Below are 133,302 nucleotides of genomic sequence, written 5' to 3'. Positions count from 1 at the left end.
GAGTGGCTTACACCCCTATATGGGACCCACATTGTAGTGCCTTTAACCGCATCCCTAATGTCTTTGGGTTCGGCTCTGATAACATGTGTTATGGTCCGGTCCAACCACCCCAAAATATCACCTATTTGGTAAGTAAGTGTAATCTCTGCATGATCAGAGGAAACTTTACCAGAAAAGAACACTAGGTACCAGAAAAGAATACTAGGTAGGGTATTGAAATATTTGAATTCAAGTTTCAATTATGGCTAAATTTTCCTTCAATCATAGAGAAAGAAGAATTCCTTCAATACTGGTGATGTGATATCATGATTGAAGTTTTGGGTCATCAAGACCCTTATCAACAAAGTCAAAATTACTATTCTTGATGTGACCTTATAATTGGATTCTTGTGTTATTAAGATCTTTCTTCATAAAATCAAAGTTACCACTTCTAGATGTAGTCCTTAATGACTATAAAGTTATAATTTATCGGTTTGTTTTGTTACTTAGTGCCTTTAATACTTGAGGAGCTATTTCTACTTAATGCCGTAAGGTTTTGGATTGAATCTCTTAACATGATGTTATTAGAATCAAAGTTTTTTTTATTATCATCCCTAAGTTGTTTATCCGTATGTAAAATTAGGTATGTGAAAATTACACATGCGAGAGAGTGTTGAGATGTTGAGAGTTATAGAATTATAGTCTGATATCGGTTTGTTCTAATCCTTGATGCCTTCATATAAAGAAAGAGTTTTCTCCACTTCATGCTTAAAGGTTCTGGGTTGAATGAACCCTTCAACATGGCAAGTCATATATAGTGCTGAAATTTGGTGAATCGGAAAACCTCAATGTTTCTTGCAAGTTAAGTTTCAACCCAAAAGGGGAATTTGCCACGTGGTAAAACGAAGCACTAAAGAAATCTGACTATTGAAATGGTGTATAGACATATATGAGAGAGTACTTTATCAGGTAAAAATTTGACATATGATCAATCCAAACCATTTCATACAGATCGAAAATGAGAAAATTGTCGCATCATAAATCTTTTCATTTTGTATGTGTATGACGTTTCCACGAGGTCCTCTTTTAACTTTAGGTTGTCTTTGGTGAGGACTATGGAGGCATCACACGATCTCCATATAAAAAAGACTGAGAATGGTGACCTAGTGGGTAAGTTCTTGTGTTAGACTCATTCATATTGTAAATATGTGAGAGAGGCCTTGGACGATCCATAAAATATGACTTAAGAATGTTGACCTATGGGAAGTCCTAGTGTTAGAATCTTTTGTAGAATTTCACATTGTAAACTCTCTTTGTAGAATTCACATTGTAAACTTTCTCCAGGAGATGGCTTCTATCGTCTTGTATTCTGTCGCTTGCATTTGTGGGTTGATTTCAAAGGACTGTTAAGAGGCTGGTGGGTCAATGGCGAGGGTTGGGGAGTGGTAATCCTAGAGGACATCTTTTCTAAGGCTACATTGGTATTTCGGTAATATGTGCTTATGTAGGGTTTCACTATATATTTATAGTAAGATGCTTTTCTCTTTAATTGGACAGGTGTGAAAACGAGCGTCTGTAAGCTATTCTCCATTGATAATGAAGTAGGTCTTATCTCACTATGGACGTAAGCAATCTTATTGTTTGCGATTTCCATTTTTTTGCATCATTTTAGGTTCTCGTTTTTTTAAAAATATTCTAGGGACATGAGAGGGACAGAAATCAATATTCTGGAGGATATATGTTGGAATTTTTCAAAATATTGATGTGGACTTTTAGTCCCACATCGGCTATGAAAGGAAAGCTCATTGGGTTTATATGTGTTAGTAGTAAGTAGTTATTATTATCACATGTAATGCTAGAAGAGATTGTACGGTGCACTTGCGAGCGAGGACGGTACCCGTCCGAGCGCGTATGCGTGCGCGTGCGTGAGGCGCAATGTGGCGCTTTGATGGCGCACTTTGCACTTCGCACGTGCGCATCGTCGCAGTATCCCAGCCCAATAGTCATGACCTGTCAGGTCAAGTCATATGAGCCAATGGGTGTGACCCATCCGAACAGGCCTTGTGGGCCTATAAATGGGCCACGAATTCTCTCAGTCCAGATGATCAAAATATCTCTGATAGCTTCACAATGTTCTTGTCCCTGCAACCAGATGTGATCCCTTGATTTATCTTGGGAGGCGGGTTTGCTTGCAACCCTTTGCAGGATTAGGAGGGTGCAAATACTGTCTTAAGGACAGGATGATTTCGTTCGACTCAGGCCTTCTTTCTGTCCTCTCCTTTTTGTTCAGATTTCTAACAATCTTAAGACAGTATTTGTTCAATGGAGGAGACTGCAATCATGAAGATACCTGGGAACGAGATAAGCAAACTTGAGAAGTTTGATGGGTCATTTTTCAAACGTTGGAAAGGGAAGATGTATTTCTTCCTCACTGCTTTGAAACTTGCTCATGTCCTGAACGAAGAGAAGCCAGTAGCACCGACACCGACGACACCACTGCAGAAGCTTCAAATGGAGAGACACCGGTGCGAGTCTGACGCAGCCGGAGGTGGAGCAAGACGACTTCATGTGCAAGGGCTACATCCTCAATGGGTTATCAAACACACTTTATGATGTGTATGAGCCCAAATTTGCGAGACAACGTCGAGAGAACTATGGGAGGATCTCGACAAAAAGTACAAAATTGAGGATGCGGCAACAAGAAGTTTCTTATAAGTAAGTTGTTTGATTACAGGATGATAGGAGATAAGTCTATTATTTCACAAACCTATGAGTTGCAAGGTCTCATGAATCAAATCATCTCTGAGGGCCATTCTCTTGACGAATCATTCCAAGTGTCATCTATTATTTCAAAGTTACCTTTTGCTTGGAAAGATTGTCGGAAAGAGTTGAAACAGAAGAAGGATGCAATGACTATGCAAGAGTTGATTAAGTATATCCAAGTTGAAGAGAATTCTCGCAAACTGGATAAACTTGAATTGGAGGAAAAATCTCCAAAAGCTCATGTCATAGAAAATGCATCTTCTAAGGGCAAGAAGAGAAAGTATGATGGGAAAGGCACTGTTTCTGAGAAGAAAAAGGGTACATTTATTAACCCCAAAGCGGCTTCTTGGAAATGCGGAAAAGCCGGTCATTTCAAGAAACAAGTCAGAGTTTATATCAAGGAGAAGCAACAAAGGACCAAGCCAACATGGTTGACAATGATGACCGGGCTGCTATGATATCGAGGTATATGCAAGGGGTGATGATGAGGAATGGTGGATCGATTCCGGTGCAACCAAACATGTTGCCAAGAACAAAAATTTGTTCAAAGTTTATGAACCTATAGCAGATGGACAAGATCTCTTTATGGGAAATTCTTCAACTGCTAAGGTCATAGGTAAAGGCACAGTGGTTCTGAATCTCACATCCGGGAAAAAGCTTACTTTGAATGATGTACTTCATGTTCCTGATATTAGGAAGAACTTAATGTCTGTAAGCTTGCTTGACAAACATGGATTTAAAATCCTGTTTGAGTCAGGGAACATCATAGTGTCCAAAGGGGGAGTTTATGTTGGGAAAGGAGATGCATCGAACGGGATGTATAAATTTAATATGATTAATGAAAACTCATCTTCTGCTTACATTGTTTCTACTTTTGATACATGGCATTCTAGACTTGGGCATGTTAATTATAAGTGCATGAGAAATATGGTTAAATTAGATTTATTACCAAAATGCACATCTTCTAGTCATGACAAATGTTCTGTATGCATCAAGTCTAAAATTGCTAGGAACTCTTTTAAGAAAGTAGAAAGGAATACACAACTCTTAGAATTAGTACATTCTGATTTGTGTGAGTTAGAAGGTATTCTAACTAGAGGTGGTAAAAGATATTTCATCACATTTATAGATAACTGTTCAAAATACACATATGTATATCTGTTAAGGACTAAAGATGAGGCTTTGGAGAAATTCAAAATCTACAAAGCCGAAGTGGAAAACCAATTGGATCGTAAGATTAAAATCTTACGAACTGATAGGGGAAGGGAATACTTCTCCACTGATGATTTTTGTGAAGTTTATGGAATTATCCATCAAACAACGGCACCCTATAGTCCTCAACAGAATGGAGTAGCAGAAAGGAAAAATAGGACTCTAACAGAAATGGTGAATACACTTTTACTTACTTCTGACTTACCAAAGAATTTATGGGGGGGAAGCATTAATGACTGCTTGTCATATAGTTAACCGTATACCCCATAAAAAGACTAATATCACTCCCTATGAATATTGGATGAAGAGAAAACCTTCTCTTGGATATTTCAAAGTATGGGGATGTAGAGCATTGGTAAGATTAACTGATCCTAAAAGACCTAAATTAGGTGAAAAGGCAATTGAATGTATTTTCATTGGCTATGCCCAACATAGCAAGGCCTATAGATTTCTAACGATGGAATCTACAGAGACCGTTAGCCAAAATATAATTTTGGAATCTAGAGATGCTGAGTTCTTTGAGGATTCATTCTCTAGGAAACGGAAGAATGAAAACACAAACAAGGAGGATCAAGATATTGTTCAATCAAATTCTGAGAATAATGAGAGTGTTGAACTTAGAAGAAGTAAAAGAGTTAGAGTGGAAAAATCCTTTGGTCCAGATTTCTATCAATTCTTGGTAGAAGGAAACAGAAATGAAGTTACATATTCTTGTGTGTATAATGTTGAACATGATCCATTGACTTTTCGAGAAGCCATGAATTCTCAAGATTCTGCTTTTTGGCAAGAAGCTATAAATGATGAAATGGATTCTCTCATGGGTAATAAAACATGGGTTTTAACAGATTTACCTCCTGGATTTAAATCTATTGGTTGTAAGTGGATTTTTAAGCGAAAGCTTAAAGCTGATGGAACCATTGATAAGTTTAAAGCTAAGCTTGTAGCAAAGGGCTTTAAGCAAAAAGAAGGCATTGATTATTTCGATACATATGCTCCTGTTGCTAGAATTAGTACAGTTAGATTGTTAATTGCTTTAGCATCGATTAATAAACTTGTTATACACCAAATGGATGTTAAAACTGCTTTTCTAAATGGAGATTTAGAAGAAGAAGTTTACATGGAACAACCTGAAGGGTTTGTTTTGAAAGGCCAGGAAAGTAAGGTTTGTAAACTAGTCAAATCTTTATATGGTCTAAAACAAGCTCCTAAGCAATGGCATGATAAATTTGACCAAAAGGTTGTAGCAAATGGATTTAGAATAAATGAATCTGATAAATGTGTTTATTCTAAATTCAAGAATGGACATGGTGTTATAATATGTTTATATGTTGATGATATGTTAATCTTTGGTACTAATACAAGCACTGTTTTGGAGACAAAGGCTTTCCTATCTTCGTGTTTTGATATGAAAGATATGGGTGAAGCAAATATAATTTTGGGAATCAAAATTGTTAGATCCTCTGATTGTATTTCTTTAACACAGTCTCATTACATAAAGAAAATATTAAAGAAATTCAATCATGAGGACTGTAAACCAGTTGCTACCCCATATGATCATTCTATTAGATTAATTTCTAATGAAGGAAATTGTATATCTCAATTGGAATACGCTAGTATCATTGGCAGCTTAATGTATGCCATGCGATGCACTCGTCCGATATAGCTTTTGCGTTGGTGTTTTGAGTAGGTTTACTCATAACCCTGGACAATTCATTGGAATGCGCTTTCTAGAGTACTTAAGTACTTAAATGGCACAATGAATTATGCATTAAGTTATAAAGATTTTCCCGATACTAGAAGGATACACAGATGCTAATTGGATCACGGGATCCGATGAATCAAAGTCCACAAGTGGTTGGATATTTACCTTGGGTGGAGGATCAATTTCTTGGGGATCCAAGAAGCAGATCGTAGTTTCACACTCCACTATGGAGTCTGAATTTATCGCTTTAGCAATGACAAGAAGGAAGCGAATGGCTTAGGGACCTCTTAACAGAGATTCCTCTCGTGGCCTAAGCCAATACCTGCTATATCAATATCTTGTGATAATGAAGCAACATTATCAAGGGCTTATAATAAAGTCTACAATGGAAAGTCAAGGCATATCAGTTTAAGACATAGCTATGTAAGAGAACAACTCATCAAAGGAGTTGTGACTATTAGTTATGTAAAGTCAAAGGAAAATTTGGCTGATCCCTTTACAAAAGGCCTGGGTAGGGATGTGGTATGGAAGACTTCCGGGAGATGGGTTTAAAGCTTTTAAATGAGAGGTAACTGCAAGTGGAAACCAACTAGACACTAGACCAACATCTAGTCAACTAGTTCAATGGAAAAACACTTGTAGTAATAACCGGTTATGCACTCAACTAGTAGAGATAAGATCTCTTGACATCTCAAGGTAGTGCATGTTTGTATGGAGAAACCGTCGAGGGTAGGATCGGTCCTTCAATGAGTCTATGCCTTATAGGAAATGCAAGTCATACAATTGCATTTTATTAGATTCACCTATATAAGTGCAGGAAGTGGGGCCGCTTCTGCGAGATTCAAAGCCTGTCTCTAAGGCACTTATGAAAACCTAAGATGAAAGCACAAGGCCATAAATGTGCGGGTGTTATTGAAACTATGTTCAAGTAAGTCATACGTCTAGTATATTAGATTTGTCGCTATAAAATTCTAAGTTCAAGGCTACGGCTACTTCGTTTTTGACAAGTACTAATGTATTTTGACAACATAAAGGTTCAAGTCGAAAGACACCTTTATGTAAGTATGATTTAGAAGTACAGAGAGTTTACTGACTGAGGCTCAATTATTTTAAAAAATTGGGGGAAATTGTTGGAATTTTTCAAAATATTGATGTGGACTTTTAGTCCCACATCGGCTATGAAAGGAAAGCTCATTGGGTTTATATGTGTTAGTAGTAAGTAGTTATTATTATCACATGTAATGCTAGAAGAGATTGTACGGTGCACTTGCGAGCGAGGACGGTACCCGTCCGAGCGCGTATGCGTGCGCGTGCGCGTGCGTGAGGCGCAATGTGGCGCTTTGATGGCGCACTTTGCACTTCGCACGTGCGCATCGTCGCAGTATGTCGCCTTAATCTTTTCGGGATCGACGGTGTCTGATCAAAGGGTGCTTAAGATCGATCCGACCGTTGGATCGGTGGCAAATCAAAGAGGAAGTGCAACCCTTAGTTTAACATTGACCCCAAGAGTTGCAGCCCACACGAACAGCCAAGGGAGCCCAGCCCAATAGTCATGACCTGTCAGGTCAAGTCATATGAGCCAATGGGTGTGACCCATCCGAACAGGCCTTGTGGGCCTATAAATGGGCCACGAATTCTCTCAGTCCAGATGATCAAAATATCTCTGATAGCTTCACAGTGTTACTGTCCCTGCAACCAAATCCCACGATTTATCTTGGGAGGCGGTTTGTCGCAACCCTTTGCGGGATTAGGAGGGTGCAAATATCGTCTTAAGGACGAACGATTTCGTTCGACTCAGGCCTTCTTTCTGTCCTCTCCTTTTTGTTCAGATTTCTAACAATATATATTTTGCAAATTTCGTCTTATAGATGTAGAATTTATTCCATTGTCATTGTCTATTACTCTAGACCACGATGTCCCATCTCTCCTCCATCGGCGAGAATACTGTTCTCATTCATCCCTTCCTTCTACAACCCTCTCCCCCCCCCCCCCCCCAACCCAACCAAAAAAAAAAATCTTCTTAATCTCACTGGTAGCTTTTGTTATTTTCTGTAGTAATTTTCAGTGATTATTCAAATTAAATTAAGGAGTGGAATAGCTTGACTTTGTCCATAAAGAAGTGGAATGCCTCAAATCCAAGCTATTACTCTTCTCTATATAAGGAGAAGAAGATTGAAGAAGAGTTCATCAGGTCAAGCCGAACGTACCACTATCTCATACTTTGGAATCTAGACAAATGGAGACTTTTAACAAATCTAGATTTTTTTTGTACAATTAGTTGACAATAGATATCACTTTATCTAAAAGTTTCTCATTAAGTATGGACCCTCATTTGTTTCTTTAATTTCTAGAAACCAGAACCCACAAGACTTATAGTGTAAAAATGCAAAACAACACCTCAAACTTCCAAGTTTTTAGGCTTTAAAATGGTTTAAAGAAGTGATTTCCAGCCTTATAATCACAATAATAAGGAAGAGAAGAAGAAAGGGAATGAAGGAAACCTGTGTCTTCCCTTATTAGTTGTCCCCATTAGTGTTCCCTCCTAATGCTAGCAGCGGTCAGTGTGGGGAAAGACTGATAGAGAGAGATGCCGTGTGGACTGTGAAATCCTTAATAGATGACTAACTCTTAGAAGGCCAATGCTTTCTTCTTGTGTTTGAGTCAATTTTAGTCTTATGAACTTAAGCTTATTAATTAAGTTCACAACCTACTTCTTCCCCTCCATTTATTAATCTCTGTGATAAAAAGTACATTTTAGGTAAGAATGTTTCCCTATTTGTTAGACTATCTGTTTCATCTTCTCCTCGTGTGGTGTACGTACACGTGGCGCACATACGATAAAGTCGGGACCTCATAATGTGGGCCCAAAAGAATTTTTTATGATTGACCAAATTTATTGATTCTAAAGTTGTTTGTACACTCAATTAATGTGCTCAGCTCATGAGAGTAGGAAAAAATCAAAACCCAAATGGAATTCATTTGAAATTGAATCTTATGTTGGGGGTATGATGTCTTGTATTCCGTTGTTGATTTCGAAGGGTTGTTAAGAGGTCGCATGTATAGGATTTTACTATATATTTGTAGTGAGGGTTTTTTTTTTCTTTGTAAACGATATGAGAGAGGTGTGAGGACGAACGACTGTAACCCTATTCTCTATTGGTAGTGAAGTAGATCTCATCTCACCGTAGACATAGGCAATCTAATTAAACCACGTAAATCCTTGTATGCATTGTGTGATTATTTGTTTGCGATTTCCATTTTTTTCTGCATCGTTTTTTATTCACGTTTTTCTACATCCTATGCATTGATTATGTAGATGGATATGCTTTGCTTTAGCTAAACCAGTCTAAACCAATCTAAAATTGGAGGGAAATGATCAGGATTTGATTAGCTACAAGATTAATTACATGTTTGGTCTACCTAACAAAACCTTGGTCTTTTGTGATCATATATTTTTATTAGCACAGGCCCTTGATGGGACTCATTGAAAGGTAAACATGAATCCAAAGCAAGTTTGTGTTAAATGCCAAAAAGGAGACAAAAAAAATTTACTACTTCATTGACCAATTAAAGTAGTGAGGAATTAGGTTCTTCTAAATGTACATCATTAATTAGTTCTTGGTCAGGTGTGAATAACAATGCATGGATTAGCATTTGTACCCCACTACATGTAAGGCACAATAATTTAAGTTTACTGCCAAACGTTCTTCACCTTATTGACTAATTAGTTATTTTAGGGGCATTATTCTCTGTGTCGCAGTGTGCCCAGGCACATGAGGGTGGGCGCAATGACCATCCTATCTCCCTGAGTGGCAGGCCCATGTGCCTGAGCACAGCCTGCGCTACAGCATGAAAAACATTCTCCCATAAAATAAAGTGATATTCACAACATTATTAACTTCTTTTGTCACCTTTTTTTATTATCTTTGTTTAAACTAGTGATTGTTGAATAGAGTAAACCCTAACAGTGTAGATGGGTTTCATTTTTAAACTCTTGGTCCACATGGTGAAGACTCTATCTCTCTCTCTCTCTCTCTCTCTCATAAGGAGAGAGAGAGAGAGAGAGAGAGAGAGAGAGACTCATTGAAAAGTGAAGACTTAGGTGGGGTGGATATGGGGGAGAGAATGAAATGGTCCAAGGGTCTCCAACCACTTCCACAAACCCATGTTAAAGTCCTTCCATTTTTCTATTAGGAGAGGAAAATTGGGACACTTGGGCTTAGAAAATATAGTAAGTTGCTTAAGGTCACACTCGTTAATGAAAATATATGAGGTTTTAAGACTTTGGTAGAGAGAGTGAGACAGGAGGGTTTTCAGACTTATAGAGAGAGAGAGGGTTTTGAGACTTAGAGAGAGAGAGAGAGACTTAGGTAGAGAGAGTGAGATAGGGTTTTGAGACTTATAGAGGAGAGAGAGGGAGAGAGAGACGGTTTTGAGACTTAGAGAGAGTGAGACAGGGTTTTGAGACTTATAGAGAGGAGAGAGAGAGAGAGAGAGAGAGAGAGAGAGACAGGGTTTTGAGACTTTAGAGAGAATGAGAGAGGTCTGGCTTCCACGTGCCCAGCAAGATGACCGTCTTCCCACCCAACTCTTGACCCACAACATTCGGCCCATGGGCCGGTCTATCTCTCTTTATGAACTTTTGTGTCAGTGTCGATTAATTTCAATTTTCAACAAAAGAAAAAGGACAAAAAGAGTCGTTGTCAAATGTCAACTAATCGCCACGTCATTAATTAAAGGGTGGTAAGAGGTTTGTAGTGTGTCTTATAGTGGGAGCAGCTCTTACGAACATTAACTCCTCGTCAAGGGAATCGGCTACGCATCCTCGATTTATTGGCATGCCCAACAAAATGGGAGAGAGTCCATCATCAACCATGTTATGGTAATAATCTTTTTCTTATTTTTTGTATGGTAGAGGGTTCTCTTAGTAAGCGGTATAAAGAAGTGCACTAATGAAGAGTTACATAATGATTTCATATATAGAGGTCATCAATAAGGTTATTTTATGTGAGGAAAAGAGAGAGATTGAGAGAATACGAGCGTAACGTTGAAACATCCCTTGTCGGCTTAGAGAACATTTTCCCTATTTTTATAGTCTATACATTTGTTGTTGCATATTGTACATTCACCTTAATTATTCATGATATTTTATTAATAATAAAAGATTTATGTAAGGAAGACCCACATGGTTAAGAAGGAGAGAAAATGTCAATGTGAGACCATATGGTCAGGAAATGAGAGCAAATAAAAAAGTTTCCCCACACATTATCGAGATTGGAGTTTTTTTCCCCACAAGTTTAATTTGTTGCATTCTAAAATCTTAATATTTTTTAGTATTTGAATCAAAATAATCAATATCAATGCCTAAATTGGACTATCAAAAGTAAAGAGAAAAATCTTCTCTACTCCTCAAAGCCGTTGCATAAGGATAAGAAGAAGAAGAAGAAGAAGAAGAAGCACTTTTTCGTCAAGCAACAAGGTGAGTGTAACTTTCTATCTCCATGGTCATCTCCTGGCCTTGTGACTATTGATTTTTCTTCCATTCATAAGTGTTTGTAGCTTCTCTGCCTCCTTTCTCCATCTTTAGCTACGTTTTTCTGATTACTATTACTGAGACTCATTCCCTCTGCTTTCCTCTTGTTTGTTAAATAAAAGATCTATTTCACGTGATCTAAAGATGTGCACAGGACTCAGAGGCCAGAGGGATTTTGCAAGGGTTACAAGTCGTTTAAGAACAAAGATGAGAAGATATAGAAGTTTGGACAGACTCTAAAGAAGTGGCAGATCGAGTGTGGATGATGGAAGGAGAGCAATCTTCTTGGCCTTGAAATTTGTTTGTGTTATTGTATGATGTTTATAATCTTATCTTAGATTTTTAGTCAATTCTCCTTATAAAGAAATCTAGGGAGGTAGTATCAATAGTTGACAAATTAGCCATGAAAGCTAGAAATCTAAAATAGATAAGCTGAAATGTAAAACTATGGATGGGGTTCACTTTTCTTTTTTTTTTTCATCTTTAATTAGGGGTTTTTTATTTCATTAAAAAAATGAAATTCCCTCCTATAAAATTCCGGGGGTGAAAAATTGTTTCTTATAAACATGAAAGTTGTCCAAAAGGGATTACCTGTATATATTACAATCCAATTTTTAATAGATTCGATTAAATGTGGTCTTATAATCTTAGGGTTTTTTGATACGACTAAGTTTATCACCACCACCCATAGAGGACGATTCAACCATCATTCTAAGGTTCACAAACCCCTCCTAGGATTTTTTAGTATGTTCCAAAATACCTTCCTGATACCCTTTCCCTCCCTCTCCCGCTCTGCGATGAATGAGATCTCATTCACCGTCAGTGGAGGGAAACTCGATCTCTTTTGGTATGTTGAAAAAAAATATAATTAATATCATTATCCCTTTCACCTTTAAGGTTTTAATCACATAAAGAACTACCTAGGATATATAGGATATAGGACAAAATTTTAACTTTCAAATATAGGGGATTATGAATTGATTGAGAGGAGGAATTTTTCATCTCACCACGAGGATCACCAGTTTGAATGAAGGCTTGGACTTTAAAACAAGGATTGAAAGTGGCTTTAAAGAAGAGAAATCCAAATTTAAAGTTAATGCAACACAACTTGTACAATGGATGCTCAACTTTGTAGACTCTTTACCACTACTATACTACCAAGACCCTCTCTACTAATGGTGTTTATCTGTTTAGTTTCCACTAATTGGTTTAGTTTCACTTTGGTTCACATTGAAATAGATGTAAACCAAACCAAATCAAATAATATTCAGGTTCAAATTTATCAAATCGAAACTAAATAACATTCGGTCTCTGTTTTTTTTTTTTTTTTTTTTTAAATCATTTCTTACGAGGACCCATAGGCCAATAGGATGCGTTGCGGCTTAGATCTTCCCTAGTCTGGTTCAATTCCGTTCTACACATAATAGAACTAGAAGACAGAGCAGGTGAGTGTCCCAGTATAGGTTTCGGAGGGAACTCTCTAATGTCTAAATCAAATCTCAGAGTAAAACAACAGTTAACGGGACCGAGAAACTTGGTTCTAGAGTGTTTAGGTCTCCACCAATCGAATAATTATCAGAAGTCCCTCTTCTCTTTATACTACCTTGTCTCCTCCTTCCTTGTGGTTGCATATTCTTTATGTTAGGCGGGACGTTCCTGCAGGAACCATTAACTGATTTTGTCAGGATTGTTAGTGATTGTACTCTTAGCAGACCACGTGTAATGCTCCTTAGGCACAGTTTTGACGTGAGGCTACAGCTGAGGGTCCGATCGGGTTGAGGGTTGTTACCTCTTAAATTACTTTCTGGTTTGACCTTGTTACACATGTCCTTGTGTTACTAGAGATAATATTCCATATGTATCACGTTGGCATCCCACATGGGTGGCAAAGGGTGAGGGTGGAACCCAGAGAGGGGGGGGGTGGAGGACTCGAACTCTAGATCAAGGCTCAAACCTACTACGAGACAGGTGCTTAACCAACTCAGCAAGTCTATTTCTATTCCATTTCAATTTATGATTAACAGTCAAAATTTATAGTTAAAAGTAAAAGTGAATCAAACCAATTAGGTTTATTTCGATTCTATTTTAAATTTTCTATTTTAAACTAAATATTACTAATGATAAGAAAACGCGTTTTAGTAGCGACTAGCAATTCCTCGTGCGTGTAAAGGGAAGCACCGATTAGTGGGGCCCACTTTGGATTAAGTTCAAACGGGAGTTTGAAAAATATAACGCCAACGCCACCAATCCGTATTCCGCAAAAACAGAAAAATCGTTAGAAAGAATAGAGTTTTTGGGGGTGGGGTTGGCGCGGGACCGTTGAAATGTGAACTTTGAACTCCCAACTCCCACGTTTAAAGCTCTTCTAAAACTAGACCATCCATAGACGTCGAACCGGTTTGGACCAAAATCAGTGCAAACCATCCTACGAAGGGCGGAGGGATAGGAGAAGGCTTTACATACTATTCCACGGGCCGTTTCGAGATTTACGTAGATTTCATCCTAAAAACCTAATCATTAAAGAGAGGTTGTTCAAGTATCTATTAACTCACCTATATTCTCATTCATATCCGATAAGAGTGTCAATTGGGACGGTTCTCGATATTTGAGACGAATCCACATTGGTACCGGTACTAAAGACTTACGTAGATTTCATCCTCAAAAACTAATCATTAAAGAGAGGGTGCCCAAATACCTATTAACCCATCTACATTCTTATTCATATTCGATAAAAGGTGTCAATTGAGACGGTTCCCAGTATTTGGGACGAGTCCACACCGGTACCGATACCAAAGGTGTCAATCCCAGTACCAACCCATTTAGTAAACGGGACCAAACCTAAGTCCCACTTCTAATTATTAACGAGATGTGATGGTATTAGTTCCTAAACAGTTCTAGGCCTAGTAAAAAAAGGAGAATAACTTTAATGGTTCCATTATTAAAAAACAACTTAGAGTACGAACCCAAGATGAATTTCATGGTTTTCCTTCTTCAAACTTCTTAGATCACATGTAAATTTCTCAAAACGACGTCTAAGAATTAATAAGGATGAAATAAACATGCTCATATATGGTTTTAATACCATCACAAAACAAGTTTAGAGAAATGGAACTAAAAGTCCATTGGCTAAAATCTCCTAAGAGAAAATACACTAAAATACATCAAACTACTGTCATATACCTTCAATACAAAAACATGAAATATACCCTTTGAAAGGGTACTAATAGTTTCGGTACCTAACCGTTATTTCGATACTTGTACTATTGGGAATCCCTTACCAGAACCATCCCGTCCTATTTATTATTTGGTACAAAAATCAAATCCCAATATCGTCCTGTTTATTAATGGAACGGTCTGATACTGGGTTTTAACAGATGGTTCTGCTCTCATATTGACACCTTTAATATTCGATGTAGAATTATTTTTCCGCCTATTACGTGGAACCCCAAGGGTATCAATATCAATTGAAAACCGATACAGATTCCAATACCTAAGATCTTGGTCAGACCGGATTAATCCGAACCGGATTCCTTCCTTAAAACGTTGAACATTAAACTGTTAAGCGGGTAAAGGACGTAATGCAAATGCTGACGTCATTGTTTTCTAGATGTGACATCATTTCCTCGTGGATCCCCATTCCTTGGCCTTTATATAATCCCTTCTCCTGGCCCCAATTGAAGCCATCTCCCCCCACCCCTCCACCTTTCTCTCTCTCGCCAATTAAAGGAAGAAGAAGAAGAAGAAGACGAAGAAGAAGACGAAGAAGAAGAAGAAGTAAGAGATGGTTTCCACGGACACAGCTGCCACCACCACTACCTTTAACTATTCCTCTTCTCCTCAATCTCAATCTTCCCTTACTTTCTCTCCATCTCCATCTCCATCTTCTCCTCCTCCTCCAACCCTTGTCGTCAGCCCCTGCGCCGCCTGTAAGATCCTTCGCCGACGATGTGTTGAGAAATGCGTTCTCGCACCTTACTTCCCTCCCACTGAACCTCTCAAATTCACCACTGCTCATCGTGTCTTCGGCGCTAGTAACATCATCAAATTCTTACAGGTAAGTAAACACCATTTATTTTCCCCTGTTTCAAATCCTCTGTTTTCCCAATTTATTTATTTATTTTTTTTATTTGGGTTTTTTTGATTATTAATTCAGGAACTCCCAGAATCACAAAGAGCTGATGCAGTAAGTAGCATGGTTTATGAAGCAAACGCAAGAATTAGAGACCCAATTTATGGTTCTGCAGGTGCTATTTGCCAGCTCCAGAAACAAGTTAGTGATCTTCAAGCACAATTGGCCAAAACCCAAGCAGAGCTAGTTAACATGCAATGCCAACACACCAATCTTCTGGCTTTAATTTATATGGAGATGTCACAGTCTCAACCACAACAAGAACAACTCTCTCAATCACCACCACTTCTGGACAGTTTCATCAGTAGCCCACCTCACATGAGCTACCAAATTAGTAATGGGAGCTTCTCTGATGACAGCAACAACAACAATCTAAACTCATTTGTCTGGGAACCCCTCTGGACATGAATTTTCCGCCGCCACGGCCACCACCACCGCCGCCACTGCTACTGGCTTTGAATTAGGAATCAAATTCTATCTCCAATCTCAAAGCTGATGGAAGAGAAGACTATTTGTATTTGCATACTTAGAAGATATTGAAAAAAGAGAAAACTAATTTGTTTTAGTAGGGAGGAGAAGGAAGGGATAGAGAGAGGGAGTTTAATTTCATGAATAAATCACAAGAAAACAAGTGAGACCCGGAAAGTAGTAGGATCTTATATGTTGGGGGAGACAAAAGAAGCCATCAAATGAAGATGTTTTGATGGGTTTTTAGTTTTTTTGGCTTTCCTTTCATGCATGTATTCTGCAAATTAACTAAAGAAACTGAAGTAACTCTGTATCTTCTCTATTTTCATGATCACTAGCTCCTTCTGTAGAGTTTATCATTATCTTGAACCAGAAAAAAAAAACTTTTTGGTCACCTAATGTTATCTTGTTTCTTGAGTTCCTTGTCAAACTAGCTCTTGACCACTTTCTTTTTTTTCTTCCTCTTTGTTTCTGTTTCTTTGTGAGGAATTGACATAAAAGGTTTTTTAATATTTCAGTGGTGATAGTTGGATTCATTTTTTCATTCAAATTGAAATCCAATTTTATTTATTTATTTCTTTGAAAAGATAAGAAACTAATTAAGGGTTATTTAAGATAGATGATATGCATGGTTAAAGTAATTATACGTGAACAGTGAACAGTTAACCCAAACTGTCCCTATCTTGATTAGTTTTAGGTTTAAACATTTGAGAAAAAAGATTCTACAAAATGCCTCACCACTAGGAAGTAGATTAGCATGTCCTGTGTTTTGTCACGTGAAATGGTGATTGAGAATTTGAGATAAGATCATCTACCCACATGCGTATGTTTCACATGTGGTTAGGTGATGACATGTACGTATCCCATCAGACGCCATTAAGAGGGATGAAATTTTGCTGCAACCCAATTCACAGCCAAAGAAATGGAATAAAAAAGATTATTTTGGAAAATATTATAACCTAGGAAGGTATTTGTGAACCTTAAGGGAAAGTGAATTTTTCCATTTCTTTGACTGTAAGTTCATGTAGCAAGAACATTCCTGCAACCTGAGTAGCAACAAAATTTTTTCCCATTAAGAATGCGGTGGAGGATCATTTATGAAAGTTAAAAAAATTGACACATGTCATGAGCTAACCATATGTGAAGCATATATATATATATATATATATATATATATATATATGAAAGTTAAAAAAATTGACACATGTCATGAGCTAACCATATGTGAAGCATATATATATATATATATATATATATATATACATGTACGAATAGGTTCTAGATTCATGATGATTTAGAAATTTTGACTGTTGGATGTTTAAGAAATGATGTAGATTTGTCATGTCAAATTTCCATTTAATTGAAATATGATAGGTGACGTGTTACTTATTTACTTTACGTCTGAGAGAGATGAGTGTTATTCTATATTTTTTTTTGGTTCTACACTTGTTAAGGAGGATCAAGTTTCCTTTCACCCAGGATGAAGAAGAAATTATTCCTTTCACCATGGCCAATGATAATTTCGATTTCGTAAATAAGGGTGGAAGTGTAATATGTAGGGATATAAACGGATTGGATTTGGCTCAGATAGTGTTATATCTGTATCTGCATCCGATTAGCTTTCGGACGGATTCGGATAGCGCTAAACGGTTACGGATCGAATATTTTATCCGTTTACATGTAAATATAGTTTTTTCGGATAGTTATAGCCTATCCATATCCGTATCTGTTTAGCTTTCGGACGGATTCGAATAGTACTAAACAGATACGGACACGGATATGAAAATAACGACCATTCATTTAGACCTTCTCTACGGGTAAAAAGGAAAACTTAGTCCAGTTACACACGTGGACCAAAGGGAGGAAACCACTGGATCATGTAACTAATAATGATGGATGTTCTTGTTCTTATTCCCATGAAACGCGTCTTTGCTTTATAACTGGTTCCACGTGCATCTCGCACAGCTTGATCTTCTCTGGACATTGTAGACCAGAGAGCAAACTGTCGGTGACCACAAGTAGTACAAATGGATGGTGTCTCTTTTAAGCATTGCAGACATCTCTTACTTTTCCATTCTCCAAAGAGGAACATAGTTTTGACTGTGGGCAACCCTCCTCTTTAGGCTTTAATTAGGGTTCCTCTATATAATTCCAACTTCCTTCTTTAATGAATAAATGAGATTCCAAAGTCAATTAATGCAATTGTTGCTATTGTCTCTGTTCATGGCATTTTATGTTATTTAAAGGAAAGAACTCTTCCAAGTTTAGAGGTCCCTCAAGGATTGTAACCCTAGATTTGTCCCCCTCAACTTAAGAAGTCTCATAACTAGTTGATTTTGACCATCTAATAGATCTCCTTGTATTCATTTACTTTGATAAATAGTCTACTTTACCATATGTGTGCAACGTTATTGATTTAAGTGCTCATTCATTGGGTAAAGAAATTTCATTTTAGATTTAAGATTTGGGAGTAGCTCTGATACATGATAAGTTGCGAGAAAATCGTTTGAGATGGCATTACCATGTTCATGGAGACCTTTGGATGCTCCAGTATATACAAAGGAGTGATGTGACTCGGAATGAAGGAACTAAAAGAGCCAGAGACAGACCTAAAAGGATCCTAAGAGAAGTGGTGAGGAAAAACATACATAGCTTACGTTTTGTATCAAGTATGATCTCGAATAAGACTGATTGGAGGGGAAGGATCTATATAGCCGACCTCATTTAGTTGGGATAAGACTTAGTTGTTGAAAGTGTCACAAACCCTATAAAGATAAATCAATTAGATTGATAACTCTAATCATTTGGGTAGGTTTGGTTTGGTGTAAGATATCTTTCAAAGGTGACCCCCTGAAGGGTTATATCCTTTGTGTCTTTAAATTTTGCAATTTTTATATATTGCTTTGATATTCATAGACTGATGTTGATGGAACAAAAAAGAGTCTATTTCTTTTTTTAAGAAGTCTCTATATATTTGTCCCTCAAATAAGGATTCTTGCACTCTTTGATTTTTAAGTGAACATGAAATCATTAAGAGCAAATAAACATATAATTAGATATGATGAACTCTTACTTGTCCATCATAATTTATAAATGCAAGTTCACCCACTGGTGTGGTGGGGTTAATAATTTCTTTACTTTATCACATCTACAAATCAGTTTTTATAAGCTTGTTTACATGAACAAAATAAGCAATTTATTGTGTTTCTACTAGTAATTAAGAATGGAATTAACCAACACTTTTTTTTAATAAAGAATTATCCAACACAAATGAGGCCATAAGTTTCTTGGTACTTATGAATAATTGACACTATTATTTATATATTTACTTTTTTGCTAGAAGTTAGCAAAGTATATTGACAAGAAAAATTGAATTACAAATACAAGTTATCGTCCAGGCATACCCAAACGCATAAACATTACGCATGCTTTCATCTCCTCCACCTATTACATAGCATTCAGCAGGGAATGAAAAACGCAAGTTTGGAAGAGATCCACCTTCGACATTGCCATCAACAGACTCTTATCCCAATAAAACTTAAAGTAACCAGTTATTTAAACCTAAACGAGGCCTTCTCTAGGTATCCCAACTAACCTCCGAAGACGCAAAGCTTGGATAGTCATACCAAACCAAAGGCAAATGTGATCTTGCTCAATTCTTTTCCAAAATATTGTTAGGGTTAGGGTTTAAGCACAAGGTTGCTTAAAGCATTACACCCTGAGTATCTAGTTTGGAATACCCAGACTGCTGCCTCTAGCTAGTATATATAGGAAAACTAGGGTTTAGGTCAGATGGGCTAATTACTAGATTGCCCCTCACAGCCTGGGCATTAATACAAGTAGGATTATATTAGAACATATAAAGGGATATTACATAAATACCTTTACAAATATCTGCCACCATATTCACTTTTCTGAAGCATTGCGAAATCCTCCATGTAATCAAACTCAAAAAGGAATAGTAATGGCCCCACTTCTGCTGAAGAACCAAGGAATAGAGTGACTAAGGACAAGGAATCATTGACACTATTAAATTCTTCACATTTTTATTATTTTTTTAATCAAGGAGAATCCTGTAATAAGTCTTATTCCTTTTTATTTTTTTGTGATAAGAAATCAAATTGAAGTGCATAGTACAAGGGGGGGAAATAGCCCGCCTTACCCCAACCCAAAAATCCTCGTTCTATCACACATCACAGGAGGAAACCGTCCGGCAATAATTACATTCTGAATACTGGTAAACCAGCTTTGTCCTCCCTATTAAATTCTTCACATATCCAAATTAATATTGGCTTAATTTCTCTTTGTCAATACTCTAGTATGAATCCATTGATTTAATGGAGCCAAAATCTTCCAACTCCCAGCAGAAAGCAGATGTACTAGAGAACAAACACACCATTAATGAATGAAATTCTTCTATATACTTGTAAGTATGAAAAGGCATTAGGAAGCAAATGGTCAAGAGCATTTAAAGAGGTTTCTTATAAAGGATATATAAGAATGTCAACCATTAATGAATTAACACATTTTAGAACACACATTTATACTAAGTGATTTGAACTATTGGGTACTCAAGTCTCTCTCTAAATTAAGGAACAAATTAAAGTGAAAAGCCAAACTTGGAGCCATAGATTGAGTGAAAGTTTAATTAGGGCAAAGAATCATTAACAAACAGTTTGTAATGGGAACGAAAAGCTTGAAGTTTGAAAAGAGTTTTCATGAGAAGTCTATATTTTCTAATGAAGGGACAGGGGCCGTAAAAACTTTTGATTTTAAATCCTTAAAATAAAGTTTTTTCATGGAAGTTGGAATCATGCATGGTTTTGTTGGTTGGTTTGGTTGGTCCCTCTTTTCAAGGTTGAGACTTTGAGAGGTCACCTTTTTGGAGCTTTTTATCTCATTGATAATATGTAAATCGATTTGGTCCAATGGCTGCGCGTGCAGTTGTCTCTTGTAACACTTTTCTCACTTCAAGATACTCTTCAAAGAGAAGGCTGGTTCAGCACTAGATATAAATCAAACACTTTTTATTTGAGTGAAAAAAATAGAGAAAAATCAGGTTTTAAAAAGAGTCAAAATCTATTCTAAAAATATATACCAAACACAACTTTAATAAGAAGCAAGTTATTCACTAAGATGTGTATAGTATCATGTCGACTTTATGATTTAAGGGTGTCAAAATGGAACTAGAATTGAATATCGGAACCAACCATTTACGATTGAACAGAACTGGACCATAGAGTAATGACTCGATTATGATTTCATAGGTTTTCTTTCCGGTTCAGTTATGATTTGAACTAGAAAACTGATGATCTAAACTGAATAAGAATCGAAAAAATCGGACCACATAAACTCAATTTTCTGTATTGCCTTATGTTCAAACAAAGGCCGGTTTTATGTTTGTAAGTGATTATATTTCTAAGGTGATCTTTTATGATGTTAGAATCTATAATAAGAGAAGTAATATATATTGAGATGGTGAGCTTTAGTTATTCTAAATTTATTTGGTCATGCTCTCAAATTAAGTGTACAAAGAATCAAATTAAAAGATACAAAGGTAAAACTGAATATGAACAAGCACTACAAACTGCATGTAAATCGAATATGAATTGGAATCACAAATTGTTTTCTAAAATCGACACTACAAACTACATTTAAACATCTAACGAAAACCAAATAGAAATACCTATCTGGTTTATTTTGATTTTCTTCTTGTCACAATGTAAACCGGATCGAATAACCAGAACCGAACCAATTGACACCCTTACCGAATGTGTCAATTGTCATATGTCTTGGATCACGTTTATTCTTCATTTTCCATACTCACCCATTAATTGTTTGGAATGGCCAAATGGGACATAATGACATGAATTGCCAAAAGTTGTTGGAGGGTATACCTGCATTTTTTTCCGATTTGTCCAATTTGCTTTTAGGTCCACGAACCAATTAAACTCTGCCCCACGAATAAGCTAGGGCTTGGCAAAATTAACACAACACTATAAACAATTTTAGTGGTTTGTAGTTGTAGACTATTTTTATTTATTTATTTATAAATGGTCGTACTCTTGTCAATCAACTAGAATTCTTTACATTATAGTAGCTTTGGGTCAATGAGTCATATTGGGTCATGTTGAATTTATGTTATTTGAATTGTTTTAATTATATTATCTTTAGCAAATGATTAAAAAAAAAAAAAAAATAACCTACTTAAATTCCAAGAGAAATAAATAAATCAAAACAATCACTTGTACATCCATGAAAATTTTTTTTTCCCTTTTTTTGGGTATAGATATGTTCATCAATGTTAAAATATTGGGAGAATGTTCTCTGTGCTGTAGCGCAAGCTGCGCCCAGGGACATGGGCAACCTGTGTAGGGGATATGGTGGTCATTGCGTGGAAGCATCAATAGGAGAAGGATTTCTGCTTTTCATGGGGCGGGGTAATCATTTCACCCCATCCTGTATCTAAGCGCAGGGGCCACACTCCTGGACAAACTCCTTTTTCCTTTTTAAAAATTAGACATATCATTGAATGTAGAACGGCTGGACATTCGGCTTTTTACAGTGATTATTGAACCTTAAATTTCATTCACATGTGATTTTGGTTGAAGATCATTAGGTTTACATATTACACGTATATGGATATGCATTTTTTTTTTTTGAATGAATTCTCATAAGCTGCAAATGACCCTATATAGACTTGGTGTTGAAATTCCCCTCATTATATTAATATTATCAAATATATACATTCTTTCTTTGACTATGTATATGGGTTAAGGCCAAATCTTAGAGGAATGATGGGAATTTAATAATTGTCACAAAAAGCTTTCCCTCTCTTTTCTTCAATGCTGCTGCCTACTACTTCCACTTCTTGGAAAAAAATGTAAAATTTTCCACAATAGTCTTCAAGGCTAATCCAAACCACTATATCAGCCTTTTGTTTTCTTACAAGATTTTTCCACTTATTATGAATAAAATAATAATGTGGAAAAGCTGCAAGGTTTGCCGTCCACACACCCACAGACATAGGGAAAGAAAAAGAAAGTCATATCCAGTGCAAAAGGCTCCCGCGTTTAGCAGGGTCTGAAGAAAATCAAGTGTATACAGTCTTACTTCTGTTTTCAAACAGGCTATTTTCAACACTTAAACCCATGACCAAACGTTCAACAAGTGAGAGAGATCTTCAAATGTTTCTTATAAAGGAAATTAAGACCATGATAGATATTGATTTGGAAGTAAATCTAAATTGGAAAAGAAGTAATTAATTCTTGTCAAAATAAGGGGACTGATTCTAGATGATGACATTTCTTGGAAGCTCAAACTCTATCACACACAACTCATTCTTAGTCACAAACAGAGCAAGAAGGAAGAAAGAATAAGAAGACAAAGAAACCCAAGAAAGTAAGAAAGAAAAGGTCATTGGATGTACTTTAATTTTAGCAGCCTAATGACACACACACACACACACACACACACCATGCATTAGGGGTGTCAATAAAGCCCGGCTGGCCCGAACCCGCCCGAACCCGCCCTGAGCCCGGCCCGGGCCCGACCCTGATTTTTTGACCCTGAGGGCGGGTTTGGGTTTAGTTATAGTCTGACCCTGGCAGGGTCGGGTCGGGTCAGGGTTTAGATCCTCGGCCTAGCCCGGCCCGGCCCGACCCGACCCTGTATTAATTATAGGTATATAATATTACATATATATATATATATATTATATACTTAATATAAGTATTTTCTTGACAAAAAAAAAACACAGAAGAGAATTGTACAGAGATAACTACTAGCTTTGTCATCATCATGAAGTGGGAACCCATAAAAAGAGTAGATCATCTACTATTTTGATCAGGACCATAAAAAGAGTCACTGACATGATTGTTATTTAGTTGTAACCCCTATAAGCTTCCAGGCCTATTGAGGGGGCACAGTTACAACTGTAGAGAGAGAGTTTATACACACGCCATTTTTTTCAACATATTTATTAGTTGTCCCATAGGTTGAGATCCTATGTTACAAAAACATGGTCTAATGAGACACGTGGACGGTGCCATAAATCAAGACCAACCCGACCCGGCCCGACCCTGGCAGGGTCGGGTCAGGGTTGAGAGTTTCTTGACCCTGACAGGGTCGGGTCAGGGTCAGGGTCAGGGTTAAGGCCTCTAGGGTCGGGTCAGGGTTTAGGCAGGCCCGGCCCAACCCGACCCATTGACACCCCTACCATGCATGCATATCTTCATGTATCAATCAAAGACTATTCCATTTTCTCATCCCTTTGACTTGGTTAACTTGGATCTTGAATTTTGTATCTCTTTTAAGTTTCTTGGTCAAATGTAGTTGTATGCATGATTCTCATCTTAGTAGGATAATTTCCAATCTTAGTAGGATATAGACGTTTGGATATTCACTAGAATAATAAATAACAAACCCAAAGAAAAAAAAAATTTACATCTTAAAATTTGTATTTGGTAAATGATGATCAAGATTTACTTGATAAAAATCAAGCATTAATAGGGACCCTACCTTGGCAAGAATGTGAGAAACTAGCTAAATTTTAAGCCGTGTTTGATATGTATTCTTGGAATATGTTTTAGGTCAATTTCGCGTTGTTGGATGATAAAAACAATTATTTTTATCATTTGAGAATAAGAAATCGATCGAGAATACATATCAAATGCAACGTAAGAGTGTATGTAGTACATCTGTGTACTTGCACTGTAAACAAACACGATTACTTAAAAGTTTTTTACTAACTTCAAAGAAACATCGTTGAAGAATAAAATGTAAGCTGGTATGGCCTATGTTCCGCTTTAGCATTAATAAGAGATGGGATATGACAGGGTACCTACTGTATAACCATATGTGTGGAAAAGAGTTCTTAGAAAATGTTGGCTTTCCTTTTGGCCTTTGCATTCGTTTGAAGGGGAATAGAGATGGATCAAGGAATTCAAGGGCAATTCAGTTTGTGACCTTGCCGTTAAGTTGGCTTTCGGTGCCATTGTATACCACATATGGTAGGAGAGAAACATGCGAAGGTGGACCTCCCCTTCTCATACTTTCAGTCAAATTTGGAGTGTAAATTGACTTTGATCTTAAAGTTAAGATAAATCATCTTCAGGCTTTCGCTCCAGATTGTGCTAAGAATTGTCATATTGTAGCCTCTTGGGGTTTTCCAATTCGGCTTTTTAAAGTTGTCTTTATTGTATTTTTTGCTTTTTCCTCTTCCCCCTTGGGTGTTTTTCTTTTTTTAATTATTTCTCATTTCTTTTAATTTAGGATAAATTACACGTCACCCTCTGATTTTTAAATGAAACTCAAATCACCTTTTGGTTTTTGAAAATACTCATCCGTCTCCCTTTACAGTAACGGTGTTAGTCTACTGTTAATTATTGGTGTGAAATGACTATTTTACCCTTGTACTAAAACATTAGAATTAGATTTACAATACTATCCTTCAAAATCTATGCTTGGATGTCAAGGGTAGTTTAGAAATTGAAATTTATTTAACTGGTTGACATCATCACTTAACAACATAAAACTAATGATAGGGACCAATTTGTCATATTGGGGTCTAATAAAAGGGGGGTGATTTGAGTTTCGTTTAAAAATCAAGGGATGACGTGTAATTTATCCTTTAATTTAATCCATTCAACAAAAATACACAATAGAGAAAGGGAGACAGATTTTTCAAATGTTTTCTTATAAAGGAAATTGAGGTCATGCCACGGATTGATTTGAAAGTAATTCAAAAATTGGATAAAAACTAATTCTTGTGTAAAATAAGGGGAATGATTCGAGATGATAACATTTCGTACAAGATGAAGGTGCTACACATGCTTGTTCAAAGTTTTCTCTACCCCACACAACTCATTCTTTTAGTCATAAGCAGAACATGAGGTCCATGAATACTAAGGAGGAAGAAAAAGAAAGAAACCACCCAAAAAAGAAAAAGCTAAAGGTCATTGGATATACTTTTACTCACATGCAACTATGCACACACACCATCCACGCACACCAATTTCTTAATTAGGTCATCCTCATGTATCACACAAAGACTATTAATTTATTTTATTAATAAAGACTTAAATTAAAGGTTCTTACCAACATCAAAAAAACATTGTTAAAGAATGAGAGGGTCATTGTGCCATTCAGGACCTACTGTTGGGATGAGAGAGCAAACAAGAGAAAAAAAAAAAGAATTGCAGACAATCACATATAAACACGAAGAATTTACCATGGTTCAACATGAATGTCAATATCTACTTGAGAGAATCAGAAATTAATTTTTCTATTAAAAAGAAAGGGCGACTGTTTTTGTGGGAGGCTGGCTCAGGTTCTCATATGAGAACCATCCATTCTCTTACAGGTCTGAGCTGCACTGATGGAATCCAAGGGAGGTGGACGAGAACCATTCTCGTATGGGTCTGGCCCACCTCCCTTGGATTCGATCTATGCAGCTCAGACCCGTAAGAGAATGGTTCTCGTATGAGAACTTGAGCTGCATTCTTTTCTGTAGAGGGGTGCACCATCTGGCAGCACCCCCTCTCTTTGTCTCTCTCCTTTGCCCATATGGGTCATTCCACACAGGGAAAAAAGAGATCGAGAGGGGACGCTGGCAGAGGGTACACCCTCCCCCCCCCCCCCCCAAAAAAAAAATAAAATAAATAAATAAACATTTTTTTAAAAACCAAATACAACTTTCATCACCACACTCCATTAAGGGTTTCCCCATGAACACAATAAATAGATACCTAAGAATCTTAATTCTCACACAATTATATTTCTACTCTTTTACATATATAATGAATCCGAAACGTATTTACAAGAAAAAAAAAAAAAATCTGTAATGTAGAATATATACAAGTCCAATAATAACCACATAGTCCCCTCAGCATATAAGAAACAAAAAACAAATAAATAGGAAAAAAAAAAAAAAAAAAAAAAAGAAAAAAAAAAAAAGGGATAAAAGTTTATCTGATATTTCAATGAAGGGTTTAAGAACGCTAATCAATCATGCTCTAAGCGTGACTCCAACACTTAGACATAATAACTGTCTCAAAAATGACCATCTTGTCCCCCATGAAATGATGAAAATCCCATGCCATGGGGAAGGCAATAATTTCCAAGGCGGTTAGGCGGTGACCCCACGCCTAGATTGCGACGGGTTAGATTTTCTTTTTCCTTCGATGAAAACAAACATTTTGTTCCGATATAGGATTGGATTGTACTGTTACAGAATCTAGCATTTTCATTTCTTAGATTTTGTTGTGTTGTTGAATTTTCAAAACCTGTTGGCCGGGTTGCATTAGATTGCTTCGTTTGTCAATACTCAATACAGGTTTTTTCTACACCACCGTACGGTACAAAAGCCTACAATGAAGGTTTGAGAAGTAAACGCAAAGCTGAGTGTTTAGATTTTCATCTGGGCAGTCATGTGAGGAGTCATGTCCGAATAAATACGATGAACAGCTTTGTCAGCATTATTAGATTTTGAAAGAATTATATTGTACTTTAGTTTCCAAGAGCCGTGCAAGACCCGTACCTAAAAGCCAATGCCACTCATTTTCTATTATCTCCACCACCAAGCCTGCTTGTAATACATGGTATCTTGCTTAGAAGTTTCTTTCTTTGTTTTACCCATTCAGATCTTTAAACGGATTTGGATGGATTCAGGTGAAGATTGAACTTGGATTTTTGATCATTCCATTACATCTCTATCTTGTGTAATCTGGACCTTCTTCCCCTACTAGATACAATTCACTCAATCTATATCGTTTAGATCATGATTCTTTTTTCCTTATATTCTAGAATCTATTGAATTTTCAAAAACCCTCATCATTATTTATTTATTTATTTTTATTATTATTAAGTATTTGGATTTTTTTTCGAAGGAATTTTGTTGGAATGTTTAGATTTTTTTTTTGGATATCTTTAAACGAATATGTATGTCCCTAAACAGATATGGATGCGAATCGAATTCGGATTTTTAGTTATCCATTTACAGCTTTAACCTTTGACACACAATGATAAGGTTACTTCATTGCGATTTAGTGGTCGTGGGTTCAAGTAAAAAAACAGCCTCTCTATGTGAAATGGGGGTAAGACTGCGTACATTAATGACCCTCTCTAGACCCTCTCTAGACCCTGTAGTAGCGGGAACCTCTGTTGGGAGTATGATGCCTTGTATTATGTCACTTGCATTTTAGGGTTGCATGGGTATTCTGGTAATATGTGTTTTTAGAGGGTTTCACTCTATATTTGTAATGAGATGATTTTCTCTATAATCTGAGAGAGGTGTGACAATGAGCGGTTATAATCAATTCCTTATTGATGGTGAAACAGATCTTGTTTCACCGTAGGCGTAGACAATCTTGTCAAACCACGTAAATCCTTATATGCATTGTATGATTGTTGTTGACGATTTCCATTATTTTTCGTATCGTTTTAGGTTCTCGTTTTTCTATAGCCTTATGCACTGGATACACCATTTTTATAAAAGAATATATAATTCTTAAGAATCAAACTGGGCATCAACCACAATATTAAGGGTTTAGTTTCATTTCTTTCTAATCGTAACCAATAGTTAATTTGGGAGAATCTTATTAAACAAAAAAAAAATGGAAATCTCTACCCATTAGAAAAACAATGCAAAAGAATGGCATTTTGCAGAAGAAATGCAAAGGGAAAGAGAAATCACACACACACACAAGACAAGATTTACGAGGTTCACCCCCAACAAGGAAGGCTAGCTACATCCATAGCCAAACGATTGAACGAATCCACTATTTTCGTGAAGAAAATACAAACCCTCACTCACATATCTCTCAAAGAGATAACTACAATATATAAGAAAACCCTAATCCAGAAAGTACAAAATTGACCCTAGAGACCTACAGCGTTGATGTATGCATTTTTTAACCATTCTAGTGCGTTTCGAAGCCAAAATGACCCGCCGAAAAATTACCACAACACTTTCTGGACTGAGATCATGCTTCTCCAATAACACCCTTCAACATTAATCCTTGGGGTTTAATTTATGGATGGGTTGTTGAAGGGTTGGGTCAAGTTTTTTCCAACTCCTTAATTACAACTGCAAACATCCACCAAAATATAGGGGTGCAAGTTTGGCCTTGTTGGCCCGAACCCGCCCTGAGCCCGAACAGGGCCTGGGTTGAGATATCTGGCCCTAAGGGCGGGTCAGGGCTGAAAATTTCTGACCCTGAGTCAAAGCCAGGTCGGGTCGGGTTAGGGTTGAATCCTCAAGCTAAGCTTGGCCCGGCCCGGCTCGACCTTGATTTAAGTTATACTATAAAATATATATTGATATAATTTATACATTATAAACTTTAAATGTCACCTACATTTTTTTTATATAATATATTATATATGAAGACAATAACTGATATAATACTTTTTATTATAGTGTTATTTTATGTAAAATTGATAATGTTCTCCCCAACCCATTCCAACCCATGCATTTCTTTCCCCTACCCCATGATCAGGGCCAATCAGGGTCAGCCCGGCCCAACCTTGAGGGCTGGTCAGGGTTGGATTTTTCTGGCCCTGAGTTAGGGTAGGGTCGGGTCTGGGCCCAGCTAAGGGGACTTAGGGTTGGGCTAAGGTTCTGTAAAGCCCGGCCCAACCCGACCCTGTTGTAGCCCTACCAAAATATGTATTTATACTTAACTTTTACAATAATTGAGATCATAATAAAATTATTGATATTCTTTGATGATAACCTCTCTAACTACTCAACATTTGACCCATTAATTAGATAGTCCACATCAACATAGAAACAGATTAGCATTTGGTGTAGGTAACCAAATTAGGCATTAATTCAAAAAGTATATGAAATTGGAACTATACTACTTCAATTCTCAAAGTGGCTCATCAACTTATCAGTCAAGACTGCTCAGTCAATGGGTATAACCATGGCAAACCCAGGAAATGGAGAATGGTAGTTAGGGTTTGTGGATCTTCCCTAATCGATCTTATCAAGTTAGTTATTGTCTCATTAAGATCTTTTTTTTTTATAAACCTTCCGCCTAAGCATATCAAGAAATATTCTTGCAGAACAGTCAAGCAGCAGCCTCCACGTGTTTAAATTCTTTTATTTTGTTAGGTTATTTGAATTTAGGAGTTTTTAAGAGATAAGTTTAGAAACGAGTAAGGTCACAAACTGGTTGATGGTCATGTCATATGATAAGAAAGACTATAATATACGTAAGGTCTCTCTCTTTCTCAATCATAATTGGAAAATCGGGTTTTGACTGGGCCAAGTCATCCCAGTCGAGTTAAAATTTTAGAAAAATCTAGTTAAAAATCATGTAGAGTAAGTCAGGATAAAAAATGACAAGACTCGGTCATAAATCGTCCGAGTCGAATAAGACTTAATATTTTTATCCGAGTCATGACAAACTTAACGAGTTTAGTTTTATTTTTTTAAAAACCATAAAAGCGATTTACTTAGAAACTGAGTTGAGTAAAAAAGTAAATCCATATTCTAAATCAGTAAGAAACCTCTCAACTCCTCGTCTCTCTTTTTTTGTTCAATGGTATAAACTCAAATGCATTGACTTGTGATTCCTTGAATCTCTTTTCTCCATAGTTTTTTCTGTTTTTTTTTTTATTTTATTTTTTCACTAATTTATACATATTTATTGCATTAAAAAATAAGAAAGAAAAAAAAAACTTACCTTGAAATGAAATTGAAATGAAACATATCAAAAGGGCACCGCTTACTTCCCCCTCAAGGCCAAATATTAAAAAACAAAAGAGGACTTAGGTTACACAATTTGGAAAAAGAACACACATTCACACCTTAACGAGATAAACAGAAAAAAAAACAAAACACACACACAAATGAAGAGAAACAATAATGCTCCAAATATCTTTGATGATAATCACTCTGGTTTGTGATCTATTCCCATTATGAAATAGACAGAAGTTTCGTTCCATCTATCTATAGAAAATAGTACAACAAAAAAATAGACCAGCTTTGCAATAGCACCAATGGAGTCATCCTTAATAGTCTCTTTTACCCATTGTTCTTTCCACAAAAAAAAAAAATTTCTTGCATGTAAAGTCCATATAGAGATATTGACATATATTGAATTTACTCAACATACGTTAATAAAAAAAAACACAACTTCAAGATTTCGTTTTACACCTAAATGGTGAAAGATCAAGCAATCATCAAAGAATAGGTGATCTCTACTCTCCAAAACCCGTCCAGTAGAAGCAGTATAAAAGGTCAACCTGAATGGATCTCCTGCTCTGGTGGTCCTTAGAGGAAAACGTGCATGCATGCATGAATTTTTGAAGGGTCAGTGAAGACTGACCCTATAATTAAGTTTCCACATTAAGGCCTCATAGTCATTGGTGGAGATTGGTAGCGTACAAGACCAACATGACTTACGTACGAGAAATGGTGAATTGTTGAGTTATTCATGCAAAGTTGACGAGAGCTAGGTAGAGTCTTTTTTTTTGTCTTCTTAATTAATACATACTCTTTTCGATCCAACTTGATTTCCATTTGAAGTTCTAATTTCCAAATAGCGCCAATCACTCCAGGAATTTACAACAATATTGGTCTCCTAATTACTAATACTTCTATGAATGTGGATTTGTGTTAAAGAGGTAACGCCAATTGAACGCGTCCAGATCCTCCATGGCGTGCTACCCGTAGGGGTTTGAGCAGCGCAGACTGAGCTGCGCATGCAAAGACCGCCTTACCCCTGCCCAAACGCCTTGCCAGAGCGAGGGTAAGGTAGTCATTGTGTGCGCAACCCAGTCTACGCCGCACAGGCTGCTATTGGCACCTGCGCTGTAGAGGATCTGAATTGCAATTGAAACTAAGAGAAATCCTTGCTTATAAGAGAGAGAGACTCCAATTGAAAACTGTTAGTAGGGCCTAGGCTGGGCTTTTTCAGCCCGTGGGCTTGGCTAGGGCTGAGGCGTAGGAACTGGATCAGGATTTCACCCCTATATGTAAGAAGGAATCTACACACTACAACCAATGAGGGATTGGAGAATGGTATCATCTATATGGGGCCTACATAGAAATGTTAGTATGGACCCACTGTTTATTATGTGAGGAGGGTATAAGGAATCTATATAAGGGTAGTGTAGCAATCTTTTTCTCAATATATATTCTCTCCCTTCTGATACAAAGACATTGTGTAACTTGGGTTAGCTACTCAAACCCTGAATAAACTAGCACAATAGGGTAGGGAATACAGAGTAAGCTATATGGACCAAACTTGAACTTAAGCTAAACACAATTCAGAATTTCAAAATTAACATGTATAGGCAAGGGTTCCCCATGTCGCCAAGGTGCAATTTTCCACCAACAGGCACCATGGATAACTAATCGTTCAACAGGGGCTTTTAGTATGGAGAAAAGATGGGATTGGGGTCTCCTGCTGTGTGCGGCTGCCCCAACCGCCCTGCTGCGCAAACACAGCAAGGCGCACAATTACCGCCTTGCTGTGTCTGCACAGCAGGGCAGTTGGGGCAGCCGCGCAGTAGACGATCCATATCTAAAAAGATGTGAGGTCCATGGGTAGAATATGAGAAGACGTGTAAAAGAATCTGCATATTGGCGTCATGGGCTTTTTTTTCCCAAACTTTAAATAGCTTCAATGAGGCCTTATAAGGTAATTTCAATTAACTCGGCCCAACCCAAGTTTTGCATTGAAAACTAAATGTTGGGCCTGCCCTCCTTTAACCCTTTTCAATTTTGGCCTGCTCACTTCTCTAACATAATTGAGATTTCAAAGCCCATTGTACCCCAACCCAATTGGCTTTACCCAATAGAACTCATGGCACAAGAGTACATCCATATTGGCAACTATAGCCAACTAGCTTACCACCATTAGTTTAAAAATGAAAATCAAATAAGGGAAAATCCCAAAGATCACAACTAATTCAAGTTTTTTTTTTTGTTTTTTGGGGGAGGAGGGGTGCTAACAGGCTTGGGCTGCATGGGTTTCTCATGGATTAAGGCCTCAAGCTTGGGGGAAGTCTTTATAAACAAAATGGGCTGGGTTTGAGTTTGGCCCATTCTAGTCCAAACTCAGTTCGAAGAACAAGTCCGGCCGATTAAGGCCAAGTAAATGTGAATCCGGCCAATTCTGACCAAGTCTAACTGATTCTTACCCAATTCTGGGGCCCGACACGCATGCAGCCCAGCCGTTGGATGGCTCATTGGGCACTCCTTAGGCATTGGGCTTGCAGAAAAGGAGCTGGATCCACTTTTTTAAGTCCTTCAGCAGTCATAGAAGACAGTTTAATGTATTATTCTTTGGGCTCATGTTCTCTGTGCCGCAGCGCAGGCTGCGGCCAGACACATGGGCCTGCCACTCAGGAGGGCAGGGTGGTCATTGTGCCCACCCCCATATATCTGGGTGCAGCCTACGCCCTCGGCACAGAGAATATTCTCCCTTATTCTTTTTACTATATCAAGGAACAAAGCTACTCATTGAAGGCTTGTCTTGAACTCCAATGTCATATCTTAGTCTACATAGTTTTTGAGAGAGAGAGAGAGAGGAGTGGGAGCAGGGTTTTAAAACCAGGAATCGTTGATGGAATCATTACAAGAAACGGTCTCTGGTTCTCTGCCGATTTCAATTCATATCGGATTGGACTTTGCCGAAATTGATCCTAAGAAACCTAGTATCGGCCATTTGATCTGAAAACTCATCGATTTAAGGAAATATTTGCGTGAATATTCTAATTCGGAACGGCACAAATCGGGATGGGTGGGCGGTGGGTGTGGCCCCAGCCCCCAATAAAAGGTTAAAGGAAGGATGAAATTATCATCTTCCCATTGGTCATATTGGTTCCAAAATTGCAGAACTTGACAGCAGACACAGCACACGCGGCACACGCAAATCTTCCTCTCGAAGCAAAACTGCGTATATCTCCCATTCTCCGACGAAAACCTCAACCTCTTTTAAGTCTTGGGCTCTCACTATTGCTTTGCTTCCTCTCCGGCGAGGCAAAGGCCGCCACACACGCTTCTGCAAATTCTTCTTCTGAATTTGTAATCGAAGCTTTCTTCGCTCTGCGTGCGGTTTTTTATTTTACCTTCTTTTTTTCTCTTCTCATGCAATTACGATGGTGTCTCCCCCAATTCACGCAGCAGCAAACGCGCAATACACGCAACAGTTCTTAAGTAACGTTCTTTCCCAGCGCGGCCCCTTGGCGTTGCCCTATGCAGAGGATGCGAAATGGCTGATCCGCCAACAACTGCTCGGCCTAGTTGAAAACTACCCAAGCCTGCAACCTAAGACCGCCACCTTCACCCACAACGATGGAAGAACCGTCAACCTACTCCAAGCAGAGGGCACTGTCCCCATGGTCTACCAAGGTGTCGTGTACAATATCCCCGTAGTCATCTGGCTCATGGATTCCTACCCTCGTCACCCTCCCTGCGTCTACGTGACCCCGACTCGCGATATGATCATCAAACGCCCCCACTCTCACGTCAATCCGTCTGGTTTGGTCTCTCACCCCTATCTACACAACTGGATCTACCCAAGCTCGAATCTCGTCGATTTGGTCCGTAATCTCAGTGATCTATTTGGCCGCGATCCCCCTCTCTATGCCCGCCCCCAAAGACCCAGCCCTCCAAACCCTAACCCCGATCATAGACCTAGTTCCAGTGAGAATTCAAATTCTCCTCTTTCATTATTGTCGTCCTTTGTTCGCCCTGGAATCCCTCCACCGAGGTTAAATTACTCTTTGTCACCTTATGGGCATCGGCCGACGACAGCGGCCACTGAAGATCCAAACGAGGTTTTTCGGAGGAATTCAATCAATAAACTTATGGAGAAGTTACATGTTGATGGCGAGGTGTTGAGGAAGACCAGAGAGGCCGAAATGGAAGGGCTTTTCAATTTGCAGGCGGTTTTGCGACAGAGAGATGAAAACCTGTCCAAGGAGTTGATGAAATTTCAAGAGGAGAAAGAGGGACTAGAGCAGCAATTGCAGATGATTCTAATGGATACGGATGTGTTGGAGTCGTGGTTGAGGGAGAACGAGGGAAGGGTGAATAAAGCTAAAAATGTGGAGGTTGAAGGGATTTTTGAGCCTTGTGATGCGCTTTCTAAGCAGATGCTTGAGTGTACTGCGTCCGATTTGGCTATCGAGGATGTGATTTATTCGTTGGATAAAGTGGTTCAGGAAGGATCGATACCCATCGATCAGTATCTGAGGAGCATTAGATCGCTCTCTCGCGAGCAGTTCTTCCACCGTGCCACGGCTGCGAAGGTCAGGGCTGCACAGATGCAGGCTCAGGTTACTAGCATGGCAGCTCGGGCATCAAAGTATATGTGAGAGTTTGTGATCTAAATGTGTTAATGGTTATACACTTATACTCCAAGGGCTGCTTCAGAGTGGACCTTTGGAGAAACTATCATATTTGAATGGATGGATTGCTTGCTACGCACTACGTTCAGACGACTTTAATTAGCTCCATGGTTTGAGGGAGTGAGGGTCTTCAAACGTTTAGTCAGGCATTTGTAAGTCCATTTGGTACAGATACTATGAATATTTATTGATGGCCATGAATATCTTGAAGATCTCTCTTGAATATTTTTTGCCTTTGTTTTTCCTTGTAGAAGTCATGCCATTTAGAAGAGGTGCAATTAAAGGGAAAATACGGTTCATCACATGGATAGTGACAAAAATCATAGATTTGCAAGCTATAATGGATTTGCTTCTGCCTCCTGAAATTTTATATGTATTGGTCCTGTTCAGTTCACAGTGATTGTAGCAATGTCTGTCTCAAGTAAAACGAAGAAAACGATTTCTTTGCATATCCCTTCATGCATATAGGCTATTTTTTGAAATGTTGAACCCCTTTTCTTTTAATGTGAAGTAATTTCATCAAGATTAATTCCATGTACTCACATCTTACTCAGGCCATAGCAATTTTGTTACCCTTCTCAGTTTCCCCTCTTTAACTTGACATGTTTTCTCATGAGGAAAAAGGGTTCAAAAATCCAATTCATCAGAAGGAATATTGATCAAAGTCAAGGACTTGCAAGATTCTCATGAGGAGAAAGGGTTGAAAAATCCAATTTTATCAGACGGAGTATTGATCAAAATCAGAGACTAGCCATAATGGGCTTCCTTCTGCTTCCCAAAGTTGTAGGTCTAATCTGTTCTTAATCAGTAGGCAATTCCTGTACTGTGTATAATGAATTATCAATTTCCATGTATATTTTAAAGATCACAAAAGGTATAGTCCTTTTATGCATTTAGCAAATGTGGTCAGGTCTTGTAGCATTTGAGCATTACATGGTGGATCAGCTAGCAGAGATAATTTGCTAAGCCATTTGATAGCATGTACTTCCACACATGTTTGAACAGTTGGTGCAATTCATGAAGTTGTGTGTTTTTCGTCTTGTTCGTTTTTACACTAGTTTTTTTTCTTTTCTTGTTGCCCAATAGAGTTCCCTTGATGCTTTTATTGCTGTAGACTTACAATTGTGTATATTCCCTCTCTCTCTTGTATTCTCTTCTAAGGTGCATTGTTATTGATGCAGTTTCTAGATTCAACTAGCTGATTTTCAGATGATTTGTGTATGGTCAAGAATCATTGTTTTGTTTTTTTCTTTTGGATCCCTTGCCCAATTGTTAATGTATGCTGCTTTCTGATGATATGCTTTTGCTTGACAAGACCAGAGAAAGGGTGCCAAATTACAACCAAAATATTTATAGTGCACGTTTAGGACAAATAGGATCATGTATGGAGTGATTATGAGATTTAATGATCGTGGGACAGCTGAAAGTTACCATTTTCTTTATCTTTGTTTATTAATAGATAGATGAGGATGTAGATGATCCTAGTGAAATCAGAGCAAGGTGGGTGAAGTAAAGAGAACCTTCTACAGTATTGTATGATTGACTCTGTGATTAAAATGAAAGGGTTTATGAGATGGCTACAAGAATGGAAATGCTGTGTAAAGTTGATTATTGGGCATTAAAGGAACAACATATACATAAAATGTGTTGCTAAATTGAGGATGCTGAGATGGATGAATGTTAAGATTAAAATTTTATAGAACCACAAATGAATATGTTGATAGATAGATCGATCAATCTTTCGAAGTCTTGTTTTTGCTGGAATGCCCAGGAATACATCAACCATATCTTCTTTAGTTGTCCTTTCTCTGAATCCCTGTTGGAAGGGGGGGGGGGGGCATTCTCCCCAAGTGTTGCCTTCTTTAAGGCCAATTCGATCCTTCTCTAGGGAATGGGCTTGGATGCTTTCCCATTTCAAGGGGTCTTCTGTCTGTGACTCTATCGGTAAAATTGTTTTGTGTGCCGTGATTTATAACGTTTGGTGGGAGAGGAATTTGAGAAGATGGTTGATTTCTTCTCATGCCTCTAATCAGATTTGGAATGCTATCAACTTTGAAGTCTGCCAAAAGGCTCTCGCTATCCTTTTCCCTTGGGCAGTTTGAAAGGAATAGACTCATTGCTTCTTCTTGGAATGTGCCCATTCATTTACCGCTGCCACCTATCCCCCCTCCCTCCCCTCACCTAGTTTCCCCTGCGTCTGTCCTCTTTTTGGTTTTGTTTTTGCTTGGATGGGCCTGTGTAGCTCCTGTTCTTGGGCTTCGTTAGCCGTGTATTTTTTCTTGGTTTGTTCATTGATCTCGTTGTAGTTCCTTTTTTCCCCTTTGGGTTATATTCAATTATTTATTCATGCTTGATAGAGCGAATTTGGAGTGGATGTACCAATGCATAATATTCTCTATATTTACTTGTATTCACATCACATAGAAGTAATTATATACTACTTTACCAGTCTTTATTAATATTCGTATATTGTATAAATATTAAGGGTCTCTTTGGTAATTGGTATTGTTTTTATTTTTGTTTATGACCTATTTAATAAAATCATTAATAAAAATAATTTTTATAAAAAATGAAAACTGTTTGGCAATTTTTAGACATATAGAGTATATAAATAGAAATTCTTTGATAAATACTTATGCATTCATAATTTTTATAACCTTTTTGAAGGCATTGACTCAAAGCCCATATATAGTTTAAGTGGTGTATGAAGAGATTTCCTCTTCACCCATCTTCCAAACCATTTCTTCTCCATGAATCAAAGCTGTAATTTATTACAGCAGGTGCAGCAGGGGTAGGTTATGCACTCAAGGTCTTTATCAAAATTTAAATCAAAACGGGGTTCTGTGCTGATTTAGAGTAGTTGTAATAGTAACAACCTGGGGGATTATATTGTTTGAAATTCACTAATCACTATAATTTCGTAGGGTTATTCATTGTGGTTCTTTAAATGACGCTTGTTCTGTGCTGGTTTTGAGTAGTTGTAATAGTAACAACCTGGGGGATTATATTGTTTGAAATTCACTAATCACTATAATTTCGTAGGATTATTCATGGTGGTTCTTTAAATGATGCTGGGTCATTGTATGCAGCTGTGCGGCTGTGCCCAGGAGAAAAAATTTGGGCGTCTTGGATTGAAAGCAACTAGAAGCCAATATTGATATACTAGAGCTATATGCATATAAATCAACAGTGCAGGTTCTGTATTCCACATCAGTCCTTTCAAATGCGGAACATCTACTTCAGCGTTCTTGCCTTCTGAGGCTAGAATTCAATTATTGTTGAGGCTTACCTTTACTTTTGAAAATACTCATCCTGCTTTACTTGTTAATTATGCCAGGGTACAAAATAGAAGCAGGAAATCTATATGAGATTAGAGTAGAGTTCTCTCAATTGAACTATGAAATACTTTGGCAGTTCTCTGCTTCCCAGCCAGTGTACATATGTAAACATTATCTCAGTGATCAAATTTTGTTGTTGCGACTTTCCAGAAATTTTCTTGAAAGAAGGTTCCACCTAATGAGGCTCTAAGTCATAGGTTTTATGGTGAGCTTTCGTCCTTCAGTTCTTCCAAATATGCTTTTTAGGATGAAGCTTTCTCTGACAAAAGTCTTTGTTTCATTCATTTCTTGTGTTTTCACATAATTAAATTCATGTGCTGCCCGACTGTTTCTTGATAATCATACATTGCAGTCTTTGTCTTCTAGATGTCTCAAAACAAGAAACTTATAGATTCACTAGATTTTTACATAACAGAACTCGGCATGCTCTGATCCTCCTTGCTCCTACTGGGGTAGCTTTTATTCTTATATCCAGTTTACAGTTGAACCAACATATGTGTGTGTGTGCGCGCTTCACATCTTTTGGACTTTATGCTATAGGCTGAATTTTTCTGTACTTTCTTGGGACTTTTAGTACTTTTTTCTTGAGCCCTGGCTTCAGTTGACAAAATTCTTCATGCCCTGTAAAGCAGTGTGTAATGGAGGTTAAGGGAACTTTAAATATAAATATTGGTGGATATAGTTCAAAATCCCCATAATAAGTTGGTAAGACACACAAGCAAGGTGTGAGGCTGGGGGTTTCATTTCTCTTCAAGCTTTTATGGGTGTCTTATGAGTTTTGATACGGAAGTCTTTAGGTGCAGGAAACAGGTCGACAGGTCATATGGTCCTGGGAGTAGTTTATGTTATCGGTTTTATACTTAAGCTGAGGATTAGAAGAAGGTTTTAGTTATCAGAAGGATGAGGAGTAGAAGAAAGTGATCACAATATTTCACATTAGAAGGGTTTCTGGTTGCAGAGTAATAAAAACAGATAGCCAATAACAAAAGTAATTTAAACAATAATAGCAAGAATAATCACTCCTAGGGTTGGAGGTTTCACATGTTCCTGGTGTTAGCAGCAGTAAACACTTAGGGAAAGGGGGTTAGTTAACTAAAGGAGGAGGAGGAGGAGGAGGAGGGTGGAGGGGGGGGGGGGGGGGGGAACCGTCAATTGCAGAGTGCATAAATAGGCCATTGTGGTAGTATTTTCCTACTTTTGATTACACTCGTACTGCATAGCAAAATCAAGATTGATCCTAACCATATGACTACAATTAGACCCCCACCCTCCGTAATAATGAACCTAGTTAATTAAACCAACTAAGACCTGCTGCCCTAATAAAAAATTCAGAAATAACAACCTGAACTCAGTAGAGAAAGGCACTGACCTTTAAATAGATGGTGCTGTGTAATAATATGACATACTTTATGTCCTCACTACAAGGTCCAGTGGACCCCATTCGGGTAAAAAAACAAATCAGCAGCCTTTGAATGGATACTGCTGATCCTTTAGGTACTTCTTCCCTTCTTTTCTTAAAAATTTGCTGAATCGCCCTCACATGTTGGATTGTAATACGTTTGTATCTTTAGATGCACTCTTCTGCTATTTCCAGGTTGTAATCTCTTTAACAACCATGATCCATGACATTCTCTTATCTGCGGGTTAGGTAAAAGAGATGACTAATGGAGGTTGTATCCCTCTGAACCCTAAAAAGAGAATGGAAGTGAACCAGAAAGCTACTGGAGATTTTGGATCAGTGAAATTCCTGGTTCATAGTTATCATGTATTGGTTCTATTGATTCTGAAGTTCAACAAGAGAACATCCCTGCTGCTGTGCAAACTTTGTGTACAAGAAGTCCCAGTTCTGCTCCACCGCCAAAACCTACTTGCCAAGTCCATCGTAATCCTCTAGTACATCGACGAGTCTTGGACCTAGAGTTACCTGTTGATGCCCCTCAATTCTTACGAGAGGGTCCTTGTGCATTTCTGGTCTCATTTTGGTGACACCAAGGTTAATCCCTTTCATTTCTTTTAGTTTCCTTAAAAAGAAGAATTAATCACAGTATAATTCTTTCTTATATAATCTATGTTCGCGAGTTACTGTATATTTATGTATAGGCAAAAGTTTTCATGCACGGTCGTGCATGTGCACAACCTGCATCAAATGCAATCAGATTGGCATAAATGCCAATCCGAAATGACATAAAAAACCCTAACCCCCCCCCCCTATTTGATGGAGTTGATGGGAGAATCTCCCATGTACGAATACCTTCCCTTTATGTATATATGCGCAGCTTGGTCCACCAATGGGTCGGTGGTCCAATCAATGACATCGACAGCAATCGGTGTCGGTGAAGGTATGGTTGCGGCAGTGGTGGAGGAGGTGCGGAGGAGCCTGAGAGTGGTGGAGGAGAACATCCTATCGGAGTCCAACCCTGAGTAAAACTATCATATGTGAGAGATTGATCAGAACCTGCGCAGCAGGTGGTGGAGGAGGGGTGTTACAGGGAGTGGGGATACACAACAAAGGGGAGGGTGGAGGTGGGGCGGGGCAGGGGGCACAACAGGTGGGGGGGGGAGGGGTGCTGTGGGGAGTGGGGATACACAGAGAGATCAAGGAACTCATTGACCGGCTGGCCAATTTCGAGAACCTGCGGAAATACTTTGATGGTTTCAATAGTTCTGGATGCCCAGTGACAGGACACCAAGGGGTCTAGGTCAGGGGCTCACAAAAAAGGGGAGGGTGGAGGTGGGGCAGAGCAGAGGTGCAACTGGTGGTGTGGGAAGTGGGGATACACAGAGAAGGTGGGAAGGTGTGTCAGAGAGACAAAGAGGATGGAGGGGGAGCATGAGCTGGGGCAATTCTAGATTGGCTTCTGTTACAGCTCAGTTCCAATAGAGATACTAGTCATGTATTCCTGCAGTAGGAGGCTATGCTAATGGGGTTGGGTAAGGTGCGGCCGGGAGACCTATACGCAGAGGAGGGGAGGGAGAGGGAGGAGAAGCCCATGTAGGGATTTGGTACAACCTTCTTTGTTTGTGAAATTCCTATAACTACCCTCGAAGTATTGAATAACATGAATAAAAGATATGGGCAAAAAAGTGATGGTAAACAATCCACTTCACTTGCCATAGTGCTACAGAAGATTACCCATTTCAAATTTTCTATTCCATTTTATTTCTATTTCATCTATTTCACTGAAATAAGGTGTAAAAATCAAAGCAAACAATTTCTGAAATAGAAATCACCCAATGAAATTGAAATAGAACTCATACCAAATCAGGCCCAAGGAAACTTGGACACAAGTGTACTGGCATGATATGATTAGTTATCTTGTTTCAAATCAAACAATTTCTGAAATAGAAATCTTACCAAATCAGGCCAGTCAAACTTGGTATGATATGATTAGTTATCTTGTTTCATATTGTTCTTTCTCTATTAAGCTAAAAGGTAGTAGTTTTGGATTTCTTGAACCTACTAGGGGACTTCATTAGGGATGCCCTCTCAGTCCCTATTTGTTTAGTATTACTATGGAGGTCCTCTCACGTCTTTTAAATGATTATAGGGAATTGGACATGTTTATGGGTGTTAAGATTGTCAAATATTGTCCAGAGATTGCTCATTTATTGTTTGCTGGTGATACCTTTATCTTTGTAGAGCCAATAAGAATGGCATTTCGACTTTGCATGATGTTCTTAATCTTTTCCAAGACCTCTCAGGGAAGCAGATTAACCATGCTGTTTAGTAAACGTGTTGGTTTGGAAATTAGGAATATGGTGTAGTATAGTTTGGGGATCAATCTTATCTCCGAGGAGGCTATCTATTTGGGTACCCCAATCTTTTTCCATAGGAATAAATCTCAGATTTGGAAACAACTTCTTAATAGGGTTAATGGGAAGTTAGGGAAGTGGAAGATCCTCATACTTTCTCAAACTGGTTTCATAGTCAGTTCTCAATTCTATTCCAACATATTGGATGTATTGTGTTCGCCTTTCTTCTAAACTTTGAACTATGTTGGACTCAATTAGCTCTGGATTTTGGAAAGAGACTGATTGCTCTCAGCGAAAATGGATTCTTGCGTCTTGTAGTACCATGTGTCAACCCAAATCCCTTGGAGGTTTAGGGTTCCACCTTATGGTTATACATGATAAAGTTTTGTTGTTAGAATTAGCCTGGTGGCTTCTTAGCAATCCTAAGCAGTTCTGGGCAAGAGTTTTGAGCGGTAGGTATTTCTATAATAGCAATTTATTGCATTCTTGTACTTTGCTTAAAAAGGGGTCCTTGATATGGAATAGTATAGTTAAAATGCTACCTATTCTCAAACAATTGGTATGCTGGAGAGGCTCCAACATTTTTATATGGAACGACCTTGGATACCTTATCTTGATAATTTTAGTGTTTCTAACCTAAGCTATGTAAATCCATTTTATTATAAGGTAGGTGAATTTATTCAGGGAGGGAATTGGAATGTCAATCTTATATGTACTCTGTTTCCACCTGGTGTGGAATGCTATCCTTCAGATATTTTTCAGTGTTCAACCTTTTCATGCCTATTGGATTTGTCCCTTTTGTATGACTAGTGCTTTTTTGACTAAGTTAGCTGCTAAATGGTTACTTCAGTCTCAAAGAAGTGTAGTTGCTAATTAAAATACTGGTAAGGTGTGGAATTTTGTATTGAGATTTGAAGATTCACCCTAAATTTATACTGTTTTTATGGAAAGTATTAATGGCTGGTCTAAAAATTAGGGGTAACCTTTCTCTTTTTCTTTCGTTGGGTCCATTTTGTGCCTTTTGTAATAAGGAAATTGAGACTAAATGGCATCTTTTGATGTCCTGTGAGTTCATTAAAAGAAGTTGGGCAGTTGGGCCCTTAGGTTTAAGGACAGAGTACATCCAAGCCTCATCCTTTTTCTCTATGATTGAATCCTTGTTATGTGATCCTTCTCTGTTGAAGTCTTAGAAGCATATTATTGTGTCAGTAGCAGCTATCACCATTTACTTTGTATGGTTTGCCTGTGATACATTTATTTTTAAGCAGCAAACTAAGCCCAATCCTACATCTAATGTCTATTCAATCTATAAATGAGCTTATGGCCTTAACCTCTTTCCATATACTGTGTCTGCTGCTCCCTTACAATTGTGGGTCGTCCTATCCTTTGACTGCTGAGACCGGATGGGGCGCTACTTTATTATTAAGCTCAGTGTTTGTGGTGGCATATATGGATCATGGTTTTATAAGGTATCTTTAGGATCCAGAAATTCAGGGACTGCAACAGGCTTTGTAGGGAGCGAAGGAACAGGGATCGTCAAGCCTAGAAGTTTGGACAGATTGACATGGCTTACTCAGGGATCTCGAGCAGGTTGGCCTTGGGAGCTCTTGAGCATAAACTGGTTAATATTGCCAAGATGAACAAGCTTACAAATACTCTAGTGTATGAATACAATGTTTCGTTTAATTTTTTTTGTTTGATATTAGGAAAAACAAAAAAGAAAGTTATAGCACTTTTGTAAGCTTATCAAGGCAAGCTGTTCAGGAGACTAAAACTAGTTTTTAGGGAATAATATTACATGGTTTGATCAATCTAATTATGCCACATGGTCAGATGAGTTTGCAATTCCAACCGTCAGATAGATTGGTAAAGGTTCAAATTAGTCATGTATCAAATCTCATATTCAAATTTTATCGAATATCCCAATGTATTGGCATGCATTTCCATGTATGTATATAGTATTGCAACTATTACTAAGAAATCTTCCACGGTCCTTGATTTTTCCATGTTCTATTTCGTTATTTGGCAAACTCTATTTGGATTGAAACCTGACTTGTGGGAAAAGGATCTTGAAACCTACTTAACCACAAAATTTGGGCTATATCCAGCATGTCATGTGGTATGTAAAAAGCAATTCAAATTTTGTGGACAGGTAGATCAGTAGATGGCTATATCACTTGCTCACATGTCAAGTTTTAGTCCGAACAAAGTTTATCAAGTGTTGAAATGAACTTTGAAATCTATGATTAAATGAGTGTGCATTAGTGGCCGTAAAACCATAGGCATGCATAGACATACAGAGGAATGCATACCAATGCATTAGAGTATATGGCTGGATTTGATCTTGAATTTGACAACTGGTCCATTTATCCAATGGTAAAAAATCGCTACATCATTGTACCACCTAACAAATTTGTGTATTGTCATCCTACCACCTGACAATTGCCAATTATTTTATTTAAGGATGTAAACGAATATTTGAAAGTATGAATTTGATTAGCATTCGTATTCGTTTAGGGGTATACAGATTTGAATTCGAATAATCTGGAAAATTTTATCCAGTCTGCGTAGATATCCAACTAACTAATAATCTTGAGGGTTTTTGAAGATTCAAATAGGTTCTAAAATGAGGAAATGAGAATCATGAGACTTGGACAATTGAAAGATATAGATGGAAAGTGAATCGTATCCACAGGGCGAAGAAAGTCTACGTTTCACAAGTTAGGGATGCAAACGGATAGTCAAAAATCCAAATTTGATTTACATCTATATCTGTTTAGGGGTATCCATATCCGGATCCGATCACATCCAATTCGTCTACATCTCTACAAAAATAAATTTGTCTACTCCAGCCCGACCATTTGCAAGGGACGTCAAACTGAAATGCTCTCAGCTGATGAATAAAAAGGGAGGGCAAGCAAGCAATTGTCTAGCTCGCCCATTTGCTATCTTGAATCCGTGCATGTATTAAATCACTGTAATTTGGCTGTGAGAAATTTTTGCAAAATGGTCATGACCAAATCAATTTTTTATTGGTCTGTTCAGCAATGCTTATCGAAACTGCTTCAGCTCCTATTGATCCTCGCTGAAACTGCTTCAACTCTCGCTCAGTCGGCCGAATTTGTTTCAATCACCTGATTCAAATGACAAGAGGAAACATAAGGGAAAGCTGCACAATCATCTTCTCCCCATCTCTCTTCGAGCTTCATCTTCATCAATCAGTCCTAAATTGGCAACTTTTGCCCCTGAATAGATTCTCATTGAAGAAAATCTGAGGCACAGTAGAGCTTCCGGTCCTCTCCAACTTCCTTTTCTTTGGTCAGGTAAGCATCAAAGTTGATCTCAATGAATTTCAATCTTCTTTCTCTGAAGAAGGATCGAACTGTTGTGCAGTTCAATCTGGAGAAGAAGTTGGTTCTACTTTTGAAGTTGGTTTCTTTGTTCTCGTTGTTCATCAATCATCTTGAATCCTCAAAGATGGGTTCAGTCATAGAAGAATCATCTGGACACCCACGTCATCAAAGGCAATGGTATCCTGGGAAACAGAGGTGGAAGAAGCTCCGGAGAAATATAGAAGTTTTACAGTGGATCGGCCAATCCATTTCACAGGATTCGAATCAGATTGGATCTGTAATTCCGATCGAATCAATCAATTCCACCAATTCAATCTAGATTCCTTGAACCATGCAAAGGCCAAAACAAAATCAACATGGGATATCACTAATTACTGCTTAGAAAATGGTTTGCAGGATTAAAAGCAATGTTTCTGAACTCATAGGAGATTACATGTTCAATGTTTTTCCTCATACGCTTAAACTTTGTTACTTATGAAAGGGCAATGATTCTTCACATTACATGTTCGATGTTATCTTCTAAAGACATAAAATTTGAATTTTAATCAATCACTGAAGATGACTGCTCTTGTTCAAGTCTTTTCTCACAACTCCTTTATCAGACGTCAAATTTGTGCATGAAAACTTTTCAGTGACGTTTTACTCCATATTTTACCTCTTCAAAACAAACAATGGAAAATTTTTTAATGGGAAGTCATTTTGTGTCTGGGAGTACGGCCTACACCAGCACTCCCATGTGTCTATCTCTCTCCTCCTCAAAATAAGGGGATAGAGATGTCTTTTCACATGGGGATGAGAAAGATAGACTCATGGGAGTGGAGTGCTGGCGTAGGCCACACTCCCGGACAATTCTTTTTCCCTTTTTTAATACAAAAATTTTACATGTTTTCACATGTCATAATTTACACGGGAACAAACAAAGCCTCAGGAAATCAAAATACAGATCTAAAATAGGGCAAAGAAAACTTATTATGTAGCACCAATTTGATAATCCACAAAAAGTCCTTGTCCTCGAGTAAAAAAGATTGCTTGCTACCTTCATGAGTAATCATACAGTGATATGCTCTTGTCATCTGAAACACTCACGAGCCGACCTGCCCGCACACCAGTCCCTCCTGGAGGGCGAAATGCCACCCCCCAAACCTGGTCTGTGTGGTTGCTCATTGTTTGCACAGCGGCCCTCATGTTCAGGTCCCAAAGCCGTACAGTTCGGTCACTTGAACCTGTTGCAAGTCCAGAACCATCAGGGCTCACATCCAGACTCAAAACCCAGCTTGCATGACCTGACATGGCCCCAAACAGGTTCTTTCCCTCGGCATCGTACATGTGCACATGAGAATCATCTGAGGCCGAAAACAGTACTCGTGTGTCAACAGGGGAATATACGAGCGATCTCACAGGCATGCAATGGCCTTCCAGGTTGTGTAGAAATTTGGCACGGGCAACATCGAAGACACAGATTGTGCCATCCATTGACCCACAAGCCAAACGTCTCCCATCTAAACTCCATGCAACAGAAAGGACAAACTTGCCACTCCCACTCCTATCAGAAGGATTGGATCCCTCAGGACGGGGAACAGTAAGAGTGGCAGCTAGCTGCCACGTAGCAGTGTCCCATAGCTTGACTGATGCACTGCCCCCGCCAGCAACTGCCAGAATTGTACCCTGAAAGAGGTGTAGTAGTTTGATGGGTTAAAGATAATCACAGCTTTCTATCAGATTAACGTTATATCGTTCACTATTCCACCCATATTAAATAAAAGAGTTAAGCAGGTAACAGCCTCAATAATCTCAGATAACTTGGGAACTAAAAACATCTTATGGAAGATTTAAATAACAATGGTAACTGGAAAGAAAAAGATCAAAAAGGAAAATCTGTAATATGATCAAGGACCAGTAAATTAGCAATTAGCATGCAACCATAAAGAGGTGATTCAAGCTCAATTTCATGAAATCACAGAAAACCCAAGCCAACCAATCTATAAAATTGTTAACACACATTGAACAAGTCTCTAAAGTAGAGGATCAGTTATCTTCGGCCAAAGGAATGAAGTTGCATGACTCACCATCCACTATGAATGAGAACTAATAAAATGGACAACAAAAGCGAGATATCCAAACAGGATGCGTCACACAAGCCTGACAGTACAATGTAGATCACAAAACGATCTGATACCGTATCGGGATGAATCAACAGGGATACATCAAACTTTTGAGTCATTCTGTTCAGTGGACCATCCCAATGATAGACCCTGCCTGCAGTTCGTGACCCTAATGCATTATTTTTGGGTTTCAGACAAGCTTAGCAAAAATAAATTTTTAGCAGTAGGCCAAGCTTGATGCTGATCAGTGCTACTGACACACTGGTAAAGGCCAAGTGGGACATTCTAAAAACTGCAATGAAAAGGTGAAACGGTTAATCAGAAGAAAAGCAGCCCCCCCCCCCCCTCCCCTCTCTCCCCTCTCCCCTCTCCCCTCCCTTGCTTTGTTTATTGTTCAAAGAAAACCCTATTACAAATAACCTATGAGACAAAATTGCCTCTATATTCTTAATGCACTGAATCCAACCATTCTAACCAAAAAAATTATCAAAAGCCTACAATAGTGCATCCCAACCAGGGGTCAAGTGTGCCTAATCCTCTAAATTGTGGACATTGAATTTTGCATTTCTATGATATATCAGTTATCCTTTCAAGATAGAGTCAGCTTGCTTCCCTAAATAATCAGGGAATAGAGGTAATTTTTAATAATATAAGCATAAACAAACATGTCAAATCTTCCACAATGATTTCTCAGAAATCAGTCTCACTTGCTACTTCTTCAACCATGCTCTAGAGATAAATTTTATAGGTCAGGCTGTTAGTTCAGAGTATCTACCTTCTAAAAGCTTCCAAACCTTGAGTTTCCACACAAAGGACTTTCAACCGTGGACCACATATTGGATAGGGGAAGAAAGGTCATGAACGTATTCTCCCTTCTCAGGTGGGATGGATGCTCAGTTTGTCATCTTCACATTCTTGTGTGTGTATCTGTGTGTGCAAGCGCGCATGTGCAAGGAGAGTGATGTCTCTGTTTTTATTGCAAGATTTCTTTGAGGTTGGCTGACAGCCTGGCATAGTTCAAGTTTATTGAAGGTCTTGGCCATCAAATTCAGTGGCCTTAGCTAATGTTCTTCCCTAACAAGATTGCAGGCTCACTACCTAAAGATGGTGACAAGTGATCTTTATAAAAGGGACACTGATTCCAACAACGAAGAGGAAATGGCATAGTGATGATGAGGGGTCTACAAGTGAAGTAGAATTATATTGCCAAAAGAGGTTTCTGAGGTGTTCTTTCAATGATTTTATATGTAGGCTAAGAATACAGTCAGATATTTGACAAAATTGTAGACTGAGTAGCAAAGCAAATTCAAAAATTGAAAAGGAGAACTCTGCTAAGCATTGGCATTTGTTGAATCCAAGGTCTCTGTGATGTGATCCCAAGTTCAATAAAAACCTGGTTTAGGTCACTATGGACCCACCAAAATAGAAGTAAACTCAAATTAAAGGTATAATCGCAAATCTGTAAATTCTGGAACAGTCAGGACCCTTGAGAATAGAGTAAACAGGATCAAGGACTTAACAGTAATTAAGACTACGAGGAAACAAGGGGTTTTGCACAATTTCAGAGGTCTCTGCCGTGGTTGCAAAGCTCTATCATGGGCTCAATGAGTTGAGTAGGCGGGCGAAGTACTAGTCCCAGGTAGTTAGCAGCGAGGCCCAACATCTCTGGATTCCCACTTGGCTTCTGCAACTGTGGCTCTGGGAAAGATTCCCCAAGCTTGGGCCAGAGCCTTAAAATGAAAATAAGAATACTACATGTCTTCTCCTTACGACTAAGGATAAAGGTGCTAGAACTGATGTTAACAGATCAACTCAGCAACCACAAATCAAGTCCAAATAACATGGAACTTAAGGATAAGATTCACAATTCCCTTACCTCTTAATCCCGACTGACGTCTGACCAGAATAACCGTTAATTTATTCAAGAAAATTTCTGAAATCAGAACCTGGCGGTAGTTGCAGGTTCAGATATAGTCCAAGGTCTGGTTCTCGCAGGAGAGGAAACTTTACAAGATGAGACGCTAGTGATTAGTTGCCCTAAGTAGGCAAACTAAAGGGTGTGATGGAGAATCCAATAAAGGATCTGCAACTCAGGATCAATTCTGGAGGACAACCACAATACCACATTGAGATCAGGTTGTGTAGGACCTTTGGGGACTTGTATGGAGGTAAGCTTAAGCCTGGAATAGTGGTTTAGACAACGGATTGAGGGAATCAGTTCTGGACTCGAGAAGGGCTGCAAGCTAGGGAAGATGAAAAGTCACCTAGCCATGGTTCAGAGGTTTTGGGTTTAAGGCTGCAGGTTCTTAGATTGTGGGTCAGTTAGGCTGTTTGATGAGAGGTTGAAGACAATGAAGATAGTTTGAAGTTGATGTTAGAGAGAGGATAAACAAAATAATAAAAGATAACTTTGGCTGCTAGAGATCCACTAGAACCCACCTTAGGAATCCACCAAAAGAAATCCACCTTTGACTACTTGAGTTTGCAAACAAGAATTCTCAACGAGTTTTTTTTTTTTTTTTTTTTTAATTCATGGTGGCAAGAGAGGCTCCCACGGTTCTCTTATATAGCCCAAGGCATGGAGGCTAAATGCCTCTTGAAACTACAAAATACAATAAAAGGACTTTTCGGATTCCAAGACAAAGGTAATTCCCAAGAAGTCGAATTGAAAAGACTAAGCAAAAATTAAAACTTAACACTAAACTTTATACTACTTAGGAAACTGAAAAAGACTACCTAATAGTCCTAGGAATAAGAAAAGGCTCATAACCATGCCTTGGAATACAGAAAAGACGAGTACTGAAAACTAGGAGATACTCTAGTGGCTTCCTAGATGCACATCAGCATATGGGCTGGACTTGGGAGTCTTGGGCTTGGGCCTGCGCAAGTATTTTTTGGAGAGTAGGCGTGCTGGCCTATTGGTTGGTGGATGCTCTGCATCAGGGTGTACCCAGTGCATGAGACTCCTGCCACTGCGGGGTCTGGGGTTAATATTGAAGATATTCCAGAAATTTCAGTCATCATGGAAGAGTCAGCCCTTGATGTTCCGAATGCCGAGGCTTACATTGAAGAATTTGAAGCAAGCAAAGTTGAGGCAGCGGATGATGTGGAACTTGGCACTACAGTTGACAAGGTGGTTGAAGAAACCATTGAGGAGACTGTGAATGACAAGGAAGAACTTAAAGAGCTCAAGTTTGAAGCAAAGAAGGTCAAAGACATATTCTTGAACGACCCTATGGACATGGCTGATGATGTGGAAGTTGAACATGTGGAATCTGTTATTCCACCAAAATACTTTGAAGAATGAACTCTTCACATTTTGGATTACATTCATATCTTCAAGGAGCTGCAAGAATATTTGTTTGGACATAAATTTGAAATCCACCACATGAAGATCAATCCCATCCACTTCAAAATTCAAGGTCGAATTTTTTGAATTAATCTAAAAGGGGGAGAGTTGATGTAGGACAAAACATGAAGAAGAAGAGGCCAAAACACTGTTCACGTGAACAGTATCACAGCCATATTTTCCTTGCGTGGGGATAATTTTTAGAAGATTTTGTGAGCCCATCAAGTGGAGAAAGATTCTATCCTAATGCTGTCATAGTTTAGTTTCCATTTTCAGCTTTAGAAAGTATATAAGGTAGTTTCTAATTTCAGTTTGTTATTATTTTTGTTTTGTTCTCTAAAATAGGAGTTTCTATTTTGAAATAAGGCAGCTAGATATTTTAGGAGGTTTCTATTTTGGTTGTAAGCTAGCAAGTTAATTTCTCTTTTTATTTTCTATTTACTTGAGGGGCAAGGTATTGCTGCCAATATATGTAATGGCTCTTAGTAGCCTCCATATGAATTAGTGAAGATTGAGATTATTGCTTTGGCAAAGAAACTCTGTCTTATTGTGAGGATGAAGGGCTGAGAGAGCCGAATCTCCTTATCCCCTCTTCTCTTCCTCCCTCCCCTACTCAACCAACACTGTTGTGCTGCTTCTGTGACTGCAATTAATCATTGTGAGAGTATACTTTGAAGACCTGAGTCAAGCCTGTTCTTTTCATTGTATCAATCCTGCTACAATCGATCTATCACTGGTTTCCCTGGTTCGAGGTCGACAATGCATTACTTATGTTCTTACCAACTATCATTTTCTAACTGATAAAGATTAGTTAGAGATATTTGGGTTATATTTCTTTTAGGCACTGATGAAAATTTTATAATTAAAATATGAATGAACAATTCAAAAGAGAATTGAAAGCTCGGACCAAAAGTGGAGCCCTTTGGTCTTCTGTATTTTTTATATGGTCAAGTTAATAATAGTAGGGATGGATGTGGCAAAAGGGATGATCACTTATTAGATGTCTGTACAATCAGAGCTTGATGGCTGAAGAAGAAGCAGCCTCATTCAAGCAGAGTTTGGAGTAGCCCTACTTCCTAAGAGTAATTTTCAACTTACCAGTTACCACACCATTCGGGGTATGATAAGGGACAATATAAAACATTCTCTGCTTCCCCATCCCAAATATCTTTAATCATCCATTAACAAGGAGGAGCAAAAAAAAAATCAACCAAAACAATTGTCTCCTAAATAGTGAACACCTCCCCCACCCCCCCAAAAAAAATGTTTTTTTGAGATTTCAATATATTTATATAGGAAAAGAAAAAAGAGCAGATTCACAGAAGTAACAACAACAGACAGAATAAGCTTTAACCTTGGGATCAAACTGCATTTGCCAGACTTCCGAAGGGGGGGCTTCAAGAGTGGCGATCGTGGCGTTTGTATCAACATCGAAAACTCGCACAAAACTATCAAGAGAAGCGGAAGCTGCTATCACTCCAGAAGGATGAGCTGCAACCGATACAACGCCAAGGCAGTGTCCAGTGTTTGTTCCCTCCAAGACGAGCTCGTCTGGTCGCCACAACTTAACTGTCTCATCAAGTGAACCAGTTAGCAAAAGCGTTGGTCGAGTGTCAGTTGCAGGAACCCAAGTAGCTGCCCAAATTGATTCTTCATGAGCGTTTTCAACAGATTTCAAGCCCGCAAGCTTCATTGCTAATGTAAAACCCTAGGAAGGCGAGAAGAGGAAGAAGTGCTCCTTTCTTTTCTCCCAGTGGGTGATTTGATTTGTTCCCCTGCTCGAGATATATGGAATTCTACCTCACAATCTTGTCTCTCTGGAGGCAGGTCAGGACTCAGGACTACTCTATTGTTCTTTAACTTTCATGTTCCCCTCTGTTACTGGACTGCAACTGTTCTCGACTTTGTGTCCTTTCTAGGTCAAAATAGATAGATTCCTTTCAATTTTTTGGGAAAAAACCAAAATCTGACTTGCAGTTTAGGGCTGAAAGCGAGCCGGTCCAATATTAGCCAACTTCGAGCCATAACCGAAAGACATTACAAGACTGCTTGAATGTGTCCCTAGTATGAATTTAGCTCCTCTCCAGGAGGCATGCGCCTAGGGTGTTGTCAGGGGCATTCAGAGGCGCTGTCAGGGGCATTCAGCAGTTGAGCTGTGTCGCACACATCTCAGTGCACACCTAGGGCTGTATGCGACACAGCCCAATGATTGGCAGCGCCCTGGGCATTCCCTGCTCCCTGCTCCCTGAAGATGATCCTAATACATTTTTCATTTTGAATTTTTTTGAATATATAGATGATCTTAGGATGTAAAGATCCCAAATGCTCAAGCTTGTCTAATTACCTGAATGCCTAAATTGGAATACCCAAGATAGATGATTATTAGTATAAACTAAGTAAAAATAGAACTAATGGTTGATATCCATCATAATTCTTGACTTAGCCCTTTGGTTTACTTAGCATAATGTATGAATCAACTAGAAGATATGTCCAAATGATATGAGTTGATGTTGGTAAAAGGCTCATAACAACATTGGCAGTTGATTGAGCGGCCAATTGGTACATGCACAATGCACCACTAGTTATTGAGAACACATTATATGTAGATAGTCAATGCACTGGCCCACTAAACAATCAACCAATAAAGTCTGAGATGTGTTCAAATCTAGTCCACATGGTAGCGGTCGACTGGCATTTAAAAATAGAATCGTTGGAAAGTTAAACAACTCAAAATTTGACTAATAAAAAGTTCCTCAATAAATAAAGGAATGTTGATTTTTATTTTTTTTAACCAAAAAAAAAAAAAAACATTATGGTCAAATTATGGGGAAAACCTTGGTGGTTTAAAACTTGAATATTTCACGGTCCATTGAGCTAAAACTTAATGATCATATGAGTGTTTGAAAAAATAACATTTGAGCATTGAAGATTGATTGATTGAGCTATATCTTGTATTTCTACCTTCAAAGAGATAACTTGTATTTTGGTTGTTTAGCCATTTTAGTTATTACTTTATTATGATTGTATAAAGGGGTTTCCTCAACTTATGTATGTGTGGATAGATCACGTGGTGATTGTTGTAAGGGTCGATAGATCTTGAAAAATCTATTATGTGAAGTTGATAGATCTCAAAAACCTATCATTGTGGTGGTGTTCCTCTACCCTGCAATGAGAGTGTGGAAGTAGATTTTAAGCCAGGAGCTTGAAGAATGGATGTAGGACAATATTAAGCTCATGTCAAACCACTGTAAAGTCGGTGTGTCATGTCAAACCAATGTAAAGTCGGTGTGTGCAGTCTCTCTTTTTATCTATCTCCTACGTCTATTAAGTTTGATTAAATTTACTAACATTGGTTGGAGTTGTGAGATAAATTGAAAAAAATATGTGAAATTGGCTAATATTATGCATTACATAATTCGACCCCTGTTGGGTTGCCTATACGATTCTATAATATGAAATCAATTTATTTATTTTATCTAGCTAAATATATGTCCCAATCGTCACACAATTTTTTCAACAAACTCATTACCTAGTGATTTTGGGGAGGTTTCTACATTATGTATTTTGTTTAGTCTATATTCTTCATCGAAAAGCCACAGGAACAGTAGGCACCATGTTTTGAGACAATTGTATTTTTTTTCAATTCCAAATTACTAAGCAAATGAACAACCCTACAAATAATTGATCTATTCGTGTCATGGGTCACACTTGTTGATAAGGAACCATGGTTCTAAGTATCGGTATCGTATCACCTATATCGGGCAAAACGTATCGATTTTGCTAGTCATCGATATCGATAACCTATATATGTTTTCTTATTTTTTTATTAATATTTTTGAGTGGAAGGGTTCTTTAACCATTGAATGGGTCCAGTAAAAGGCTTTCTTGCCACCTTCTCCTTCACTTTAGAAACCAACCATTAAAGCCTTGTTTGTTTAGACGGGGACTTAGGTGGGGTGGGAAAATACTGATGTGGAACTTTAAAATCCCAACCCAACTTTGTTTAGTTATCATAGGGTGATGAACTTACAAAAACTCAGACAACATCGTTAAAAGCTTTGTCTTGAAAAATCTCACTCTTATCTTATCCAAAGACCCACCAAATTGGTGAGACTTTCTTACAAAAAAAAAAATTGGTGAGACTTTGGTTAATACTAAGGGTAAAGTACATGTACCCCCTGTAATGCACCCAATATTCCTCGTACCCCCCTAAGCTTCTGATAAGTCCACGTACCACCCCTCAATATTCCATGTACCACCCCTACTTTACCCCCTAATGCCACTTAAGTCCACACCAAGTGTTAAATGCTAAAAAATGACCAAATTACCCTTTCTTCTATCTTTTCTAATATTTGAAAAGACCTAATTGCCCTGATCTATTTGCTAAAATTTAAAAATACCAAAATGCCCTCTTCTTCCCCAAATCATTATGTTCTTTTACATACCCACCACCACCACCCACCATTAACACCATCACCACCGTGAAGCCCCACCTCCAGCACCACCGCCACCCACCACCATTAATACCACCAATCATCTTCTTCCCTAGATCGTTTCTCCGAAACATGAAACCCTAAACCCATTTTAGGGTTTCAAAACCCCACTGCCGCCTTTAGCAGCGGCCAAACCAGAGGACCAGAAAAATTTCTTATCTAAACATGACAAGAATACGATTACCCAAAAAAAAACAAAAGTACTTGGAACATTTTTCACCAATCTAAGCATTAATCGGCATATAATACCTCAAATCCAATTTGGTGGGCGTGATTAATGGTATCCATTTATTCCAATCTTCCAAGAAACCAAATTTCCAATCCCATTTCACATCTTCACTTGCAAAAGACTTAGAAGTCTCTCCTCTCTGATTGCTTTCTATTTCTTAGTTATTATCCATCTTCAAAGCTCGCAGAGTTGCAGGCTTCATGGTTGAAGAAAAAATAGTTTCTGTATGTTGTTGATTTTATGATCTCTCACTTCTCATCAGTCTTCTTCAATCAAAATTGATGGGATATCTTAGCTGCAGAGCTGAATCTGCTGTCTTAACCTCCAATTCCAACACCAGTACAAGCTCCATCTCCACCTACTCTGCCCACAATCCCAAGAAGAAGAATCACAGAGAAGAAACCCTCAAGATCCAACAATTCGAGTGCAGTGACCTTGAACAAGCCACCAATGGTTTCTCAGCGTAGAAACTATTGGGTAGAGGCAGCCATGGTTGCGTTTATAAGGGCGTGCGGCCGTCTTGTCGCTGTCAAGAAATCCTCCAGAGGCGGCGGAGGCGGCGGCAGCGGCATCATTTCTCGTGCTGCATCCTCTGCCGACAGCAACAGCAACGAAGTGGACAACGAGATTGATATCCTCTCCAAAGTCCACGGTCCTCAACTCATGAACTTAATGGGCTTCACGAACGATTCAAGAGATCGTCTTCTTGTTGTCGAATTCATGAGTAATGGAACTCTTTATGAAGTTCTTCACAATAGTTCTCGACCCCCCCAATTGGGGTCGAAGAATCAGACTAGCCCTTCAGTCTGCTGAGGCTATTGATACTCTTCACTCCTCCATTCCTCCTGTAATTCACAGAGACATCAAGTCTACAAATGTGTTGATTGATCTGAATTTCAATGCGGGATTGGGCGATTTCAGGCTTGCGTTGCGCTGCCACGTTGACAATTTCCGACTCTGGTCAACGCCGCCAGCAGAAGATGATGATTTGGTTGTAGTGGTGGATATGTAAAAGAAGATGACGATTTGGAGAAGATTAGGGCATTTTACTCTTTTTAAATTTTAACAAATAGGTCAAGGCAATTAGGTCTTTTCAAATTTTAGAAAAGAAAGAAGAAATGGTAGTTTGGTCATCTTTTAACATTTAATACCTGGTGTGAACTTATATGGCATTAGGGGATAAAGCAGGGGTGGTATGTGGACTTATCAGAAGCTTAGAAAGAATACAAGGAATATAGGATGCATTATAGGGGGTACATGTACTTTATCCTAATATTAATGGGAAAAGTAAATTTCTCTCAACATTTCCATCCCAAACAAAACTCTACCAATATGTGGGTCCCATTTTCCCATCTTTCCATCTTCCCAACAATCCCACCCCACCTTCTTCTCTAAACAAATGGGGCTAAAGGAATATACACACAAGGGCATAATGACCACCATACATTCTGAAAATACGGAAATGACCAAGGGTGCGATGGTCATTTCATATGCCTGTATCTGGGTGTAGTGGCGTTCGTTGCCGGGTGGCGTTATCTTTCCCTTTCCCAAACTAAAACTTCCCAGCTCTGACATATGATTTGGCGGGAAGAAGAATATCTTTACTTCTCTTGGTTGGAAGTATTTGAAATCGAATAAACCAACGGTCCTGATCGAATCAATCAGGGTTCTTTGGGCGCCAAGGTCCGCCCGCAATATCGTATACCCAGGCCAGTTCCGTAATTTAAGCAAACAGTTTCATATTTAAGATATCCTTCTCCAGCACGTCACAACTCACAACAGTTCCATCGTCTTCCGTTTGTAATACAAATTTGGAAGAAGTGAGTGAGAGGAAAAAAAAAAAAGGGGTTTAATGAACGACAGCGATTTGGAGGTTCTAGCCTTTGAGCAGCGCAGAGAGCTAATGGCCGCTAATGACCTCGAATCCGATCTCGATTTAGCCTATCGCTTGCAGTTGCAGGAAGCCTTGTCTGCTTCCATCGCACTTCAACCTTCGTCCTCTTCTTCTCCTCCACATCCCCCTCCTCCAGTGCCGAGGCATGCAGATGAAGGTGTCGCTGACGGTGATATCTCTCATCTCAGGCGAATCCAAGCTCAAGAACTCGAGAGGTTCCATCAAGAACGCAAGGATCGTGAGCGTTGCGAAACTGAGATGCGTAGGATTTCTTATGAACTCAAGCTCCGCGTTCACGACCATCAGTTCGCTCGTGAGATCGACCGCATCCCTGAGGACGAGTGGCAGGAATATGGGGACAACGTCGAGAGGCCTATGGGGGAGGGTTGCTCTAGTCAGGCTCCTGATCAGCCTTTCAGGTTGTACTTCAAGGGTTTAATCAGTGATGAGTGGGTTAACGGTTCCAAGGTTAGGTTGTCGGCCATTGGAGTTGCCATCTGCGACCCTTGCGATGATGTGATTCTCCAGATACAGAAGCCGTTCGCCGGTGATGGGATGAATAATAGGACCATAGATGCCAAAGCTTTGATCGAAGGTCTCAACGCCGCTCTGTCGTTGGGGATTAAGAAAATCGCCTTTTATTGCGATTCCTATACACTCTTCCAATTCGTGAGTTCTCCTAATTTTTCTTTCCAATAATTTAATGTATTTCTTTCTTCTCCATCTTATGAACCGCCACTGAAAACTTATAGAACTCTGCATTCTAGTGTTCTTGCAATTTTTGAATTCTCCTTGATTGTTCTTTCGAAGTTTTTTAGGGGTTTTTTTTTGGGGGGGGGGGGAATCCCTAATTTTTCTTTCCAATAATTCAATGTATTTTCTTCTCCGTCTTATGAACCGCCATTGAAAAATTATAGAACTCTGCATTCTAGTTTTCTTGCTTTTCACAGCTTAGTTATGATTACTATGTTTCCCTTTTACCGTCATGGTTGTGATGCAGATAAAACACAGAATTGGGTTTACGATTTTAACGGGCTTAAAATATATGTGATTTACTTTATCACTTAGTCTAGTTAGAGTCTTATTTATTTATTTTTTATTTTTATTTGTTGAATTTTAGTTAGACTGGACTAGGTCTCTAAGATTGCAGCCTTATTTCAGTTTCTTTGTTTTAGAATTTCAGTTTTCTAGTTATTTTAAGTTGCCTTATCAGTTCAAGATTGGTTGAGGTCTTTCCGTTTTTGAATCTTTAATATAAGTTTAAAGGGCTAGAACCTTGCAGACAAATTTGAGTAATGAAAGATTGGCTTTTGCCTTTGGTTCTGTGGTGATTTCAATAACCCTTGTTGGTGATTCCAAGGTTGGGATACTGGTGATAATTCCAGCCCTGTAGATAGTGATTCCAGCTCTATCAGGTGGTGATTCCTGTTCATATCCTTTCTATCTTCTCTTTCAGTTTAAAAAACCCACAAACAATCCCATCTTTACCATTGATTTTTTGTTTTCTTCTTGAAGTCAAACAATCTAAAAAATTCAGCTTTTAATTTTGGGTTTTAGTTCTGGTTTTATATTTTGATCTCTAATATCTCATTTTCAGAATCCTATTTGCTGCCATAATTTCTGGATTTTGAAATTCTGGTTTATCCTGGGTTTTCCAGTTTACTTATTTGAGTAGGATTCTTCTACATCTTGAGATCTAGCCGTAGATGTTGATCATGCTTTGCTGTCTTGTTCTAACTATTGAACTGATCAAGCAATTCAAGTTTCAGGCCAATCGGAATTGTTTTTTTCCGACTTATTTAATTTTCTCCTAATCTGGTTTGTCCTACTTTCTTGTGATCCCGTCTAATGTAGTTCTTGATTGAATATAATCCAACCAGAAACCAAAACCAGAATATGTTCTTCAAAGGGTAATTCGGTTAGGGTTAAAGTAATGGAAAAGGTCAAATTTAGGGTTAGAGTTTAGTAGGGTTTAGGGTTTGAGGTTAGGGTTAAGGTAAGTTGATGTAGGGGAGTTTTCCAGTGAAGGTCTCGTTTACAAATAACCAGTCTAAGGCTTCTGAACAGAATCGGCAGCAAGGTTGATTGAATTAGGGTTAGATTTTGGAAGATGGGAAATCACAGGTTTAGGGTTAATGGCTGGGCAGAATTGGTGCAAGTTTGGATTGAGTTATCTAAGGAGGTAGAGAAGCACTTGAACCAAGTTTGATGTGGTTTGGATGATTGGATAATGTTATGTGGATAATGTTATGCTGGTCGTGGGTGGTCTGGAGGAGTAGAGGAGAATGGTTGGGGTTTTGATTCAATTCACACTTGATTTTAAAGAACAAACTTGGACAGAATTTCTTTGTTGATGTAGAATACTTCTTGAAGTCAGAACTTGAATGTAACAGCAATGGAGAAGACGAGTAACCAGTTCAAACCACATGGGCTTCCCACCGCAAGTTGTCAATCAAAGCAAACACCGATTCAGTCAGCCTTGATCAAACATAAGACAAATTCTTCTTGAAGAAGACAAGTTGCAGCAGCAGCTTTGTGAGAAAATTTTCAAATTGTGAGGTGAATTGAACCCCCCACAGTTTACTTTATTTGTATGGGCCATAAGGCCTTTTTCCTATTCAGCTTAGGAGACAAAGAGCCTCCTAGCCGACTCTGTACATTGAAAAGAATTTTTAAAAGGGTCATGTGACCACTTCACATGACTACTAAAACAACCTACCCGGCTATTACATCAAGGTGATAATTAAGTTGTCACATGACCTACTAAAAAACAAGTAAACTAATTCAAATTAAAAGAATCATGTGACCACTTAAGTAATCACATGACTATTGCATCAAAATAAAAAAACTAAGTATAAAAACTAACTACTCTACTTGGACAGCTTTGACTTCTTCTTCTTTCCGACATAAGTCTCCACATCTGCATCAGCTCTCCCCTGCTTGAAAACATTCATCTCTGACGAATGGGTGAAGGACATGTATCGCTCATATAACTTAGAGTCGAGCCTCTTGAAGTTGTCGACGTAAATCCAAAGCGACCTTTCCACTTGATAAGGAGAGCATGGTAACCACTGCCATATCATGTGGCCTTGTGCATGTCATCCAAGACCTCTCTTCAATGACGTCTTCAGTGGGTGATTTGAATTGGGGCAGCCTCAACATGTGTTCAAAATGACCATCATCTGAGTTATGACCCATATAGAGATGTAAAACAGCCAAGTTGAAGACATTGCTTATGTTCATATCAACAAGCAATTCGAGCACATAAGCATTAGCTCCAATGCGTTTTAACACCTTTTACGGACCCATTTTCTTAGGATGGAGCTTGGTATTGACACCTGGTTGGTGTTTCTCAGGGTTAACACGAACCATAACCATGTCTCCAGGTTTGAACTCCACATATCGTTGATGACGATCGGTAGTAGCTTTGTAAACATCATTGCTAAGAGCAATGCGTCGTCGAACATCAGCATGTACTTCAGTAATATGGTGCAAAACTCATTTGCTTCCAAGCTTACCCTAGTTTGAGAGGGGGGGGATTAAGGTAACAAGGTCGATAGGACGCCTTAGCTGAACTCCAAGTAAAATATCAAATGGTGTATGTCCCGTTGTCCTGTTCATCGAACTGTTGTAGGTGAACTCAACAATCTCAAGAATAGAAGGCTACGTCTTCTCATAATCATTGACCAAACACCTCAACAGATTTCCTAAACTCCTGTTCACTACTTCAATCTGCCCATTAGTTTGTGGATGAAAGGCGGTAGAAAACAGCAACTTCGTGTTAGTCTTCAACCATATTGTCTTCCAAAAGCAACTCATGAACTTGATGTCATGATCGGAAACAATAGTGCTTGGCAACCCATGTAAGTGCACAACCTCTTTAAATAACAGCTTTGCAATATGAGAGGCATCAAATGTCTTGCGACAAGGGAGAAAATGTGCCATCTTTGAGAAACGGTCCACCACAACCATGATAGAGTCATACCGTTCTCTAGTAGGAGGTAACCCAAGAACAAAATCCATGCTGATATCAATCCATGGTGTATGAGGAACCGACAGTGGTGACTGGAGACCTGTATTCTGCTTGGTACTCTTAGCCAACTGACAAACCTGATACCTCTTGATTATATGATCTACATCCTTGGCAATGTGTGGTCAATGGTAACGGTCAATAACCTGTAGAATGGTCTTATCCTTCCCAACATGTCCTCCCAAGCCTCCTCCATGTAACTCCTGATAATGTGATGGCGTAGGGAAGAATCTGGTATACACAGTCGTGTCCCCAAAAGCAAATATCCATCATGAATGGAATACTTACAGTGTTGTCCACCTTATTGCGACTCTGAATAATGGACATTGAAATTCTTATCTGAAGCATACTCATCACGGATCTGCTCAATGCTAAGTGCATGTGTTGAAAATGTGTTCAGAGTGAGTACCTTCCTGCTCAGTGCATCTGCCATTGTGTTCTCCATTCATGCCTTGTACTTCAGAGCGAACACAAATTCCTGTAAATAAGCGACCCACTTAGCTTGCCTATTGCTGATTGTCTTCTGTGAATGTAATGCTTGAGTGCTTCATGAGTCATGACCAGTGTAAAGAATAAATTCTTTACCAATGAGATAGTGCCTCTAGTGACGTAACACTTGGACAACTGCATAAAGCTCCAGACCATATGTTGAGTAGCGTCGCTTAGCTTCATCAAGTTTCTCGCTATAGAAAGTGATAGGGTGCCCATCTTGCATCAATACACCTCCCAGACCAATATGTGAATTGTGAAGCATCAGTTGCCACTTCAAATATACGGTCAAAGTCTGGTAAGCATAACATAGGAGCCTTTGTCATTTTCTTCTTGATAAGATCAAAGGCCTTTGCTGTTGCGGCTGTCCATTCAAACTTTTCCTTATTTTGTTTGGTACATTCAGTGATGGGTGCCATGATTGCACTAAAATTCCAAATGAAACACCTGTAAAATGAAGCTAAACCATGGAAGCTACGGGCTTCAGTAAATGTCTTCGGTGTAGGTCAATCAATAATACTCTTGATCTTGTCTGGATCGGCTTCAACACCCCGTGAAGAGACAATAAAACCAATGAATATAACCTTTGGCTGCATGAATGAGTACTTCTTGAGATTGACATACAACTTCTCTTGGTTCTCTTGACAACGCATTCCCAAGACTTGCTGCAAGTGGTCAATATGGTCTTCTGGATGCTTGCTATAGATCAAGATATCATCAAAATAAACAACCAAAAATCGGCCAATGAATGGACGAAGTACTTGTGTTATAACACGCATGAAAGTACTGGGTGCATTCGTTAGACCGAAAGGCATGACTTTCCACTCGAACAGTCCATCCTTGGTCTTAACTTCCATTCATCTCTAGGCCGGATACAAATCTGATGGTAGCCACTTCGAAGCTCCAATTTAGAAAAGATCTTAGATCCCGACAGCATGTCTAACATATCATCAAGCCATGGTATGGTGAACCTATACTTCACTGTGATCTTGTTGATTGTTCTGCTGTCCACGCACATATGCCAGGAACCATCTGTTCTGTAGTAGCTCATCAACCTATCGCTTGAGCTCTGCATGCTCTGTAGGACTGAGACGATAAAAGGGCAAATTTGGTAGTACAGAAAAAGGTACCAAATCAATAGCATGCTGAATATCCCTAATGGGAGGGAACTCATCAGGCACTAAGTCAGAAAAATCGGACAGCAGCTCTTTGATGGGGTGTGTGAGCTGTACTTCCGGCTGTGTAGTGACTTCTCTAGTAACCAAGGCCAAATCAGACCTGTATCTTGGCTGATTTGTTCAAATTCCTTATGTGGAATGGCTAGTAACTTCTTCTCATGACCTGTACCCTTCTGAATTGTTCGTAATAATTGTCGTTTGTGCAATTCAGCATCTAGGTTATTAGGCTGAACACTGTATGCTGTCCCTTGTGTTGGAATACACACTGATTCTTCTTGCCACCATCCATAACATCATTGTCATATAGCCATGGCCTCCCAAGCAAAACATCATTGAGTCTCATAGGGATAACATCACACCAAACATTCTCTATATAACGATGAAGCTGTAAAGGAACTGAGAAACTCTGATTTACCTCTAAAGTCTGACCATTCAGCAGAGATACTTTGTAAGGCTGTGGATGTTTCTCAGTCTTTAGACCTGCCCTCTTCACAAAAGCTTAAGAAGTAACATCAACACAGCTGCCACTATCGACAATCACCTGTATGGTTCGAGTCGGGAACAGCTTCTCTGCTAAGCGGGGTTAAGGCTGCATACATTATGACCCTCCCCAGACCCCTCAGTGCCGCAGTGGTGGGAGCTTCGTGCACTGGGTTACGCCCTTTTATCCTATTTTATTTCCCATATGACAACATCGCTTTTTCTTCCTTTTCACTCCTATGTTCTATCTCATCTACACCAATTGACTATCTATTTCCTTATTTCTCCATTTATTTTATCCTTTCTACCCCCACAGTAATACTTGTCCCTTGTATTCTCTCCCTGCAATTTCGTCACTGGTTTCAATTATGATACCTAATTAGATCTGGCCAGATTAACCATCAGATTTGAATCTTCTTCCACCTCTCCTTAATTGAGCCCATCACTTGTAGATCCACCATTCACTCCACATTACCTAGACTGAGATGAACCAGGCCCAAACTTGAATTTTGGTCCAGAAGTACTTAGGAAATTTTTATTTGTTGGGTGTTATTTTTGTAATTGGAATTTTCATTTTTTTTATATAGAAGTTAGCTATTGACAAGAGTGATATATTCAGTTTTAGGAACTGAATGGAATTCCTTGTTTGAATGATATTATATCTTTTGGAGTCTATATATCAGCATGTGGCCATGTACCCCATCGATTCACCAGATTGATTGAATATAAGTATTGTTTTTTAGTTATGTTTTCTGGTTGCTCTCTTCATGGTTCAAGATCTCGGCGAGATCTCGCTTTTGACTTGATCTCGTAGGATCTCGAGACGAAACGCCATACGATACACAATATGTCATTATCTCGCTTGAGATCTCGAGCTATTTCTCGTTCCGGTTCGACTCGGTAGAACCAGAAAGCTCATAATACACCATAACTCGACGGGATCTCGACTCGCTCTCCCCTATCTTGCCTCTGTGAAAGGGAAACTCCATCTTTGGGTCTTTTTATTTTTCATTTCTTTTGGCAAATCACACCTCCAACACCTCATCAAAGCTTGATTCATTGAAGATTGAAGCTGCTAATCTCCTCCAAGCTGCATCTCAAGAACCTAAGGTAACTATTCATCTCAAAAACTATATTTTTCATAGAAACATGATCTAAACTTGTAGACTACCCACTTAGGGTCCGTAGTCAAAGTAACATTTTGGGTTTGAATTTGTAAAAACTAAGGGCTGCACTGTGTTTAGAAGGCCTAAAATAGGGGGAATGCCAAGTTTCAGCCCCTATCTTGGCCATATGGCCACCGAAACCTACCATCGAGTTCAGGAAGAAAAATACATGATCTCGCCGAGATCTCGGTTTCGTGGCCTGGCGAAACCGAGACCTAAAACCTTGGCTCTCTTATAATGTGTGTTTAAGTTTCAGTTCTTAGTGCCAAATATTGAAATCTCAATACTGTCCTCTGTTTCTGATAATTCTCTTCAACAGGACTATCGTACCATCTGAAAGCCCATTAAAATATTATTTTCTTCAGCAAGACTGGGCGAATCCAATCTCAGAGTTACAGCTCTGTTTGATTTACCTTTGGGAAGTTACAGTCCTCCCTAGAATCCCTGCTTTACCGTCTCTTCTTCCCCCTTACTATTTACTCATAAATACAATCTTTGGGTAGCATATGGGAAAATCAGAATAAAACATTTTTTTTGAAAACTGCACTAAACTTATGGAATCTATTTAATTTCTCATTTTTCTTCAAATTCTTTAATCAGATCCTGGTCCTACGTGTTGTCCCAGCCTCTGTCATCTTCTGGATTCCATTCTAGATTGTAGGCCCCACCATGTGCAAACAGTCAAAGAAGATTACAACAATTCCTAAGCATCAAATCTTAAAAATGGCAACTGAAGTCATCCCATTATGATGCTACAACCTGCCATAGAGAATGCCTGACTGAAATTGTAAAATCATGTGTGATAGGTGCCTAATGAAAAAGGCTGCTAATTATTCTCCTAACAACCTCACGAGATTTGGAGATAGATTGGTCAAGCATGCATCCTCTCGTTCCAAATAGTTCAGCAGATGGCTCCAGTACATATACTCCATAGAAGCTAACTTTTGAAATTGAGACATTCCAGATCCAGTTTCATCAGTACTTTATAGTAAATTCACTTGTTCTATTTTGTATTAAATAGTGAGTTTCCTTGTTTGTTTTAGCCATCGTTAGATTAGGTTGTTCGTCATAAGTTGAGATTTAACCCCCCAGATGTAGAATAATTTTGGTCATTAAAATCTGAGTTTTTGTCAGTGATCTTAACCATCATTCACCTATTAAATTGCTAATGATCTTAACCATTCTTAGTTTCTTTATGTTCATCAGTACTCCATAGCTTGCAATGATCTTAATCATCATTCACCTATTAAATTCTTAGTTTCTTTATGTTCTTTATTTTCATCATTTTGAATCTGTCTTTATCCACTGACTGCATCTAGTCCTTTCTATCACAACCAAGTGGGTTCTTTAAACAAGAACCTTTTTTCTTTTCAAGAAATTCACACTATTCTCTGAATTATAGTCTCTTTTGGCCCCTTTACTAAATGTCATTCCTGTTTAAAAACTATGCATGGACTTGAATACCACTTGGCTTCTTTTTGAAATCTCTCTCTATCATTTTATTTCACTCATTATCTCCTTTCTTTTTTTGGTGTGGGTGTTCCCATTAATTTATTTTTTTGTTGGCTCTGTACACCTTTTTTTTTTTTTTTATAGGATGGGGTTCTTCACTACCTCTTAAGCATTGATGCATCATATAAAAAAAGGGCTTACCCAGTGCACAAGGCTCCCGCCACTGTGGGGTCTGGGGAGGGTCATAATGTACACAGTCTTACCCCTGCTTTCGCAGAGAGGCTGTTTCCAGACTCAAACCCGTGACCACTTAGTCACAATGGAGCAACCTTTACCGTTGCAGCCTTTATCAATGCATCATATACTTGGAATGAATGACCTAGAGGATTTGTAGAGGTGGGTATCAAAATTCATGTTGGGAATAGAAGTATGTTGAAATTCTGGTCTGATGAGGGATTTCCTTCAGCTATGGTTTCTGGACTTGCCTAATTGCAGCAGATAAGGAGGCCACTTGCAGTTAATCTATGAAGGGAAATCAGGTGGTGTGGAGCTCTGTGATGTGAAGAAATGTTAATGATCCATCTAAGCCTGATTGTACGAGTTGGGCAGCTTCAATGGATGGATGGTACTTGGTCATATTCGTAGTTGTCAAAGCGACTAGGCAACCCAAGGCGTTGGAGGGGTGCTTAAGCGACAAGGTACGCCTATGCGCCCTAGGCATGCATTAATGGTTATATATAATATAGCAATGATAATTTTATATAATTATGTTTATATGCAACATAGAAGTCGTATCAATGCAATATGATATAATTATGCTAGTAATGACCTAATATGAGAAAACCAACATATAATAAACAAAACATAGGATTTAATATAAAAATACTCATCAAAAAACAAAGTAACAAACATAAATCAATGTAAACTCGTGAAGTGTCAACAATGCGTGTTGTCGCCTTGGATCCAAGAAAGAGCCTGGACGCCTAGGCGATGCCTTGGCTACTCCTTGACAACTATGGTCATATTTAAATTATGCCTCCTAGTTCAATGAGTGGATGGGCTGGAAAAGCTCTTTTGTTGAAGAAGATGTGGAAGATGAAGGTGCCTAGGAAAGTGAGATTTTGGATGGTTGTCAATAATAAAATCCTTACTGCAGGCTCTCTCAGTCCAAGGGGGTGGCAAATTCCTAACAGCTGCAGTTTTTCTTAGATTGAAGTGGAATTGGTTCCTCACTTGTTTCTAGCATGTCCTATTTCTTGGTACATATGGGGTGAGATGTTATTTGTGTTCAATTAGTTTTGGCAAGCCCAGCAGGCATTCCCAATCTGATTATATCTTTGAGGAGCTATGCTTTAAGTGGAAAAGTAAAGACATATTTGAATTTTGAACTGCTGTCTGGCAGTGGTCTGTGGAGCTCTATGGAAGGAAAGAATCGTACATTGCCAGAATACAATACTAACTGGAGGTCCTTAATTTTTGTCTAGTTGGTTGACATTTTCCCTTGTAATAGCAAACAAAACACTGTTCAACCACCTCACTTGGCAGCCTTCAATCATACTGCTTTTCTTTCTCCACAAACAGACCAACATATATTGAAAAGAAAGAGGTTCAATGGATATTCTTTGCTGATGAATTCAACGAGACCACGACTGCTCAAGAGTCCCTGTTATAATGTTAGGAGGCACCACCCATAGCAACAATCAAACAAATAAAACTGTGCCGAACTCCAATTAGGGAAACTTATTTATATTTTTTACTTGCTGTAGTGCAAGTGCAGTAGCCTTTGCAAATTAAATTGGTCCACTTTTGAAGATTTTCTTTGAAAGGAAACCGTTTGGAATGTGTGCATCTATCTTAGAAACATCCTGTATCAAATTACTTGCTAGAACTTCAGTTACTGTTGTTCACAAATTCTTTTTAGAAATCTTTGACTCAGGAGTAAGTTTTTGTTGATTCAATACCTTGAATAGGGCTGACATTGTAATTCTTGGTACAGATTTCTGGGAAATGGGCTGTAAAGCAGCGCAAGTTGGCTATGTTGGTTGATCAGGTGGCTCTTCTTGGAAGGAAATTCGTGAGTTGCAACCAAATCCTTGTGGCAAGGAATGATGTTAAGTTTGCATTTAAACTTGCAAGGGATGCAATAGATTCTCAGCTCACAAGGTCCAAGGAGTCTAGACAGGGCATGATCCTGACTGAGACCTGTACCATCTGTTTGGAAGATACTGATCATGTGCAAATGTTTGCTGTTGATGGTTGCTTGCACCGCTATTGCTTTTCTTGCATGAAACAGCATGTGGAAGTCAAGTTGCTTCATGGAATGGTGCCTGGATGTCCTCATGAACGCTGTAAATCAAATCTGAACGTAGATAGTTGTAGAAGATTCTTGACCCCCAAGTTAGTTGAGACCATGAGCCAACGCATAAAGGAGTCTTCAATTCCTGTAACAGAGAAAATTTATTGTCCATACCCAAAATGTTCTGCTTTGATGTCAAAAAGTGAGGTTCTAGAGTATGCCACTAATGTAACTGGTGCTAATCAAACTGGAGCCAGGAAATGTATAAAATGTCATGGCCTCTTCTGTATTGATTGCAAGGTCCCGTGGCATAGCAACATGACCTGTTTCAATTATAAAAGGTTAAATCCTTACCCTCGTGCCGAGGATGCTAAGTTAAAGTTTCTTGCAACACAAAAGCTCTGGCGCCAGTGTGTGAAGTGCAATCACTTGATTGAACTAGCTGAAGGTTGCTTCCATATGACATGCAGGTACTTATCTTTGTGCTCTGCCGAATTATATTTCTCACAAATAAGTCCTCTCCTGCTTGCACTGTTGCCAGTAGAATGTAGTCTGAATTGATAGGCATCAAGGAAAAACTTGTTCCTTTAGAGCATGTCACATCCTTGGCACTTTTGGTGAGTAGCGAATTGACCTGTGTTGTTCAGTTGGTAGATCAGTTGCCAGTAGAATGTAGTCTGAATTGATAGGCATCAAGGAAAAACTTGTTCCTTAAGAGCATGTCACATCCTTGGCACTTTTGGTGAGTAGCGAATTGACCTGTGTTGTTCAGTTGGTAGATCATTGTCTAACAATTGGACTTCATTTTTTCTACATCTCGATGTGGGTGGTTCAGTAAATTATTTGTGTTCTGATAGATGATTCTTGCTCCATCTCTGTGAAAGAGCTACTTTAATCACATTTCCATTCTTCTGCAGGTGTGGTTATGAGTTTTGCTATACCTGTGGAGCAGAATGGAAAAACAAGAAACCCACTTGTTCCTGTCCACTATGGCACGAGCGCAATATTATGTATGATGGTGATTTTGATGAGGAAGATGAGTACGACTCTGATGACTTTTGAGATAGTTGTTCCTGGCTTTTGGGTGAGACGATAACTTTGATGATGAAGATATCTATGATTCCAATGAGTCGTATGAGATACAGGACGAGTCTAACAGACTCTCTCTCTCTCTCTCTCTCTCTCTAGGGGAACAAATTAGTGGAGAAAACATTAGTCACCTCCATGTTTGCTGTAGAAAGTATTACTCTTAACCTTATTACGAATGAAAATAAGTGCTTTTATGGAAAGTGGATTATGAATTTCTGCATTAGATGAAACGAAAATTTATGATACTTTTGATGCTTATCATCCTGTCGTAGGTTGATTTTCCCTTCATTCTTTGCATCAATTTAATGCTTTGTGAATTAGACTTGGTGTTTGGAATTGTTTGCAGTGTGGGAATAGTTTAAAAAAACAATTAGGAAAACCCCAAGAGTGGTTCATAACATTTGTGTTTCAATAGATAGTTTTTGTTTTGCAAACAAAAAAGGAAATTTTATTGGAAAAGAAAGTATTTGCTATCGGTTGGTGCTTCCTTCTCGGATCCCGATCTTCTACGGCATGCTGTGCTGCTGCCCGTGGTGGCCTAAGTGGTGCAGATACATGGATGTGTGTATTGACCACCTTATCCCTGCTTGAGTGCCTTACCCAAGTGGGGATAAGACAGTCATTGCACATGTCCATGTGTCTGCGCCGCTCAGGTTGCTACGGGCAGCGTGCCGTACAGGGTCTATATTGTTCCTTCTCACAGTTTCTCTCTCTCATCATTTAGTACACGTGCCCCTTTCTTTTATTAAATATACAGTTTCACTCCCTGCTGTTGGCTTGGTTTGCTAGGTGTCCAATATATTCTCTGATTTGACATCTCCCACCTGATTTCATCCTTTCGATCTATAAAAATTATGAAACAATCTAGGTCTTTCATTATTCGTAGATATACTTTCTAGGTATGCTAGACTTAACAATTTCTCTTCTGAGGACAACTTCTCTTCTGAGGACATTACTGTTAATGTAGGTATTATGTTTAATGAATGAATTTTCGTTTTCTTCAGCAAAAAATAAAAAAAATTCTCTGATTTGCATGCATTTACTCCTACATGGGTACAGATGCAGCTGAAATTTTGTAGCTTAGGCCTCAAAGTCCTTTGCTTTATGTTTCAGCCCAAGTAGAACTCCCAGCCAAGTGGCAACATAAAGTGTGTCCTTTTTATTTTTTGGTCAGAACATAAAGTGCGTATTTAAGGAACGAGGTTTCCGCCACTGCAGGGTCTGGGAAAGGTCATAATGTACGTAATCGTATTCATGTTTTTACAGAAAAGTTAGGGGATTTTAATCCGTGACTACTTGGTCACAATGGAGCAATCTTACTGTTGCTAAGTGACAACAGATTCTAAATGTCCAGGAGTAGGAAGATGTTTGTCAGGGATACTAGAAAAATACTTTGGAAATGTATATGGTTGAATTTTTTTGATAATGTGTAATATGATTGAATTTTTGTATGATATTTGTCACTTTATTGTCCAGTCTATCTGTTAGAGCGAGAATGGAAAAGACTAGTCTATGTGTAAAAGACAAATGTTTGTGACTTTCCTTCTGATTAGTTTAATTTGTTTTTCTTATAAAAATATGTTTTATCTTGTCAGCCCACCATAATTTTACCACATGGCAAGATGATGTGGTGGTCATGACTATTAAACAGAAAGGGGACATTTAGATAGGTCACATGTCAAATTTCATTAGATACCCTCCTATGTTTGTCCATGCATCCTTGTGGTTTCAACCATATATAGAGTTGGGTTTTTATAGAGTGAGTTTTTTGATTGGCCTAACCAAACAGGAAGCTTTGGTTGACACATCTATTTTTGCCACATGGCAAGTGAACAAAGTAGACTCTATAGGCCCTATTTACTTCGATGACAAATTTCAACATAGACCGAGTTTGTAATGTGGCAAGTAAAAGTAAAGGTGTCAAAACCTAGTCCGAACGAATAAGACCAACTGGAAAACCCAGACCTAATAACTGAACTGAACCAATCCTTATTGGATTGGTTTTGGACTGGGGTATGATGGGACCGTCTGAAAATTGGATCGCACTGAACCGATCGATATTCAAACAAAAAACTAAACTGAATGAAGTCAATAAAAAATAATTGAGTACAAGGTTATGCATAGGTGAGCTGATTATCCATACATTAGTGAGAAATAATTCTACGGAGAATTGTTACACAATGAGTATGAGGCTATGAAATGAGGAAATTGAATTATAACAATATTTCCATTGATCTCTTTGTTCACTGTATTAGTTAGATAATAAATGAATGATTTGATCGGAGGGTTCATTCTGAATAAAATTTGGTTTACCAAAAAATAAAAAAAAGAGTTATCTTTCTCTTACACTTTATTCCTCTTTGTTCGGTATTACAACATAATCAATTTTTCTATTCATGGTTGTTTTGACTTGAGGAAGATGAATCAAAGTGTTTTTATTGAATCTTTACTCACTATAAGTTATGAATGTAGATTTCATTGTGGTTCAAACCTGAAAACAAGCTGATCTAAATCGATATTAACCTGATATTAAAAAATCAAAATTAACCGTAATCATTCAGAAACCGAAACCAATCAAAAATGAAGTTTCTTAACAATTTGATTTTAGACTTGCTCATTTCAAGACCGAAACTGATTCAACCCGACTGAAACCGGGCCGAACCAATCGTTTGACACCCCTAAGTACAAGCATTGACAGATTAGCTAGGGCCTGCCCTGTCACTATTTATATATTAGACTTTTTATTCAGTTAAGGTATGTTTTTCTTTTTTTAAATCTATTTCATTAAAAAAAAAAAACCATTCACAAATTACATGCCACAATGGATTAAGCTATTAGGATTGGATTGCCGTGGTCGATATCAATACCAGCTAGATACCAGATCGATGGTACAAAAACCAGAGAAGACAAAATAGTACAATTGTATCATAATCTTGTCGGACTCGGGTGGGGGTGGGCGGATCTTTATCTGCTCCATTCCCTGGGCAGGTCCATTTCCCCAAATTCTTCTAATAGAGGGGTCCAAAATGACCACCCTACCCCTGCCCGGGTGGGGTCTACCCCCCCTATTAAAGGAACTTGGGGAAATGGAGCGAGCAGAAAATGGAACAGATAAAAATACGGGGTGGGGGTGGGGTGGAGTAGGGAAAGCATCCAATCAGTTCAATACGGCTTATCTATATCTATATCTATATCGACGGTGATCGTTACTGGTACTGATGCACTAAATCCTTGCATGCCTGCGGCTGCTAGGACTGCAAGGATTATCAAGGAAACACATGTTTGGTGCGTCCTTCCCGGTCCTCTCGTACTAGGGAAATGTCGTCTTAGAGCTCTAACGCCCACATCGGATATGGGACTGAACTGCATCACGATGTTTAAACTCCATCATTCCATATTGGTTTATAAAAATTCACTTTATTTTGCATCTAAATCCTTTAAATTTAAAAAGTAATAAATATTACAACTGAAAAAAAATCATTATTAGATAAGGTAAGAAATTTTAGTAGTTCATACAGTCATGTTGAATAACGAATCCCAAAATTTCATTTCCTTCCCTTTAATTTTTAGGTGGTACGTTTTTTATATTTTTTATACAAAGTGGCCATCCTCAGACTTGAACTCGGGTAATTACCTGGTAAGCTAGACCTTTTACTGGTGCTTTAAGCAATGGTACCTAGCCTTGGCCTAACCTTTTGAGTGCCCTTTCCAGCTTTGTAGTGTACGCTAACGCCTCCCTGTATCCTTCCACAATAAGATGCATAAATTTCATTCATAAAAGATAGGAAAGAAATAAACACCAGGAGGCACTAGCATACACTACGCAGCCTGTCAACATTCTTTCTCTCAAAGAACTTTTGCAAAATCGATGGAGTGCAATTTTTTTCTTATATAATTTTTTTATTATTTTCTCTCACCTATTCTAAATATATGCACTTCATGTGAATGTTATTTTTTCTAGGGCAACCATTGATTTGCTATGTAGATTCCTCGATTTTTTTTTCCCCGTCAATTGTGGTGAAGGAATAATCCCTTCACTGTTAATGATGTGACCATGTGGTCGAACTCTTGAAGGGTTTTGACCGTTTTATGGAGGATTGTCAAAATATGAACCGAATCGGTGAAAGCGGACCAAAATGAACCAAGGCTTATTCAAGCGGCTTCGGATTGAGCTACTGTGAAACCGGTTGAAACCATACCGTATCGAAATCGAACCAAACATGAAACTGGACCGAAACCAAAAAAAAAAAAAAAACAAATTGATAAGAAAACCAATACAAAATCGAGAATCTTCCCTTATTGATTTGGTTTCGAATTCATCCTTTCTAACACTAGACCTGATGAAAACAGATTGAACCAAACCGAACCGACTAACTAGCACTGCAAGTAGGGATGTAAACGGATCGGATTCGGCTCGGATAGTGCTATATCTGCATCCGCATCCGATTAGCTTTCGGATGGATTCGGATAGTACTAAACGAATACGGACACGGATACGGATCGAATATTTATTCCGTTTACATGTAAATATTGTTTTTCGGGATAGCTATAGCCTATCTGTATCCACATCCTTTTAGCTTTCGGACGAATTCGGATAGAGCTAAACGGACATGGACACCCCTAACCGCAAGTTTTATGGGACTTCCATAGACCCAAAACGGTTTCCGGCAGTCGGAATGTCAGAGATAGCCTGGTTCGTTACCGATCCGGTTCCTTGACCAGAGGAACACCCTCAAGGTTTCCTCTGATGATAGTAGTTATTCACCTATTCCTCTTTGGATTACTCCCTTTTGTATATGTGAATCAATCCACAGAGACGCCATTCGTTGTCGAGGGAGACCGAAGAAGAAGAAAAAGGGAGATCAATCAATAAGAAGGAACGATGAGTGGTGCAGGGAAGAAGATAGCAGATGTGGCTTCGAAAGCATCTAAAGGCATTGATTGGGATGCCATGGCAAAGCTCCTTGTCTCCGACGAGGCACGCAAGGAGTTCTCTAATCTCCGACGTACCTTCGAGGAAGTCAACTCCACTCTCCAGACCAAGTTCAGTCAGGTAAGCCAAACCCCACCCTCCTCCATCCATTTCTTTCTCTATATTTGTTGACTGACCTTTAATTTGATCGTCTTCTGGCCTTCATTTTCTTCTTTTTCATGTATTGAAGCTAGTTTTTCGCTTGATACATTAGGAACAGCATCGTTTGATCCTGCGATCGGAGGTTGCTTTAAAAATCAGGGTTTCGTTTTCATCGGATATATTAAATTCGATTGATCTAACGGATTAGATATTCTTTCGCTTAAATAGGAGGAAATGAAAATGATCAGAGCTTCTTCATTTCCTCCATTATAATTCGTGGTATTGTATTTTTTGGAAGAGGTCATTTGATGCAGTTTATGAGCTCCCTTTTCCCCTATCCTCTCTCTAGTACGGACATTGTTACCATGATAGGTAGTCATTGCTATTAACTCTCTTATTCAGCTTGGTTCTTTTTCTTCTTTCTTTTGTTTTCTTATGCAAGTTACACATCCTGTTGTTGAAATCGATTGGCACCCTTTTACGTTTAATCTGTACAAATACAATTCTTGATTAAAATTATGAAGCACCCCACTATTAGAGGAAAGTGACAGAATAACTAAGAATTAACAGATGAAGTTACCCTCGGTTGATTCACAGCTTGAATGATATCTGTTGAATCACTCAATTAAGATTGTTGATGAAGCGTCTAATGTGGGTCCTTGATTAATGTGGTGGCAGTTTGTCAGGTCCTGTTGGATTGTAAACCACTCAATTTGAGAAGAAACCAAATTGTAAATCAGGTAGAATATGCCAGTAAGTCATGGGCAAAATTGTATGAGCTGGAGTGGGGTTTAGTAGGTTCTTTTGTACATTGCCATATCATTAGGTCCAATGGGTTATCTGTGTTATCAAGGGGTGCAATTTCTATGGAAATCCAACCTTATAATGAGGGGGTGTAGTTTTGTCAACCTAAGCATGAAAAAAATATACAAATTGGTGGTTGAGGTGAATAAGTGCGCCTTCTCATTAAATTGACCCTAAGCTTGAATCTTGAACTTCTAGGCCCTTGACTTGAGCAGTATTAATTTCTTGAAATTATTGAACTGGTAGCGGTTAGCAATTTAGTGGGTAACCAACATATTTAAGCTAGATCAGACGTCAGATTGTTTTGGCCTGGCTTTGGTGGTCAATCCATCTGTTCCGAGGGTACCAAATGTTTCAGACTAAAATAGAATAGGATTAGGGCATAATATGCTGCATACAACATAAATTGACAATGAAGAATGGCCTGGTGGTAATATTTGTTGAAGTATGACATGAATGTCTATGGTTCAAATCAATTGAATCTGCCTTTTTTTGTTTCAAGATTAAATCAAGTCCTTTGCAACAGGGTAAATCAAGGTGCAACAGTTAGTTTTATGTTTAAGCAGTTTGCGAAAGAGGTAAGCCAAGGTGCAACAGTTGGTTTTGTGTTTAAGCGGTGTGCCGGTTAGGTTAAGAGCTTCTTTACCCTCAAGTTTTATCACAAAGGACCAGTTTTTCAACAAGTAGTCCAATTTTTTATTGCTGATATGAATGGTCCAGATGATCTGATCACCTAATGGGACAGTCTGATGACTACTCAACAATTCTTGTGTTGACATCCGGTCCTGAATCTCCTTACCCTGTTAAGGATTGCTTGTGGATTGGTGGTTGACGATTTAGATGATGCTCCAACTATTAATCTCCTATGTGGAATATTTTCTGGTCAGTACCGAAATGCAACTAGCGTTGCATAAGTTGGCATTATTTCCTCAAGTCATTATTAACATCGTTACTACATATATTTTGTTGTAGACAGTAGACTTCTTAATTCTTTTCCCATTTTATTTTTATGTGAACACATGGAGATTCCAGGATTTGTGAATATTACAGTCTATTATTTCATTCTATGAGCGAGATTCCATCAAGGATTCCACCATTTGGAACTAAGACAAAAAAATACTTGAAATTGTTGCCCCTAACCCTATAAGTTCAAAATGTTCATCGCGTGGTTTTGGCCCAGTTTGGGTTTTGGACTGCATATTGCAGGCCTCAAAAGTGATGGTTACTGCTGTTAGCTAGCTCTATAGCATTGTTATTGAAGCTTCTTCAAGATGACATGAAGGCGGTGACGTAAGGATTTTGGGACATGGACCAACGCATGCATAAGTCACAACTGGTTAATGACTTGAGTTTTGTTGGTGTGTGTGTGACTAATTGATGACTTTTAGTGGCTTACAGTATGAGATTTTTTTTAGGGCGAAAGGGGGGGTGGAGCTTCAAGACTTCATGTCAGGCATTCAATTATGGTGATGTGGTTGTTATTGTTCACTTTTCAATTGAACATTCAGTACTTCGGTATGCTGAATAGCATGTTCCTCTTATGCGGTGAAATTTAAGATCTAATTTCATTTTTATATCCTATTTGTGATATTCATTGTAGTCACTGTGTGATCCCATTCCTTAATTTAAAAGATCACATATTTCTTTTGTTGTCAACTAGCTGGCAAGGCATCAAATAATTTAACATTGCCTTGAGAGTGCCGGATGTCTTGGCATATGATTTGATGCTTCAACAGCCTTGCTCTAGATTTTGTTTTAGAGTGGGGATTCTTGTAACAATCACTTATAGGGCAGACCTCGGGGCAACGGTAAGGTTGCTCCATTGCAACCTAGTGGTCGCGAGTTCGAGTCAGGAAACAACCTCTCTGCGAGCAGGGGTAATGTTGCGTACATTATGACCCTCCCAAGAAGCTGCAATGGCGGGAACCTCGTGCACTAGGTACCAAGGTTTTAGGTCTCGGTTTCGACACTGGTTTTGCCAGTCCACGAAACCTAGATCTCGGCGAGATCATGTATTTTTTTCCTGAACTCGATGGTAGGTTTTGGTGGCCGTATGGCCAAGATAGGGGCTGAAACTTGACATTCCCCCTATTTTAGGCCTTCTAAACACAGTGGAACCCTTAGTTTTAACAAATTCAAACCCAAAATGTTACTTTGACTACGGACCCTAAGTTGGTAGTCTACAAGGTTAGATCATGTTTCTATGAAAAATATAGTTTTTGAGATGAATAGTTACCTTAGGTTCTTGAGATGCAGCTTGGAGGAGATTAGCAGCTTCAATCTTTAATGAATCAAGCTTTGATGAGGTGTTGGAGGTGTGATTTGCCAAAAGAAATGAAAAAAATTACCCAAGGATGGAGTTTCCCCTTCATAAAGGCGAGACAGGCGAGAGCGAGTCGAGATCTCGTCGAGTTATGGTGTATTATGAGCTTTCTGGTTCTACCGAGTTGAACCGAAACGAGAAATAGCTCGAGATCTCGAGTGAGATAATGACATATTTGTGTATCGCATGGCATTTCGTCTCGAGATCCTACGAGATCGAGTTAAAAGCGAGATCTCGCCGAGATCTTGAACTATGCTGGGTATGCCCTTTTTGTTCTTGTAACAATCATTTGTGGGATTGGTAATCTCACAAACTGATCTAGCCATTCATTATACATTTGAAATCATTTAAATGCCATCTCCTTCTTCTCTGACAAATCACTGGAGCGTTTTGCTGCAAAATAACCATGAAATCTTATCATCTTAAACCTAAAACCTTGAACTATGAGTGAATGCCAAATCGAAACCTGAAACTTGGGATGGGTGATACCCGAATGTGAACTGTTGCCGGAGGTTGAATCGCGCTGTGAGCTGTTATTGGTGGAGACAAAGACAAGCTGAGAAAAAAAAAAGGTCTGAAAGTCCCGCCATTGTAAACTCTTTTGGGAAAGAGATTCTCACTATCTAAAACCTAGATTACTGGTGCTGAATTCATAGGCAGTTGCCAGAGCCATAGATGGTCACCAGGCACAATGGTTGTTGCGATGATGCCATTGCTCATCCATCAACCGTTGTAATTGCAGGGAAATGGGCAAAAAATTGAAGAGGAAGAAAATAGTTTGGGGGAGGAGGAAATATAATATGATTTTACTAAATTACCCTTCTTACCCTTATTCTTTTCCTTTATATTTGAGGGATGACATGGATCTTGTGAGAATACGCAAATCACAGTTCCTTGTTACATGAATATTTCCCCTTTGTTTTTATAAGTTAATAACTCGAAACTCCATTCATTAACTTTTATCTCTTACCTTTTTCAGGAACCAGAACCCATAGACTGGGAATATTATAGAAAGGGAATTGGCTTCCGCTTGGTGGATATGTATAAACAGGCCTATGACAGTATGTTTATTCCTTACTGATATGTGAAAGTATTTGTCATTAGTTTTTGTTCCATATCTTTGCTTTTCAGGTTATAGTTGGATCATGCTTGATGGGACTTTCACTTTTGGGTTCTGAGTGCTTGAAAATGGAAAATTTCTACTTCTGTTTGTTATCTTTAGGCCTTAATCTTCTTGTAGCAGAATCTGTGTCTGTGAAAGTAGATGAGGTTAACTTCATTTTAACTTAGCATATTCCTTTCACTGAAAACACCGTAACAATTAAAAATTTAGGCAGTTTTGGGAAGAAATTTTATGTACTCTATCTTTGTGCTTGCAGATACATGGGCATATCTGCCATTCAAACATTAAGGTGTGCACAGAAAATAAATATGTCTGTGCATTATGTCTTTAAAAAAATGTAAAATGCATTTTCTTTTTGTTTTTTGTTTCCAACTAGTTTTATGTGGTTCTTTTTTGTTTTTAAAATTACTCATTGTCAGTAGCAGTAATATCAAAGAATTAGGAGTTCGGATATGAGCAGGTCGACAAAAGAAAAAAAATGCAGCTAGTTTACTGATAGGATGCCTGTCTGTGATGGGATATATATTTTAGGAGTTATAATTATTTCAAGCCAATTTCCTATGATGATATTTCTATGTAATTTGGGAACGGAGTTAATTACCCTTAGGAGTTACTAAATTGGAATTGGAGTCACAATAGTAGTCTTAGTTTGTATAGAATTAAGAAAGTGGCTTAGTACTTAAGAGTCATCGTAGTAGAATAAATAATTTAAAGTTTTTGGTTTTGAAATTAAAGATTATTACTTTTCCTGCTGGATTCCTTAGCTACTTGATTGCAGTCAAGCTTCCTATGCTAGTGATTATTAGTCTCCTGCTGAACAACCCCTGTCTACACCCCAGATTTTTTTTTTTTAAAGTTTCCTGCTGTTTCTTGAATCACTGGGAATCCTTGGTAAGTTATTTCCCTAACTATTTGCATTTTGCAGTTCAGTAGTATTCTTTAATATTATTCTTTTTTCCTTTCTAAACTTTAATAGATTCTTCCTTGTACTATTCTCTAGCTGTATTATCCTTTGTGATTCATGTTAGGAGCTGTAGACTTTCACAAGGTTACGTCCTGGGCTTGTCACACTGTTAGCCAAGGAAAAATGACATCCATTCCAAGCCATCACTAAGACCAAACCAAGCTCCTTCTTGGAGGAATGCTAGAATTGCTGTGAGGTCTACTGTGGCCAAGAGGCAATCTGACAAAAGGGAAACAAGAAAAGAAAAATAAAAATCTGACAAAAGGAATATGGAGCCTTAAAAACCCATTATGAAAGTTACACCACCAAACACTTCTTGTCCATGGTTGATGGTGCCCGATTAATGCATCAGCCTGTAGCTTAAAGCATGCAACAAAGTATAGCAGGAATAATAATGCTTATTTTTCTTTTAGAGGACGGGCTTCAGTGCAACGGTAAGGTTGCTCCCTAGGTCGCAGGTTCGAGTCGGGAAACAGCCTCTCCGCGTAGCGGGGGTAAGAGTGCATACATTATGACCCCCTAGACCCCGCAGTGGCGGGAGCCTCTACACTGGGTACGCCCTTTTTAGTAACATTATTGCTTGTCAAGGAGTTCTACTCTCTCTGTCTCTCCTGAAATTCAATGTACTCTTCAAGCTTAGACTATTTGGACATGTGGTGGTATGAAGTTAAATATGAATTAGTTTTTCTTGATGTTGATTTTCTTAAACAATAAAAAGAGAAAATTTCCAGATGCTACTGTTGTTGGCCTCTTGTTTCTTTGAGACAACTTATATCTACTCTTGTATTTTTCTCTTCTCCTCCTACTTAACTGTTGCAAATGCTTGTGTATTTATGTCTTTTACTATTTCCTCTTCAGGCATAGAGATCCCCAAATATGTTGACAATGTGACACCTCAATACAAACCCAAGTTTGATGCACTGGTGAGAACTTGCATGCTCTCTCTCTCTCTCTCCATGTGTGTGATTTTGTTGTTCCTCCCTTCTTCATATTCACCATTAAATAAATTGTAGGATTTTCCCCCTATGGTAGTCTTTTTCTGTAACTGCGCTTTTAAAAGCCAGGTTTGTAAGGTGAGATTGGTTGAGATAGGGTCAATTTAAAGAATGCACTGTATCTTCTGACAACTGTTACATTTCTGAGTCTTAGTTGGTGGAGCTGAAAGAAGCGGAAGAGAAATCCTTGAAAGAGTCTGAGAGACTGGAAAAGGAGATTGCAGATGTACAAGAGCTGAAGGTAAGGGAAAAGAGCCATTCCTTTCTTTCGCTGCAGAAATTATTCATTCTTTGATTTCTCATGGGATCTCTGCTTTCATCTTTAACAGAAAAAGCTTAGCACCATGACTGCAAATGAGTATTTTGAGAAGCACCCAGAGCTGAAGAAGAAGTTTGATGATGAGATCAGGAATGACTATTGGGGTTATTGATATTGCCCCTGCTGATATAACCAGAGCTGAAGAAGTTCGATGATGAGATCCATTTATATTTTCATTTTAGATCTTCCTGTGTTTTTCCTCTGAAAATCCTTCGAATTTTTCTGGGTAAGTGGCCTTAAGAGCAGTTTCAGACTGCCAATAGGTCAATAATATCCACTTATCAAGTGAGCGTACACTGCGCAACTTGAAACTCAGAAATATGTTGATTTTTCATATTTGAATGTGTATCCTGGTGCGAGGTTTCGGTAGCTAAGTCTGGCTGTTGAGATTTGGAGTTCAACAAGAAGCCAAATCTCGTGGTTCGTTATGAGTCTCCTGTGCAGGAAGGATTGTTTGGTTGTAGTTATGCTTGTAGCCTTCATGTTAGATGTTTACTGTCTTTCTTTTTAATGCCTTCTTATATCCACATTGTGGGATGACAAGAATGGGAGGAGAGTCCATTCTGAGTAGCAACTGGAGTGTTGGCCCTATTTTCATATTCACAGGACTCTAACAAAAGATATCTAGGTTGTCTCAACATGTCATCTTAAAGTAGTTTCTACTCTTACACTTTTGCATGTGATTTGGGACCTGAAATCTTGTAATTGGAAATCCCCATTCCGGGATTGAATCCTGTCTTCACCTACGGGGCTGGGGTTTTCCTTTAAATGCCAGAATAGTGGCAGCATCGTAAATAAATAAATAAATAAAATTGAAATCCTTCAAAAAAAAGATGAAATACCCATTCTTACATTCAGACTGAAGATCATCCCTGCGCAATTGCATGTTCGTGTATGCCCTTGTTGCTGTTAAAGTTACTGAAGGAAAATGAAAGTTTATAAAAAAGGGAACTCTTGTAACCATGATTATGCAACTATCTTAAATCCTACAAATCATGGAAACTATACTGTTCTAGTGAATTACTTATTTGTCTACTTAAATTCAAAGAATTTAGTTGAAAACTATTAGATCTAATAAGTTTATGAATCAAGTATACAATCACTGTGGAGAAATGATGAGGAAACATATGCATAGCTTTGGATTAGTAACAAATATGGTTTTGGATAGAGAAAAAATGAACCATGTAGTATCCTATTTAGTTGGAAAAAGGCTGAGTTGAGTTGAGTTTGCTTTTAATTAATTCCCTTCCATTTCCAACCAACCGGAGGCTGAGACTGTGTTTAGAGGTAGGGGACTAAGCGAGGTGGGAAACTAAAATGAAAGAACACCCGACAATAACCTCTAATTCCAATGGAATATGTATTATGAAGATCCTTTAAGCACCTTACCCCTCCAACACCCAATAAAAAAGAAACTAGATTTTGAGTGAAGACTAAGAGAGTTTTTTTTTTTTTTTTTTTTTTTTTTGGGTGAGGAGACTAAGAGAAAGTTGCAATGGTCTAAAAATTAATTAAAAAAGACCAGTGTTGAGAAACTCTACTAAAAGCTTGGATATTCACATTTTGCTGTGTTGATGCAATTCAGTGTTGAGAAAAATAAACCCTTTCCTACTTTTTTGCAAGTTAATGGAAAAACAAAAAATGATAATTCAGAATGCACAAAATAATGTGAAAGCCCTTCCAAGGTAAGTAAAGACCACGTGGGTTTCGTCCTAAAAAATCTCCACTATAATAATAATGTGGACATAAAATCTTCTCTAACCAATACTAGAGGTTAACAGAGATAGAGAATAATAACTCTTCATAGATCAGAACCGTTCAAGGAAGATGGAGTTAAGCTCTTGAGATAGAGATGATGCTTTTGATGAGAAATCAAGAATCCCTTACTGGATGAGAGAAATCAACAATCACTAACCCACTAGATGAGCAGTACCTACTGTTAATTCATGGCCAGGGAACCTCCTAAAGGCCTTTGCTACCAGAGATATGCTGCCATGTTGAGGGTCACTTCTCTTTTTTCCTTCCCTACCTTCCCCCAGCAACCTAACTTAGCGTTTAACGTACTTGTAGGTAAAAAATCTGTGACAAAGCAATTGCATTCCATTGTTGTAAACGTACATTTCCTACATTCTGCAGCAGCATAACAAGTGAAGTCGTGAATATCTCTACTGAAATTCAATCATTTGCACCAACTTCCTGGTTAATGAAGTAGACTGAAAAATAACTGTTGGAGACGAATCAATAGAATCCCCTTCTTAATACACATACGAATGAATTGTTGAGTGAGGAAATTGATGAGACCAATAAGAAAATTTTTAACCAACTGCACAAATGTACAAATATTAGGAAGACTACCAAAAATGCGGACATTACCTGCTCACACAATGCCATAATGTCCTGTCAATATATGGTATTAGCTTGACTTTCCGTTATAAACTCAGGCCCCCCTTATTTAGAACACAAAAGAAGAGCACAAAAATACACCCAAGGTCGTCATTGGTAAAGTGCAAAGAGTTTGAAAGAAGCAACTAGCTATCTCAGAAAGTACAATGTCTCGATGACGAGAGCAGAGATGTCGACGGATAAAAGGGGAAGCATATGATGCTGTTAAATCCAGAAAAGATTAAATCACCGTGGCCCACATAAAAGATAACCAGAAGGCAGTGTCACATATTGATGCTTTCCCCTGGTACCAGAGACTTTCAGCCAGAAGTGGTAAGTCTCTTTTGAGGAAGCTGATCACCTGTCCCCTCCTCATTCTTGTCCATTGCCTTTCTTGCGAGCTCATAACCTGCAAAATTCATTGCACCCAAAGGTGCAATCCAGAAGAATCTAGGCACTGCTCCCTTGAACAGGCCAAGAGGCCCTTCCTGATGGAGGATGGAGAATGCCACCATTGACATCGACACTGGAAGACCCTGGGGGGCGGTCATCATCCTTGTCTTCATCACATCAAAAGGGGTGGTGACAACAGCAGCAACCCCTCCAGATAAAGCCCCAACCACAATTGTCTCCCAAGGCTCTAGATCCCGCTTTAGAAGCTGCTGAGCAGCCTTACAGCAACAAACAAAAAAACAACGAACATCATAAAAATGACCAACTAATTTAAAAAAGATAAAAGGAAAAATGCAGGTATGTGATCAACATGACTCTAGACACAGTAAACTTCCATGGTGTCCAACCACGTCAGACCAGAGCATGTGTTGCACCTTCATGCTAACTAATGGGTACACAATCACAATGGTAGATACTCATTGGCCATCAACAAGACTTGCTTAATCTCTTGAGAGAAACCCAGAAAAATGCAATTCAATGTAAGATTCATTCAAGTTATTCATGTTCTTGAGATACAAATAATCTGTAAACAATGGAGCAATCAAGGAGAGTAACACACTATGGTGGCAGCAGGTGGGATAACCCCACCCTACACTCCAAGGAATGTAGAGGGCCTTTACCCTTTCCCTGTTGGGTAAAAATACCCTTTATGTGGCTGTGAAGCATCATCAATGGAATTTGGATTGGGGAAATGGAACACTAGGCATGAGCTAAACTCAATAAGAAGGTAAATGGGTTCCATTACCAGCCTCACATGGTCAAGCATATTTCCTACAGAAGAAAAGAAAGTATTTCACAGCCCCCAGGCGAAAATTTGCATGCAAGCATTCAACTGGACAATTGGATATAGTTGATGCAGTTTAGGGTTCTAGAAGCAATTAAAGTTTTAGAACCACACGATGGCCAGGATTGGATACAACTCGATGCGAACAAATTGTAGGAATTTCAGAGAACTTCAAATAAATAGCTACTCATCTGATTAGGTTAAACTTTAAGTCAAGTATAGCAGGGATCAATAGGTGTCAAATATCAGTATCGGGCAACGAGTTGAGAAGAAAAGATTAGGGAGAATAGATTGACTTTTCAATAGTGATAGAGGCCTTATTATTTATAGATTGGATATGGTTACAAATATAATATGCTGTCACAAAACAGTCAACCCTGCATATATTGAATCTATACGGGTACATAACTCTTATCCTTAACACTCCCGCTCAAGTTGGTGCATGGATATCCTTCATGCCCAACTTGGATGCAACATGATGAAATGACTTAGAAGCCAACCCCTTTGTAAATACATCAGCAAGTTGATCCTCTGAAGTGACGAACGGAATACAAATCAAGCCTTCGTCAAGAAATGTACAATATATTGAGGTTGAGCAATGATCATCCACAAATCCTGCCCAATCGGCATCAGTAAAAAAATTCCAACTTTAGGTTACTATTGTTGGAGAACATAATGCCTTTTCTTGGGGTAGATTTTAAGTACTTCAGAATCCAATATACGACCTCAAGATGAGCTGTCCTTGGATCATGTATGAACCGACTTACAACTCCCACAACGTAGGCAACATCTGTCCGAGTATGGGAAAGGTATATCAGTCTCCCCACAAGACGTTGATACCTCTCCTCGTCCACTGGATCACCTCTCTGACTGCTCAGTTGATGGTTAACCTCAATAGGCGAGTCTGCAGGTTTGCATCCAAGCATCCCAGTGTCCTAAAGAAGATCTAGAACATACTTCTTTTGAGAAATGAAGATACCTTAGTTGGATTGGGCTACTTCAAAAAAGGGGTACCCAATGCACGAGGCTCCCACCACTACGGGGTCTGGGGAGAGTCATAATGTACACAGCCTTACCCTTGCTTTCGCAAAGAGGATATATCTAGACTTGAACCTGTGACCACTTGGTCACAATGGAGCAACCTTACCGTTGCACTAAAGCCCACTCGAGCTACCTCAATTCCCAGGCAATTTCTGAGAGGTCCTAAATCTTTGGTTTCAAATTCAGGTGCTAACTAAGTCTTCAACGCAGAAATCTCTGTTGTCATCATTGCTAGTTATGACTATATCATCAACATAGACTATAAGAGCAATTATCTTGCCTTCCTTGTGTTTGGTAAATAGGATATGATCGGCATGACTTTCTTTGTACTTTGTACCCAAACTTCTACATAGCCTTTTGGAACCTGCTAAACCATGTCTGAGGGGATTGCTTGAGACCATAGACGGACTTTTGCAGTCTACATACTTTCTCAATTGTGGATGATGAGCCAAAGCCAGGAGGAATATCCATATACACCTCCTCTTCAAGATCTCCATTGAGGAAGGCATTTTTCACATCTAATTGTTGAAGGTTCCATCCAAGGTTTGGAGCACAAGATAGCAATGCTCGAACGGAATTCATCTTTGCAACAGGGGCAAATGTGTCCTGGTATTCAATGCCATATGTTTGGGTGAAGCCCTTGGCAACCAGTCTTGCCTAATATCTTTCAACTGTCCCATCTGCTTTCTATTTTATGGTGAATACCCACTTGCACCCTAATATTTCTTTCCTTCGGAACAAGGAACAAGCTCTCAGGTATTATTTTTCTTCAAGGCCTACATTTCCTTTATCATAGCATTCTTCCATTTCAGGTCTGTGATAGCTTCTTTCCAACCCTGTGTAATGGACACAAAAGAAAGCCAAGAAACAAAGGAACGGTATGAGGGAGATAATGATTTATAGGAGATGAAGTTAGAAATAGGATGTTTGGTGCAGGCTCTTAACTCCTTTCGTAACAGGAGTAACAAAAATAGGAAGATCGTTAAATGAAGTAGAAGATTCATTACCTGGTGTTTGGTTGGTGAAGCCAATTCAGGGAGCGTATACGGACATGGTATGTTAGGGACAACCTTTTTTTTTCCTTCGAGAATAGGTGATCAGATCCTTTTGCTTAGATGCAATCTCATCTGTCTGCCCCCTGAAGTCGAACAATGTCAAGAACAAAGGGACTCGAAGGAGGACTTGAAGGATTCTCTTCCTCTAGAGTCTCCCCTAAAGGCTTATCCTCATGAAAGGTGACATCCATAGTGACAAAAAGTTTCCAAGAGGGAGGATGATAACACTTATAACCTTTTTGAGAAGTAGAATACCCAAGGAAGATACAACAGAAGACCCGTGGGTCAAGTTTGGACTGAGAGGTAGAGGAGTTGTGAGCGAAGCAAACACAACCAAATACACGGGGAGGAAGATGAGCGGCAATGGAGAGGTTAGGAAGCTGACTTACTGGCGTTTTGAAGTTGAGAACACTGGAGAAAACTTGATTGATAAGAAACATAGCAGTAAGAACGAAATTTCCCCAATAAAACTTCGGAACATGAGTGGTAAACATCAAAGAACGGGTGACCTCCAGAAGGTGGCGATTCTTCTGTTCTGGAATACTATTTTGCGCTAGGGTTCAAACACAGGAAGTTTGAGAGAGGATGCCATGTGATTTGAGGTACTGAAGGAAAGGACCATCAATGTACTTAGTCCCATTGTTACTTAGGAGAACTTTAACCTGGGTATTGAACTGAGTTCGAATCATGGTATGAAAAGACTGAAAGCAAGAAAAGGCCTCAGACTTAGTCCGAAGAAGATACACCCAAGTCAGACGGGTACAATTGTTCAATATAAGTAATAAACCATTTAAACCCACCCGAGGACAATCCTAGAGGGACCCCATAAGTCAGAGTGTATAATAAAAAATGGAACAATACTTTTATTATCACTAGGAAAATAAGAGGACCTAGTATACTTCGCAAGTTCACAAATACCACAATTATACCGGGGCAAATTACAGTATTTAACTGAGGAAGGAAACAAACGACGTAAAATATAAAAGGAGGGGTGACTGAGATGACGGTGCCATTGATGTAGTTGACTAAGAGCACTATCTTCCAGAGAGAAGTGTGTTGAAATTGGAGACAGAGCTGTTGTGAGACCTGGATCCAAGTAGTAAAGGCCATCTCGTACCCTACCATATCCAATCGTTGCCCCCGTCACTAGATCCTGAAAACACAATGGGTAGAATAAAAATGAACACTACAATTCAAATCATCGGTAAGGTGGTATAGAAAGCAAATTTGCACAAAGGTTAGGGACATGAAAAAAAGAGGATAAAGAGATGGTAGGAGTGCAAGACATAGAGCCTTTACCAGAAATGGCAGAGAGGTAACCATCAACTACCCGGGACTTCTCCTTACCCGAACAAGGGTTATAAGTGTGGAACAAGTCCGAGGATCTGGTCATATGATTAGAGGCTCCAGAATCAAGAAACCAAGAGGAGCCAAAGTGAGAGGAAGCAAGCAATATACCTGGCTAGGCAAGATGGGAAGCAAGTGTAGTGGAAGAAGCCATGGTAGGGGTTGCAATACCGAGTTGAGTCATCATACGCTGGAGAGCAACCAACTGTTCAAAAGAAAAAGGAGCAGGCATGGGGTCTTTTGTAGTCTCAGAGAGATGAGCCCGAGATCGAGTAGAGTGTTGTTTCCACCATGCCCCCCTCCCTTGGGGCAGCCATAAAGCTTCCAGCAAGTCTCCCTGGTGTGGCGAGGATGCCCACAATAATCATACTTAACCGGGTCCTTTTGTAAATGAACCTGGTTTAGTGTTTGAGCCAGTGGTATCTGAAGCTGGTGAAGCTTGAGGGGTAGTCACAAAGAGCAAAATAAGTTGGGGCAGTAGGTGGCATCATAACAAAACGACACTTGTCTTCATGCTGAACAATGTTATAGGCCTGAAGAAGTGTGGCAAAATGTCCCTGCTCAGAACATGGACACAAATCTGATTGTACTCTGGGTTGAGGCCAGTAAGAAAGTCATAAACCCATTCCATTTCACGCTCCTTCTGGAATGTCTCAGCATAAGAGGTGTAAACCATGGGAACCGGGTGATAAAAATCCAACTGCTGCCATAAAGTGTTGAGAGAAGAGTAATAGGCAGAAACAGATAGCTCCTTCCAAATGGTTTCACGAATCTAACAGTGGAGCTCATAAATTTGCGGATAGCCGCATATGTTTGCTTAACTGCATCCCACAAATCTTTGGCAGAATTCAATAGTACAAAACTAGGACTGATGGTGGGCTCCATAAAATTCAACAGAAAAGACATTACAAGGGCATTATTTTCCAACCATGTGTCTTTAACAGAAGCCTCAGTAGGCATAGGGGAGTCTCCAGTAATATACTCCGAAAAATGGTTACCCAGAATAGTAAGGAGACAAGCTCGTGACCAAGCAAGATAATTAGTCCCATTCAACTTAGTGGGTCCTGGCTAGAGTGGGGTGGTGTGGGGGTGCTAAGACGACTCAGGTCGCCATCCCCAGATCCACCCAAGGACGAACTAGTATTCTCGGTCATAATGCTAAAAAATAAATACTACAAGTGAATAAGAAATACCTTCTCATGGAGTGATCAAATCATATCAGCAAGATACGATCATAAAAACAGGTCCGACAAGGAGTGGCAGCAAACAAAGAAAGCTACGAGAAAGCATGCAAAGGCCTTAAGGGAGACCAATAAGGGCGCAGGAGGCCTGATGGAAGGGGCAGCGTCTTGGCGGGAAGCTGGTAGGCTCTCAAGGGCTTGGCAGAGGCGCATGAGGCCAAGCAGATGGCGTGCGAGAAGTAGATGCCTGGGCGAGGTAGAGGCCTGGAGAACCGTCAGGGATGCGCGAGGACCTGGCGAAGGTAGCGTGAGAGCCTGGCGGGATCAGTTGTGGAACTGACAAGAGTCGATAGGGCCAGAGAGGCCTTTATATGGTGAGCAACGACGGTGGTCATGGTTAGCGGTTAGTAGATCGTTCGTCAGTGATGGTCAGCGTGGTGCGACATGCATAGAGAGCATGTTTAGTCAACATTGCTTACCATGGGAGGCTGAAGCCTCGACAGCGGGGGTGATGAGATTCTCCGGCGATGAAAAAGAAAAACTTACCCAAAAAAGGATTGGTCTCTGATACCAAGTTGAGAAGAAAAGATTAGGGAGAATACATTGGCTTGTCAATAATGACAGAGTTCTTTATTATTTATAGATTGGATACGGTTACAAATATACTATGCTGAGTCACAATATAGTTAACCCTACATACATTAAATCTAGACGAGTACGTAATCCTTAACCTTAACAATATCAAAAAGCTGATCTAAGAGACATCTCGGAGAAGCATTGGAAAGACACTAAGATATACTAGATATGCTTTGATAAGCATTGATATGCTTATGTTATATGCAAATTTAATGATTTAAGCATTGTACTATTAATAAGTAATAAATAATGGTATACAACCAATGTTAGGTTAGCTCTGTCTTCCTGGCATCTATTTGATTCAAATCTTCATTGGCAAGTGCAATATAAAACTTACTAGTAAGTAATAAGAATCAATTAAACAACAACTCAGCCTTATCCCAACTAAATGGGTTCGGCAAGATGGACCCTTGCCCTCCAATCAGCTCTATTCAAGGTCATTCTTGATACAAGGCCTAAGCTATGCATGTCTTTCCTCACCACTTCTTCTAGGGTCATTTTAGGTCCACCCCTAGCTCTTTTTGTTCCTTTTCTGGCTAGACAAGGAGCTCTTAGGATTGCATAGTGTGAAGGAAACTTCATCCCTTTGCCAGACTAGAATGGAAATCTATGTTCTGTTAGTGTAATGGTTTTTCTTGTAGTTGTTGTTGTTTGCTTTTGTTTTACATCTTTGTGATATATCTCTCTACATTTTTTTTTTCAAAAAGAAATTATTTCTGAAAAATAGAATTACCAGTAGAGACTATAGGTTATGAACTTATGATAAACAGATGGCATCATGGACAAGTGTGTATACTCGAATAGGTTAAATTCCTTACCTTTTTGGACTCAGCATAAAGCCCCATGCCAGCAACATAGAAAGGAACTTCACGGAAAAGTGTGGCACCAGTCCCCCGGAAAAAACCCTTGAGACCATCTTGACGCAAGGTACCAATGACTGCCTCACCCACATTGTCAAAAATGCCAGCCTGCAACCGTTGCTTCAATACCTCGCAAGGAATCCGCACCGCTGTTCCCAAAATTGTACTGCAGAAGGATGCAACAGATTGCACCTACTTGGCATGCCAATTAAGTTTATTAGTTATAAATCTCTCTCGCTCTTTGTGTGTGTGCACGTGCGCATGCTTGTGTACACTCTTTGGGCATACATGTTAGGTAATTTTCCCTATCTCTGTCTTCTTCAAACCTAGACCCAATCTTCATCAAACAATTTTAATGATAAGCATATACCTGAATCTCTGGAAGTGATGGAGCCACATTTAATAATACAAGCTTGCTTGCTTCAAAGACTCCAGTTCGCAATCCATGGCTGTTGATCAAAAGAATCACATTATACAGTAAATAAAATGAGCCACAACAACACAAGATTCTCTCTTTGCAAACCAAAGAAAAGAGAACTAACCTTGAAAATTGACCAAGAATCGCGGGAAGGGAACCCCGATACAATCCTTTTACTCCAATTTGAGGAAGCTTTGATATAAGTTCTGGGAAGGACAGTGTTGATGCTTGCACTCGAGTCTGATGAGTCAAGATTTTGTCATGAAAAAAAACCCAAATGGTTTATAAGTTACAGAAAGATAAAGGATATAAAAAAAAAAGCACAAATGATTTATAAGTTCTAGAAAGATAAAGATTGTCTACAGAATTAAAAACCAAAATACATCCACTTGACCACTCTAAGATCCAGTTTTCAAATGGTATGCTGGAACAATTGTTTTTTACTTATTTGATCAGATATAGGAATGTTAAGAGCTAGGATGATAGAAGATTCTTTATGGCTACCCAAAACTATGTTTTCCAGTGTATGCTTACTAGATATAGAATCAAAAACTTGTTAGACAAGGAAATTCCATACCAGGGAGTTCCATAAATATTAAACTTGTCGAATGACGTAACATAAGATCATTACCTACAGACTTCTTGGTTTTCATAGTTTTCCTATATTGCTATCCATGAAGAAAAAAAAGATGGGTGATGAGGGCATCACTCAGGGATTTAGGACATATTAGAGGAGACGTCGATGTACACAACCATATGTCACTTCATTGTCGCTAGATGACCCTTATTAACTTGCGCGGATGCATATTTTTGTGTACTTACGTGTATCTTGTTTTATTTTATTGTATTTTATTTGGTATCAAAACTGTTGTGTAATAATGTTGTAAGGGAGTGATTGCTGGAGAAGTAGTTATTAGGGAGTAGTTATTGCTGGAAAAGATGTTGGAACATGTGAGATTTTTCTCCTATTCTGTGTAGGATGAGTGATTCCCTGCAAACCTTGGAGTGACTCCAAGTTGGTGTGAAGCCAAGCCCTTTTTCTCTTCCCTAACTCTTCTCTTTTTGGCTACCACCCTCTCCCTCTCCTCTATTCCTTTTCTACTTGTCCCAATTTTCCCACTTTTGACTTAAATTATAGCCTCAGACACAATGGAGATTCATCAAATGACAACAAGGAGGCACTGAGGAGTGATGACACATTCTTGGAGTTTTGGTAGTGACTTAGCACTTGATCATAACACTCCAAATCATGGGATAGCAAAGGAAAGTACTGACCTATCATGTAACCTTTATTAAATTTCCATGAATCCTAGAATGAATTTTCTGCACTTGTATTTTGGAAATTTTTATCATTTATGGCTGCTGTTAATTCTGATTTTCTGCATGTATGTTGTGAGTTTTGTGTTAGTAGACCTTCCCAAACCCAAATTCATTTAATCCTTAGATTTATATTAGATTTCCCAAACCTGTCCTGCACCAATTTGGTACCACGGTTCCAGCCCTTTTATCTCCTCCTAAAACTTTCCCATTGTTGTATGTCAACCCGTACTGGAACACAGTACCAACCACACTCCCAAATAGGAACAATGAACTTTAGATATCTTGGCTGAATAGTTGAGTCACATATATGCTAGATTGGATGAGATCCACAACCAGTTTGAGACCCAAGACATGCATGTAAGAGCTTTTGACCTCTGGAGCATGTTCCTAGAGATCAAGAAAATGACATTAAGCAAGAGGATGCCAAAAGATGGGATGGAACTCAGAGGAGTGAAGTCCCTAATGACCAGCCACGTCAATTTGCACGTAGAGAGCCCTATAGACTACATAGGTTTCCTTACCCACCAAGAGGTCCACGTCATCTTTATGATGAGGACGAAGATGAATGGGAAATGCCGGATAGGACATCTAGCATGCAATGGCCGGATGTTCTAGCATGCAATGGCCAGATCTAATCCAAAAAGTGAAGATTAAAGCTCCCACATGCGATGGAAGACTTAATCCAAAAGTCTTCCTGGATTGGCTTGCAGGCATGGACCACTTTTTTAAGTGGTATGATATGTCTGATGCTTGCCACATAGGATTTGCCACACTGAAATTTATTGGGCAAGCCAAGCTGAATTGGATAAGTGTGGAGCGTCACTAATGTAGCTCACAATAGGATAAGGATCCTATTAGAGGCCAAGCAACAGGATCTAAATACAGCTGCTGGTTAGGCTGCAAATATAATCCAAAAAGTGAAGATTAAAGCTCCCACATGCGATGGAAGACTTAATCCAAAAGTCTTCCTGGATTGGCTTGCAGGCATGGACCACTTTTTTAAGTGGTATGATATGTTTGATGCTTGCCACGTAAGATTTGCCACACTGAAATTTATTGGGCAAGCCAAGCTGAATTGGATAAGTGTGGAGCGTCACTAATGTAGCTCACATTAGAGGCCAAGCAACAGGATCTAAATACAGCTGCTGGTTAGGCTAGGCAGTTTGGGGCAGTTTAGGGCAAATCTAGGGTTTAAGCTAGGGTTATGGATGAAAGTAATATATGGTAATGATCAAAAGGTCTAGGGGGTTATTTTGATATAAAAATATTGGGATTTGGATCAGTTTAAAATTCCTGCAGAATTAAGGTTAGGGTTTCAGGTTTTAGAAATTAAGAAAAATTAGCAAAACTAGGGTTTTGAGTGGAATCTAAGGCCTGGGACTGAAGTCGAGTTTTCTAAATAGTAAGGGGAAAGTTCGACTGTAATATGGGCTGAATTGAATGGCTAATTAGGTCAGAACAGGTTTTTGACTATTTAGGGTTTAGTGGAGATAAAGGGGAATTAGGGTTTAGCTATGGAAGATGAGGCAGTAGGCTAGGTCGAATGGAGGGGTTGATGTAGTGATGCTGTGCCTGAAGTTTGAAGGGATTTGGCTGGACTGAATTTAGAACACTAGGGTTTATGAAATTAAAACAGAAAATAAAGGGATCGAATGGGGAAGGAGAAGGAATGATAAAAACAGAAATTAAACTCAAACTCAAACTCACCACTGGAATCCACCGGCAGCAGCTTGAATGATGAAGGATGAAACCACCTTCAGAGAGAGATCCTCCCAGCCGTCATGGCGTAAGGAGTCGCAGGAATCCACCCACCCTTTCCACCTTGAAATCCACAAGGATGCACACTCAAATGAGCAGAACAACAGCAACAATCGGCCAGCACCAGAAAATAGTCTTTTAATTCAAATTTCAATTTGGGGGAGCCCTCCACGATTTACTATATTAATAAGATGGCTTTATGCCAAGTCCCAGTACAATTTAAAGTCTTTTTCCTTCAAAAATCGTGGAAGGAAGAGATTTAATCTAACTTAACTAATTTAAAACAGTAAAAGACCTATTTAACCCTACTAACTTAAGTTAAAAGATATCTAACTTAAAATAACTAATTTAAAAGAAGATTCCATATTAGCCAATAGGATATAAGGGCCTATTAACCAATAGGAACACTTCACTTAAATTAGACCAATTCAACCAATTGGGTGCAACCAATTCTAAACCAGTTCAATCTAAAAAGAAGAAAATAAACTAAGTATTGGGCTAATCCCGTATGCAACCTATATACCCCTAGTTTAGGCTCATTAAAGTGGCTTAATACATAAAAAAACCCTTGGGAACAAAGGCCCAACATGTATATAACCCAACCCTAGGCCTATTTCTAAAGAAATAAGCCCTATTTGGTGCTCATTCTGCATCATTCAAAGATTGGGACATGAACGTATAGAATATTGGGAAGAAATTAAAGCAAAGTGCAAAGAAAAATACCTCCCAGTATCCTATAGAGATCGGACTTTGGACTAAATGATTACTCTTTGGCAGGACAGCATGATTTTTGCCGAGTATATGAGTAAGTTTGATGAATTAGTGGTCCGTTGTAATGTGAATGAAGATCCCAAAGTGACACTTTCTCAATTTCATACTGGCCTTAAGCCTAAAATTAGAACGAAGATGATTCCACCGACAGCAGATTCAGTTGAACAGGCCTTCCAATTGGCATTGGAATTAGAACAGTACGTTAGGCAGCCATTCACGAGGACATACAGGTCCCACTCAGCAGAGTTTTCCTCATATCTAAATCTGTCCCTAATGCATCTAGAGGAAGCAGTTCTTCCCAATTCACACCCCAAAAATTCAGAAGGGAAAGGATCTGCTATAGAGAGTTCCAAGGGCAGCAAAGTTATCTGCAATTGTTGCAATGGCATTGGGCATTATGCCTATCAATGCCCAACCCGTAACCTTTATACCAGAGCTGAGGAAAGTGAGGAAAATGTTGAGGATGAGTGTGTACACGTGCCTAAAGAAGGGGCTAGTGATGAAGAAGCCCAAGAACCTGGAGAAGTGACACCCCAACTGAATATTGTGAGGTGCATGTACACAAAACCGAAGTCTGAGGATGACTGGCAAAGAACCAACATCTTCCCTACTTACACTAAGTGTGAAGATAAGAATTATAAGGTCAATATAGAAGGCAGCAGCTGTATAAATATGGTTTCTCAGACCACCATTTCACGATTGGGCCTTAAAGCTGGAGCCTCATCCACATCCATATAAAGTTGCTTGGGTGGATCAGACCACCATTCCAGTTAGTCAGCATTGTTTATTGAGAAGACCTTGGTTGTTTGATCTTGATGTGACAAATTTCGGTAGGATCAAATACTTCTGTGTTCATCTACAAAGGGAAGAAGATCAAACTCAATCCCTCCCAACCTAGAGAGTTGAAAGCAAGAGGTGGCAAGTTGGACACTTCTCAAGTCAGTCAAAAAAAGCCTTTGCACATCATTAGTAGGAAACAATTTGAGAGAGAATGCAAAGATCAAGAAGTGATATATTTCCTGGTTTCCAAAAAAGTAAAAGAGCACTACCTAGATGTTCCATTAGAGGTCCTGAGAGAGGTTACTACTATCTGATTTCAGTGATGCCATATTGTCATTCCTGAGGAGTTTCCAGATGAACTTCCTCCCATGAGGGATACAGCAATCGACCTCGTTTTGAGATCCTCTCTTCCCAATTACTGAATAAATCATACAGAACATTCTGGAGTGAAAAGGCAAGTTGATGAACTTTGATGAGAAAGGATTCATAAGGGAAAGTCTAAGTTCATGCGCAGGGCCAACATTGTTGACTCCCAAGAAAGATGGCACTTGACGCATGTGTTTAGACAGTTAAGCAATCAATAAAATTACCATAAAATATCGTTTCCCAATTCCCGGATTGGATGATATGCTCGACATGATGGCTGGCTCAGAGATATTTTCCAAAATAGACTTGAGAAGTGGATATCATCAAAACCACATCTGACCTAGGGATAAATGGAAAACCGCCTTCAAATCAAGGACGGTTTATATGAGTGGCTAGTCATGCTATTAGGCCTTACGAATGCACCTATTACATTTATGAGAGTGACGACTCAGGTGCTAAGGCCTTTTTATTGGGAGGTTTCCAGTCGTCTATTTCGATGACATTCCCATTTACTGTAAGACCAAGAGTGGTCATCTTTCTCATCCAAGGCAGGACCTCAAAGCAATTTCTGGGTGGCCTGAACCAACAAGTGTTCACGAAGTCCATAGTTTTCACGGTCTAGCCACCTTTTATAGTAGTTTCATACAAGGTATTAGCTCAATCATGGCTCTTATCACTGATTGTATTCGGAAAGATAAGTTCAGTTGGACAAAGGCTGATGCCAAAACCTTTCAACAAATCAAGAAGTGAATGGCCAAAGCGCATGTGTTACGCCTTCTAGACTTTCTAAAGTCTTTGAAGTGGCGTGTGATGCCTCCGGCGTAGGAATAGGTGGTATCCTAAGTCAGGAAGCATAGTACAAAAACTCGCTATATCTCGGTCAAGATCTTGAGAATTTCGAGTATCTCAACCTGACCGAAACGAAATAGTGGTTCGAAATGAAAAAATGCAATCTCTCAGTCAAGATTTCAGTCATCTCGCGAGATCTCGAGACTTTGTAACATCTCACGAGATCTCGAGATTTTGTTACAAATCTACTTTATAAAAAGACCAAAACTCACGAGTCTTGGTCGAAATTTGGACCGAGTCTCACAAGGCTGCTCCTCTTTGATTTTTTGGTTCTATGTTCTTCATCCTTCACTTCTCTTTGGTGATTTTTGTACCGGCCTTTCAATCTTCTCCGCATCTACGCCAAATCTTCTCCCAGACTATGACGTGGCATTCATATGTCCTACAGTCGGAGAACAATGCACGTCGGCTCCATTGGATTATGAGTGGGGTCGATCCTGGACGGCAGAGTAATTATTATTAGTATACATTTGAGTCACTTGATGACTACTTGACTTGTATTGGGAATTTGGGATATTGATGTTATTGACTTATTGTACTTAATATTATAACTTATGAGTTATGAGTCATTGAATTTATGTTTCCAAGTGAATTTACTTGTTTAAATTGCTTATTAGTTATTATGTGACATATGTCCTCTAGTGCTTCAAGTCTTAAGCAATTTGTATGTATAATGTATGTGTAATTAACTAAGTTATACATTAGGATTCGACCGTATACTGCCAATCAATGGTGCAAATCCAAAACACCACTTTGGGTGACTATTTTTGCAATTTGAACATTTACATGTATAAAGCGTAAAATAGGGTTTCCATGAAGTTTCAGGCCTTAACTTGGCCTAAAACCCACCGAAATGACCTACCGAAACCATGCAGAAAAATACAATATTTTGACCGAAATACCGAAACGAAACGAGTTTTTAAACCTTGTCAGGAAGGACATCCCATTGCTTTCTTTAGTGAAATGTTAAATGAAGCCAAGCAACAGTATTCTACCAACAATAAAGAGTTCTATGCGGCAGTACAAGCTTTAAGGTATTGGAGATATTATCTGCTTTCGCATGAGTCTGTTCTCTACTCAGACCATCAAGCATAGCGGTATTTGAGCTCACAAAAGAAGCTCAGTCCCTGACATGCAAAGTGGGTTGAATTTCTGCAGGAATACACGTTTGTAACCAAACACAAAACAAGTGAAGAAAATAAACCCGCCGATGACTTAAGTCGTATGTCTGTAAGCCGCCAATGCCTTGAGTCATATGTCTGCCCGTTCATCCTCCATGAGTATTAAGGTGATTGGATTTGAGAGAATCAAGAATGACTATGCATTGTGCGTAGACTTTGGGGACATTTATGCATCATTGAGTGAGGGACATCCAGGAATGAATACCGAATATACTCTCCAAGATGGCTTCTTGTTTCGTGGTAGCAAATTATCCGAGTAGATCCATTAGAGAGTGTTATATGGGAGTTGCATGCCGGAGGTGCAGTAGGGAACTTTGGTAAAACAAGACAATTGCCAGGGTGGAAGACAGGTTCTAATGGCCTAGTTGGAAGCGAAATATGGCAAAGATCGTCAAACAGTGTCAAACTTACCAGATGGCGAAAGAAAAGAAGTAAAATACTGGTTTCTATAAACTACTGCCCATGACGAATGCACCTTGGCAAGATTTGAGTATGGACTTCATGTTGGTACTCCCTACGACAATTAGAGGTCATGATTCCATCTTAGTTGTTGTGGACCGTTTCTCTAATATGGCTCACTTCATACCATGTTCCAAAACATCAGATGCTTCACATGTAGCCAAACTTTCCCTCAGGGAAGTTGTTAGACTGCATGGTTTGCCCAAAGCCATGGTGTCCGATAGGGATGTTCGGTTCATGAGTTATTTTTGGAAACACTCAGAAAAATGTTGGGAACAAAGCTACAGTTTTCATTTGCAAACAGATGGCTAAACTGAGGTGGTCAACAACCGCAGCTTTGGGGATTTGTTGCGTTGTCTAATGGGTGATCATGTCAAGTTGGGATTTAGTCTTACCAATGGCAGAATTTGCTTACAATAGTTCAGTCAATAGGTCTACTGGTAGCACCTCATTTGAGATAGTTTTAGGCTACCAACCTAGGAAACCTATAGACCTAACATGTAGAAATAAGGAACAAGATTGCCATAAGCAATGAATATTATAAGTCTCGTGCAGATGTTCATCACAGGTACCAGGAATTTAATGAAGGAGAAATGGTCATGGTGAGAATCCAACCTGAGAGGTTTCCAAAGGGTACATGGACAAAGCTGCATGCAAGAAATGCTGGTCCCTACAAGATTCTAAAGAAACTTGGGATAAGGCTGAGTAGTTTTTGTTGTCTAGAATTTTCTGCACTTGTATTTTGGAAATTTTCATCATTTATGGCGGCTGCTAATTCTGACTGTCTGCATGTATGTTGTGAATTTTGTCTTGGTAGACCTTCCCAAACCCAAATTCACTTAATCCTTAGATTTATATCAGATTTCCCAAACCTTTCCTGCACCAATGGGATAATTGGGAAACTCTATTTAGAATTTCAGATATACAGCACCTGCTAGATGATCCTGTATTCGTATCCTACTCTTTTATGTTATCATCCTACCTTGGAACTATCAATCTTAACACCTACAAAATACTCATCGTCACACCTTCACACCCCTCAAACCTCTAGAATGAAGCTCCCCGATGAGTTATCATAGTAATTTATTAGAGATATCCTTTTCTTCAACCTTTCTGATAATCTGATCACATCGAATCCACAATAATGGTGATTATTTGTTTTCAAATATTCAGATGCTAGGAGAAAGCATTCAGAGGAAGTCATGATGATAGAAAACAAAGAAACAGAACTATTAATATTTTGCTATTCGGCCACAAGATATCTCCTCCTTCAGCCTCTAGTTAATTCACTCCAACACAATGAATGAGGGTCCAACTAATGGCATCAGGAGTATGCAACAGGCTCATGATTTCATTTCACTTATTCCACCGCTCAACACCATCTTGTGCACTAATAGGAGTGCCTCACTGTCATAAAGAAAAGCACCCCATTTTCATCAAATTCACGTAGACAAGTCAGTGTTTAAAGAGTTAGCAGTTCACTCCAAAGGAAGCTCAAAATGCTGAGAACAAAGCCTTAAAACTGGAATTGCTAACCATAGTGTATATTTGAAGGAAAACAAAAATTGCCTAACTAGACAGACATGAATAACTATCTTCAAGAAATTATTAGTCAAAGAATTTGCCTTCATTGTATCGACGGGATGCAATAGAGAAGTGGAAAGTGCACAAGCAAGCCCACCAGCCAATGCAGATTTCAGAACACTTCCAGCAGGGATTTCCACCGGCGGTGCAACAGCAACAACAGTAGCAGCTTCAAACCATATATTCCTGAGGAAAAAATAGTATGGAATATCACAAAATTCAATTAATAAAACAAAATGCTTCAAAAATTGGTCCATGAATATTAAGCACTGTGTTCAAACTAAAAGAGGGAGGAAGAGAGAAAGAGCGAGGATACAGCTTTGCTACATAACATATCACCTATGAAAAGGATTCGTCAATCTGAAATGTTAACCAAATCTATCTCACAGTTTCGAATCAAAGCATGTTTCTTAGAGCTAATGTGTTTCACTGCCCATTTTGATCATTGATAAAAGAATCTAGTCAGGAAAGGTGAATGGACGACACTAAATAACTAGGCTCCTAATGGATAAGAGATCTGTGTTACAAGGATGCTTGTGTTGGTGTTACTTGTTAGTGTGGAATCCAAGTCCAACATGGTCATGGGTGTCGGACTCAACAAACCCCAACAACAAGATTTCGAGACTTAAGGAAATGCACATTTGTTTTACTATTTTAGATTATGAGAAAATTACTTGGACACCCCCTGTACAATGGCCATTTTGCTTACGATTACCAACGTTTGAAACAATTACTTGACACCCCCGAAACCTGACAGTATTAGTATGCTGTTAGTGTTTAAATGGAAATGTCCATTTTACCCTTATGATTTATTTAATTTAAACTTATGAAGTTAAATGACCAACTTACCCTCCTTCTACTTCTCCTTCCTCTCCTTCTTTCTTCTTTAACTTTTTCTTCTTCTTCTTCCTGCAACTACAGTTCAGCTGCAGAGGGAGGACCGAATCTCACCACCGTCACCATCAACGCATGATGGGTACATCGGGAGGGATTCTCGGTTTCTCGCCCTCTCTGCTCTTCTTTTTCTTCTTCTCTTTTTTTTTTTTTCAATTGGTGGAACCCTAGAGGGAATAGGGGTGGAGTAATAATCTCAGTTCATCTCACAGCAATAATCCACTTATGCAGCAATAATCTCAGTCCATTTGTAGAGGTCAAAATTTTCAATCAGTGGAACCCAACAGTCCATTTGTAAAGGTCAATCGATGTACACCATTGCAGCAATAATCTCAGAATGGACAAAATCAAACTGCCATACTATCTTCAGCTTGTGAACGGAAGGTTGTTTCCAAGATCTGTAAAGCTGTCATAGCCCAAGTGACAGAGGACATATCTCTGAAGGCTGACTCTATTTGCCATATGTTGGTGCATATGGAAGTAAGGGAAAACAAAAGATTTTCACAACCAGATTCAAGGGTATTTGGGCGTTTCAGCTTGGTTCCATTCTCTCTCAAATTGAGGAGGGAGGAGGCGGAAGATTAAGACACCAGGTCAAAATGGACAATTAAATAAGGAAGCAAAGTAATTTCCATCACAAACCCATAATTGACCATAACATGCTCAAAGAATCTGTTCCCTTGTTGCAGAAAATTCCATCAATAAGAGAGAACGAAGAAGAGGAAGATTTAGGGAAAAGGGTTTGGATCGAATCAAAACTGTTATGGCACATCGTTGGTCCAGCCATCTTCAGCCGTGTCTCCTCCTACTCCATGAATGTCATCACCCAAGCTTTCGCTGGCCATCTTGGTGATCTCGATTCTCGAGCTCGCTTCCCTCTCCATCGCCAACAATGTCATTGTTGGCTTCAATTACAGTCTCTTGATACGTAATCTTCTCTACTCTGCTACACTTTTTTATGTTTTAATTGAATGTTCATAACAATCTCTGTTCTGGGTTTTGTTTTTTTTTTTTATGGATTTATTAGTTAGGATTGGCTAGTGCATTGGAGACACTATGTGGTCAGGCATTTGGAGCCAAGAAATTCCATATGTTGGGAATCTATATGCAGAGATCATGGATTGTTCTGTTTCTCTGCTTTGTTCTGCTTCTGCCCATGTACGTATTTGCTACTCCTGTTCTGAAATGGATGGGGCAACCCGAGGATGTGGCGGAGCAGTCGGGTATGGTGGCGCTCTGGCTCAAATTTTAAATTTTTTTTTGTACTTGAATCGGCCATGAAAGAGATTTATTAGGGTTTAAATCTGAAATCGATTAAGGGTTTTGGGTTATTTTGATTTGAAATTTGTTTAAGAAAAGAGATTTTTTCCTGAAATCAATTAGGGTTTGAACCTGAAATTGGGTTGTAGGAAGAAGAAGGAGGAGGAAGACAGTAAAAGGGTCACTTCACTACCCTTTAAGGGTAGTTTAGGCATTACAAAAAATTTAAACGATGACATCATCACTAAACTAACGGACAGGACTTACTTGAAAGAAACGGTAAACTGCAGGGGGTGTTCAAGTAATTGTTTCAAACGTTGGGGAGACTAAGTAATTAGGCCATAGTACAGGGGGTGTCCAAGTAATTTTCTCTTAGATTATTATTAACTGCTATTATACTATTAATCACTCAAGTACTATTATTAGAGGGGGTCAAACTGACGCTGTTAATTTACTAACTCATTTTTAATAATAATTATTATTAAATAATTAATGTATTAATGTATTATATTGATATTACTAAACAACAATGACAAGCTATTATTTGATGCAAGGGAACCTATGGGCCCAATTGATCATCATCGAGAAACTTGGGGTTTTGAACTGCAGCACACCCCCCCCCCCCCCACACACACACACAACAAAATAAAAACCTCAAGGTGTGAAAAAAGAGCTCACAATTCTGCTAAAATTCAATAACGTTCAAAACATATGAATAAATAATTAAGATTAAAGCCCTATACCATTCTTCTATGCCAATCCTGAATGGTACTTGACTCAATTTACAAAAATAGCACTAACTAAACTCCTATTCTAGGGACTGTTTTTCCATTACAGCAAATAACTTGAAAGATACAATAAAAGCTCACATCATCCCACCTAAATATGACTAAGCAGTTATTTACCAGAATAATATATAATATAAAAAATAATAGCTAGGAGGATTGTAGATTAACAATGTCCTAATCAAGTTGGGACTTTTCTAGACCATTTCCACCCCCATCGATTGTGATTCCCAAGACCAAACCTTGTCCACGATTGTAGAGAGAGAGGGAGAGAAGATATTGAGAAAGAGAAAATAGGAAGAGATATAATCCCGGATCTATTGGCATTGCTGCGGCTGCTGCTGCCTTCAAGATCTGATGCTTCCAGCTCTTCTCCATAAAACCAGATCTTGCTCCAAATGAAACCTGCCCAATCATATCCTCTTTCTTTGACCTTAATCTACCATTAAAATCAGAAAATCCATATTGAAGAACCAAATTACTATCGACCAGTGAGATGACGACATGTGGCAACATCTGGGATGATACAGACCAGGACTTCAGGTAACCGAGCCAACCCCTCAGATAATCCATCCAGCTCATCATACCACCTGTCAGATGCCACGCGACTTGAGCCGACCCCTCAGATCATCCATCCAGCTCATCATACCACTTGTCAAATGCTAGGGCGACCTGAGCCGACCCCTCAGATCATCCATCCAGCTCATCATACCACCTGTCAGATGCCAGGCCGACCCCACTGCCACCTCACACACAACTTCCACGTTCAGACCATTCAGCTAGGCAAATCCTAATTGAAAAAGGAACCTTCTCGAACAGCGAAGGACCTGCCTCCATGTGGACCAAGCTACCAGATGTCAAACACCAGTAAAATCTCCAAGGGACTCTCCACAACGGTCTACCAGCTTAGCTCTACTTCAGTCTATCATCTTAACCCTATAAATAGCGAAGCCTAGCTTAGGTAATGAAAAGGATTTCATTTCATTCTCAGTTCAGAGAATTATCTGTTGCAAGAGATCTAATTTAAGCATCGGAGACCGGCACTCTGCTGCTTAGCTCTGTTCTTCTGTGCAGGTTAGCTCAGCCTCAGGAGAACACCAGGACGGATCTTGCTCAACACATCTGCTGTATTTTCTCCATCAAAAAGACCATTCAGGTCATAAATCTGATCTACTTTGGTTCCCCTCTCTTGTTCTTGAACTGGAAAACCATTCTCTGTAAAAACTTTGAATATTCTGTCCTCCATTTACTGTTTTATAGTCAAGGTGCACAGCTTTAGTTGTGCACATAGGGTCTATTCCAATATCTATGACTATGTAAATAAGAGAGATGCATATAAACCCAAACTAAGACAAATAGCTCCCAGGTACGTACATTTTGCCCCTTCTCTGTGGCTCCCCCATCCTCTATCTACCCCCACCCTTTTTGTGATGTGTGCCCAGGTCACAAAGCCTTGTTTTGGGATTGCTATGGACCCACAAGACTAACAAAAAGCTCAAATTAAGAATATAGGGGCAATTTTGAAATTAACTTGAAATTTGGACCCAATAAGTGAAGATAAATAGGGTTAAGGACAAAACTGAAAGCAATCCCTTGGGTGGGGACACTTCCTGGAAATTATTGGTAAGCATGGGAAGTAATAGAAAAACTAAGGACCAGAGGGGAATTAATGTAAATTGGGATAATGGGGCTTAAGTTTATCGAAGGGAAGGTTGTCTTTTACCAATATCAGAAGAACGGCAAGGAGGATTGTCTTGAAGAAGAGATCTCCCTCACGAGAGATCAAATTGAACTGGAACTTTGGGGTTTGAATCGCAACTAAAGGTCCTCTAAAAATCAAGTACTAACAATACTAATGCAAAAGTTGACCTCGAACCAGGAAAAACAGTGGGAGATCAATTGCAGCCAGGATCAACACGACAAGGAACAGATTAAATAACTAAAACTCTCTTTTTTTCTATTGTTGTTTTCTATTACATATGAATGGAGAACATAAAGGATAAGAAGGAAGGAGAAGAAGACAAATAAGAGAAGAGAGAAGAGAAGGGGGGGTAGGGGAATGGCTCTCTCAGCCTGGGTCTCTCACCCACAGCTATCCCAACTGTTGAAACATGGAATTTCTCCCATAATCGATGGTAAGCTTGGCCACAAATTCTATTCTCCAATTCTGATCCTTCCTTAGAATAGGGGGCCTATTAATAGCTTAGGCAAGCTTACAAAATAGAAGGCAGAAAATAGAAACTAACTGAAAATAGAAAGTAGGAAATAGAAACTATTAAACCTAGCAACTAGTGACAATGACAACTTATTGAAAATAGAAACTAACTAGAATTAGAATCTACTAAGGCATTATATTTCAGCCTTCTAAACAAAAGGAAGGACACTAAAATAGAAACTAAATAAATTAGAAAGTAAACAAAATAAAAACTTAAGTGAATAATAACAAACTAAATCAGCAATAAAATCTGCCTTGTCTTGCTATCTGTAGTGGGCCCCTCAGAATCTCAAATATTTGCTTGGATTTCCTTCTCCATACAAGGCTTATGGACCCACAACACTGTTCATGTGAACAGTAACTTTATTTTTTTTGGGGAAGTCTGTTTTGTCTTGTTCTTCATGCTTCTCTCTGGGTTGGGGCTGCTTTAGGTGATGCTCCATCGAGCCAACAAAAACTTGCCACATCATCAGACCAGGCTGCCTCTCACAGCAGTCGAATCCACAACCTTGCTGTGCTGATTTTGGAGCTTGTTCCTGTGGGTGCATATGGACTTGTGATCTACATCAAATACCAAACAGTGGTTTGTTAAAGTATGCACCGTATGTACCATGGGGGTACATTAGTGTCCTTATCGTGGTATGTCTTGGTGGTAGACTTAGTTATTTATCTCCCAATTATTTCTAGTTAGAATGTAATTAGGAGTTTGTCTTGTACAGGTGCACTCTTAGAGTCCTACTAGGAGTATACTGTTTTTGATCTTTGGTAATTAATACATCCTAGGCAGACCATGATAGACTATTCTCTATCGTGCCCTGCAGTTTTCATATTCCTTCTCTTCCATTGTCTCACTCTTCATCTCTTTCCCACTTTCATCTTCAAGCTTTGTTCTGAACTGATTACTTGTTTGCATTGAGTTACATAGTTGAAATAGCAGAATAAAATCTCTGAAAGTGTGACTGGAGGGAGTACCATAACAGATAAGGAAGAAAGATCCCAGGAAAAAGAGGAGAATAACTAGAAGGAAGTAGAAGGGAAACTAGAGCTTACCTGAAGGGGGACTTGACTGGATCGAACAATGGGATAGGGAAGAGAAGAGAGAAAGGTGAACCCAATCAAACATTCACTACTCACAGCAGCACAAGTAAATCAAGATAACTATAGCCTGGGGTTTACAATTATATATATAGAAAAATAAGGACTCCTAAAAAAGAAACTACCAAGTACTAACAGACTCTTCTCAGACTAGGAAACTAACTCAAACAAGAAAACTAATAACTCAATCAAATCTACTATGTAAAAGAGATACAATATTATCTCCTAACACCTCCTTTGGACCAAAAAACCAGTTTTGGGACTGGTTTGTCTCATTCTGGGTTTCCAAATCAGGTCGTGCTGGTCCAACCATGATAGTGCTACTGCATCATTTTGTCTCCTTCCTATTCATCTTTTTCTTCCTTTTTTCTTGTTTCCCTCAAAGGGGCAAGTCTCATAGAGGAAGAATCTCCCTCTCCCAAGTATGTAGCACAATCATTGCCAAATCTGTGTCCAAGCAATTCATCAAGGGAGCGACAAGGTATGGGTAAGATAGTACAAAGTCCCAATCAGCACCTTTTTACAGTCAGTAAATTTCATTGGCATCCAAGATATAAGACAGCACTCCCTATTCAAAGGCCTGGACGAAGTTGCCAATCTATTTGCAAAGGATTAAGGGTAAGTGTTAACAGATTCACAATTAGAGTAATGCTTGGATAATCAATGTGATCAAACAAGCCTTGTATTTATAATATAAGAGATTACATCCTAATGTCCAAAATACCCCTAGCTTAGCCGACTTAACTAGGAAGTACATAAACATAAAAATACAACTATAAAAAGACCAGAATACCCCCACGGTATTCTGGTGTACATTATTCAACACTCCCCCTCAAGTTGGAGCAAATATGTCAATCATGCCCAACTTAACTAAGTTTGGATGAAATAGCTTTTCAGTCAATCCCTTGGTGAAAATATTAGCAATCTGATCAATAGACTTCACAAAGGGAACACAAACCAACCCTTCTTCTAAATTTTCCTTGATGAAATGCCTATCCACTTCAACATGCTTGGTGCGATCATGCTGTATCGGGTTATGTATAATGCTGATTGCAGCCTTGTTGTCACAAAACAACATCATAGGAAGATGAATAGGAATACCAAGGTCTTGTAGCAAGCCTTTCAGCCAAAGTAACTCACAAATGCCTTGTGCCATAGCACGAAATTCTGCTTCAGCACTAGAACGAGCCACCACATTCTGCTTCTTGCTACGCCAAGTGACAAGATTGTCACCAACAAAAGAACAATACCCAGAGATAGACTTGCGATCTGTAGAACCAGCCCAATCAACATCAGTATACGCCTCTATCCATAGGTGACCATGACAAGACAGGAGAATGACTTTTCCAGGAGCTGACTTCAAGTAGTGAAGAATACGAAGAACAACCTCCATATGAGAAGAGTAGGGATCATGCATAAACTGACTCACAATACTCACAGCAACAACAATGTCAGGACGTGTGTGAGAGAGATAAATCAACTTCCCCACTAGTCTTTGGTACCGGCCTTTATCAACAGGTTCACCCACCTTTTCTTTGAGACGAACATTAGCAGCCATAGGAGTATCTGAAGGGTAACATCCTAACAAACCAATTTCAACCAATAAATCCAGGACATACTTCCTTTGGGAGAGAAAGATGCCTTTAGAAGATATGCCAACCTCAATCCCAAGAAAGTACTATAGCTTTCCTAGATCTTTAAACTCAAACTCCTGCCCAAGAAAGGTCTTCAAACGGCTGATCTCATTACCATCCTTGCCAGTAATCACAATGTCATCAACATAGACTATAAGAACAGTGAGTTTTCCACCAACCCTCTTTATAAAGAGAGTGTAACCAGCATTACTCTGCTTATAGCCCACAGAAATCATGGCCTTGTGAAACTGGCCAAACCACGCTCGAGGCGACTGCTTCAACCCATAAAGTGCACGCTTCAATTTACACACTTTGCCTTGATTACTATCACAAGAAAACCCAGGTGGAATATCCATATACACCTCCTCACCAAGTTCTCCATTGAGGAAGGCATTCTTCACATCTAGCTGTTGTAGATCCCATCCAAGATTGACTGCACAAGATTACAAAACTCGAACAGTATTCAGCTTTGCAACAGGAGCAAAGGTCTCTTGGTAATCAATCCCATATGTCTGAGTGAAGCCCTTCGCGACCAGGCATGCTTTATATCGATCCACAATCCCATCAACCTTCTGTTTGACCACGAACACCCATTTACATCCCACTGATATTTTCCCTATAGGAAGAGCTACAAGATCCCAAGTATTATTTTTTTTAAATGCTGTCATTTCTTCCAATTTCCATCTCTATAAGCTTCCTGCCAATTTTTAGGAATGGAAACAGAAGAAGGAGAGGATACAAATGAAAAGGAGGAGAAAGTGAACTATAAGAACAAAACAAGAAATGGGATGAATGCACGGTTCAAAGGATGGAGAAAGTGAACTATAAGAAAAAATCAAAAAAAACAAGAAATGGGATGCTAGTTAGTTGTATTTGCCCAATTTCACCCAAAACCATTTCCAACATAAGAGAGAGGGATGAATTTCTTGTTCATCTCATTTTATGTAACAAATTAAGTGAACATTGATGTAATGTACATTTTATTTGAATGTTTTGATTGATGTGTGCTAATTAGAATGTTTTGATTGCTAATTTGCTATGTTTTACTAAATTATATATAGATTATGTTGTTTTAGACTTTTAGTACGACTCGTCGCCTACCAACCTATGGTCCAGTGAAACTCATATTTGGACTTGTTTTTGCAAATCGGGCATGCCATTGTGTTTAAATGGCACGAAATAGGCTGGATACCAAGTTTCGGACCCAAAATATGTGTCACCCACGAGTTGGGGTCGAGTCCAAAAAAAATTGCACCAACTCGCGAGATCTCGGCGAGATCTCGCTCGACTCGGTTTCGGCCTGCCGAGATGCCACCGAGACCGAGTTCTCGAACCTTGCAAGTACACTTGCGATGAGCAATAGGTAGGTCGGAAGAAGAAGTCTTACCAAGAGAAGAAGGATCTGGATCCTGAGTCGGCAACTAGATAGGTATTGGTGCTACAGTGGATTGAAGCTGCCTTTTTTTGGAACATCCTTTTTTATAGGTGATAATGTTGGAGTTGTCAATTATCTTCTGAAATTCACCAATGGTTCTCTGGACTGGAGTCAGCTCCCCCTGAATAGGAACATCACCACCATTATTTTCCATGATCTCCCCCTGTAACGGATTCCCTTCGGATGAAGGGGCAACAGCAAAAAGAGGCTGGGCATCAACCAAAGGAGGCTAGGCAGTAGCCAAAGGGAGCTGGGCAGCAGCTGAAGGAGATAAAAGAGGAGGAAACACATCTGCCTGAAGAGGTGGTGAAGAATAATATGGAAGGTTTTCCTGAAAAATGACATCCATACTGACCAGAGTACGACAGGAAGGGGGATGGTAACACTTATAACCTTTCTGGGTTGGAGAATAACCTAAAAAAATACATCGTAACCCACGGGGTTCAAGTTTGCCAGGATATTTTGTATCCCTAGCATAACACGCACAGCCAAACACTTTGGGGGAAACCACAAAGGAGGAATTCCCAAGTAAAATCTCAGTCGTACTACGGGAGTTAAGAACTCGAGAAGGCAACCGATTAATGAGATAGGCTGCAGTGAGAACAACATCCCCCCAATATTGGGATAGAACATTTCAAGCAAACATCAATGCTCTGACCACTTCTAATAAGTGGTGGTTCTTCCTTTTAGCCACACCATTTTGGGCTGGGGTATCGACACAACTAGTCTGGTGAATAATTTCATAATCAGAAAAATATTTTTGAAATTGAGATTCTTTATACCCGGTTCCATTATCACTTCTCAAAATTTTGAGAGTAGCCTTGAACTGAGTTTGGACCATTTTATGAAAATGCTGAAAACATGAAAAAACCTGATTTTTTGTATACATAAGATATACCCATGTGTTTCTAGAGTGACAGCCAATAAAGGAAACAAACCAACGATTACCAAAAAGAAAAGTTTTACGACTAGGGCCCCAAACATCAGAATGCACCAAATGAAAAAGTGAAGAACTCCGTTTATTTGAAATAGAATAAGTTGAACGTGTCTATTTGGTCAGAACACAAGCCTCACAAAAAAAAATCATCCTTATTACATGTTTTGACCAAAGTAGGAAATAAACGTGCTAAAATTCCTAATGGAGGGTGACCTAATCTAGAGTGTCATTGATAAAGTTCAGAAGAGACCAAAGAGTTCTGGTGTAGCGGAGAAGGTAATGGTGGTGGAGTAAGACGACCATCATCAAGCAAGTACAATCCACCGTGCACTTTACCCAATCCAATCGTCTTCCCAGAGACTAGTTCCTGAAAAACACAATGGGAAGGAAAAAAATGTTACTTTGTAGTTAAGATCACAAGTAATACTACTAATCGAAAGGAGGTTAGTAGTAAAATTAGGAATGTGCAAAACAAAAGACAAAGTAAGAGAGGAAGTACAGTTAATGATTCATTTTCCAAAGATGGAGGAAAGGGAACCATCAGCTACCTTGACTTTGTCTTTCCCAGATGTGGGAGAATAACGATGGAAAATGCTACAGGAACCAGTCATGTGATCTGTCATCTGTAGCTCCAGAATCTATGATCCAAGGGTGGGAAGCTACGGAAACACAATGACCACCAAATGAAATACTTGACCGGGCAAAGTTTGAACCTGAAGGAACAGAGGAATTGGCAAGAGCTGATGTAGTAGAAGCAGCAGCAGCAGCACCAGAAGACCTTAGCACATGTAGCAATGCTTGTAGATCATCCTGGGATAGACTAATGTCAGTTGCAGGGGCTGTGGTAACAGCCTCAGTGTGATGAGCCTTGTTCTTTGTTATTTTTTTTTTGGCAGTCCGTTTGGCTTCAAAGTCAGCCGGTTTTCCGTGAAGCTTTCAACATTTCTCTTTGGTGTGGTAAGGCTTGTGATAGTGCTCACAAGCAACAGTGCCTGTAGTAGAATCACCAAGAGAAAGATTTCCAACAGGTGTAGGAGTAGCCGAGGCAGTAGTCTGGAGGGCTGATCTGTCAGTAATAGGAGGGTGAAGCATAACAGCCCTACGGTTCTCTTCAGAGGAGACTAAAGCATGGGACTGTTCAAGTGTGGGAAAAGGGGAATGGCCCAACACTTGAACACGAACCTGGTCATACTCCACATTCAAACCAGCCAAAAAATCATAAACCCTGATTTTGTCCATATGCTTCTTATATGCATCAATATCAACAGCTGTAGTGGGGTGGAAATCAGAAAAATGGTCCAATTGCTGCCAGAGATTGCACAAGGTAGCATAACACTTGGAGACAGATAACTCCCCCTAAGTAGTATGAGTGGCCTTTTTCTGGAGTTCACACACTTGTGCATCATTACCGAGCTGTCCATATGTTTCCTTGCAAGCAGACCATATCTGATGGGTTGTATCAAGGAGATGAAAACCACTGGCAAGGTCTGATTGCATTGAGCCAATTAAATAAGACATGAGTGTACCATTATTGGAGATCCACCTATCCAGAAGATGACCAGGTGCAGTTGGCATAACAGTAGTACCATCAATGTGGCCAGTAAGCCCACTGCCAGCAATGGCAAAGTATGCAGAGTGAGACCATATCAGATAATTGCTCCCATCTAGTTTGATAGGATTAGGAAGAAGGTCACGATTGTCAGTCCTACCATACCCATCAGTAGCAGAAGTGCCAGTAGAAACTTCAGAGTCACCCATAATGCAGCAAAGAAACCCAAATTGCAGAGAAGGGTTGTTGTGATGAAAAACCAGTAAACACTTCAAGAGAAAGGCCAGAAATTGGTAGAGAGACCTTTGTAATGATGATAATAGGTGTTTCCAAAAATCAGTAGCAGCAGACAGTCCAATCCCCTAGATCGATTTTTTCAGGGTTTTGAAGAAAAAAAAAAAAAAAAAACCTGATTGTGGTAAGATCGATGTAGGGGAGAAATCTTCAAAAAAATCATTGGATGGGGCTGAAACTTAGTTCGAGTGTTGTTCTATAAGGGCTTGATCACTCCTCCAAAAATCAGCACCAATAGAAATCAGCATTCAGCAGCTCCAAGATCGATATTTGTCAAGGTTTTGAGAAAACCCTGTTTTTGAAAAAAAATCGATCAAAGGAGGTCTTCAATATGGTTTGAGATAGGAACTTATCCAAAAAAATCCTGCTGCAGTTCTTGATCTTCAATAAGGGAGATTGGTTCCTTGTAGTTGAGATGGAATCAATCCAAAAAACTTGAAGCTTCAAATATTGCAGCCAGGGTGCTTGGTCCTATCGATCAGAATTATTTATCATTGAAAGAGGTGATGGAGGGCAGCAGCTGGATCTATTGATCACCTCATCAGTGCTGCCCTATGATGAGAATGGAGAACAAAAGAAGAAAAAAGAGGAGAGGAGAGAAAGATCGAGAGAGAGAAGAGAAAGAAGAAGCTGAGAATAGAAGAGAGGAAGGACCCTAATTCGAAACCTGCTCTGATACCATGTTAACAGATTCAGAATTAGAGTAATGCTTGGATGATCAAAGTGATCAAACAAGCCTTGTATTTATAATATAAGAGATTACATCCTAATGTCCAAAATACCCCTAGCTTAGCCGACTTAACTAGGAAGTACATAGACATAAAAATACAACTGTAAAAGGACCAGAATACCCCCATGGTATTCTGGTGTACATTATTCAACAGTAAGAATCCTAGGGCAATAGTTTATCAACTGAAATAAAGTGGAAAATTCTCTTAGCTTCAGCAAGTCAACATAAGAAAAGATCACATAAAAAGTTATCACCATTTAGTTTGTATGCATTTTATAGGTCAGCAGCATGCTTTTCCAAAGGGGGTGTTTCTTTTTTATGTCTAAAGGTGTATAAATTTTGAAACATGTCTAAAGGTGTGTAACTTTTGAAACATAATTGTCCACTTTCCCATGACAAAAGCTCAAGACATTACACCATCCCATACATGTTTTCGCTACCATGGAGGAGGGGGCTGGAGATGGTAGATGAAGTTCAGGCATATTTAGATGGCAAGAACACTGTAGCATCTCTCAGTGTCAATAGTTTTGTATAACTTCCAAATTATAAATTCAGGGAATAAGTAGAAAACCCACAGAAATATTTGCCACAATGAACAAAGACATGGGGATGGTCTTCCTTCTTTTTGGATTTTAATTTTTCTTAAACCATACTCCTCAATACCCATATAAGAAACATTTTGGTGATTAAGCTATACCCTACTGCCTAGGCATGAAGTATATATAATATAGCAATGATAATATATGTATATAAAATGAGAAAACCAACATATAACAAAGAAAGTATAGATAAAATATAGCATATTATAGGCAAGTTATAAGTCACAAGGCTGCAAGGTAACGTCTAGGCAACACCTTGACAACTATGTGTATGGAAAGCTACGAAGAAATTGAGTAATTAAGACCCAAGAGAATATATCTTAAGCTTGTCTGTGATACTTACATTGACTTAGTAATAAGACTTAACCCCAATCCCAAATTAGTTATGTAAAGATGCTTTTAATTTCTATGAAATGATCCATGTGAGTACAGATACAATCTTCCAGTCTCAGTGTCACACTGTTATCCGAACTGTATTAACTTTTTAGTTCCCAAGGTTTTGCGTGTCAAGTTCCTTAACGTGTGCTTCAATGATTTTCTACTTGTTTTTGCATGATTTCATTTCATCTGACCAATAGGGATCGACCTAGTGCAAAAATAATAATGGTCAGTATTGTTAAGGGGGGGGGAGATCTTAATCAATTAAATAAAAGAGAAATTTACTGTTTCTTCCTCTGTACTTTCCATTATTACACTCGGACCCCCTCTGGGTGACAGTGTTAACCTCCTGTTAGTTATTGTTTGAAAAAGGCTATTTTACCCTTGCCTAGTGTTAGTTATAGGTTGGTTTAATATAAAAGGTGGGACCGACCACTTCTTCTTCTTCTTCAACCACCGTTGCACCCCATCACACCCTCCGCTGTGCACTCCACTGCCCCACCACCGCTGCAACCTCCGACCACCTCTGCGCAACTTGATGCAACCTCCAATAAAGGGAGGTAGCCACCCCCACCCCCTACTCTTATGTGATACAGATGAAACCCATAAGCCCAAACCGGAATTCTTCCATTCAGCAGGTGTTTCGTCCCCTGACCTTGCTCAGATCATCTTTCAAGATCCAGGGACCTTATTATGGAACTTAGAAAACCAAATAATTCCTTCATTCAAGTTCCTTAGGGGTCTGTCCTTCTCTCCAGTTCATCAACATTCATCTCTTCATCACTATAATCCTCCTCAACTGTGGCCTCTGGTTCACCTTCAAGGCCATTCTACTGGTGGAGCAGACATGAGATCAAGACTCCCGCAAAAACCCATTTCTTCAAAGATTCCCATCATCGCTGATCTACACTCGAACACACACACTAAATTTCTTGATTCTGACCGAATGGAAACCAACCTGAAGAGATGAAATTGCTTCATTTGTACTCTTACCAGTAGTCAAACCCATCAAATCATCCAATTGGGATTGTTTCTCAAATTGGTCTTGATCTGTAGAGATGGATGGGCTCGTGCCCGGGTCAGTGATGCTGATCGGATCCTCTAGCGAGACTCCCTCGTCTAATTGCTCTGAGGTCTCGAGTTGCTGCTTCTCAGAAGGTTCAAGCCTTCCAGAAGTTGATGCCGATGAATCAGCCGGCAGTGGCAGTGCAGGGAGGTAATGTTGATTTTGGATTCTCAGCAGGAAAGATGCCTGATCTTTTAGGAACTCTCACAACGCATCTATAAGCTCATCGGGGATCTTCTGAACACTTGGGTACTCCGAGGTACGCTCCACCCCCATATTCTTGCACAAGTTGTAAAATGCAGACAACTCCTCGAATTGCTTAGAGGCCTTAATGCAGGTCTGGAAGGCGTCAACGCAAGACTTGTACTACAAGTGAAATAAGCTATCGAGGAGAAGCGTGACGCCATCGCGATAGAGATCGAAGCTCTCCTGAACGATGGAGTAAAGAGAAATCTGCACTAGACAGTTAGACTTGGCAGCACTAGGTGATGGCTCGATCTAGCAGTTGCTGCCAGTAAGAGATGTGGTAGAGCAACATGGGGGGCTTCATGTCACACACGGGCTCATTGCTTCTACGGGCCCCATTGTTGGGTTCCTTGAAGACAGCCCTACGCTGGGGCTTACCCATGAGGAAGCACTCAAGGCACTCGTCCAGGTAGAGTGCGAAAGTGCAAACGTAAACGGTGTAGTCCTAAGGGCTTGAGTAGGAATTGTCACAGAAGCTGGAGAGATTAAGGATCTTAGGGCCTCCTTTCATGGCTTGAAGGACTTCATGTGGGAAGTAAGGATCTCCGTCTTGGAAGATTCGGAAGACCAGCATGAGAGACTTGAGTGCCATGATCCAGTTGCGTGTGCTGCCAATGCGCTTGGTAATGGCCTGCGAACAAGCAAGGCGGAGTTGCAGAGGGTGGAGATGGGAGGCAGGACCAGCAGCAGGGGTGAGGGCGGAGTTGCATGAAAGGGGTTGGAGGAAGAAGAAGAAGAAGAAAAAACCCTTTTTTATCCCAATGGTAAAAGGTCATGTTACACGCTACCAAGGTTATTTTGGGCATTAAAATTTTTTCTCTTTGGCCACGTCACGACTTAACAGATGTACACTAACAGACTGGGTCTAATTGTAATAGATCATACACTGTAGGGGAGGGGGAGTAATAATTGAAAATAGATGGGAGGAAAGTTTAATTAGGGGAAGGTACATGGGAGGAAACAGTAAATTTCTCTAAGTAAAAACTAGGATTTTGTACAAAAAACACTAAATAAACAATAAATATTAAAAATCTAATAAACTCTTTATAAGTACTTAATAGTCTCATTAAATTGAAACCAAAGTGGGCTTATGTGCTTAGTCATTCTTTTCAAAGCTTTTGATGACTCTGACAATTAGAACAGGCCAACTTCGTCTTACCGGGGATCATCCTCAAGTCGATCAGAAGGAAGAAGCAACATGAAATTGCGGAAATGACTGTAGGATATAGATCCTTCAGTATCAGCATTCAAAAAGCGCATCATGGCAACAGCATTATCTTCATTGGCTGGAAGTCCAGCATTTTTAAGGGACGTCAAGATTTCACTCTTTTGCAGTGTTCCAGACTTGGTCAAACATAGAGTGGTATAAGCCCGAAGAATGGTAGGTTCCTTCTGCTCCATCAAGGACAAAAATCGTTTCCAACCGAATGATTTTGAAAACAAGTGTCTTCTAGTGCGGCGCATAAATTCCCGAGCATATCTCCGAGGTAATCTTCTCTTTCTCGCGGCGATTTCAAGATCTTCTAGTGTTACCTGACCATCTCCATCCCTATCGAGCTCCTCAAAGAACCGCCTACCTGTAGACACATATAAGTAGTTAAAAAGACAGGAATAATCATCATGGTAAGTATCAGAGCTTCATTCCTAAACTTTTATACCGGGCCCACATAGAAAATAAAGGTTACCAATCAAATGAATGAAGAAGCAACAGGAGAACAGGCTCTAAACAAGTAGAGGTATTAGATAAACAATAACAACTAGATAATGAAAATGTCATAGCAGAGCTAAATTTATATTAATAACCTTGGTGCGAATAAAATCTAGATATGATTACGCCACAGATGATCAATTGTAATACAGCAACGACAAAAAGTTCTAAAAGACACAAACTCTGAAACACTGCCTTGTAAAAGTATGCAAATTGACCTTGAAAAGCAGATACTAAAATGTTTTTAACACAAAGAAGTAACATCCATATAAACACCAACATTTCAGGCTGGGCTAAATTCCCAACATTTAAGCTCTGTCAAATCCTAGAGTGATGCAAAATTATTCATAACTACAATGAATGCAACAGCTGTCCCAGGACACTTAAAAATAATTCAATAAAATGGACAATTTGATGCAAACTTCTCAATTTTGTGAATGGCAGTTAGCTCAAATTGAAGTTGATGAAAGCATATCAAAACTCAAACTCACTAAGCAATACCCAAATATCATTGTTCTGCTCTATTTAGTTCATATCTCCTGTTAACTCATAAGCATTCATGTCTATACTTGCCTCACTGGTGAACTAGTTTGCCCTTCTATCCTTCTTTCATCTCCTGATCTCGCATTTAAATTATTAAAGCATCTATAATGATCTAGGTCTCTATTATTTGAACCTAAAGAGAGGAAAAGGGAGACAAAACTGTGAATTTTGGAGAGCAAAGTGAGCCAGATTACATGCATTTTTTGGGGGAGCGGTAAGTGGGAATGTGAATGAGAGTCTGCGTGTTTGTCTGCAAATGCATGTGTGTCTGATTAACACATCCATGATATCGAACACAATATAGACATTAATCAACACAGATTTAAGTTGTTTATTGAATATTCTTCAATATAATGGCTGTTACTGACTTTAATTGTTTCAACATTCTTATCATCTTAACAGAAGTTTTGCTGTCAAGTAAACTTCATAAAATTTAAATAGCAATAAATCAGTCGCTTAGCAATTATATATCAACCCAATTTTCATCCTTCCTAATAGGCCACAAATAAATCAAATATTTTGTACTCTAAAATTAAGTTGTTCAGTTCTCCATTTATCAATGTTAACTTGATTTAAGCTATGCATTATCAAGTTTCTTCTTCATTGGTACCATAAATGGAATGGATTTTTTAATGCTGCAATATTAGTTGCCTGTCCTATTAATGCCAATGTTGTAGCTTTATTGTGTTTAAAAACAACTCTGTTTCTGACCTTCTACGATTAACTCCAGTTATGTTCTTCTGACAAGCATTTGCATCTTTGAATCTGAGTTCTTGTTCATTCATGAACTTATTCTTGTAGGCGATCAATTTATCACTAACATGTATTACGTAAATGCTTGATTAACATCTAAGAATCATATATATAATTTTAGTATGGCATAACATAGTGTGAACTATATGTAGTAATGCAGGGATACAGTATAGTACAGCAAAGATACCACAGTCCTGTGTTCAAAACCTTGTTAGCCCCCATAAACCAAATTTAAGCATTGAGAAAGAAGTACATATAATAGCTTAAGATAAGATAGTAAGTGAACTAGATGTCATACAGTAGCTAGTAGGTACTAATGACCCATTGTCAAAGTTATGCCATCAAACTATAACTTATCGGCTACCAAGGTACTTAAGGATTACGGTACATACCTTCAGATTCCGTATATCTGAAGAAATCCTGCACAGAGAATAACTTTTTCTTGTCAGGATGGTCTTTAGAGGACTTCCCTAACTGAGGGAGAAGCTCAATCAGTTCTGTCAACGAAACGGTAGAAAGAGTGGACCGCAAGCGCTCAACATTTGACAATGGAATATTGAGCAACCCATTTGCAAGCTTCTGAGGTGAACTGCTTTCTGTTTCTTCACTATTACCAGCAGAGACACCATCGTCACCCTCTACTTTGACAGAAGAGGTTACTCCCACAAGAGTTGGTGACACACCTCCAACTCTTGCAAACCTCAAGTTCCCAAGAAAGTAATTGACATCTGCCTTTTTCCCTCTCAGTATATCTGAAACTACCCCAAAGTGATCACATGTAGGCAAAGGAGAAGAGGAAATTTCAGTTTGAGCAGAACTCTCATGACATGTTTGCTGGTTATCCTTGTCAAATTTCTGAAGATTTTGGGTGAACTGGTCAAATATTAGACCAATAAGGAGTTCCAACGAAAAACTGTCTCCTTCCTTACATGTTGTGCCCTTGTTCTGAAATGATCCAGTATATTGACCACATTCCCTCTGTTTCAGTTTAGATTCAACCTTCGATGACGCTGACTCTTTGCATGAATCTGAACAATAGTTCTCTTGAGCACACTGTTTCGGGAAACGTTTCCTTCCGTTTTTGAATGGGCTTGGAAATGCCTGAAGAAAACTGTCAAGCAACAAAGACCAGGTAACAGCAAACTGCAAGCAATTAGTACAAGAGACCTTCTCTCCAACTAATTCCTTCCCTTTGGACCCTTTCTTCGGAAGCTCGGGCTTGCGGTCATTGGCTCCAGAGTTAGGAAAAAACGTACCCAAAAACGTCTTGATCGGAAATTTTATCGACACGTTTTTCTTTCTGTCATCAACAACAACATCATCCTCGCACTGTTTCTTCTTCAGAGAAGAGTTCCTCTTACTGTTCTCGGCAGCAAAATCTGGTTTCGCGAACAGTTCGAGATTATCGGCCCCAGTTCCTGGACCCGCCCAGCACGATTCTAGATCTTTCGCAGCGCGACGAATACCAGATTCAAATGGCGAAAAAGCACCCTTAACAGCGTGAAGGGAATTAAAGAAAGATTCTATAGGGTCATTATTCCCAGACACCATTACTAATACGATATAAAGCAGCTCAAGATTCAATTCCGCAAATCAAATATACAGAGAAAGCACTATTTGCATTGATTAACAGACTCAAAACATCATGCGAAATGAATATAGCTCAAGGAATAAACGATTCACCCGCCGGAGATCCTCCCGATCAATAAGCGAACTAGATCTGTTAAAAGAAGCAGTGGAAACAATCCTGTTCTGAAATTACAAAACCCTAACAGTAAAAGGCATTCGGCATCCTAAACAAAGTCCATCGTCGGCGAGAGTCGGAAATGTTCTCCATCGAACAAAATCTTTAAAAACTGATTTGAGCTGAAGGTTTAGCAGAGTAGAGATTAACTGATTCCATTTCTCTTATCCAAGTTTAGAGGATTTTAATCCAGTAGAAACCTGCAAAATTTTTTAAGATATCTACGACTTTCAGCGTTGAAATTCCGCTTAATTTGGCGGGGAGAGCACAGGGAGAGAGAAATCAATGAAGACGACGAAGACAAGATGCACAGAAAAGAAAAAGAATAATTTCTAATAATAAAAAAATAATGGGGTTCATATATTTTTATTTTTTATTATATTTAATCTACGGATAACGAACGGATAAAAGCTGACGCAGGGGCCTAGTAGGATGGATGACATTGGGCTTAAGTAAATTTAGGGTAAGAGATCTCTACTTGGTCACATGGCTTCTACACAAGCGATTGAGTCAATGGAGGAACAAACCTAGACATCTATTCAGGGGTAGAAGCATCATTTCATGGTGTCCTGTGAGAGGGTGTTGAAAACACCACCCAATAGAGATTTTTTCCCATAAATTTAACTATTGAGTACCAAAAATCATAAATTTAACTATTGAGTACCAAAAACCAAAAAAGAAGTTGCGGTTCCTGTAATTATGGAAACACCCCTAGATCATATTGAATGTCTATATAGCTAAGGGGAAGTAGTTTTCTATCTGGGAGTGTGGCCTACACCAGCACTCCCATCTGTTTATATTTCTCCTTCTCAAAATAAGGGGGTAGGTGTGTCTTTTCACATGGGGAGGAGAGAGATACACTCATGGGAATGTTGCTGGAGGCTACACTCTCGGACAGAGTTCTTTTTCCTATATCTGACTGTGTTTATTGAAAAGAAATTAAATTGCGAAATAATCTAGAAAAGAGATTGTGATTAAGGTTTTAATTAGTGCATGGTTTTGTCACCGGATTGCTGCTAATAACGATATCAATATTGATATGAATCAACTGTATCGATCAAGTATCAATATCAACCACGGTTAATACCGTATGGATCAGCCGGTTGATACCTAAAACTATGGAAAGGGAAGAGAGGTTTCCTATGACCCCAAAATAGGAAATAACAGCAATGAGAGGGCGGGAAATGGATTGGTTCAGTAGGGAAATTACTATCACTCCCTTATATTTTCTAATTCCCCCCCCCCCCCTCTTAAAGTAAATTTTCACTTCTCTTTCTCTCTTTATAATTCATAATTTCTGGATGACCCCTCACTTCTCGAGCTCCCTCCGTCGGACCAACTCAACCCTGCCACTACCCCCACAACTCCACCTCCAACCCTACCCCACTCCTCTGTGATCACATCCGCCCTCTCTGCGCTCTACATCTCCACCCCTGCCCCGCCCTCTGCACCTCTCCTCCCTGCCTCTTCCTCTATTAACAGAAGAAGTTAGTTGAGGTATTAGTTGTACCACCAATTTTCACTATTTTAGAACCAAAGCAAAATCCACGTTGAGCAAGTGACATAACTACATAAGAGAGCACACCAATAGGAATGATGGAAGGATTTAAAAAATAAGGGGCATAAAAGTCATTTCATATGAGTAGGAGAGATTTTAGAAGACCAATGCCAATCCTTCTCCCTTAGATAAATTATACTACAATTTCCTACATTGCCTCCTTCACACCTCCTCCCCCACAAATTGGAAATAAATTGACATCGTTTTAAATGGATTAGTTGTGCTATAGGTTGGTCCGCAGTTTGCAAAACAAGTCCTTGAGATTGAGAATGGTTCTCGTATGATAACCTGATCCGAACTCCCTCTATTTCTGTCATTCTCATGTGAAATAACGTGGTTGTCTTTCAATATATGATATCATTTTATTGCACCTAATTTGTGCACTCCTCTATGTTGCTTCTTTAAAGAACCCTCTCTTTTTCTTTAAATTATAAATATGTATGTTGGGTTATGTTTGGAAACCAAGAAAAGAAAAAAAAAAGAAAGGCAAAAGTTTCATGCACGGCCATGCATGCTTGTATGGTCATGTCTCCTTTTACAATAGAGGATCGAAATGACCATATCCCCCTTTTGACGCATCATAAACCTTATGCGGCCGTGCATAAAAAATGTTTGAGAGAGAAAGACATAAAAATCTATTATTATCTCATAATGATTTTTGTCTTATTATATTTAATTATTTATTTTTCCTTTCCCGGTTTCCAAACATATAGCCTGCAGTGCATCGTGAAATTAAAAAGTTTCCCTGCAATCAATCCTTGAATTCCTTTCCAGTTTACCCCACCCAAAAAGAGGGGAAATCAGAAGGTGCAGCTTGAGCGGGCTGGGCCGGCTTTTTTCCCTACCCAACCCGGCCTGGCCAAATCTTAGGCTTTGATATATCAAGTAAAGCCCCAGCAAGCCCAGCCCATCCTATCCAGGCTTAGCTCAGCCTGGCAGGGCCCAAGATGTCCATTGTTAAATCTGAAGAAGAAATTAATAAATAAAACATGGGAGAATTTTCTCTGTGCCGTAGCGCAGCTGCACCCAGGCACATGGGCAGCCTGTGCAGGGGGCAGGATGGTCATTGCACCCACCTCCAATGTGCTTGGGCGCAGGCTGCGTTGCAGCACAGAGAACAGCGCCCCATAAAACATAGAGAGGTGATTGAACTCATATATGGAGAAAGGCAATCAATAAGCTTCTCAACCACAACATCCTAGCAACGTTTAACGTACTTGCATATAGATTGGTTTTGGGTGGGGCTGAACCCATGCTCCAACCTTGAGCTCGGATTTTCCAATCCTAGTCCAGCCCATGGGCTGAAAATTCAAATTAAAGTCCAAACATATGTGGTTGGGCCTTTGAAGGCTCTATGGCTTGAAGCTATGTCTTCAAACCTGGATGGGTCGAGAGTTGAGACCAATATCGTGACTTTAGATCCAAGAATGGCTGTGGCTGGGTTGATTGAGGTAGTCCAGGACTTGGAGGACTCAAAATTCAGATCAACCTAAATGTGTGTTGATCAGGGCTTGATGAATCGGAATTGGATTAGCAGAATTGGCGCCCCGATTTCGATTTCGATTATGCTTCTAGACAATCTGAATGGTACAACATCCAATTTTAAAGTGATTTATGACTGATTTTAGGATTTTCTTGACTGATTTTGGCTGATCCAGAACCCAATTGGATCGAATTCTGCAGCAACTGATTCCGGTCCCGATTCCAATCTCTTGAACCCAGTGTATGACTATAACCTACTAAATACAACTCAAATAGGTTCCAAGAAAGAAAAAATTTAAAAAGTGGTGGACGTCACTAGGTGTGTTAAAAATTGGTCTGCACCAGTAGACTGGACGTGAATCGATTGATTGAAGTACGAGACTGGCCCGACTGATTAATAATCAAACATTCCCGGTGCAAGATAGTGGTCCGACAAGGACTGATTGATAACTGGTCATTTATATTCCGATTAGCCCATTTATCCTGATTATAGTTTGTTTATGGCCTATTAAGGGCCTAAAGCGCAGTGTAATATATATCTCATGGGTATTGATAGTGATAATGATTCTTGCAGTAATAGTGATGATGAATTAGATAGTTAACTCTTATAATGAGTTTTAAAATTATTGTGAGAAGTTGATCGTGAAATTGAAAAAATGTTCATTAATATTGAACAATAGTAGAAGCTTAAAAGATGAAAAATATTACTCTTAAAGAAAAGTTGGAGCATTCTGTTGAGAAGGAGAAGTCCTCAGTTCAGGATTGTCTCCAAAGAGCCCAGCACCCAGGGCACACCCAGGGGGTATCCAGCGGCTGAGCAGTGCCATACATATCTCGGTGCACGCCTAGGGATATGTGTGGTACAGCACAACGGCTGGCAGCACCCTGAGCATGCTGGGCTCCCTGGAGACGAGCTAAATTCAAAATCCTCACCACCCCCTGTTGAAAATACATATTCTAAAAAAGATCTTGAGGTACCAACCAAATAGAGATCTGTATCTTATATGAAGGTGAATGATACCAGGTATGAGCCTATTAAATATTCTTTGTCACATACATAAAACCGAACTAAACAGGATTGAACGACCGTTGACACCCCCAGGACCCTACCTATAAGGTTGCCATAATCTAACTAAGGAAATGGTAATCAGCTGGAACATCTCAAGAGTCGGGAAATATGAGTATAAGGAATGAAAACATGACAAGGAAAGAAGAAAGAAGCATGATGCAAAAAAGCTAAAGATTGAGCACAAGTGAAGCAAGAATATATACATTTTAAGTACAAAACAAATTAATCATTCTTAAGAACGAAGCAAAAAAGCTAAAGAACGAGCACAAATGAAGCAAGAATATATACATTTTAGGTGCAATACAAACCATTCTTAAGAAGGAAGCAGAAAAGCTAAAGAATGAGCACAAATGAAGCAAGAATATATACAAACCTTCATTTAAGGTTGTCAATTTGGAATCAAAACTGAAATCGCAACCGAAACTAGCCATTTAAAGCCAAACTGAATTAAGGGGGGGGGAAAAAAGAAGAAGCAATTTTGGTGTTTGGTTTTGCAAAAATGAAATTTAATTTGGTTCGGTTTTAAAAAGTTAAGTCCGGCAATTTGGACCAAACCAATTAAGGCATGTCAGAAAAACAAAAAACAAATAAACCTAATTGAAAACCATATACGAACCGAATAGGTTGAATCAAAATTCCAAATCGCATAAGAGGAGTCTAATTATTAATTTTTTTTTTATTACTATTGGATTCTTTCCTTTTTCCCTTGGTACAAGATTTGGAATCGTGCGTTTTTTTTTTCTCCCTAGAGGGGAGCTTCACTTTGCGTAGGTGAAGGAAAACTTTTCTCCAGAGTCTCTATTGCTTGTTTTTCATTTGCAAGCTTTTGCTAATTAAGCTTTCTCACTTCCGTCACCAGCTCTATTGCTCTGTTTTTCTTGATTCAGATTCAGATTTTAGGCAACTCATTTATCTGATCTGATCTGAACTGAATTACTCGATCACCACAATGGCAGTTACCGACATATTGTCAGTTGTTGTTGGACCTATTACTGAATTGGTCAAGTCTCTGATCCCTCCCTGTTGGCGCCATCTTGGTTATCTTGTTCACTACAAGAGAAACATTAATGAGCTTCGAGAGCAAATGGATAAACTTGAAAAACTGAGAACAGATGTTGGGCGATCTATGGATGTCGCTCGAGGACGAGGACAAGTGATCAAAGAAATGGTAAGAAGTTGGTTAGATAGAGTTGATGCCAGACAGAGAGAAGTAAGAAGTTGGTTAGATGGAGTTGATGCCGCCACAGTACTACTACTTCAAGAGAACAAGGGATGTTGCTTCCAATGGGACTGTGGCTGTGCTCATTATCGTGTGGGCAAAGAAACAAAAAGGACGACCACCGATGTAGTCATTAATCTCCTAAAGGAAGCTGGCCAATTTGATGGCTCTGTGTCAATTCCTCCTCCACCTCCTCCTGGCATAGAATCCATGCCGTCAATGCTTGATTTCCAAGCTTTTGAGCCCACCAAGTTGGCGATGAAGCAAATTATGGAGGCATTGGGGGACAAGAAGCTCAACTTCATCGGAGTTTATGGAATGGGCGGGGTCGATAAGACGACCTTGATGAATGAATTGGCAAAGAAACTGATAAACAAATGGTTCTTTGATCGGGTTGTGATGGTCACCGTGTCTCGAAACGTTATTTTGAAGAAGATTCAAGATGATATTGTGGAGAACTTGGGGTTCAAATTCGAGGAAGCGAATGAATCAAAGAGCAAGACGTTTATTGGCGAGAATTGAGCAAGAGGAACGAATCCTCCTAATCTTGGACGATCTATGGGAACCACTCACATTAACCGATATTGGAATTCTCTATGGAGGCAGAGTGATTGGTGGCAACGATGGAAGAAGATGCAATTGCAGCGTCATTATCACAACAAGATTCTTAGAAGTGTGCAATCAAATGAACACCCAATACAATGTTGAAGTGAAGGAATTAGAGGAAGCAGATGCATGGAAGCTATTTGGAATGAGCGTAGGTGGTGATCGACTGGACTCCTCAGAGCTGCATGAGGTGGCTAGGGAAGTTGTTAAAGAATGTGGGGGTTTGTCGGTGGCACTTGTTACGGTTGGAAAGGCACTACGAAATAAGGATCGGACCGTATGGGTTGATGCACTCACCCAACTGAGGATGTCAATCCCATCGAGAATTCCAGGTATTCAAAAACAAGTATTCTCCATAAAATTGAGTTATGATTATCTTGAAAGCGAGGAAACACGGCATTGCTTCTTGCTTTGTTGTTTATTTCCAGAAGACTTTCTTATTTCTAAGGATGATTTGCTTCCTTATGTGTGGGCTGAGGGTATATTTGAAGCAATTGAAAACATGAATGAAGCCAGAAATAGGTTGCATACGGTGTTGGACACACTTAAGCGGTCAAGCTTGTTGTTAAATGTTGATGATGATAGTAGATTCGAATGTGTTAGAATGCATGATATCGTTCGAGATGTGGCCATTTGGATTGCATCACATGAAGACCAACATGGCTTTGTTGTAAAAGTTGGAAGTGGACTGAAGGAGTGGCCAAATATATTGAACTTAAGAAATTGCAAGCGACTCTCGCTAATGCAAAATGAAATCAATAAGCTCCCCGAAGAGATGGGTTGCTCCCAACTCAGGACCATATCATTACGAGATAATCGATCTCTGAGGGAAATCCCTGATGGATGTTTTAAGGGTATGAAATCACTTAAAGTTCTAGATCTCCGAAATACAAATATTGTTTCAATACCATCATCATTCTCATGGTTAACGGAGCAGCTTCGAGTGTTACATCTAAATGTGGTCAAGTCTTCTTTAAATTTGTCATTGGTTTGGAGTATGAAGAAACTTGAAATACTCGACCTAAGTGGCTCCAACATAAAGATTTTGCCACAAGAAATAGGGGGATTGACAAATCTAAAGTCCTTGGATTTGTCAAGAAACTCTAGGTTGATTATTCCCCCAAAAGTCTTGTCCAGGTTATCTTGCTTAGAAGAACTCCACGTATTGGAAAGCTTTGATGAGTGGGAGGTCGATGAAGGATAAAAAAAAAGATGGTACTAGTAAGGCTTGTTTGTCTGAGGTGGCTTCCTTGACTCATTTGACAAGGGTTGAATTAGTGGTATCAAACATAGAATGCTTCATGAGTTCCAACACCACCATCTCATTGCAATTGGGGGCACAAAACTTGACCCATTTTTATATTAGGTGCTCATTCAATCCAACGCAGGTGAAATATGCAAGAAGCAGATATATTATCCCCATTGAAGGTAATTATGAAGCTACGATGTTATTTTGGGAAATAAAAATCCCTAATAAACTTTGCAATTGGACTAAGGTGTTGTTGGGACGAACAGAGCGGCTAATTCTGGATGAGTGCCATGGTCCAAAGTCCATTTATCCACAACTTAGTGGAGGGGGGAGTGGTCTAAACAACTTGCGATATCTCAAAGTTATATCATGCGATATCTCAAAGTTATATCATGCGAGGATGTGGAGCATATTTTGATTGCTGATCATCATCATCATCATCATCAGGTAGAAGAAGGGGATGTCCCGGCCCCTATACTCGCATTCAACAGGTTGGAAAAATTATGGTTGAATGACTTATAGAACTTGAGGAAAATTTGCCATGGAACTTTTCAAAAGGGGACCCTGGAGAACCTAAGGAGACTATATATTGTGAGATGTTCCAATTTGAAGCACATCTTTCAAATGAGTATAGCTCAGGGTCTCCCACAATTAGAAGAAATTTCAATTGGGAATTGCAATGATTTAGAGGAAATATTTATGAAGAATGAGGGCAGAGACGAGGAGGAGGAGGAGGAAAGTAAGATGGTGGTGGTGGTGCTTCCTCGATTAAGGTCTCTTGAATTGTATTCATTGCCAAACTTCTCAAGTGTATGCCGAGGGGTACTACTATCACTCCATGATTCAATAAAAGTCCCTACCTTTGAAGAATTGTACATTATAGAATGCCCCAATTTGAGAAGTCCAAGTCCGAAGAGCACACCAAGACTAAGGGAGATCTGGATAGAAGAAAGATGGTTCAATCATGAGTTGGAGTGGGACGAACCAAGTGACAAGCTGCACCTTCAACAACGGGTTAAGGTATATATAAATTTGTTAATAATAGGGAGAAAGTTCTCTGTCTGGGAGTGTGGTCTATGCTAGTACTCTCATGAGTCTATCTCTCTCCTCTACATATGAAAAGATAAATTTGCCCCCTGGTTTTGAGGAGGAGAGAGATAGACACATGAGAGTGCTAGCGTAGGCCACACTCCCGGACAGAGAACTACTTCCCTAATAATAATAATATTTATTTATTCATTCCATCCTACGTAGGTAGGTAGTTCACTATATATCAATTTAATAATTAATTCTTCTTGTCCTACCTACCTAGATGCAACTCTCTCTCTCTCTCTCTCAAAAAACAATACATTTAAAAATAAATAAATAAATAAATATTTTAACTAAGCATGTGGCAATGGCACAACATAATTCCATTATTTGTTTAATTTTAGAGCCATCCATCTAACAGGTTATATTCTGGTGATTATAATTTTCGACCACAGAGCAGTCAAGTATGTCATGTTTCTGCGTTAACTTCATGATTAAGGTGTGTAAGCTTTTCCTTTCTCTACCTTCCAATTTTGATTTTGCTTTAAAACCCTTTTAATTGATTAGCAAAATACATAAATATACATCTTCCATGTCGCACCTCTTTAATTTCTTGCTATAATTTCTTCATTCATATTGCTCTCTCTCTAAAAACCTAAACTAGATCAATTTGTATAAGAAAATAGGGGGTGGATAATTCTTACTGGCCTTGCTACAATTGTAAAATAATTTGAAGCTGGCCCAAAAACAAACTTAAGGGTTGACAACATTTCATTGCAATGATTCATAGGTGCAATCTGATAACAAAATTTGTGATTTCTCCAACTTACATTGAGTTGTGTTGATTCTCCATGTCCATATTGATGCTCTTTTCCATTGATTAGTTACTTTACTCTGAAAATCACAACTTTGGCCGATCGATATAACCATATAATTAATCATGTCCAAGGCTACTTAAGCCTTACATATTTAACTCTCTTTTTTATTTTCAATTGTTTATGTGTCTTACTTCATTGCAATGTTAGACTGTTAAAGAATTACTACTCATAAGCTTTTGGCATGACTTTAATTTGATCTTCAATCAATCCATTCCATGAGTCAATACACTTTCTATTTGCTTGATATTTGTAACTGTACAGCTGACATAGAGCTGCTGAGTCTAAAACTATTCTAACTTTTAGACCATATTAATATATGTTATACATCATTTTCTTTCCTTTATTTATTTATTTATTTTTTCTGAAACAAATTTGCTACACTTTGTTCTTCCAATTCACTACGAAACAAAATAGACTACTAGCTCTCTTTTCTTTTGCGCGATGCTCATTTAAATGTCCCTAAATGGATAATTTCTTGTGCTTGGCTAGAGACAATTGTTGAGTTAATTTTCCTTTATACTGCATTTTACTTAAAGCTTTACAACTAATTCTGATGTTTGATCCATTTGGCTTGCTTGCTTCCTTGGTTGGTTTATACAGGATCCAAAAGATTCAGTATTAGGTTCCGATATATAATTGATACAAACAAAGGTGGAGACTACTTTGCTCCTTGATGACTATTATTCTTTATATATTGGTCTTGTAATTATATGAGGAATGACTCAACGCATTCACATTGTAATTTATTTCTTCATTGACGTAATTTCAATCTGGTGACAGTATTTTTATTTTATTTTGTTTCTTTGTTATGTTTGACACCCGCTCCCACCCCCACCCCCACCCTACCCTAACTTTTCTACTTAATGGATTGGTCTTTTTTTTTCCATATTTTTCTTTCTGGTAAGGTTCTTTTAGAAAGAGATGAATATATGGTGGCCATTTGACTGAGTTTAGAATTGAATTTTGACAAATTGCTGACAAAGTAACATTATCTGTCTCATGGTTAGAATTAAGTTCCAGGACATCTCTCCTCTACTTTGATAGCTGTAAATACAAGGGAAGAAAAATAATCTTAATGATGGACCATAGGCTTGTAATTTGCACAAATTTTGATATCAATTTATTCAAGGATGTTTCATCCATCCAATGGTCAGGATAGTCAAATCATTACACATATATAGTAGATCAAAAGTGCTGATCTAGAAATACCTCTTTAGACCTACTACTGCCAATTAAATAAACAAATCTAAATTAAGAACTCTACCTTGAGCGAGCTGGAGGTCCTTAAGCAAGTTGCCAAGGTTTGATCATATTTCATGGCATGAATAGGCAGGGAGAAGGTTTCGACCAGACATGTACATGGTGGACAGACCTAGTTTCCTACTAGTAAAACAAACCTACTATGATTTTCTCCTTTAGACAATGTGTGGACGTTAAAACTAACTGTGAGGCAGAGTTCTTTTCCCTTATTTTGGGATTGGAACATGCATGTAGAATGAGAATCTCCAAGTTGTGGATTGAATGTGACTCATCTGTTGTGGCTGTTGCAAGCTCTCAAGGATCCTCCCCTTGGTTTGTGCGTCAAGGTTGGCTTGGCCTTCAGTCTTGTTTCTTTTCCATTGAGTGGAAGATCTCCCACTGCCACAGAGAGGGTAACCCAGTTGCTGATTTTCTTGCGAAGTTTGCAGCAAAGTTGATGGTGTCATCGGAGTTGGTTTCTTTTCCTTCTTCCATTAAGGCTGGAGCTGTCTAACTTTGCAAGCTACAATTCAAATGCACTCTCAACTTCAACCAAGAATGGTCAGGCCGACTAGGAGATACATGCTCATCCTGTAAAACCAATAACAACCACAACATAGTTTTTACGTGGTTCAACAATGTGCCTAGATCCATGTTAAAGATAATATCATCTCTAACAATCCACGGTGCAATACCCCCTTGGGGTTTCGTACTTGCTCAATATACTACGAATTTCAACTGCCACTACAGCAAAGACTCCTCCCACTTCTGTCCTTGATCAAACAAAGATAAGGAGCTACAACTCCCAATACTCAGCCACAATTGTGTGTCTAAGTCTCAACTAGACAAATTATCAAACACGTTGTGAGCACCCACTCCAAGGTCCCTTACAATGATAAAATTTTATAAAATGTAAATCCCCAATCAAATACAATCCATAGCTACATATTACAACTCATTTCAACTATACCTAGTTAAATACAATAAGGGGATTAGTGTTTACAAAAGTTAATCAATCATTTGGAGAACTCCACAAAATCAGCAGCACAAACACCTTCACTACCTCCACATGACCTCAATGCACGCTCCCCAATCACCTTGAAGCATTCTCAATGTTCCCAATGTGTGTATCCATCTTCTTCATCAATTTGTAGGACTCTAGGTTTTCTTCACGTCACACAAGCTCCATTGCAATGTTCCTCTCATTTTTGTGAGGACACAACAACTAGAACCACTCAATTTGGAGCTAAAATGGCCAAGTTATGGCCGAAAAATGAACCAGGAGCATTATGGTCATTTCTGGAATGATTCGTATCAAGGGAATTGTCACGAGGTATCAGCATAACACGAGTGCACGTCATAAGCCTAGTTGGCTCGTCTACAGACTGTTGGATTCAACTTTAAAGGTGCAGTTTCAATCTGAACTCTTTAGATCGTGTGAGTTTCGTCAGCAGGAAAACCAATACCTCTCAACCAAGGAATTGGAATCTACCTGCGAGAGTACTATAAACTGCATTACATTGAAATATATCAGAGATCATTTCTCACAAGGATTTGATAGTAAAGGTTGTGAATAGTGAACTCTGATAAGCATAGTTGTGCATAAAAAATGCTTAGTAGACTCCAATACAGTTTTCTGACTGAGAGGGAAGTCGGAATTGTGTAGAACCATTGAATAATTGTTGCACTTATTCCTTATGTTGAAGAAAATCTCTTCAATGTTGTTTTCTATTCCACCAAAATGTCTAGAGGGACCTAGTCGATCCTGAATCAAGATGAAGCTAAGTAAATATTTCTAGAAACTTGAATCCTTTGGATCAATCTTTGATTTTTGGTTCAAAACTAAAATCTTCACTTCAGTGCTTGACGCTTACAGTTCATTCATCATGAGTTGAACAATGTCTCTGAGTTGACTAATATGCTTACAGAAGCAAAAGGGACACTAAAGAAGATCAAGGTAGTTGCTCTTGTCACTGAGAAGAGTTCTCAGTCTTTTAAGATTAGGAAGAAGAAGAAGGCTAAGAAAGGAAAATCTAAGAGCAAGGGACCAACAATGAAAGAGGGAGGGTATAAAGGAAGAAGATTAAAGTTGTAAAAAGAAACTGTTTCTACAACAGCAAGCCGAGCACCATAAGAGGAACCATCATGAGTACCTTACTTCACTGAAGAAGGACAAGGCAAAGACAACTAGTTTTGAATCTTCTTATGTTTTGATTGAATCTCATTTGTTGGTAGAACCAACTAACTTCTTGTGTGTGAACTCTGGATCCATCGCATATGTTTGCAACATGTTGCATAGGTTTCAGGTGAGCAGAAACATAAGAAAGAGTGAGATCGATCACTCTCAAGTATGAACTGGATATGAGGTCGACGTAGTTGTAGTAGGCACCTTTATTATTCATTTTAGTGATATTGAAACTTTAAGAGTAAATA

General features: G+C 39.0%; 8 protein-coding genes and 1 long non-coding RNA gene across 10 annotated transcripts; 7 read left to right on the top strand and 2 right to left on the bottom strand.

Moving 5' to 3' along the window:
- The first annotated feature begins 14,947 nt into the window (after positions 1-14,947).
- Positions 14,948-16,114, top strand: LOC122652389 (LOB domain-containing protein 1-like). Its single transcript, XM_043846110.1, has 2 exons — positions 14,948-15,243; positions 15,343-16,114. Exons 1-2 carry the CDS (start codon positions 14,971-14,973, stop codon positions 15,724-15,726), a joined length of 657 nt encoding a protein of 218 aa, XP_043702045.1. The 5' UTR covers positions 14,948-14,970; the 3' UTR covers positions 15,727-16,114.
- A 17,556-nt stretch (positions 16,115-33,670) lies between these two features.
- Positions 33,671-35,371, top strand: LOC122652608 (protein ELC-like). Its single transcript, XM_043846392.1, has 2 exons — positions 33,671-33,850; positions 33,886-35,371. The coding sequence occupies exon 2, from the start codon at positions 33,904-33,906 to the stop codon at positions 35,122-35,124; it is 1,221 nt and encodes a 406-aa protein (XP_043702327.1). The 5' UTR covers positions 33,671-33,850; positions 33,886-33,903; the 3' UTR covers positions 35,125-35,371.
- An 11,168-nt stretch (positions 35,372-46,539) lies between these two features.
- On the bottom strand, positions 46,540-69,945 carry LOC122652131 (WD repeat-containing protein VIP3). The gene is made up of 4 exons (XM_043845803.1): positions 69,915-69,945; positions 63,516-63,521; positions 52,407-52,787; positions 46,540-47,266 (listed from the first exon to the last, which is right to left on the bottom strand). The coding sequence occupies exons 3-4, from the start codon at positions 52,743-52,745 to the stop codon at positions 46,640-46,642; spliced, it is 966 nt and encodes a 321-aa protein (XP_043701738.1). The 5' UTR covers positions 52,746-52,787; positions 63,516-63,521; positions 69,915-69,945; the 3' UTR covers positions 46,540-46,639.
- LOC122652132 (ATP synthase subunit d, mitochondrial) lies at positions 52,083-81,583 on the top strand. 2 transcript variants are annotated; one of them, XM_043845805.1, is made up of 6 exons: positions 52,083-52,094; positions 74,689-74,901; positions 79,029-79,110; positions 80,995-81,059; positions 81,286-81,372; positions 81,461-81,583. In XM_043845805.1, exons 2-6 carry the CDS (start codon positions 74,731-74,733, stop codon positions 81,560-81,562), a joined length of 507 nt encoding a protein of 168 aa, XP_043701740.1. In that variant the 5' UTR covers positions 52,083-52,094; positions 74,689-74,730; the 3' UTR covers positions 81,563-81,583. The 2 variants fall into 2 exon arrangements, with proteins under 2 accessions (XP_043701740.1, XP_043701739.1); XM_043845804.1 differs by lacking the exon at positions 52,083-52,094 and having other exon boundaries at positions 74,645-74,901.
- LOC122652130 lies at positions 57,571-69,826 on the top strand. Its single transcript, XM_043845802.1, has 3 exons — positions 57,571-58,337; positions 68,460-69,229; positions 69,677-69,826. The coding sequence occupies exons 1-3, from the start codon at positions 57,627-57,629 to the stop codon at positions 69,819-69,821; spliced, it is 1,626 nt and encodes a 541-aa protein (XP_043701737.1). The 5' UTR covers positions 57,571-57,626; the 3' UTR covers positions 69,822-69,826.
- A 2,164-nt stretch (positions 81,584-83,747) lies between the features above and the next one.
- LOC122652129 (mitochondrial substrate carrier family protein C-like) lies at positions 83,748-120,515 on the bottom strand. Its single transcript, XM_043845801.1, has 7 exons — positions 119,189-120,515; positions 116,952-117,369; positions 100,717-100,861; positions 91,732-91,847; positions 91,560-91,638; positions 91,148-91,381; positions 83,748-84,503 (listed from the first exon to the last, which is right to left on the bottom strand). The coding sequence occupies exons 1-7, from the start codon at positions 120,345-120,347 to the stop codon at positions 84,153-84,155; spliced, it is 2,502 nt and encodes an 833-aa protein (XP_043701736.1). The 5' UTR covers positions 120,348-120,515; the 3' UTR covers positions 83,748-84,152.
- LOC122652133 lies at positions 103,789-120,730 on the top strand. The gene is made up of 3 exons (XR_006331560.1): positions 103,789-103,799; positions 112,547-112,556; positions 120,533-120,730. It is a non-coding gene; the product is annotated as an uncharacterized LOC122652133 (long non-coding RNA).
- A 4,868-nt stretch (positions 120,731-125,598) lies between these two features.
- Positions 125,599-126,390, top strand: LOC122649560 (putative disease resistance protein At4g10780). The gene has a single exon (XM_043842757.1). It carries the CDS (start codon positions 125,599-125,601, stop codon positions 126,388-126,390), a length of 792 nt encoding a protein of 263 aa, XP_043698692.1.
- Positions 126,391-126,553: 163 nt separating this feature from the next.
- On the top strand, positions 126,554-127,678 carry LOC122649555 (disease resistance protein At4g27190-like). Its single transcript, XM_043842750.1, has one exon. The coding sequence runs from the start codon at positions 126,554-126,556 to the stop codon at positions 127,676-127,678; it is 1,125 nt and encodes a 374-aa protein (XP_043698685.1).
- The last annotated feature ends 5,624 nt before the right edge of the window (positions 127,679-133,302 follow it).

Source organism: Telopea speciosissima, chromosome 2, assembly GCF_018873765.1.
Source record: "Telopea speciosissima isolate NSW1024214 ecotype Mountain lineage chromosome 2, Tspe_v1, whole genome shotgun sequence".
NCBI lineage: Eukaryota > Viridiplantae > Streptophyta > Magnoliopsida > Proteales > Proteaceae > Telopea > Telopea speciosissima.
The sequence above is the reverse complement of the archived record's forward strand: the minus strand, read 5'-3'. Positions and strand labels throughout refer to the sequence as shown.

What these genes read in the sequence shown, in the direction of transcription:
- LOC122652389 (XM_043846110.1), top strand. Translation starts at nt 14,971, where the DNA reads ATGGTTTCCACGGACACAGCTGCCACCACCACTACCTTTAACTATTCC. An exon ending in ACATCATCAAATTCTTACAG is followed by an intron (nt 15,244 to 15,342) that starts GTAAGTAAACAC and finishes TTATTAATTCAG; the next exon opens with GAACTCCCAGAATCACAAAG.
- LOC122652608 (XM_043846392.1), top strand. Translation starts at nt 33,904, where the DNA reads ATGGTGTCTCCCCCAATTCACGCAGCAGCAAACGCGCAATACACGCAA.
- LOC122652131 (XM_043845803.1), bottom strand. Translation starts at nt 52,745, where the DNA reads ATGAAGCTTGCGGGCTTGAAATCTGTTGAAAACGCTCATGAAGAATCA. An exon ending in AAATGCAGTTTGATCCCAAG is followed by an intron (nt 47,267 to 52,406) that starts GTTAAAGCTTAT and finishes CACCTCTTTCAG; the next exon opens with GGTACAATTCTGGCAGTTGC.
- LOC122652130 (XM_043845802.1), top strand. Translation starts at nt 57,627, where the DNA reads ATGAACGACAGCGATTTGGAGGTTCTAGCCTTTGAGCAGCGCAGAGAG. An exon ending in CCTATACACTCTTCCAATTC is followed by an intron (nt 58,338 to 68,459) that starts GTGAGTTCTCCT and finishes TTCTTGGTACAG; the next exon opens with ATTTCTGGGAAATGGGCTGT. An exon ending in TGCTTCCATATGACATGCAG is followed by an intron (nt 69,230 to 69,676) that starts GTACTTATCTTT and finishes ATTCTTCTGCAG; the next exon opens with GTGTGGTTATGAGTTTTGCT.
- LOC122652132 (XM_043845805.1), top strand. Translation starts at nt 74,731, where the DNA reads ATGAGTGGTGCAGGGAAGAAGATAGCAGATGTGGCTTCGAAAGCATCT. An exon ending in GTATAAACAGGCCTATGACA is followed by an intron (nt 79,111 to 80,994) that starts GTATGTTTATTC and finishes TTTCCTCTTCAG; the next exon opens with GCATAGAGATCCCCAAATAT. An exon ending in CAGATGTACAAGAGCTGAAG is followed by an intron (nt 81,373 to 81,460) that starts GTAAGGGAAAAG and finishes CATCTTTAACAG; the next exon opens with AAAAAGCTTAGCACCATGAC.
- LOC122652129 (XM_043845801.1), bottom strand. Translation starts at nt 120,347, where the DNA reads ATGGTGTCTGGGAATAATGACCCTATAGAATCTTTCTTTAATTCCCTT. An exon ending in ATCCCGTCGATACAATGAAG is followed by an intron (nt 91,848 to 100,716) that starts GCAAATTCTTTG and finishes TTGACTCATCAG; the next exon opens with ACTCGAGTGCAAGCATCAAC. An exon ending in CATCACTTCCAGAGATTCAG is followed by an intron (nt 91,382 to 91,559) that starts GTATATGCTTAT and finishes CATGCCAAGTAG; the next exon opens with GTGCAATCTGTTGCATCCTT.
- LOC122649560 (XM_043842757.1), top strand. Translation starts at nt 125,599, where the DNA reads ATGGCAGTTACCGACATATTGTCAGTTGTTGTTGGACCTATTACTGAA.
- LOC122649555 (XM_043842750.1), top strand. Translation starts at nt 126,554, where the DNA reads ATGAACACCCAATACAATGTTGAAGTGAAGGAATTAGAGGAAGCAGAT.